This window comes from Pelobates fuscus, chromosome 6 (genome assembly GCF_036172605.1).
Source record: "Pelobates fuscus isolate aPelFus1 chromosome 6, aPelFus1.pri, whole genome shotgun sequence".
Lineage (NCBI taxonomy): Eukaryota > Metazoa > Chordata > Amphibia > Anura > Pelobatidae > Pelobates > Pelobates fuscus.
In genome coordinates this window covers 112,250,032-112,394,210 of record NC_086322.1, presented here as the reverse complement: position 1 = coordinate 112,394,210, position 144,179 = coordinate 112,250,032, and the positions used below count along the sequence as shown (strand labels likewise).

At 39.4% G+C, this 144,179-nt stretch overlaps 2 protein-coding genes across 3 annotated transcripts in view; one reads left to right on the top strand and one right to left on the bottom strand.

Moving 5' to 3' along the window:
* Window positions 1–41,137: 41,137 nt before the first annotated feature.
* FBXO8 (F-box protein 8) lies at window positions 41,138–109,130 on the bottom strand. 2 transcript variants are annotated; one of them, XM_063458164.1, is made up of 8 exons: window positions 108,907–109,130; window positions 105,358–105,409; window positions 90,313–90,415; window positions 85,652–85,980; window positions 63,943–64,069; window positions 60,928–61,046; window positions 57,814–58,010; window positions 41,138–41,700 (listed from the first exon to the last, which is right to left on the bottom strand). In XM_063458164.1, exons 4-8 carry the CDS (start codon window positions 85,969–85,971, stop codon window positions 41,513–41,515), a joined length of 951 nt encoding a protein of 316 aa, XP_063314234.1. In that variant the 5' UTR covers window positions 85,972–85,980; window positions 90,313–90,415; window positions 105,358–105,409; window positions 108,907–109,130; the 3' UTR covers window positions 41,138–41,512. The 2 variants fall into 2 exon arrangements, with proteins under 2 accessions (XP_063314234.1, XP_063314235.1); XM_063458165.1 differs by lacking the exon at window positions 108,907–109,130 and adding an exon at window positions 105,733–105,826.
* An 18,602-nt stretch (window positions 109,131–127,732) lies between these two features.
* CEP44 (centrosomal protein 44) overlaps window positions 127,733–144,179 on the top strand; it is a 63,696-nt gene continuing 47,249 nt past the window's right edge. The window contains exons 1-2 of the mRNA XM_063458163.1: window positions 127,733–127,906; window positions 140,514–140,646. Coding sequence (XP_063314233.1) covers window positions 140,558–140,646 — 89 coding nt within the window. The 5' untranslated portion in view covers window positions 127,733–127,906; window positions 140,514–140,557. The remainder of the gene's footprint in view (window positions 127,907–140,513; window positions 140,647–144,179) is intronic.

Genomic DNA, 144,179 nt, shown 5'->3' with positions numbered 1-144,179 from the left:
TCCATATCTGCCAAGTGGCCCTATGTAGGGGGAACATTTCCTATTCTGCTCTTTGTCAGTGTGTATCAGGGATCCTTAGGATAGGTGTCAATCCATATCTGCCAAGTGACGCTATGTAAGAGGAACAGTCCCTATTCTGCTCTGTGTCAGTGTGTATCAGGGATCCTTAGGATAGGTGTCAATCCATATCTGCCAAGTGACCATATGTAGGAGGAACAGTCCCTATTCTGCTCTGTGTCAGTGTGTATCAGTGTCCCTGAGGACAGGTGTCAATCCATATCTGCCAAGTGACCCTATGTATGGGGAACAGTCCCTATTCTGCTCTGTGTCAGTGTGTATCAGGGATCCTTAGGATAGGTGTCAATCCATATCTGCCAAGTGACCCTATGTAGGGGGAGCAGTCCCTATTCTGCTCTGTGTCAGTGTGTATCAGGGTCCCTGAGGACAGGTGTCAATCCATATCTGCCAAGTGACCCTATGTAGGGGGAACAGTCCCTATTCTGCTCTGTGTCAGTGTGTATCAGGGTCCCTGAGGACAGGTGTCAATCCATATCTGCCAAGTGACCCTATGTAGGGGGATCAGTCCCTATTCTGCTCTGTGTCAGTGTGTATCAGGGTCCCTGAGGACAGGTGTCAATCCATATCTGCCAAGTGACCCTATGTAGGGGGAACAGTCCCTATTCTGCTCTGTGTCAGTGTGTATCAGGGATCCTTAGGATAGGTGTCAATCCATATCTGCCAAGTGACCATATGTAGGAGGAACAGTCCCTATTCTGCTCTGTGTCAGTGTGTATCAGTGTCCCTGAGGACAGGTGTCAATCCATATCTGCCAAGTGACCCTATGTAGGGGGAACAGTCCATATTCTGCTCTGTGTCAGTGTGTATCAGGGTCTCTGAGGACAGGTGTCAATCCATATGTCAAGGTGTCAATATGTAGTATGTCAGGTGTCAATCCATATCCATTGTGATTTAGGAATGTTAGGTGATTTATGCCCTTTATGGATTAAAACCAGACTCTGCATCAACTGTGTAATTTTCCATGGGAGTATTGCCATGGATCCCCCTCCGGCATGCCACAGTTCAGGTGTTAGTCCCCTTGAAACAACTTTTCCATCAGTATTGTGGCCAGAAAGAGTCCCTGTGGGTTTTAAAATTCGCCTGCCCATTGAAACCAATGGCGGTTCGCCCGGTTTGCCGGTTCGTGAACGTTTGAGGAAGTTCGCGTTCGCCGTTCACGAACTGAAAATTTTATGTTCGCGACATCACTAACTCTAAGCAGAATAGCTAGTTTTGCCATGGATGCCATCAGGTAACCAATCGTTATATACAAATATGATGTTTTATGTCACATGTGCTTTGCAACTAGTGAGGTTTTTTGTTTGTTGCTGTTGTTTATTGTGTTTATTAAAATATTTTGTCTTCTGTATATATATATATATAAAGGAAATTAAGATAGCACTCTCGACGTTTCTGTCTGCTAACCACAGACTTTCATCAGTCCTCATGAAAGTCTGTGGTTAGCAGACTGAAACGTCGATTTTTTGACAAGCTGATTAAAAGTTAAGTTTTATTTTTTGATTGAATAAGTCCTGAGAGTGCTATCTTTATTTCCTTTTTGTACTTTGCTTGACAAGCACCGGGCAATTATATACTTGGTATTGGAGTGCAGGATTATTTTTCTTGTTGTATGTATATATATATATAGAAGGCGTATGCCTGAAGTTGTGGGAGGGATTTTGAGCCTATTTAAACCCAGCAAACCCCTTACTTACCGGTCTTCGACGATTTCGGAAATTCCCCTTTCGATTCCGGTACACGCAGACTCTGACGTCAATTTGCCGCGACGCGCCTAAAACGACGGTCAGCAAACGTCCACGCGAAGTTTCGTGAGTATTACACACGAGCGGGTCCCAGTCGGCAGTTTCCAACCAAAACTGTAAGTCCACAATTCAAAGCTTCATTCGGCTAGAACACTTATTATTACTGACCGGGAGTACACGAGGAACCTCCTTACAATTCTTTTCACTGGCATTATTTTAGTGTTATCCACAGGTGCACTTTTCAACATCCCATGGAAAAACTATACCAGCTCCATTCGCATGGGTCATTAGGTTTCTAAAGACAAGGATTATAAAATCTTTTCTTTCTCCCTTCTCCTCTTCTAAACGATTAAACATTCGTATAGGCAATTAATCATGCATGTATACCGCTAGCAGTTCGGCTATGTTCCGCTTTTCACATATCGTTGTTGCTGGTCATAAGTGTGACTCACGTATTTGTTTCCGTTATTGCATTCATATTTTACATTACATTTAGAGCATTACTAGTAAAACTAACTTTTACATTTTTTTTTTTTTTTTTTTTTTTTTTTTTCTCCCCTTTTTCTTTTCCTCTTTCATGTTGGCAGGGGAAATTAGTCAATTACACTGTTCGTTATATCTCTTAAAGCTACATAACTAGTTTAATGTTAGTCAGTCATTTCATTTGAATGCTTGTTTAAGTTTTCAGACCTAAAGAAATAAATGGCTAGTGTTTTTATTTGTTTGTTCAAATACTAATCCTTTACCAACTGGCTACATGGCCAGGGGTTTCACTCGATACGTGCATCCGTTTCTCTCTCTCTCTCTCTCTCTCTCTCGTTATAACCTATTTAAACAATGTTTCACTTCATCCGAAGTACGGCATTTTGTATGTTTGTTGTGCGTTTTCCTCTCCCTAAGCTGTGTCACAGAAACATTAGGTCTTTACGGTTCGCACCAAAAAAAAAAAAAAAAAAAAAAGATTTCTCTCCTTTCATTTAGGAACCACATTTGTATATCTCGTTATACTGAATGTCATGCTTATACTCAATATAGTTAGATAACCTATTATGTCTATTTTTTAAACACACTTACTTTCAAGATGTTTTACTAAAATGTGTTTTATTTGTGGTTATGTTGTTTTGATGTCCTTTTGTTGGTTTCATGAGTATATATACATTTTAGATAGGGAATTGGTCACCATGCTCTCGAGGTCCGAATACGTTTGGGAAAGTAAATTTAAGTAAGTATGAAAGTTAGATGTCTTAAAAATAAATGGGTAAGGGCACACTAGGTCATCATTATTATTGGTCATCCTCAGTATAAACGCAGACGCTCTGACTGTTATGCACATCTTACATTCATCAGCACACGCTTGAGGAAACGCAGCTATGCATACTTGACAATTATGCCGCGCTTTACATTACTAAACCTATTTAAACTTCCTGACATATTCAGCGTTGCATTAAGTCCTATCATTGCCTGATTACCTTGCCTTGTACACCTACGCAGACAAGTACATATGTTACTAGACAAGTGCATTTAAGTTCACACTGCAGTTCTGGTGAACAAGCCTCGGCAAAGGCTAGTACGCGTTTTTAACAGTACTATGACCAAGATCCGCATAAAAAAAAAAAAAAAAAAATATGTATATATAAATAAACTCGTATTACATTACAAAACAAGGCCACGAGTCCCGAGGGCCATACATGCAATCATACACGCATTCTAGTTTATACGTCCCGACCATCTGGACCCCGACATGCTCACAGGGCACTCCAGTTTCAGTCAAGCCGTACGATCATAACTCATTACCACCCACGTTTTGTTCCGTGGTATGTCCTCTCTCACTAACTGACCTTCCCTCTTAGTTAGCAACGGCTGGCTGTCAGGCGCCTAGGTGTCCACTAGTTATTATTCCCCCTGGCTTCTTTGCCATAGGTTAGTGGTCCCGCGAGGCCAACACCCATCCTCATACTTGGAGGTACTACGCCCCTCGGGCCAAATCATAGCTAGTCGCCTCGCATTGTGACATAGAGAGGGCCTCATCTGTCACTCCCATTCTATCTTATGTTTAACTTTCACCGAGAGGCCGACACCCCGCCACAACGTTCAGTGGCCACGCTACCCCCTCGCGCCAACGCATAGATAGAGCCTCTCAAGCCGCTTGGCAAATAGCAGGGCCTCACCTGTCACCAACCTAGAGTAATCGTTTCGCCGCATTGCGGCACTAGCTAGTCAGCCAGCTCTCACACACACACTCGCACTCCTAGTAAGCTGGGGGGCACGGCACACTACAGACCCGTCTTGCATAATCACTATGTTTTAGTCCCAATAACCAAATCAGGTATCCTAGCGATTTATTTCCTGCTTTAGTTTCGATTGTGAGTTAAATACTCTTACAGTAATGCAAACAGTATGTCAGAGCTATCGTACTAGGCTGATCCTATGCTTTCAATACGTTATCACTTACGGGCTACGGGTCTGCTAGATACTTAGATATAGCAGTATATGGATACCCAAATATATATTACCCCAACTTGTCACTCGCTGGTGATCCTATCATACTACATACACTACGTGCCCAGGTCAAGCTAGTAGAAACCAAGACCTGCGGTTCCTCCAACAATTTGTTTCAGACATTTTTTCTTACATATATTCAGTTATTTACGCATGTTGGGTCTCACGTTGCCTTTTACGTTACACGTTGTACAGGTTAGGCCTTGTAGTGGACCATCGTCAGGTCCTCAAGACTCTTACGCACATACAGTGACTGCTTCCAGATTCATGCATTACAGATATACTATTTATGACATTGCAGCCCATTGGGGGCATTTAGTACATTGAGTTCTAAATTACCATATGTTGTCTCATACTATCACTCAATTAGCGCATCGACGTCAGTTATACAAGCTATGCAGGATAAGCATTAGCAATCTAATAAGACCGGGTAAACATAATTCCCACTTGTTTCCTACCAAACATCGAGGCATCACTCTGCCTCCATTACGACCAAACGAATACCATTCAAATCCTTAAACAACTAATAGGGACTTGTCTGCACGCTTGACATTCACAGGGTCCTCCATGCGCTTTCAATTCATTCATCACGCATTTAACGTTGCACACGTTTCACTTATTTGAGTTCAAGAAGTCCATCAGGAGTTACTTTCGGTCATGCTATATGTTTCGGTTTCAGAAGTAACACCATAAGCATCGTATAATACAAACATTTACGATCCCAAGCCTACCAAGTAACTATTATAGGGTACTTACTATACGAACACATATCATCTTTAAATTTAACCTACATTCAAAGCTCCTTTTCAGGTTCCTCTCTTGTGCACGCATTTCCCTACGGTAAATCACGGCTTTGCATTCTATTTTTCGGTTCGCATCACAACAGTTAGTTTCATCAGGCGCCTGTTACAGTCCTTTTCGCTGTGCTTCAATGCAGTTAATCACACGTGTAAGGTCAGGTTAACGCTCATCCGCAAGAAGCTAACACCCTGCTGCGCGTAGTTAGTACAAGTCCACATGGCCCTATTCATAGGTAGGGCCTCTCTCAAGCACAGGGCTAATGGCACGGCCTCAACTCTTATGGGATTGTCCTTATCTTCGCCCGTTAGTACCCATTGGCTAGCAGCTCTACTACACGAGAGATTCAATGGGCATCTGAGTTTTGCATAATTAAAACATATTACGTTTCCTCCCTCCTCACAGAATGCTACAAGAAATAGCTCCAGGTAACGTACTATCTTTTATAAACACTAACCCTGTCGTCTCAAGTCCCCTGCAGTATCCCCCACCTTAACCACTTCCGAAGTCCTGAAGTCGGACCTTGCTTATACGTAACGGTTAAGCTAAAAGAACACGCAGTCCAGAATTCCTCTGCAGGTCAAAAAGGTCTAATTCATGCCTGAAGTTAGAGTCTACGCAGGTAAGATTTGTCTACTAATACTAAGCAAACGTACTCTACAGCTTACGATGTGTAAGTATTGTATATGGTTCAATATAATAAGTGCGTTCCAATTATAAATGGTTGCTTGTACAATTTTTGCCCATCTCTCAAACAGTTCATGCTATACATTCGCTCCTTGTTAATTAGTCTTGGCCTCAATCCAAATTCCTTCTCGGGACATTCATTCCGTATTGGGGCCGCCACTGCAGCCTCAAGTTGTCAAGTTCCAACTTATGTTGTGGAGAGGATGGGACGCTGGAGATCCTCAGCATGCTACCGGTACATTCCAAATCCAGAGAAAGAAATCAGGCTCGCTTTCTATAATATGTCTAAATGATGTTATGATTAATAAATAAATGTTACATACTTTTTGGCCCTCTTTTTACAGGCCTAACCTCGCGTCGGTTTCGGCACACCTCAACCGACTCTTATTTATTAAAACTACACCCACTTTAATGTGCGCCCCTTCCATAATCCCGTACACAAATAGAAGGCGTATGCCTGAAGTTGTGGGAGGGATTTTGAGCCTATTTAAACCCAGCAAACCCCTTACTTACCGGTCTTCGACGATTTCGGAAATTCCCTCCCACCACACCCTCTTAAAATATCATTATATCTGGGTGGGCCCTCTTTTTACAGGCCTAACCTCGCGTCGGTTTCGGCACACCTCAACCGACTCTTATTTATTAAAACTACACCCACTTTAATGTGCGCCCCTTCCATAATCCCGTACACAAATATATATATATATATATATATATATATGTCTGTGTGTGTGTAATTGGCCATATTTAGACCATCAGTTTATATATATATTTAGAAAAGGATACAGCAAATGAAGGGCCTTTAGTGTATAAAAAGAAGGGGTCTTTTCTGAAACTGCAAAGGTGGTCAGTGTGTAGTGGCTTCATTGTTGTTTAAGTGTGACTCCCGTAGCTCATACACTGCAATGCATCAAGGAGGTTGTAGTTCAATAATAGAGGGCAGTGGATTTACTGTAAATTAAAAACAAAGTGCAGAAGAATTAAGTAATTGTTACACCATCTATTCATTCACACACCAATGTATATAATCAGTTGTATATTTACAGGAACACTATGGGTCAGGAACACAAACATGTATTCCTGACCCTATAGAGTTAAACCCACAATCTAGCCCCCCCTGACCCTCCCTTGCCTCCCTAAATATTGTAAAATCCTACTTTTGTTCAAGTCTGCAGATGCTGGCTCTGCCCCTGATCTGCCTACTTGGTTGACCTCATCAGAAGTGATTCCGTGAGAAAATCACAATGCTTTCCCATAGGATTGGCTGTGGCTGTCAAGGAAGTAGATCGGGGCAGAGCCAGCACAAGTCAAACACAGCCCTGGCCAGTCAGCATCTCCTTATAGCAATGCATTGAATTAATGCATCTCTATGAGGAAAGTTCAGTGTATCCATGCAGAGGGTGGAGACACTGAATGACAGTGCTGCTCACTGTGCAGCACTGCCCCAGGAAGCACCTCTAGTAGCCATCTGAGGAGTAGCCAGTGGAGTCATCCCTAGGCTGTAATGTACACACTGCATTTTCTCTGAAAAGACCGTGTTTACTGCAAAAAGCCTCCACGGACCGACTATACTCACCAGAACAAATACAATAAGTTGTAGTTGATCTGGTGATTATAGTGTCCCTTTTAATTGTTTTCCTGACTAGTGAGATTTGTTGTATGCTTGATTATGCATTTATTACATTTTGTTTGCAAGACAAATCAAAGTTTATAAAATCCAGACATGAAGACTCTGTTATAAATTGGTCCTGGAGAAAGAGAATAAAATTGCGGGTTAGAGAAAGAATATTGTTTCGGTTAATTGTGGCTAGACACTAGTTTATAGCATTTGTTACTTTATTGTGGTAGTGGATATAATGAGATTAATATTCTGAGAACCAACTAGAAATCTATCTGGGTAAGTGCTTTCTGGAGTAATTTATCAAAAACTATGCACGGACCTTCTGCTCATTTAAATTCCTGTCTGTAATAGATGAATTGAGTCCTTTATAAAACAATGCATGGTTATTATCAGCTAGAACTTGAAGGATCTATGACTGCTTCAGATCTGAAGCATATGGGCAGATTAATTGCTTTAGTGACGTAGTTTTCTCTATTATAATTATACATTCACTTGAATAGAGAAATATTATATAATTCCTTTGCCCATTCACCAAAGTAATAACCTCAGATCTATCAATACTATTATTTGGAGATATATATGGCTGATTAAGAGTTAATATAAGGTAGTGGTGTGCTAATTTTTTTTACTAACTAAATAAATCATAAAATGGCTTAAATATCTGATGTGAATCAATGTGAATCTTTATAGCCAAAAGATGGCTTAGCAGAAATCCAATATATGCAATATAATCTATTGTAAATTAGAATTATTGTGCTGCTCGTTGAAACTGTTTTTTACAAGATAAATCCTAAATCATGTTACACTGACATTAGATGCATTAATCTACATTTAAAACCCTAGCTAAAGACTATTATTAATGTTTACGGGGTGTCCAAGCATTTTGCAGTAATGTAAACATTATGTAACATTTTATAAAAACAATGCATATTTGATGTAGAAAAATAGAAATGCTGTACTCTAACATTTAGCAATAGAATACAAGCACTAAACAACCACAGAAATGCAATATAATTCGGATAAAACAACTGATTTAGAGACCTTCTCCAACTGAGCTATAGGCATGGCTTGACTTTTGAGCCTTAATTTGGATTTTAACTGCACAATCTGAAATTTAGAAAACAAACCTGGAATACGATATATATGTTCTTTTTTATATATATATATATATATATATATATATATATATATATATGAACATATATATCATATTCCAGGTTTGTTTTCTAAATTTCAGATTGTGCAGTTAAAATCCAAATTAAGGCTCATATATATATATATATATATATATATATACCAAACAAATGAAGATACAGGCTGCACTCACGGACTTTCAAATATCAAAAATGCTGTTTATTCCATATAACAAGAAAAAAATTGACGTTTCAGTCCTCACAGGGACCTTCCTCATGATTGATTGACTGCCCAGTCATTCAATCCTGAGGAAGGTCCCTGCGAGGACCGAAAGGTTGATTTTTTTCTTGTTATATGAAATAAACATCATTTTTGATATTTGAAAGTCCATGAGTGCAGCCTGTATCTTCATTTGTTTGGTATATAACAGGATCCCCTGCAGAGACTGGCACCCGGCAATTTCACCACTGCAGTATTGCAGTAGGCAACTCAAGCGTGAGTGCAACGATATGTGAACTTGATATATATATATATATATATATATATTTGTGGTTGGAATGGGTGGGATCAAACAGTGGAAGCTGCATAGGTGAGTAGGAGACTTGCGTTTAAATAGGGAAAACTCCAACCATAAATTCAGGCCTATGGCCTTCTACTTGTGGTCGGAACCTAATGGTATATGTAATGTTGTAGGTGGTGTAAGTTGGTGGTGTCGTACCGAAACCAACGTATGAGTAGGCCTGTAATTAAAGAGGGCAAAAATAATGATGAAAAACACACTTTATTGCATACTTATAAAGCTAAACACTTTAATTAGTTCTTTCTCTGGTTGCGGAATGTAAGTATTGTAAACGGATTACTTCCATCTACCCAATCTCTTAATAATGTGGACTGGTGTGTCCATACTGTATGCCGAAGAGGCTGCTCCTCCTATTCTGAAGGAGTGTCCAGAAAAGGAAGAGGGGTTGTAACCCAATCTTAACAGCAATGTTCTAACGTAGAATATAAACTTGGATGTGGTAAGAGGTTGTCCGTGGAGTAGTAGTAGTGGAGAGTTAGGTGGGTAGCTGTTGCATGTGGTTAGAAAAGAGTCTAGTATTTTAACAGGGCACCAGTCGTTTTCCATAGGGAAAGGAGGGATTGTGGAAGGATGGGTAGTCTGGTTAGATTTTTAAGTTTTTAATGAGAGAATGTAGTAGTCATTGTATTTAACCAGGTGGGATATTTTCAGGCTTGCGTTGGTTTCGGATTGACGTACTACAGTGAATTCTTTAGGTCTAAGGAAGCCGTAGAAAGCAATATAAATTGCGACCTTTATGACTGAATTAGTCTGGATATTAAAAGGGTTAGAATCCAAAATGTTGCATAGGTTCCTGAATATAGGACCGTCTATATGTAGTCTAGTAGTTGTAGGAGGGTGGACTGTTTTATTATTTCCTTTTAGGATAATTTTGAAGGGGTATGAGAAAAGAAAATGAAGGTGATTGGGAAAAGTGGTGAGAACGTGATGTTTTATGCCTGTAAGGTATAATTAAAGTGTGTATGTGTGCTAATTTAAGATGTAGGTGACAGAAATAGGCAAAAGCCACCATGGTCTCGATGGAATAATTTTCTTGTATGTGGAATTCTGACACAAATTTTTGGAATGTGGTTAATGCCCTGTTGTAAGTGGTCTTGGTGTTTGCTGAAAGAGTGTTGCATGATAGTGATTGGGAGTGACTCAACAATTCTGTCAGTCCATAATTAGTTCTTGGAATGCCGGTATTCTGGATGGTTGGTTGTTGGCGGAGGTATGTAACTTCCTGTAAATTAGATCAGAGTGCGTCAGCTGTGGTGTTATTTCCTCCTGCGACGTGTTCACCAACTAAGTGAAACTACAATTTAATAGCGAGCCAAGTCAATTTCCAGACCAGCCTCATGATGGTTAATGAGGAGGAGTGTCTTCTATTGACTATCTCGCAAACCGCCGAATTGTCTGCAAAACACTTAACCGCCTTGCCGTAACAGAGTTGACCCCGATAAGATAGATTGCAAATAAGGCCGAGGTTTCTCTAAAGGCCGGCAAGACAACTGTGTCTTTGTGCAACTATCCCTAAACGAATGGTAGGATAGTGGGGGAATGAACATAGAGACACTGTTCCATTCTAAAATAAAATTCTTCCACATGAGCAAATCGACCCGAGCTGACAGGTCAAGCACAATAGTGCTGTTGTTGGGTACGCCAGGTAAGAGACACAGTAACCTGGAGATGAAAGATCTATCCTGTGGAATGATCCGCATAGAAAAATTGAGGGATCCCAGTAAAGACTGGAGATTCTTCCGCATACAGGAACCATTTTGAAGGAATAGATCTAATTTTTCCCTGATGCAAACCAATTTCTCGCTGGGGAGGCTTGCTTGAAAGGACACCATGTCTAGTGCTATACCAATAAAAAACTATTTTGTTTTGTCAGGGGACAGAGGGGCACCTAGTGTTGTGAAGAGAGCTGTGGTGCTAAGAATGCTACGTGGTGTTTAAGAGCCTACTTCAACCAACAAAAAAATCATCTAAGTAATGCATTACTGTTGGACACCTAACAACGTTCAGGAGCAGCCAGCAGAGAGTTTCTGCAAAGATGTCAAACAGTTTTGGGCTGCTCCTGGAACCGAACGTTAGACGGGTTGCAAAGTAATATTTGTCCCTCCACTTGATGCCATGTATATGCCATAGTGACGGATGGATTGGTAGAAGTTTGAATGCATTTGTTATGTCAGTCTTACTTAGCCATGCTCGACTGCCTGCTTGTAGGATGGCTTGTTTGGCATTATCTACTGTGGCATAGTGGACGGAGAACTCTTTGGCCGGTATAAGTGAATTGATGCTGGGATTGTGAGAGGAATGAGGTGATGAGAGATCTATAATCAATAATTTTTTTATTGGAAGATTTATTGGTAACCACCCAATAGGATTTGTACGCCTTGTGGAAAGCGGGGAGTCTGTGAACGGTCCTATCATAAAACCTGCCTGGGTTTCTTTGAGTAACAATTCATCCACTGTAGGTAGTTGGATCAGTGGAAGTTGATAGGAGGTTCGGGCATTCCAAAGTGCCTGAGGGGAGTGCAAGCAGACCTGTGTGAAAACCTTTAGGAAACCCTGACACCAAATTTCCACCAAGTGAGGGGAAAGGTAGGTGGTAGGCCAGTGCGTCGATATTGACGTCCGTTAGTCATTTATTTGGGAAAAGCTTGGAGGGGCACATGGACTATGTGTGTGCTCTAAAGCAGAGTGAGCATATGTGCAACAGCCTGCATGCGCTGTAATTGCATGTGCCAGCATTAAAATTGTTGCACACTTGTGCCTTGCCAAGGAATACTATAGGCCTGCCAAGCTTATTCCTTTGTCCTTTGTCTTGACTGACGGTTGGGTTAGTGGTGGGGTGCTTTACAGGGGCACAAGTCGGTGGAGTGCGAGGTGGAGTAACATACCGCACAGGATGGGGACTTCAGGATGGCAAAATGTCAGCAGAACAGTTCTGTGTCCAGTTGACTCCAGTCGATTCAGATGTTGAACTGGGCCAGATGTGCTGCTGCCTTGGTCGACACTGACTTGTGGTAGTCATAAAAGCGAAGCCCCCACATAGTGATTAATGTATGAATGAAACAAGTAAAAATATCTAAACAAATTCATGTGAATGACTTGAATATATGTACGAATGAAACAAGTAATATTATTTAAACAAATTCAAGCGAATGTCATGAATGAATGTACAAATGACATAAGTAATAAAAATTTGCAAGAAATCAACCGAATGATAAGATTAATTATGAGTAAAATATTTACACAATATCAACCGAATTACATGTTTCAACATAAGAATGCAATTAAACGAAATGTGAGAGAAGGGAGCCAATCCCGTGTTTTTTAGGCCCAAACGTGGGAATAACTGAACTGTTGTTCCCGACGTGTACATACATATGCGTGCCAGGTCTCTTGTTCCGGAAGATGGCAAGTTGCTGAACTGGACCCGGAGGTCGGGAATGATGAGGCTGTCAGACTGACGCTCACTTCTTGAAAATGGTGGGAAGGAAGTGCTGGTTGCTACGGTGACCAGATCAAACAACAGAAACGGCATAGATGAGTAAGAGACCTTAGTTTAAATAGGGAAAACCCCTCCCACAAATGCAGGCCTATGGCCTTCTACATATAAAATTAAGAACAATTACGGTATTTTATGTTCATAACAAGGCAAAGCACATTTTTCTTTTTCCATATAATTCTATATATCTTATACATGTATTTTAATGATTTTAAAATAGATTATTTGTAGTAACGGCAAGCTCGGATTCTCCAATGTGTATGTTAACATTCTATTCCTAGCTGTAAGAAGAATAACCTTGAACTCTCCTGGAAAAAATTTTATTCTGCAGCAGCAGGCAGACGCATGCCTGAGAATGAATCCTGTCATTTGTTGCTGCTGGGAAGGAGGTACTAAAGACAATTGCTGTTTAGAATTGTTATGAATCACATTGAGTAGCTTCACTTTTTAACTGTCACAGATACAGAACGCTTAATGGAAACAGACAGAAAAACATAACCCAGAGCTTTAAAAATGTAGAAGGCAAAAATAAATACTCCTACTTGCATTGACATTATCTCACACTAGTTTACTAAAATGCCTCCTGATTTTTCTTAAAATGTTGAATATAATAATTTATGGGCACAGTTTAGGATGACTACTGAGCTATGTGTTGTTATCATGCATACAGTTACACAATAACTGGCTGTACTGCATGCAATCCATAACTAAGAACATCAGACTTGAAAGGTTCTTTACTCTATAAACATATATCAACCACACAGGACTGATTGTGCTTAAATTTCTTTATTGAAATTATTATTAGGATGATTATATTTATTATTTTTACTATTATTGCCTCATCCCGTAATATTTGTTATGCAATTATATCTTGAAAACCTAAATTCAAAATGTATTACAAATTAAATAAATGTTGCATATTATATTAACATTTTCCTCTTCTATACTCTTGTTAGCATTTTTCTTTAAAAGTTATAGATATAAGTGGTTTCATTATCTCAAAGAATTCAAATAATCAAAAGACAAACACATTCTGAACAATGTACTTGTTTTATATTCTCACTACTAAAGCCTGCCATACTAATAATGTTTCATCATTGAAAAGTTACACTAAAATGGCATTCAATAGTTTGCATATTTGAGTCAGTTTGCCTGTGAAAAAAGCATTCTCCAGGCAATTACCAAAATTCCCATAGAGGTTCTTTGAACTTGCTATGTTGGTTCGCATTTATTAGGTATGCTTGTTAAAACTAACAAGGCTTTTCACTCTAGTTAGCCTGTCTGTGTTCATTTACATGTCAACTGAAAATTCTGGGCAATATGTCAAAAAATTATATCTCAGAATTACTGTGCCCAAGGTGGACTTTTTCAAATGTCCTACCTGCGGTATGTAGAGATTGACCATGCAATTATGGGGGGAAAAGATAGGAATGAACCAAAGGGTGTGAAAATGGTCCAACCAGTGAACTGCAAAATATATACAGAGCAACAAAAATAGAGAATATGAGAATTCTGAGAATGGGCAAAAGCTTAGAGAAACCACAGTAGCTTACCCTTTGGTTAGCCCCCATGTTTTGCTCATTTGTGCCCTTACAAACAGAAACTATACCATTTGTATATTAGACATATAATATAAGGACCCGCACGTTCTCTCTGCACAAGATATATAAATATTATATATATATTCTTCAGTACACTGATATGAGCATTTCCCCACCATTTGGCTCACAGATCAAGTAAGAAAGTGACCAATAGAGGGTAAAAAGGAGGTGCAGTAAAACAAATATATATTTAGAATTATTTTTTTACTGCTCCTCCTTTTTTTCTTCTATTGGTCACTTCTCACCAGATCTGTGAATAAAATGAATCTTATTTTTCTCATCGATCATCTGTTTTTTTTGGTTCCACAGACACAACTCCAAATCACTATTCAATTGAAACAGTTAATCCATTAGTTGTTTCTTTTGTTTCATGATTTGGCTACATAGCAGTTCAGAGTTACAGAACGCATTGATCACCCAAAATGTGGACAAACAGCAAATTTGCGAATTCACAAGTCTAGTAGATATGCACAACAGCCAATTTTGTATGTGTATTTATAACACATAAAATAGATATATAACAAAATAAGCATAACAGGTCATTTTAGTAGCTGAGTAGAGTTCTAGACATTCACCTGCTGCTTCTGGGGACAGGCCTCTTTTGATATTTTACATATTTTTTGCATATTTTTTGCAGAAAAAGTAACATAAAATAATGTTAGACACATTGTGGCTTTCCAGTGGAAGTGTACAAATTCTGTGAATATGCCTTTAGACAGGAGGCTTGTCTGAGTAGATGGAATCACGGTGAGAACTGAGGGCTTTCTTTCTTGCATTCTGCATAGGTTATTTTGTGTGTGCCAAATATCATTGCCAAATGTTGACCAGTTCTTGACGAGAAATGTTAATACGCTCCAGAGTCATATAAACAACCCTCAGCACAAAGATCACAGAGGATAGTTATTACAGTCAGAAAACATTCCAAATACAAGTACTTTATAAAGTTCTCCAAACACACATGTTCCGCAGAATCAAGTATCCTGCTATGTACTGTATGACATACCGTGCAACATTCTCTATGTGCTTGGCATTTGTAGTATGATAAACGATTGTGTGCCAGGTAATCAGATCGCCATTTCTGTTATTAACATGATGGTCCTACATTTATGTGCAGGATTGCTGAACTAATCGCAAGTCATTAAATCTGTTTAGTAGATTGCAAAATACATAGAGAGAATTAAAAGCCTGTAAATAAATCACTATATTTTATTATCTCATTACTCATCAGGATTTTTTTTTGTTTGTTTATAAATATAATTTTATTAAGTTTCAATAAGTAAACAATGTGGCCGAATGAATATGTAAATGGATATTTTACATATTTATTATAGTGAAAACACATAATTGTAAACCATCAAATGAGCTCACGTTTGTCATGTTTGTTTTGTTTGATTTACTCTTTTTTCAATTTTATTCTATTTATGTTTTTGAAAATTCAGTCTCATTGTTGCTTATTTTTTAAGATGAACCATCATTGAATGCCAGTTAAACTACAAAAGATAAATTTCCTTTGTTTTTCCCCAAGATTTGTTGGCTTTGCTGAATTGGTTACATTTGGAAGTTTATTACATTTTACGAAAACCATCTTTTGAAGATAACTTCTTGTTCTGCGAAGAAAACTCTGCATGAAATGAAATGTTGGCTCGGATGACGGGTTTATGTAAAGTTTCAAAAGCATATATCGCTTCATCTGTTTAATTTTCTGAGAAGATGCAAAATGGATCTACAGGAAGACACAACAAACAAACCATTCCATTAAAGAAAACAGCAGAGGTCACAGAAGTCCCAGTTCTGTTTAACATTAATCTAGTGTTTACAAAACACTTGACAGTTAAATTTTGTTTTAGCAAGGATATAGAAAAGAAACAATTTTCTTAGAAGAAGAAGAGAAAAAAAAAGAGGTCTTTGACACTGATTTCATGCATAAAGTGTGTGTACTTTGGTGTAGAACTAAAATGCTGACCTATGAAGCAGTCTGTCCTACTCAAGAATTTAAGAAGTGAGAGAGATGTGTATTATTTTATTTAGTGGCGGAACTAGTGTAGAGAGTACCCTGGTGCAAGAAGTTTTTAGACCCCCTCTAGCGGAAGAATGGTGAAAAGATAGGTAATACAGCTCCCGCAATGCTATGCCAGCTGGATATTTACCATTTGCCCATCCTTGCAGTGTTGTGTTTGTAAGCAGTGTTTGTGAGTTTGAATGTAAGCTTGCTTTTGTATAGAGTATGCATGTACGAGTGCATTTGTATGTACTTGTAGCAGAATGGACATTTGCAAGCTACTTTTTATTCCCTATATTGGCTGTCTGTATCTTCCCCCTGTCATCTTGTCTCCCGAACGAATGCAGTTGAGTGCCTGGAACTATTTTCGGCTTGGCACTCGTGCGCACACCCGTAAACTGTCGACCACTGCCCATTCCTGTTCCCGACCACTGACACGAACAGCGTTCGGGAGATATAAACTACCGGACAGGGGGAGCATTCGGACCCTGAAAGTGAGAGATTCCCTTGCATGGTTTTCGCATGGGAGCCCCACGAACAGAGACCGGGCAAGACACATTTTTCCCTGGAACTATTTTGGGCTAGCGTCTCGTGTCTGTCCGGTTAAAACTTCCACACAATGGCTTCCCGTTCTACCTAACCGATCTGAGTGATTCTTGGATATGTTGGTCACTCAGATCGGGCCTATCAGGGAATGTGTTTTTTGTGGAGTTTCCATGTATGGTTGGGGGATTATGTTGGCGATTATGGATTATTTGTGCCTGAGAGATAATCAAATTAGAGGAGTTTACTCAGGCAATTGTCTTTCAGGCACAAGGGATCTTGGGATTGAAACCCCTGCATTTTCCGTATGTGAAACCCCTTGCATGGGACTGGGCATAAAAGCCATATATGTGTCAATAAAATTCAGTTACACCCCCAGAGCTGAGTGTCGTCCTATAGCTGGGGATGTGGTGGGAGATCCTTGGATTACTTTGCTGTGCCTGACTGTTCCATTGGATTGTTTTACATGTTCCTGACTGTAATTTGGTGTAACCAGCGGAGGAGAGAAACTGCTAGGACAAGGGCTCCGCTACAGTACTGTTGCTATTGAAAGGCAGTGGTATACTTGTGTGTTCTGTTTGCGTTGGAATGCAGGGGTGTGTTTGTACATAGTGTTGACTTTTGAAAGCAGGGGTGTTTTTGTGTGTAGTGCTGATGTTTGGTGTTTAGAATATTAGCATTTTAATACAGGGGTGTGGTTGTTTGTAATGTTTGCATTTTAGTGCATTGGTTTGTTTGGATGTAGTGTTGGCTTTTAAAAAAAATATATATATTTTATGTTTTTGCAGTGCATAAGTATACAAGCAGGCTTGAGGTGCCACAATAGCAGTCCACAAGCATATCAACATTTATAACAGGGGACACAGGAGAGAATGTGCACATTGTTTTGTAAATAAGAGAAAGCAAGCTATGCATTCGTGTCTAAGCTCTGGACTAGACTTGGAGGCTCGAATTGCAATGCAATGCTAAGACACCATGAGAAATAACACTCGGTATAACTCAGGCAAGAGAATAGGCTTTACAATACAATTATGCAATAGTGTAGCGTGGTGTCTAATACTGAGATTAAGGAAACTAATGAAAAGCGCAAATAAATTAAATCCCTAGGTGGGTGGCATAAGCAATAATTCACAGCACTACTGCTATCATCAAGTGGCAAAAGGCTTGTGCAGCAGTCCCCGTCAGAACTAGCCTACTACCGTCTGCAGCTATGTGACTATGCCATCCTCTGAGACGTCTCTACTAGATCGGGAACCCCTCAAACCCCATGCCTGTGTGAGGGCCGGCATCCATATACCACAGACTTGGGTACTACAGCAGTCCAAGTCTATCCCCTGTAGAGGGTGGTTGGAGGATTGAGGTGGTAATTGCCACTTGTCGCGGGTAATCTTCCTTTCTCGTGGTCGATGCGAGGCTAGTAAGCCCCTTGTGGCTCTCGGTTTGGGAGGGCGTGCGGTAGGTTGAGTGGGTTCCGCATCGTGGGTATTGCCCTGAGTAAGGCCCTTCACCTCCTGCCTCTTGAGTCTCCCATCTCTCTTGCGCATAAGGAACTCAGTGGCTAGAACATGATGTTTTACTGTAATCCAGAATCGCTGAAAGATTGCATCCAGCCTCCACAATGAATCACACAAGTATACCACTGTCTTTCAATAGCAATATGGTCATGGGAGGCTCTCTGCTTCAAACTCTCGGCGTATGTTTCGAGGAAAAGGCATCCACCATTTTGAGGAGTCGAAGGTCTCTGCACAACATCCCTGGCAGTGTGGTAAGTGCGGGTACAGTTGATCAGTTCTGCTCTGAGAGGACCAGGATGACCCCCACCGGTCATGGGGGGGTTCGAGTGCTGCGTACACTAGCCCTTGGTTGAAGCATGAGGAGATCAGCCGCTTCCTCCTCAGCCCCATCCTCAGTAAGCCGCAGCAGAGCTCCCGGGCTCTCAGTGTAGGGTAACACTTAGGTCTCCTGACTGTGGTTATACAGAATAGTTGGCGTGGAAGTCACAAAATCGGGTATTATGCCCCCAAATCAGCTATAAATTCAGGAGCTCAGGCTTTCCACATCTGATTAGATCGGAGGTCAGGCATCCGCCCCCGTAGTGTTGGCTTTTAAATGAGGATGTACAATTGTGTGTGGTATAATTTTGGAGTTTAAGGGGTGTGTTTGTATATAATCTTTGTGTTTGATTGCAGCGGTGTGTTGCTGTGTTGTTGTTTGCTGGGATGTATGCACATAAACTACCACGTACATAAATACAGATATACATACACATTAACACACAGAAACACACATACACAGACACATGCAGATACGCACTGACACATATACACACATAGATAGACATACAGATGCATACACTGACACACTTATACATATACTGGCACAAGCACACACTGGCACACAGATGCACACAGTGATACATATACACACTGGCACACATGCACACACATTTAGATACACACACTGACACATACACATACCTTGACCCACAGATACACATACTCACTCAAAGATACACATTCAGATACACACACTGACAGACAGATAAACACTCAGATATACACAGCGACACACAGATTCACACACTGGCACAAATACACACACACTCAGAAACACTGACATATACACCTACCTTGACACACAGATACACACACTGACTCAAACATACACACTCAGATACACACATTGACAGACAGATAAACACTCAGATACACACACTGACAGACACATGCACACTCAGATACACATACTGGCACACACAGATCCACACACGACAAAGATACTCAGATACAAACGTATACACATACTGGCACACATACATACAAACGGTGACACACAGATTCACACACTGGCACAAATACACACACACACACTCAGAAACACTGACATATACACCTACCTTAAAACACATATATACATACTGACACATACACACATTGATACACAGATACACACACTGTTATCAACACACACACATACACACACTGAAACACACACATATGTCATAATGTTTTATAATTACAACTTCCCACCTGTTAGCTGTTCTTTTTCTGTAGGAGGGTGGCTTGCTTCAGATGCTGCTGGCTGAGACTGATGTGTGGGCAGCAGCTCACTTATTTTTCTCCCTGCTCCCTGTGCTGCACCTCCCCTTCCTCGTGGCTGCACTTTTTATAGCAGGGAGGAAGTGCTGTCACTTCCTCTCAGCCAGCTGAGATCATCTTGGCCCGGTCAGGTTCTTAAAGAGCCTCAGCAGCAGACCTGGCTCCTGTTAAGCGATACACATCGCACTGGGCTGGGCCCCAAGTACTTTGGACCCTGGACTATGGAGGAAGCCCATCACCAGGCAGCAAGTTAGACTCAAAAGACTCAGTGGAAGAACTCTTGGCGCTGGCCCTGTAGAGCTCTGGGCCCTTGTACAGATAAGTGAGTTAAAGCATATGTAAATAAATACCACATACTCCACATGATTGTTCACATTAATTTTATCATATTACTCATATGCCACAGTTGACTACATTGATCACCTGTTCTCTTTCTGGAAAATCTGGATCAATTCTAGGCTCATCTTACATGTCAGAGGCCTGAAGGCACACCATTCTTAGGAGCACTATAAAGTCAGGAAAACAAACTAGTTTTCATGGCACTATAGGGTTATTAGTGTCCTTTAAACAATTTTAATATTTAAAAAATAAAAATAAATAAGCACTGTAAAGGCTACCCCTGTCGTGGCTGGCCTGTGTTTGTTAGCTAGCTGCCATATTAAATGTAAAACAAGCCTATGGAGGTCAATGTGTCCCCTATGTTACTATAAGGAAAGTTTTAAACCTTCCTCAAGCGCCCACCTACCATGCCGCAGGTGGGGACCTATCTAATAAACAGTGAACACTAAGTACTAGAGACCGGGGAGCCATTGCTGCCCTGTCACTAGAAAGGCCCCATCCAATGGCAAGTTTCATGGGAGATGAGATTTGCCTGTCAGAGTGCTCTATTGGGATTTTAAAGCATTGGAATGCTTTTATATTGGCCTTTTCCAGTTGAAACTTCATTCTGTGTAGTCCTTGAGTGGTTCATGTGGATTATTTTTGTTACAGTGCAGTTGTATATTCTCTCTCTCTCTTTTTTTTTTTACGATTTGTTCCGTTTTTTATATTTCATTAGTAGCAAAAAGAAGATTTAAGAAGAAAGATGTCTGATGATGTGTCATTTTTTTACAGGTATTAGTTTTATTGTTGAATACAGACTGCTAAGTACACACACAGACTGCTGAGAACACAGACTGCTGAGTACACACACAGACTGCTAAATGCATACACAGACTGCTTAATACACACACACTGACTGTTGAACACATACAAACACATACTGCTGAATACACACACACACAGACCATTGAACACACACAAGCAGACTGCTGAATAAACACACATATACACACAGACTGCTGAACACACACAGACTGCAGAACGCAAACACATAGACTGCTGAATACACACAGACAGCAGTGAGGGGTGCAGTGTGTGTATGTGTGAGGGGAGCAGTGTGTGTATGTGTGAGGTGTGCAGTGTGTATGTGAGGGGGTCAGTGTGTATGGTGTGTGAGGTGCTGTGTGTGTGAGGGGTGCTCTGTGTGTATGTAAGGGATTGAGTGTTTGTATGTGAGGGGTTGAGTGTGTGTGGGTGTGTGTGTGTGAGGTGCTGCGTGTGAGAGGTGCTCTGTGTGTGTGAGAGGTGCTGTGGGCGTGTGAGGGGTGCTCTTTGTGAGGGGTGCTGTGTGAGAGGTGCTGTGCGTGCATGTGTGTGTGTGTGTGAGAGAGAGAGAGAGAGGTGCTGTGTGTGAGGGGTGCTGTGTGCGAGGGGTGCTCTGCATGTGTGAGGGGTGCTGTGTGTGTATGTGAGGGGTGCAGTGTGTGTATGAGAGGTGCTGTGCGTGTGTGTGAGAGATGCTGTGTGTGAGAGGGGTGCTGTGTGTGTATGTGAAGGGTGCTGTGTGCGTGTGAGGGGTGATGTGGGTGTGTGAGGGGTACTCTGTGTGAGGGTTGCTGTGTGAGAGGTGCTGTGTGTGTGAGGGGTGCTGTGCGTGTGTGTGTATGTGTGTTAGAGAGAGGTGCTGTGTGTGAGAAGTGCTGTGTGTGAGGGGTGCTCTGCGTGTGTGAGGGGTGCTGTGTGTATGTGAGGGGTGCTATGTGTGTGTGAGAGGTGCTGTGTATGTGTGTGTTTGAGACGAAGGGTGCATAGGGATAAGGGTTTTCTTTTATTTAAAAATAATTAAAAAAAAAAAACATAATGTCCCCCTCCCACCCTTTATCTTACCTTGAAGGAGGAGAAGGAAGGGGGACACTGCCAGCCCTAGTGGTCCGGTGGTGAGAAGCAGATCTTCAGCCTGCAGCTCATCTGTCCGCCCGCCCGCAAATAGAACGCTGAGTTAAGGCATTGCTACGGCAACGTGCGCCAAAGCTCCATACTGCTTGCTCACTGGAGGATCTGCCTCCCAGGTCCTCTGTCCTTCCTGCCCTCCCTTCCTCTCACTAGCGAAGGGCCTTTGGGCCGGTGAGGGAGATCTTTGATCTCCCAACTGGCCCGAGATGGCCACAGCATGAGAGCAGAGCCAGCTCTCTGTGGGTCTGCAGGGGATATCAAAGAAGAAAAGTCGAAAAAGTACTACTTCTTCTATTCCAGTCTAGAAGAAGTAGTAAAGTAATAAAGTCCACCATTAAACTCTTTCTGTTTTATGTTTTACATATTCACTAAACTGGAGCACAACGACAACCCCACTGCTACCCTATATTGCTACTTCAGCCAAGAAGAGAGAACCTTTCCAGGCTTGTTGCTGCTATACAGGATTGTTCCAGCACTTCATTTTATTTTATTTGTTTTATTTGTTATTCTAAACTTCATAAAACATACCATTCACAGTCAGGGAAGGGAAGAAATGAGTTTGCAAATATGTTTCTTATACCTCTTAGTATTTAATTCTATATTTCTATTATTCTTATATTCAATTGCCATTTTTAGTTAGCGGTACTGCTATTATCGAAATCAGTGTTTTGATACCTATAAGCTGCAATTGGCCCAAATGTGGGTCAATTGGGTAATCACTTGAATTCCCGAACTCTGCCAGAAATGTACCTAAAATCACGTACCATTCGAAAAATGCATGTCCATTCTGGTTCATAATTCTGAACTTTGTACATAGTGCCAAATAAAGAGATGATTAAAGGGAAATCATAAGATTGATGGATAGGGGACAAACACTAACTGTTGGGTTTTTTTCATAGCTCAAGTGAGAATAGGAGGAAAAAAGGTGAAGCAGTTAAAAATAATTATATTTATATATTTCAGAAATATAAATTATAAATATAGATTTTTTTTGTTTGCTTTTGTTGCTGTGTTTCCCTCTATTGGTTACTTTTTCTCACTTTACCTGTGAACCAAATGGCGGGGTGATGGTGGTGTTGTGGGTGAAATCCCAGTAGTGCTCGCCGCCTGATGTGAGAAAGTCATCTCAGCCTGCTGCCTGATGCATGTGATATTTTAAACCAGATAACTCTCTGGGTTTGGTAAGTTGTACTTGACAGATTCATGGGGGTATATTAGCAAATCCAACCTCTCTTTCTGCACTTTCCTCCAGAATGTGGCACAAAAAAGATTGAAGGCTGGCAATAGGCCGCAAGAATTTCGATCTGCCTGCCAAAACTTCCAGCAGTTGCTACATCGTGCACAGCCACCATCTTAGGTAAAGCTAGTAAGTGCAATTTTAGGCAATGATGTTAAGATACAGAGAATTTCCTGTATGGAGCCAGACCACAATCAAAGCTGTAACGGACTGGGTTTATCCTCACCTGTCCAAGGGGGTAGGAGGGGACCAGCTGGCACTGCTTGGACTCCTACAACGAAAGATCGGCCACTTCGCCGATAGGTCATGCATGGTAAGTCCAAAAGAAAAACCACCATGTTCAGGCTTAACAGGCAGCACCAGTTATTAAGAAGGATAAGCCTCGCTACATCCACTGGACAAATACATCCACTGGAATCCTGTTTTATAAGCCTATGATTCCATAAAACCTCAGGAGCTCATCTGGCTTGCTTGGCTGCTTGGCCGATCCCCCATCTACTTAGTGTTATCACAACCACTGTATATGGTATTTTTTCTCTCATTAATTTAATTAATTAATTTATTTAGTTAAAATAAATGATACTGTATACATTTTAAACCTTTTTGTTCACTCATATTGACATAAAGGATAAACTAATAAATGAAAAATACTTATCATGTCAATTTTCCTAGTTTTATTTTTTACTTTTGCCTGAACAACAATCTATACACAAAATTGCTGTTTCATCATATGTTTACATGCTAGATATGCGCCCCATGTTTTTTTATGCTAATAGTTTTTCAGATACAATTGTTTGGTAGTGAAGGGTTATTTAGAAATTGGGAAATTTGTTGCTATAACGTAATGATTGCACTTATGGCTAGCTTTAATCTATATTAATATATAGTAACAGTATATTATAGTAGGTTGACTGGTAATATAGTAACACCACCAGCCAACCACCCTGGTTTATCGTTATTATCACATGTAACCTTATATACTTACAATATCATCAAGAACTATTATGCTTGCTATAGTATTATACCGAATGTCTTCTAATGACGTGCAAATATTTTGTTTAAAATAATGTTTAGAAGCAGATTTGTTCAGTTTTTGTACATTGCGTAAATTATTTTGGTTTCTTACTTTCCTGCTAACGAAAAGATATCTTTAGTAATTGCAAAAACTATAAATTCTTCAAACATATGCAAAGATTTTAGTGTAACCAAGTTGTTTATATATCGCTTTACTCTAGAGTAACTTTGAGCACCATTTTTGTGATTGTTATAAGTTGATCTATGCCTCAGGGGAAAATATTTATTTAAGTAACAGCTATTTTTCGGTTGGAGGAGCATTACTTGTATGTCTGTCAGCTTCATTAGCGCAGGATTTGGCATTGTTAGTACTCTGAAGCCTATAAACGTGATATATGGTGATTATATATCATAGAGTTGGATTAGGACTTGTGTATACACAGTCAAAGTTATACAAATGATTCAAAATAACAACAAAATTACACAAACATTGTAAATCAAACACTTTTTTTCAGCAGATGTAGGTTTCCAGCCTCTGACTTATCTAAAATGTTGTAAACGAAATACAAAACGTTATTTTTTGTTAAATAGCTACAAATCTTACTGATACATTTGAAATATCTGCAGAGAAAACAAGAGACTAAGCAATAGGTGTGTATCTTCCAGCTCTTATTTTAGCCTAAATGTGTATTTCATTTCGCAATTCACTCATTAATAAATAAACCTTGGAGTGTTCTAATCAAATACGGCAGCTAAATACTTATCTATATATAACCTACATAACATATTAAGATGACAAATATATTACTGCAGAGGCAAGTAAATGGAGAAATGTTATAGTGCCTTATTTCACTGGGTTAAGATTAGTTTGCAATGGTGAGTTTCCCCTCATCATGTATAAACTAGGTAGGTAGAGAGAATGATAGACAGACAAATAGACACAGAAAAACACACACAGATAAATAGCACATATTTAAAAGGACCAAATACAAAATAAATAAAAAAATCACTGTTTAGTCGATTTACCCTCAAAACAAACTTGCATGCGTTGACTTTTGCATTTCTTTCATTGGGGTTATATCTAAAGACAGCATGAGAAAACTGCAGATCTCTTGCCTGCTACCTTTGCAAGCCCTCCTCTTTTAACCACGCCCAGACTTTCTGTGGCTGTCCAATCATAGACTTCCCTATGCAGCTCAATGAGAAGTCTTTGCTCTGGGCAATTGCTGCCTCTTAAATTCAGTGCACCAAACCAGGAAGAAACAGGATATGTTGTCTGCTTAACAAGCAAGGAGGTGTAACCAGTATAATTTATAAAAGTGTCAATTTCCATTGAAATCTGCACTTTTTTTCAAATTAAAAAAAAGACGACACACTCTTTATACAGTTTTTCATCAAGCTAAAGTGCTTTAGATGTCTGGAGTGTCCCTTTCATTTAAAATGGAAATATTATTTGAGAAGCCATTTGCTACTGTGTCCTGCAATCACTCCCTATATCTTTCTGCAAATAACTGTACAAATACTTCACTTTATATTTATTTATGCACATCTAACCAATATACAATTGCTTCCTATAATATTGCTATGTCTAAATGTCTGAAAGAAATTCAAGTAGATTTAGTCTGCTGCACCAAGTGTTATCAGAACAGAACATGCTTTGGGAATGTGGTTTAAAATTTGCAGCCAATCTCTTGGGCAGGCATTCAGCTCGGTGATTTATAAACTGCTGACTTACGCAACATCACTATCAAACATCATACTAAACACAGCACAACTCTGACATTACTTTCTCTTATAATAATAGGAATCTTCGCCAATCAGACTAAAGATCCCTTTAATTTATATTTTACATGTCACATATACATATCTCCTAAATATAAGTGATAAGCGTGTGCATGGTGGAAAAATTCTGTTAGACTGAATCGCTGAAAATAAAATTTAGTTTTGGTAGTCTGAAAGTAATTCATCATGTGCCAGTTTGACTTGTCCAAATACTGTTGTCCATCCAAAATATTCAGTAAAACAATTCAAAATGAACTAATATGGCATGAAAATAGGCCAGTCAGTGTACTGTGGTGTCAATTCATAATATAAATATTTTCACACCATTTGGATCACTGATCAAGTGTGAAAACATAAGCAAAAGATTAATCATTTTTGGTTTTCATTCATTGCATCTGAAAGTGACTCGCCTAAAGCCCTATAATGAACGATCGAATCGACAAGTCAACGCCATTCACTCTTTTATTTATGTTGACATAGAACTAGAGAGGTTTTATACCTTCTTCTTACCCCCATTTACCAAGCCTCAAGTGGGGGCAGGTCTGTTAAAGAGCAAGCAGTCAGTTCCCAATCGCCCAGTTGCCAGTAATACAACCTCAGCGGTATTCCCACCCATGGGCATTGTGTGGGGGTTTCAGTTTAAAGAACAAAGGGTAGCCATATCACATCCTGCCCTGTGCCCCAACACCCATGGGCGGAGGGATGGAGCTTTAATACTAATATAGAAGAGGGCCTCATTTCCCACCCCAGCATAAAATCATGGGCTGCAGATGAAGGAACTAATATTGAGGGGGCCTAGTATCCCCTTAGCTCCCACTCATGGCCAGAGATTGAGGGCTTTAAATAAATATAGAAGGGGTGGTGGACAATTCATTGTCCAACCTTACCAAAAAATGATGTTGTCCAGTTCCCCCAAGGTAGCCAGGGTTCCACAAGCCTCTAGCCTCCCCCTTACACTATTGAAGAGGGTAGCTATCACCCCAATAAAAGTAAGGAGGGGTTAATAAAACCAAAACCTGACCTGTAAAAAAATCACAATTACTATAAGAGGTCTTCTTTCATCTTAGATCTTCAACCCCCCAAAATGCCAAATACAAACCTCCCTTGTACTAATGCAGGGTCATATTGAGCCCTACAGGGTTATATTTAATTTATTTATTTTTAAACTGTTTAATGTGGTGGCTGGCATCTGACAATTTAAATATCTTAGATTCCAAAGATTGTGGATTTTAAAGCCTGGTTATGTATATTGACACAATAATAAACAGTCATTTATTATATTGTATTTTCCTTTTCCTTTATGTTTTATTATATGTTTATGCACTGTTTAGAATCCCTCACAATAAGTCTAATGTAGAGTTGTTAAAAGGTAGGCCTAGTTCAAAAATAAAGAATTAAGCTAGTTCCTTTTGGAGCATTGGCCCCGTGACAGAGACTAAGGACTGTATTCTGGTTGTGCTGCTCTATGGCATTTGGTATCAGCTACAGGGTCATAAGACATGTGGGCAAAAGAGCTAGGCCTCAGAGCCAAACACTGTTTTTATTGTCAGGATCAGGCAAAGGGATCAATTTTTGCCTGAGCAGACAGAATGGGCAGAGGGAATAATTCCTGTATTATCTGGTGTGGAGGGCAATGGGATCAATTCCTGCCTGAGTGGACGGAGCAGGCAGAAGGATTGATTCCTGCCTGGAAGATTGTTTGGATCCATGGTGCTGTGGAAAACATAGCAGAACAGGTCTGGATACCAAGTCGGGAGCCAGTCCCCCCAGTTCCTGTTACAAATATTATAGTCCACTGTTAGATATTTCCAGTTTATGATAAGTTGTTTATATTTTCTTTGTTATAACACAGCAAAATAATTCTGCATATAGTTGAGTCTCCTAACTCATACTTAACTGGACAAACACTTTTGAGGCTTAAGGTCTTTGCTTAAATTTAGAAAGGTGCGATTTAGACTGTCTTAGTCTTTTAACAACAGAGGAAGGATCAGAGTGGGGCTCTTACTAGATGTCCTGCTTGAAACACTGTGTTTACTTTACTAACTTTATGTTTAGTTCAATGGAGATTGCTTTCTTTTTGTTTTTGTTATAAAGTGCAATTGTATCTTCCTCAAAGCACGTTGTTTATATTTGAGGATATATTTTAATCACTGCTCCATTCGAAAGGAAAAGGTTCAAGAATTCTTTATAATCCACAGGCATTTTCAGAAAGAATCCAAAGTTAATTTTCTATGAATAACCTAGCCGTCAAAATTTGAGTCAGTTTATTATTTAGTTTTCATTGTTTTAGCTCAACTTAAAACTGATATTCTCAGAACTTAGAAACATTCATAATAAAATTAATAATATAAGTAAAAAGTTAGTTTGTTCTTCATAGGAAACCAAATAGGGTTAAAAAACAACAACATAAATTAGATACAGTAGATACAAAATAACAAGATGTAATAAATAAAACACAAAACAATCTTTTGTATTTCCATTGAAGGAAATGAGGACCCATTGGCACTGACTGACAAAACTAGATTATGATACTAAATTTAAATATATACAAATGTTTTTTGGTCATTTGTCTTTTACGGGAAAACGTATCCTCCTCTATATGTGGAACTAAATTATTTTTAGGCATGGATGAATTTGAATATAGGCAGAGTCAGATAAAGCTGCATCTCTGATGTAAAACATACCCTTGCTTTACAAATGTGCATTTTTTTGTTTTTTGTTTTGCCACCTACTTGATATTCAGAAAAATAGACCAATAGCTATTTCACTAGCAGTTACTGGGATTAATGAAGAGTTTGGAACTACTTATTGATACTTTGTGGACTGCAATGGTTATGGTGGATGGAGAATATAGGTAAGATTGAGAATAACCCTGTGTGAATTGTTGGAATTACACGTTTTAAGCCAAACAGCTGAAATAGACAAATAATATGAGTCAGTTCAGCTGTTTCAGTTTTAAATTAAAATTTTGTGATCAATTCCTGGCAGTTCACAGTTTAGTGAATAACCTTTTGCAAAATATTCATTGTAATGATCTTAATTAAAATGATCACTGGCTGTTCAAAGCATTAAAAAAAAATCTTAAAAGACTGTGTGTCATATGCAAGGTAAAATGACTGCACTCTTCACTAAAATGTATGGCAAGGAGTACAGGCAGAACAGAATGCAAGGAACATGTTCACATCAAAGCTCTGAAGGATGATTTAAGCAGTATTCAGTACATGCTGTTATCAAGAAGGTTATGACCCAGAGAACAAAGCCCCAGTACCAGTTCACCAAGGGCAGACATGACTGATAATAGGTCAGGGGTTTAACTGAGACACAATGTAAATCAAGTCACACATACCTACTGCCCTCTGCAAATCTAAACCTGGTAAGGTATTATGCAATTCTAGAACTGTCCACTCACAACTGTCTCTGTTATGACATTGAACTCTGTCTGCAAAATTTACTTTAAAAAATATATTCCACATTGACACATTATTCCGCAATGTCTTGATCATGGTTTGGAACAGAGCTCTTTTATATTTTATTAATTATTATTTTTAAAAACCTGAACATACTTTGCACACTCTACTAAAATATTTAAAGACATAAAACAATGTACTACCCTGGGACAGACTGAAAACTGTCTGATAAATAAGATTCTATTGTGAACATATCTGTAGAATATATTATGAAACCTCTCCCATGTCCCGCAAAACAATAAAAATAATAATTACAAACTTAGTTGACAACGTCATACGCAAATCAGGCAATATAATACTGAAATTGTGAAAATAATGATCTGACCTTGATAGCATGATAACTCACTCAGGGTAATTCTCTAGAGTCAAAATGCAGTCTGGATTAGCAAAAGTTGGTTAAAACTATTGATTTTGCGACTCTTATATTTGCTAAAGGCAAATACAGTTGAAATTCAATTATTTCAACCATATGAACACATCTTATCTAGTTCCTCTAAGTGTCTGCTTTTACATCTGTAATTCTCAAATGCCAATCATATATAAACTATAGGATTAGCATATTTGTCAAACACCAACAAATCCAATTCACAAAATCAATTCATCAGTCAAACCTGCAATATTTGCCCGAAGAATGATAATGTTTTCAGCTGCAGGGTTAAAACAGGGAGGGCATAGAACATGGACCACTTCTTCGAGTTGAAGTGGACTAGGTGCCTATCGAGTCCCATTAATCTGAAGATATGGAAATTTCTCTTATTTAACATTGCCCTAAACTAAACTGGACATTTTTATGTTTTAATTAAAGCAGTGGTTTTGTATAATATTTTTTGATTAATCTTTCTGTTTTATGCAAATATTTTTTTTTTCAACTCAGATATTTTCTTTGCCCTCAGTTTATTAATGTGGATTTTGGCCCTTTAGTTAATGTATTGGCCCTAAATACAGACAATGGCACAGTATCCATGTTTATAACAATCAACCTACTTCATGACATCTATGAACAAAATCACAGTTATCTACTTATTAGACTCTGCATGCTTTACTTAGGTTTCTTTTCAAAACATAATCCAAATATACTTAAAATAGTCTACTCTATTTAATTTCATATTGCTAAGTACACGATATTCACTGCTACACTCAGGAGCACATTTTGTCCTTAGAACCACAGAATGAATAATGCCAAAACAATTTAAGTACCATGAGCTCTTTTTCAGTCTATTAATTTGCAAAAGACTTGAGCATTTAAAATAGTCTAAATATTTCACTTATGGGTGTTTTATTTACCTAGTCATAGATTCTAAAATAAATCTATATAAATGGAAATGTCTAGAGCTGACAGTACCTCAATGTAAATTATAAATTATCCCAAAAAATTGCTAGCCCCTCATAGGGAGGGGTGGCGACTGAAGAGATTCACATACACCCTTATCTTCCAACTATTGCAAAAATGCACAGGGTTTTGATCTGGTGGTCCTCCATCCAAACCTTGATTGACCTGGCTTTGTGGCATGGATCTTTTTTGGCTTGAATAACCAAGCCTCGGAGCTGGTGAATATTGTCATAGCAGAAGAAAGCTTGTTTTCTTCCAATTGAACCTTGGACATGGCTTAATTCAAGCTGAAAATAGAACTCATCAGAGAAAATGACTTCACTCCAGTACTCAACTGTTTAATTCTTATTATCTTTTGCAAACCTCAGCCTGACTTTGCTTTGCTTTCCATTGATGAAGGTTTTTTTTCTAGTTTTGCATGATTTTAGCCTGGCCCCTAGGAGCCTGTTTCAAAGTGTACACTTCACCCCGACTGCCATTTACAGGTCACTTGATGTCATCCTATGTTTCTTGAGTGACATTCAAATGAGTTTGAGGTCACCCTAGTCAGTGGAGAGATGTTTCCACCCTCTGCCGGTCTGTAGCTTGGTTGTCCTGAATGTCTGCTGCTTTACCTGGTTCTTGAAATACTGTCTGTGAAATTTTAAGGATGGAAGCAACCTTACGCTCTGGAAGCAAAGCCTGAGTTGAATTCTTCTTTCCACTAAAAAGTTTTCTATTCAACTCTATTGGCATGAGCAATTGTATTTTTGTTTAATTCCTATTACTTTTGAGGTACAAGAGCTGCTTTTGCCATCCAGTTGGTTCAATTGCAAGAGGATTTTTTTTTTTACTCAAAAATATTTGGTGTAGTTGATCACCTAATCAGTACCTCATTAACTAGAATGAAGATGTAAGTGTACATGTGTTGGAATTCAGCTAACACTGGAATGGAATGGCTGACATGCAAGTAGAGATGCTGTTTTATATATGCATATACCAAAATAGCCAGAGTATTGCAGTAGGCAACTATACCTTTTCATTGGATTAACGTAATATTTCTGTTTAGTCAAATTAAGAAAGTGGCCATGATAAGAACGATGTTTGCCAATGCAGTACTCCTATTTAAGGTGACAAGATGAAGTGCTTTAATGGGGGAAGGAAGCAGATGAAGAATTCTAGAGAATTCTTGTGGGGGTGATAATTATGTGTACCCATTGGTTCTTGTTAGACGCTAAGCTACTGAGAGAAACTTTGCAAGGATCCTTTGACATATAGTACCTGATTATTATTATTATTATTATTGCCATTTATATAGCGCCAACAGATTCCGTAGCGCTTTACAATATTTTGAGAGGGGGGATGTAACAATAAATAAGACAATTACAAGAAAACTTACAGGAATAATAGGTTGAAGAGGACCCTGCTCAAATGAGCTTACAGTCTATAGGAAGTGGGGTATTAGAAACATTAGGATAGGAAATATCAAGTAGGAGTGAAGCAGAGCTGGAGGAGAGAGCAAAGCACTATCCCATAGGGACAGGTATGTAAGGGAGAGATTACTCTGGGAGGCCATACGCTTTCCTGAAGAGATGGGATTTAAGGCCCTTCTTAAATGATTGAAGACTAGGGGAGAGTCTGATGGCAGTAGGCAAGTTATTCCATAGGAGAGGAGCCGCCCGTGAGAAGTCCTGCAAGCGTGAGTTGGCCGTACGGGTGCGAGCAGCGGTCAGGAGGTGGTCGCGGGCAGAGCGGAGGGTACGAGGAGGGGCATACCTCTGGATCAGTGAAGAGATATAAGAGGGGCTGGAATTGTTCAGTGCTTTAAATGTATGGGTTAGCACTTTGAATTGACTCCTATAGGATACAGGGAGCCAATGTAAGGACTGGCAGAGGGGCGAGGTGTGAGAGGACCGACTGGATAGGAAAATCAGTCTAGCTGCAGCATTCATTACAGACTGTAGCGGGGCAGTACGGCTTTTGGGGAGACCAATCAGGAGAGGGTTACAGTAATCCATGCGGGAAATTACTAGAGCATGGACAAGCTCCTTGGTAGCATCTTGCGTAAGAAAGGGGCGGATGCGGGCTATGTTTTTGAGTTGGAACCTACAGGACTTGGCAACAAACTGATATAGTGCCTTGGTAACACCAGAACGATCCAAATGCAATAAAGTTTATAGTCATTGCTGGGATGGTAAAATCTAATTACATTTGTCACTTCCATTCCCGATTACTTGATACAGTGTTACGTGTCTAAATGAAAACACAAAGTAACTTTCACATAATGTTACCCTGATCCTGCAAATAAGTGGTTTGAGTGCCAAGCACATGAGTCAAGGTCTAAGGGGAATAACACAGTAGATTCAGAGAACAATTATGATCCCACAAGACCCTAGGTAGGCTATCAGTGTGGAGCCTACCCTTCAGTCTTGGCAGACATTTATTGAATGAGAACATGTTTTGCCAAGTATTTCCACGTCACGCCAGTACCCCTGCCTTACACATGAGCTCAAGGTGGCTGTCTTAGGTTATTCTATATTTTTTGGTGGATTGATGGCTCTTTCATAGAGTGCAGTGGTTATGTGTAAGGGATTTACAAGGTTATTCAGAAACGTGAGAATTGTTGGGAATTCAAAGTGAATTTTAGGTTAATTTAAGGTCAAAACAACTGAATTGAAAGCACAGCTGACTTACAGTTGTGCTCAAAAGTTTGCCTACCCTGGCAAAAATTGTGACATTTTGGCATTGATTTTGAAAATATGACTGATCATGCAAAAAAACAACAACTGTCTTTTATTGAAGGATAGTGATCATATGAAGCCATGTATTATCACATAGTTGTCTGGCTCCTTTTTAAATCATAATGATAACAGAAAACATCCAAATAGCCCTGTTCAAAAGTTTACATATCCTTGAATGTTTGGCCTTGTCACAGACACACAAGGTGACACACGCAGGCTAAAATGGCAATTAAAGGCTAAGTTCCCACATCTGTGGCTTTTTAAATTGCAATTAGTGTCTGTGTATAAATAGTCAATGAGTTTGTTAGCTCTCACATGGATGCACTGAGCAGGCTAGATACTGACCAATGGGGAGCAGAAAAGAACTGTCAAAAGACATGCATAACAAGGTAATGGAACTTTATAAAGATTTAAAAGGATATAAAAAGATATCCGGGGATTCAGGGATCTCTTGATACCAAGCTAAGGTCAGGTAGACTAAGAAAGATTTCAGCTACATTTGCCCGAAGAATTGTTCGGGATACAAAGAAAAACTCATCACAGGTAACCTCAGGAGAAATACAGGCTGCTCTGGAAAAAGACGGTGTGGTTGTTTCAAGGAACTCAAAATGAGCTGCATGGCCGAGTTGCCAAAAAGAAGCCTTTACTGGGCCCATGCCACATAAAAGCCTGGTTACAATATGCCTGACAACACATTAACATGCCTCATGGCTTCTGGCACACTGTTATTCCAAGTGACAAGACCAAAATAGAGCTTTATGGTCACAACGATAAGCGCAATGTTTGGAGAGGGGTCAACAAGGCGAATAGTGAAAAGAATACCATCCTCACTGTGAAGCATGATGGTGGCTCACTGATGTTTGGGGGGGGGGGTGATCTCTAAAGGCATGGGGAATCTTGATGGCAAGATGAATGCAGCATGTTATCAGAAGATAGTGGCAGATAATTTGCATTCTTCTGCATGAAGGCTGCGAGTGGGACGCTTTTAGACTTTCCAGCATGGCAATGACCCTAAGCACAATGCCAAGTTGACCCTCCAGTGGTTACAGCAGAAAAGGGTGAAGGATCTGGAGTGGCTATAACTGTCTCCTGACCTTAATATTATCAAGCCACTCTGTGGAGATCTCAAACATGCGGTTCATGCAAGAGGACCAAAGACTTTGCATGACCTGGAGGCAAGACGAATGGGCAGCTATACCACCTGCAAGAATTAGGGGCCTCATAGACAGCTATTACAAAAGACTGCACACTGTCATTCATGCTAAAAGGGGGCAACACACAGTATTATGAACTAAGGGTATGCAGACTTTTTGTTTTCCGTTGCCATGTTTTTTTTATGATTGTGCCATTCTGTAATAAGCTACAGTTAAATATGAATCCCCTAAGAAATAAAATAAATGTTTTGCCTGCTCACTCATGTTTTCTAAAACTTTTTCTAAAAAAATGGTACATATAATACCAATTCTCCATGGGTATGCAAACGTTTTAGCACAACTGTAGATAGTTTTTCCAGTTTGACTATTTTGGCCTTAAAGTTGATGTTTACGTTGAATAGTTAGACTAAATAAGGAAGATTTGTTTTCCTGTTGCATTATTTTATCATAGTCGACCAGAGTGCAGCAGACAAGTATGTAAAGTAGTAAATCTTAGCATAACAGCAGAGTTTTAATATTCAGTCAGGTGCTTTTTTTAATGGCTGAGAAAGAATGGCTTATGGTAATAACTTGTCACAATGTTGTCAGTAGCTGCTTTTTCTATGGCAGCAGAGGCATTACATTTCCATGAATACAGTAAAATGTAGAAAACAGTAGTAAAAAATATGTGAAGCCTCATTAATTCTCTTCTAAACAGAGACAAACATGTATAGAAGTACAGTTTTTATTTTTTTATAATAAATCACTCTAGAATTTATTTCTCAAAACTGTGGTATAAAAACGAATAATTTCAAAAGGTTCCAGAAACAACTAGCTAGTAAGCGCATTAGGCCCTCCCTATAGGAAAGCATTGCTGCAATGCCTAGCTATGTGGATTTTACTGATACAGGATGTCCTCTTACAGAGCGTGAGGACGTCCAGTGTCAGGTGGCAAAAAGTCGCCTAGCAAGCAGGAAGTGTCACTAGTTACTGTCTGACTGACAACCACTAGAGGTAGTCTTAGTACTGCAATGTAATTATTGAAGTGTCTCAGAAATGGCAATAATTAACATTGCAGGGTTCAGGGGATAGGGACATTGCACCCAGACAATTTCAATGAGATAAAGTGGTCTGGGTGCCTATAGTATCTCTTTAATGCTATCCCAATAGGTGCTTTAAATGATGTTCTTAAGGGCAAGACATTATATAATTTTTCTCAATAAATTGTACCTAATCTTGTATGGAATCTATAATTTTGGCCAATGTGAAATCCTACTTCAAAGACACCTTTGACTATCAAAAAAATAATAGAATACAATGGTAGCCATCGTAGGTATATTATTTATACCTCCATCACATGGACAACGGGTTAACGTTAACAATGTAAACACTGTTTTTTATAATACCCAAGTTAGAGGTGGCAAAAGATTTAAGATTGTATAACTTGTAAATTAACAACGAAATTTAGTTAAATAATTGTTAAAGTGACCATGTGGAATTATTAGGTAGATGTTACCCTCCAATTATTTACACATGGATTGGTGAGCATAAATATATCACAATATCAAAAAAAATATTTTATCCCACTTAGCCAAGCATTCATGGAAATTAGACATATGCAGTGTTATTTGCCAAAATGTCAATTGTCTAAAATGCTAGGCAAATTTAACATTTTAGGCCACAATAGCGAAACTAAAATCACACCTTCGGAGATTAGATTTTTCCAAGATACTGTTGCATTGTTTGGATACTCTGAGCACAAAACAGCTTTAATGTAAAGGAGCAATTTTGGTGTGTAGATCACAGCCCCATGCAGTGTCACTGCTCTGTTCTCTGCCTTTCAGGAGTTAAATCAGTTTTGTTTCTGTGTATACTACCTGAGCCACATCTCCCCTTACTGTAACTCACACAGCCTCCATGAATGGTTTTTCATTTTTAGTCAGATCTTAAAGCACAGTGTGTTTAAGTCAGAAGTTCCTATGTCCTGTTATGTTAATTGGACTTTATTCACACACGAGGCTGTTGCAGGCTTTTGCCGACTATTAATAGAGTAGGTAATAAGACATTCTAAACTTAATGCACTGTGCAATAAATTAAGTTTTAAAAATGAGATCTATCTTTACAGGAAGTGTTTAGGAAAGCTGTGTGAGTTTCATAAACATAGTGATTTAACTCCTAGACTTCAGGGGCATGATATATACACCAAAACTGCTACATTAAGTTAAAGTTGTTTGGGTGACTATAGTGTCCCTTTAATTTTGAACTTCCGTTTGCATTCTCTTTAGAGTTCTAAGTAATATAAAGTACACCTTTAAATAAAACCTACCGAATATGCTCCATGGACATATTGCACGAAGGAAAGTTACTGTCCCATTTTACTGCAGATCACGTCATCAATTGAAAGTATTATACGTTTCTCTTACAATTATTTTTTTTCCATCTTACAACATGGTTTACCTAACCATGTGTCCATGGTTTTGATGATATTTTCAATTTCCTTAATATTTTATCTTCCCTATACAACTGATCCATATTGTTTTTATAAAATCTTATTGTATTTTCAGAAGACTATTTCAAATAGACATGTAGGAGGTGTACCACTGTCCCTTGTGTTAGGGTGTCTAAGTGTGATGCTTTTGGGTGAGAAAGAAAAAAAAAAAGATTTCCAACACTTAAAGAGTTATGCTGTAATGACCGATTTTTGAAATAGTGTAACATGAAAAATGATGTACATAAGGTAAAGAATCCCCTTTTTATGTCCAAAGGAGATGATAAAAAAAAATTGTATTATTTATTATTAATAAATAAACCGTATAGATACAACCACTATCCCCATCTATTACAATTATTTGAGCTCCATTACAAAATGATGGACAAATGGACAGATTTGATTTGCTTTTATGTCCTCGATAAATGCTGATAACCTATGACGGTATAATGTACACCCACTAATTTTAACGCCGACATTTTGTTGCCATAAATGTACTTGACAATTAGGCATTAACATTATTTACAAAATTGCATGCAATACCAGAACGTGAACATTGCCAAAATATCTACTCTTTAAACCAACTTCAGTGTATAGACTTGGGAGCTAAGCCTACTGATTTTGTCAACAGCATTGAGACAATGCCACTGATATGTACCTGGCATCAGTTAGGCAGTTTATTTTTCTACTAGAATACTGTTTTGGGCGACAGAGTGGCGTCCGGCTGTTTCAAGTTGTTGTGCTGACATACTGCAGTGATTCTGAAAGCTGGGAGTCTGAGAAAATCTCATTAATCATTTTAAATTAAATCCAACCTTCCTGTCTCGCAATGGCAAGAAGAAAGCCAACATTTTCAATTACAACTTCCCTCCAAGAAGATTGTGTGCCCTTTCTTATTTTTGCTCTTCACCTTAATTGGAAAGGAAGAAAAAAAAAACAGCATTCCTTGCGTTTCGAAAAACAAACGTTTGTCTGGGAAGGGATTACATAGAAAAATGAATTAAACGATCAGGTTTTATTCTAGAATGAAAACTGTTACTCACAATCTCCCCCCAATCTATCTCAAAAGCTGAATCAGATTTAAACATTTTCAGACTATATGAAGTGTGACTATTTTAGGAATATACAACAGCAATAGTTGGGGTTTTAAGCCAGGAAAACGTTCTTCACTTTCACTTCTGTTGTTGTTTGGGGCCGTTTGAAATGAACAGAATAAACAGTCATTGTTGGTTTTCAGATTTTTGGTGATACCTTGATTACTAAATATTTCTCAAGAATTCTGAAATATTGTCTTCACTCAAAATATACCCATGGGAGACACAGGAAATCCTCTGTGCCTGTCCTTTGTCTCAGTAATTGTACTTGTTAGATTGTAAGGGAGAGGGAGCAAAGTGGGCTTCATTAGGAACTGACAAAAATAATCTCTTGGCCCCTGAATGTTTAGGTTCGCATGTTTATCTATAAAAAACGGCGTATTCATTAAAGCGTAAAATATAAGGAATTCATAGAGAACGCCACATTTTAGCCACTATGAATAAATTAGAAACCTAGCTAAATTTGTGGATGTGTCCAATTTGACAAAAACTTTTAAATTCACTTTAAATTCCTAACAAATCCCTTTTTAGCAACAAAAAAAAGAGAAAAACACCTTAAAATGTTATAGCCTTATCCATGATGAAGTAGTTTACACTTTTTTATGCATGTGTATTTTGTACTTGATTGAATTTTCAAATTACAATAATTATTTAAAAAAATATTATAAAAAGTTATTAAAAAAAAAAAATCACATTTATTTTATAAAGCATGTGAAATATGTTTTGATTATATTTCTCATCCAAGAGGGGTGCTGCAATTATGCTACAAAATAATACAAATGTGCAACCGCCCCCCCCAATAAACGCTAGGGTAACGCAAATGGAGGTTTTCTCAGCATCTGTCCGACTTCTTAAATGTTGCCCTAAAACCATAAAATCCTATCAATTTGTGTCAATTTTTATAGTTTAAAAGCAGTTAAGTAAATGGTTAAAAAACAAAACATGAGGCCTAACGTGAATTAAAGAGAGTGCAACATTTCTACCACTCTATTATTGGTATTTATATAGCGTCAACTAATTCTGCAGCTCTTTACAATATATTATATTTTTTATTGTCTGCTTTTTTCTCTTTTCCACTCATCTTGCCATTTAATACTGAGCGCTTTATACAGAGCCTAATACAACTCTGGGTTATGTGAGTGGGCTTCATTCCTCCTTTTTTTTTTTTTTTTTGTGCATTAGATATTGCGCTATAATTTTCTTTTTTCTGTATTGTCTTTTTATTTGGAATCAGAACATTTTTTAAAACCTGAAGGTATTGACTATTATGTAAGTTTTCTTCATGTAATTCATTATTTATTTGTCAATTTGCGCAGCTTACTTATTTTTTGTTTATTATCCATGGCAAAGGCTCAATCCATTAGAATGTTTTGGCACATAAGTCGTTTAGCATGTATCAAAATGATCAAATTTGTGGGCTGTTTATTTTTTAGTTGAATTTTAGTTGTACTTAATGCCAGACAACATTTAAGCAACTAGGCTGATGATTTAATCACCCTACTATTAAGAAAAAAAAATACAATAAATTAAAATAAGGTCTATGAAGGTCAATATGAGCCCATATTACTATAAGGGAGGTTTAGTACATCCCTTATGCCCTTAGTGGGGACATGTCTACTAAACAGTGAGCAGCCATTGGGACACTAGTGACTGGGAAGCTATTGAAGCCCATTTGTCCATAAAATACATTGCGGAACCTAGAAGAGCTCCTTCCCAGTGCCCCTACCTGTGGACATTATTTGGGAGCTTAACATTAAATCAGATGTTGACAGGTCACCGTTCACCCCTGTGTCCCACCTGTGGATATCGGGTGGGGCTCTATTAACTGCATCAATAGGCAGCAGCTGTGCACTATGAAATGGGGGATATAGTGTCCCTTCTCCACCCCCACTCTATGGGTGGCCAGTGGGGGCTATTTGTAGAATATAGAAATTGATTTTACTTTGTCCACTGCCCTTATGTAGAGAGCAAAATTAGCTTATGAAGTAGGAAAAGCAAAGGCTCGTTCAGCGTGCTCTGACATACAAATCGTCCCACGTAAGTCTCACTTGTCAGAGTGCTAAGTGTATAATTATAGTGAGGAGCTACTGGCTGGTCACTGTTTAGTAGATATCCCCCTGTCCGCCGCAATGAGATTGGTGGCAATAAGTGAGGTAAAGCTCCGTTATAGTAATGTGGAGATCATATTGTCCATTTAGGTGCTTTATTTTCTCCTCAACTATTTGCCAACTGGCAGCAAAGAGTTCTAAAAAAATAAATAGAGGAAAAAAATAAAACATTTATCAACTTTCAATTTATTGGGCATTATGTGCCTGTTAAATGAAATTAAATCACCTCATCCATTATCTTTAATATAAAAGATAAATACTGTTTATTCATTTATTACTGGTATTTATAAAGCACCAACAGATTCCGCAACGCTGATTTTGATATTCAAACTCATATTATCGGCTTCCACAAAGCATTTAACAGCTGTAATGTAATCCATCCAAACCGATATATGGCTTAATGGGAGCCGGTAAACTGCCAAAAAGCATGAACAGCTCAAATTAAATTGAGGCTAGTTGTGAGAGGGGAATTATTTCAAGAATGGGAGTCATACAGTCACTCATTTGTAAGAAGTTGGAATTTTTGAAAGGTAAAGTTACAATAAAAAACACACGCATTAGTTAAAATACCTTACATATTTAATATTTTATATTACGATTATAAATCTCTTTAGTTTAGTATGTACAAATTACAAAGTATTAAAAAATAATGCATTGGTAAACGCGTTGGAAAAAAAACAAAAAAATCTAGTGTTTAGATCCTTTACCCTGAAAAATGCCTACATTGTTATGTCAGTTTAACAGTCGTAGATGGCTAGGTCAGTCTAATGGCACTGTTATGTGCAAGATACGATACTATTAATAAAAAAATAATATTCTTCACGGTTCGTGGTCAATTTCTATGAAAGCATAGAACACATAATTAGATTGTAGACTGAGGTTAGAATGGCCAGCACTAACATAACCCCAATGTCTGGCACTCGGTCAAAGCTTTGGAGAGCAGTAGCTGTAGTAGTTCACTATTGTTCTAGAACCTAGAATGTGTGCTTTTAAACAGCAACATGGCCAACAAGGTAAATATTGTCGTAAAGATGCCCTACAAATTCTTCACTAATATTCTGAGCAGCACGGCGTGTATTTCTGATAAACTCTCTCTTTGACATTTTGTTCTTCACATGAGGACTGGCGAGGTCGATGGAAAGTAGAATCAAAGAATAGCATAGAACATACACTGCATCTAAACCAACAAAAAAAAGAAAAACAATGTGTCACATTAATAGCATACTGTTGAAAACAAAATGTATGAAAACAGTGGAAATTACAAATGCAATAATTACAAAAATTGTTATGATAATATAAAATGGAAACTTTATTATTGTCTGTGGCATATTTTACCAACAAGGATATAAAAAGGATTTTGTTTTTTAATATTAGTTTCTCATCCTTTCTTGGTATTCCCCCATCCCCCTCTGTAAATCACCATCTTTGAAAAGCCTTCATATTTTGTTTTTTAATTAATCAGATTGAAGGTATAACACCAGTGAGAGAGACGTTCAGTAGTATAACATGCAGGAATGCAATGTTTGAGTTTATGAATCCTGTATATGGTTGAAAAGTGATCTGAGGCACATAACAACTGGGATCTCTTTGGTATTTTTAAGTTTTAAGAGCTACTATTTTTTTTATTTTACAATATAATTCATTGGTGAACAAGAAGGGATATGGATAAAGGAGAAAATGTTATTACTGTAAAGAAACACTCCTTGAGAACAGGGATACAGAAATATCCTTTGTTTTTGTTGCAATGCATTAACTCTCCCCAAGTTAAAAGGGTAATCCAGATGTGGACCCCGTGCTCACTCTGCCTAGAGGGGTATCAGCTACACCTCACTGACGAGGCCCAAAGAAGGCTGAAACGATCATCTGGGGCTGCTGTATCTCTCATGCAGAGAGAACTTGCTGGGATTTCGAGTCTGGACTGCCCTTACGGGTGGGATCATTCTGAAATGCTTCAGAATATGTTGTCTCTGTAATGGCACAAGTGAGCAAAACCTTTTGATTTACCGAAGGGCAAGATACTAAGTTTCTCTATGCTTTTGTCACATTAGGTTGTTAGAGTAGGACCTGCCAAAAATGGGGTACATTATTGACACTGTGGCAGGCTTATGCAATGTATGATCATATACTGTAACTAAACCCCCATTATTTTTGCCTAGATTAGGTGTTTTTTTTTTTAAATAACGAATAATATCTGTAAGCTTTGAAGTTGCTGTTTAATGGATGAGTGAGTGCGTTGGATCTTGGGTATTGTATGAATTGGCCCCAGCAGCACCCCATTTGTGCATGTTCAGGTGAGTGCAGCTCGATAGACAGATATAGATATATATATAAAAAAAGAAAGTCTGACCTGGGTACAAGCAGCTTAATTCAAACCCCAAACCTGTACAGCAGTGACTTGATGCACTTCCAGGATAAGTAATCAAACCATTTACAACCTACCTGAGTCCTGCCAGGAGCATGCTGCTGCCTCAAGCTCCTACCACGGAGCAAAGCTTAGCTATGCAGAGTTGGCTGAGAGGTCTCAGTTGATACTCCGAAAATAAGAGCAACTCTACACAATGGTGCTAAGCCCAATTGAGCTGAAGGAGCTTCTAACAGGACCCAGATAAGTTGTTAATATTTGAAACTGAGCTGGGAAAGAAGGACCTTGGTAAGTGAGGTGACTAAGAACTCGATGGTCACTCTGCTTATGCGTCAGAGTCCATGTGTGGAGATGGGAGAAACGTGCAGATAGGCAACCATCACCACAACACTCCACTGACATGACCTTTATAGCAGACTGATCAGACAGAAGCTTCTCCTCATGGCAAGATCCACTTGGAAATTACAAAAACACACATAAAGGGCTAACTGTAAAAAACAAGATTCTCTGATCTGATGAAATGAAGATTGAACTGTTTGGCCTCAATTCAGGTCAGGTCAGGTCAGGAACTCACCAAACACTTTGGGGTGTTTTCCAGTAGCAGGACCTGGGAGACTGGTCAGGGTTGAAGGAAAACTGAACACAAGTAAATACAGAGATATCCTTCATGAAAACCTGGCCCAAAGCACTATGAACCTCAGGCTTGGCCAAAGGTTTACCTTCCAACAAGAGAATGACTCTAAGCATAAGCCAGGGACAATGAAAGTGGTTTATGGATGATTCTGTGAATGCCCTTGACTAACCCAGCCAGAGCATAGACTTGAACACAATTCAAGTCTCGGGGAAGACATGAAAACGCTCTCCAATGTCGGCTCCCATCCAACCTAACAAAGCTTGAGAGAATCTGCAGAGACGAATGGCACAAATCCAACAAAATTTAAACATTAAAAAGACACTATTAGTCACCAGAACCATTACAGCTTAATGTTGTAACATTATTCATAATAACCAAATTTGTTTCATGAATGTGACTATTGTGGCAGTATATCTGTGTAACAAATAAAGAAATATATATATATATATATATATATATATACCAATACATAGATACAAATGAGCTCAGCACTTTCTTTATTATGGACATTTACGATGTCACTTATATTTGTACTACTGAAACTAAATATGAAATGCTGCAGACTAGAAGTGAGGGAAAGAAATGCATTATTGTATTATTTTTGTTTAATCAAAAAAAATTTCAGTCTCTTTTTTATTTAGGTCATAAAGTGACATAAGCAGAAATGCATATGACATATCGGTAATAAAACAATAAGAGAATGCTACGAGAGAGTAGAAACAACTGAGTAGCTGTAAAGTGTCACTTCCATCCCTATGCAAACAGTGCTTTATCGTGACATATCAAGGAGCCACACAGGAGGCCCAAAGGAGGGTCACCACTCTCCACATAAGGAGTGCCCAGGAAGAGATTGCAATTATACCATGGGAACTCAAACTAGCACTACAGTAAATGTGTATTACACAGGATCAGTGCCCATGATGGGTAAAATGACAGACTCAGAGGAATGCATGCCAAATATCTGCACAAGTTAAAACAAATCCAAGAATCAGCCCCTAACCAAAGGGGACCACAGGAGGAGGGGGAGGAAGGATGCCTTCTTGCAAGGTAAAAAGAGAAATCCATGGTAGGACATTATATTCTCGACAGGGGAACAGTGTACCTAACATGGGAGCAAAACGAGTAAAGATAGCAGAAATAATAACATAAAACATTAGAGCATATCTGGTGTCACAATGTTGTAGAGTGGTTCAGGTAGCTGCATCCAGCCTTCCTCCCCTAAGAGGTGTAAATGGGACAGTCTTGGCAAGATCCCTCGCATGTGATGTAGACGTTTCTGTCACAGGCGGGGATTGCAGGGAGTCCCAATGCTTGCAGATACGGTTCGACTTAGGACATGGAGGCAAGTGTCAGCGAGATGCAATTCCTGACCACCATCAAGGCCCTTTGGAGGCCCTACCTATATTCCACACCAGCAAAGCTGGCTTATAACAGGAATGAATGCCCTCCTCCACTGTAGTGTTTCTTGTTAAGTCATGGAAGAAAGTGAGTTGAGGGGACTCAAAAGGTAAACAGGGTCTTGCCCCCTTCACTGCTGCCAGGATGCGTTTTTTGTCTGTGGGCAAGTGGCATCGAAGTATTACATCACAGGGAGCTGTCGTAAGTTTCTTCCTGGGTGCACTGATTCTGAAGCAGCCATCAAAAGTGAGCATTTTCATCTAAGTGTGTGGGGGCAAGCAAGAGTCGAGATTGTAGGGTATGTAAGACGGACTGATTGTGTCCGGTACACCACTGATCTTAATATTATCACACCTATTATGTCTTCAATGAGGTCTATCTAGGTTAGTAAAGCTGAGTGGGAAGACTGGAGCTGAAGTAAATCTTCCTTGAGGCCCTGTATGTCCTGCTGCACATCAAGGATATCCTCTTCGGAGGTTTGCACCTGGGCCGTCACTGCTTGGACCTCCGCACCAAGTCCACATTTGCCCTAAACATTTGCCTTGTTTCAAGTAAAAGATTGTGGATATCAAGTTTGGTAGCTGGAATTAAGACATCTCGGTCTGTTGCTACCACAGGGGTTGTCGGAGGCTGTTTAAGTTCTGTGGGATCATCCGGGGACAAGTCAGAACTTGTAGAACAGGCATCTGGCTCTAGCATGGTAGGTATCTTCTGAGCTATTGGACATTCCAGTAATGCCCTGATATCACGGTTATCTCTATTCACCCCTGCTTGCGATCTCTGGAATCTGCGTCCCATAGTGGCTGTGCAATGTTTAATCAAATTTTGATATACATAACCCTTTAACCCCTTAAGGACCAAACTTCTGGAATAAAAGGGAATCATGACATGTCACACATGTCATGTGTCCTTAAGGGGTTAAAACTTGGAAAACCATACTAACAAAACTGCAAACATACACCTTGAAACAGATTAATTAAGGGTTTCTAAATTTAACACACCAATGAACGAAGATCCATGGTAGCTTCTTGTCACTATCCATGACTATTTTACAACTAATAATTTTTAGTTTGACCTTTTGACTAACTCCATGTGTTTTCACTTTCAGTTTTACAGTTGAATTTATGTTATCTCAGCTCCCATAGGACATTACTACAGTACAATTGCACCCAAAAGGAAAGTAGGGAAATGTTTTATATTTTAAATAAGTTTCCATATCAGTCCTGACAGAAGCCAGATGATGTAATCTGAGAATAATCACCTAATAATTTACAACACATTTAGTAACAAATATGCATATTAGAAATAATATACTTCAGTCATAGAAAGGCATTTATACAGATTTGTACAACAACATACCATAAAGTGTTTTTACAATCATAAAATATATTGCGTGCCTATATTTGGGGTTTTAATCTCACTATTCCATCTACGGTTGGCTGGAGTGAAAAGGGGTGCACTGATTAGAGCAGAGCTGCCCAATAGCTAGATTCCCACTGATGTTGTAGAACTACAACTCCCATGATAATTCTAGAGGCATGCAAAGCATCATGGGAGTTGTAGTTCTACATCTGGGGATTTACCTATTGGGCAGCCATGGATTAGAGGAATATAGTTGGGAGACATGGAAGTGGCAAAGTCTTGTCTACGCTTGATCAGATGTGTAAGGTGCTAAACGTCTAGTATGGAATAGATTAACTCCACTCTGCAGGGAGGCTGAACATATGTATAAATAAACGAAAGCACTTGTGATAAGTAGTATAGCTTGCTGAGAAACTGACTGCAGAGAGGGACTGCGCATGTGTTCATGATTAAATTAAGGCCTGTTACATCCTTCATTTTTATTTTTTAACCAGGCAGCTGTAATTTCTGCCGTATAGTGGTACAAGACAAATATTATTAATATGTTCATTATTAGTACAATATGTATCATTATGCATGTGTTTTATTTGATATAATGTTTAAAAATTGAATAAAAACATTAAAAAAAAAAAAAGAATGGGCCTTGAAGTCCAGCGCCATTATAAGCCATCTATATAAAGTGGGTGTTCCAGCTAACCAATATGGCCTTTAACCCCTTAAGGGTACATGATGGAAATATTCGGTCATGATTCCCTTTTATTCCAGAAGTTGTGTCCTTAAGGGCTTAAAGCCAATTTAAATTAGTGCTTTCCAATGTACATAAGAAGTGCTTGATAAATGCCTGAACTGCACTCTGAATGCGGTAATAATTAAGAAGTCTCTACAATAAGACAGTGGAGACTTATTTTCTGTTGTAGAATATGGATTCTTGCATAATTAAGATATAACACTTCTTTGTAGTGTGCAGAATAGTTTCAACCGCAGTACTATTTTGTATTTATAAAAAAAAAAAAAAAAAATGTATGGAGGAGAAAGGGACAATTCCTCAATATTTAAAACCAGTGTTATTGCTACTAAAATATATATATGTATATATATATATTTTATAGAAGAGTAAAAAACCCAGAATTTCACAAACATTTTTAAAAGAGAGATGGTTCTCAACTGGGATTATATTTTCCGGATTTGGCGTAAATACATGATACGACAACGTTCACCTATACTCTAGCTGCGGCATTAAAAAAAATTGGAGTAAGGAAGGGGTGGTTTCATTGTGAGAAATACATTTTGAAGGGCCATAGTCTATTTTTCACATTATGGCTGAATCCCCAATATAGTAAATTCCTAAACTTAAATTACAGAATCTTGAAAGATGCATTAAAAACTGGAGCAAAGGTGAGAGATATGTTGGGTATTGGGTATATTCTTACCTCATCCACTCCACTAAGAGCGATTAGCTTAAATATACAAGATATGGATCTTACCGGATGGACTGAGAAAGACATATCTACGCTTGCAGATATACAGCTAAATAGGGGCATCCAAACATTTGGAAGGCTGAGAGAAGAATATAGCCTTTAACTCTGGATATTTTCCCATATTTGAGGATTAAAAATTGTTTCAAAAATAATCCCATTGCCGAGTCAAATGTTCTGGATGATTTTATAAAGCAACAGTACGGGAATAAACAAATTTCCAGATTCAAGAACTTAATTAGTAAATAATCAGAACTGTGCTCCTATTGTTAATATTGAGAAATGGGAGCGAGATCTTGAGACTGAATTCCGGGTGCAGATCTGGTGTAAAACTTGGACAGAGGTTATAAAATTGGTGCACTCGGTCAATATACAGGAAACATTTTATAAATTGATACGTAGATGGTATCTGGTCCCTTATCGCATTAGTAAGATTAATAAAGAAACCACTGATATATGCTGGAGGTGTAACCAGTTTACAGGGACTTTATTCCACATATGGTGGGAGTACCCTAGACTGTATCAAATCAAACAAGAAGCAGAGAAATGAATTTCAAATATCTTACAACAAGGGTATATATTAAGATCGTATTTTTGGCTTTTTCATTTGGATAGATGTGTATCAACAGATAAGGACACTAAATACCTGTTAATATCCTAGTGGCAATAAAAACAAATGTTCAAATAGATTTTATAAAAGATATTTTTACAATAACAATAACCAACAATGAAAAAGAAAATACCATAAATGTTATACATAAAAAGAGTAAATATCAATGTATCCAGTCCAGATGTAAATCAATGACGAAAGTATTAAAGTGGCACTTTATAGTCAATTTTAATTGTGATAACATATTGGTATGATTGAACTATGCAATCAAATTACAATGTTAATTATTAAAACAAAAACAAATAAAAATGTGGGAGGGGGTTGGGGGTTAAAGAAAGAAGTAGAATAAGAAAAAAAAAAAAGGAAAAAAGGGGAAGGAGAGTGCATCCATCCACCATAACTTGTTTCACCTTCAATTCTATTGACTATAACAAATTATAGTATAGAAAGCATGACACAACAATACCTAGTTCAGATTTTTCAAATACATTTCTTCATACGAGCAATCAGAACCTATATTCTCTTTTAATCTTTGTTTCCTATTCTTCCCAGTAGTGTCTAAGGTTATCTAACTGCAAAGAAGGTTGTCTGACAGCCAATTCATACCCCTTTTTTCTAGTATATAATTAAAAAATTATTTAATAGTAGGGATGTTGGTGACCTCCAGTATCTGGGGATGACCATAGTAGCAGCAAAAAGGATATGTCCAATTATAATTTTATCAATTTTTTCAATAGTATTAGAGAAGCATTTGAAAAAGCCAATCCTGAAGTGAGCACAGGAATATTAGAATTTATTTTTTGGATTAATTTATGTATTTCCTGCCAAAATTGTGTGAGTTTAGGACAATACCAAAAAACATTTTCTCCAACATTTATCTGGATATCTGGAGCTCATTTGATTCAACCTATAGGGGGATAAATACCATCTATAAATTATTTTTAAATAGTTTTCCCAATGATTGGAGCACTGTGTAAGTCATTTAAGAACTGGTACAAATTTAAGCCATTCCTCCAGGTCGTAACAAGTTCCCATATCTTTTACCCATGCTTATAATCATCTTTTAATCTAGGTATGGGCATTAGATAAAAGTAACATTGAGATATCTTACTGCATTTATTAGGGTTATGTAGGTATGTATTTTCCACATCAGATAATGCATTTTCTGCATAATTGTGGTCTAGATTTTGAATAAAAAAATTTATCTTTCATTTTGTTAATTAATTTGTGTTCTAATTGCATATTATCTTCTAGGTAAAATTTATCCTGAAGTTTCGTAAAAGACATTAAAGAATTACCTAAGAAAAAGTCATTTAAATTTTGAATTGATTTAGTGTGCCAATTATCCAAATTTAAATCAGGAAAATCTAGTTTTAATACAGACAGCGGCATTACTCACGACCACCCAGAGGAAGGGCCGACTAGCTTAAACACAGTATCCCAAGCTTTGATGGTAATCTTAGTAGTGGGAAACATCTCAGCTATCCTGGGTCGACCAGACATCGGAAGCCACTTTACTTCTTTAATAGAATATGGTGACATCCTATAATTTTCCATCTCAAGCCAGCGTGGAATCTGACCTTGTAGGCCAAACTTAAGTGCTGCAGGGGGCAGTTGCCTGGTAATATTTTTTAAAAAAATCAGGTATCCCTAAACCTCCACGAGACTTGAGATTTTGCAATACTGAAAACTTTATTATGCTCATCTTATTTCCCCTTACAAACTTAATTAGAGCAGATTGAACTGTTTTAAAGAATGTCTTTGGAATTGACAAGGGAGTAGTTCTCAAGTAGTATAGTATTTTAAGTAAGATGTTCATTTTAATAGATGTAATTTTACCTAACCAGGAAAGTTCCAAATTATTACAGTTTTCCATTTCCTTTTGGAATATTGGCCAAGCTCTTTTAAGATTAAATGTGTACATACTGTTTAAATTTTTGCATAGTTTTATTCTAAGGCAATCCATGAATAAATCTCTCTAGTCAAAGTCAAATTTAGTTTTCAAATCATCCAGATCACACCAAGGAATGTGTATAGATAGAGCCTACCTTGTTCCTGTATTGAGCCTGTAAAATGAGACTTCTCCAAAATCCTGTAGTATAGAATTTAGGGAGTCAACTGAAGTTTTGGGTTCTGCCAAAGATGAGATAATATCTCTTTATATATCTCCTTGTACCATCTGGAGCTTGTCTCCCTGCAATTAAACTCACTTGGTCTTTATCAACTGCCATAGGGACAATTTGTGCCAATCTCTCAGGCAAAATTTTTTAGTGTAGATTTTAATATCCTTATTTATTAAAGAAATCGGCCGAAAGTTGGCACAGCAGTCCTGACTCTCACCCCGGCTTCGGCAGAGTGATGATTTGCACGCACAAGGACTCCCCTGGCATCTTTCCTCCTGTCCAGAATGTATTAAATAAATTAGTTCGATATGGCAAAAGTATTTTGGAAAAATGTTTGTAATATATCATGGTACAGCCATCTGGTCCTGGTGATTTACCACCTGGAATTTTGTTTATAGCTGCTAATACATCTTGTTGGGATATGGCCGAATGTAAAAAAATTAATTTATCTGGGGCAACTTGGGGTGAGTCATTTTGTCTAAAAAGGATTTTATTTTTTCTGTATTGGGTTTTATGGTTTTTGGATCAGAGGCCAAATTGTATAATGATTTAAAATAGTTTGCAAATTGCTTACTAATTTCAATTGGATGAGCAATCTTTTTACCATCCTCTCACAGCAAATATGCAATTCGTGATTGCGCTATTTTCTCTCTAAGTTTAGACGCCAGCAGGGAGGAGGCCTTATTGCCTTTTGAATAATATAGCTGTTTAAGTCGTCTGATCATGAAAGCTGTTTTTTCTATTTGGATCACTTCGATTTTCTTTTTTAGTTCTTTTATCATTGCTAATAGGGAATGAGATGTTAGCCAACTTTTTGTTAGCCAAATTTAAATTATATAACTCTGTTTCCATCTCCCTTACATTTTTAAATTTAGACTTCTTCAGATAAGACGCTCTTTGTAAAAAGGGACCTCTTAATACGGCCTTTTGCGCGTTCCACACCACTCCACAAGAAACTTCATGGTTGTCATTTTCCTTAAAATACTACTTTAACACATTCTCAACTAATGTTTTATTTTTCAGGCCCAAAACAAGATGATCACTTAATTTCCAGGTACGATTTGGGATAGACTGGAGAGACTCAGACACATATAAAACAACAAGAGCATGATCAGACCATGTTATTTCTAATATTTCTGCCTTGGTAATAGATAACGTACTCTCGTCAACTAAAAATCGGTCAATACGGGAGTACCTGTTGCATGAAACGCAGTGATAAGTATAGTTCTTTTCCCCTTCATGCAACACTCTTCAAGCATCATAAAGACCGTTATCATGCAAAAATGTAGTACACGCTGCAGCCAGCCTTTCAGTACCACTGCCATCAACTGAGCTGGAACGAATTATATCTATTTTATAATCTAGTACAAAATTGGTATCGACACATATTATCAATTTTCCTATAACCAATTTCATTATCTTATTTCAACGACGCCTCAAATATTTTAACTGATTAGAATTTGGAAAGTAAACATTTACTATGGTATAAGTCACATTATTTACTCTCCCAACCCAGATGAAAAACCTCTTACTTTCATCAACTATGACCTTATCAGTGGAATGGGCTGTATTTTTATTAAAAAAGATGGATACATCTCTCGATTTGGTCTTGTATGTAGAGTGGTATTGCAATGGAAAATTCTTTATCATAATATTGTGATAATTATTTTTAAAGTGGGTCTCTTCAATGCAAAGTACCGTATATACTCGAGTATAAGTCGAGTTTTTCAGCACATTTTTTGTGCTGAAAAACCCCAACTCGACTTATACTCGAGTCAATGTCTGTATTATGGCAATTTACATTGCCATAATACAGACAAGGGGCTGTGTGCGTTTACTTACCTCTCCTGCAGCTCCTGTTAGCTCCCTTCTCCTCTGCGCCGGTCCGGTCCGGTTCCGGGGTCATAGCGCGGTCGCGAGACTTACACTGTGAGCTGACAGAGGTGCTGACCAGACCGGCGCGGAGGAGAAGGGAGCTGACAGGAGCTGCAGCAGAGGTAAGTGCTTCCTGCCAGCCCCCCTCCACTGAACTGCTAATGCCACTGGACCACCAGGGAGTGAGAGCCCCCCTCCCTGCCATGTATCAAGCAGGGAGGGGGACGAAAAAAAAAAAATACAAAATAATAAAATAAAAAATAATAATAAAAATGCCCACCCCCTACCAAGGCTCTGCAACACACACACACACACACACACACACACACACACACACACACACACTGCATTCATATACACACACTGTAAATAAATATTCAATTAATATATTTTTTTAGGATCTAATTTTATTTAGAAATTTACCAGTAGCTGCTGCATTTCCCACCCTAGTCTTATACTCGAGTCAATAAGTTTTTCCAGTTTTTTGGGGTAAAATTAGGGGCCTCGGCTTATATTCGGCTCAGCTTATACTCGAGTATATATGGTATATCTGCTTTTTGAGTTCTAGCTTCTTTGGCCATTAATCTTCTCTTATGCGGAGTGTTAAGGCCCCTCACATTGTATGACAGTATTTTTAATACCATAACATATACCGTAAATAATTTTATAGACTGTATTATTTGTTTTGCCATATCTAGTTTTAACTGAAAGGCCTACAACAACATCTGCACAAGAGTAAGCAAAGCATAAAAGAAATACAAAAGTTACAAGGAAAATATCATCAATTTCCAGAAACTCATATACATTAAGTTGAATGGTAAATATAATCCTGGCTATGGTATGTGTAATGTATCCATAAAATAATTTGTCAGCATCAAAATCAAAATTAATCAAAATTAATTATTAAAAAAATATTGAATTACAACTGTCACCTATGATGGTTGCAGTCTGAGAGAGCTGTAACAGTTACAGGGCTGTAAACTGATCAAATTGCCAGAATTCTTTTTTTATTTGCCATAAAAAATAAAGGATTTACTTATGATCAAGCAAAAGAAATCAGAAAAACTGAGTTGCAGTGCTAAAATGAGTGAAAAAAACAGCATCTTCCCCTGGATCCAAGATGGCGGATCAGGATTCACCTCAGCAAAGGACACCAACTATTGTCCCTGCAGCTTCTGGTGACTGTTTTCCCTCTGTTTCACAAATGCAGATTATGTTGGACAAGCTGCATGAAAGAATTAGCAGGGATTTGAATGCCCAGATTGCAGCTGTGAAAAAAGAGGTTACTGAGCTGGAGAACAGAATAGACTGCATCGAGACAGCACTCAAACACGTAAGTTTGCATTCGGAGCTTAAATCCAAAGTCCGTTTGATATAGAATCTGCTTACTTTCATTACAACAAAAATGGCTGATCTTGAAGATCGGAGCCGACAGAAGAAAATTTGAGTACGAAATATTGCCGAATCAATAGCCGCAAATGAGCTTTCAGATTATATGAAAAGGAGTGATTCGCTCAGTTTTACCAAACGTCTCTGATTCAGAACTATTAATAGATAAGTGCCATAGACTGTCTAACACAAATTCGGCACCGAATGAGGCTCCAAGAGACATCACTACTAGAATTCATTTCTATCACATACAAATTATTTTCTGGGTGCCTTGAGAAGAGGAAAAAAAATTCCTGAGGAATTCAAGCATGTTCGAATTTTTCAGGATTTCTCAGCTGCTACTATAGCTAAGAGAAGTGAGTTCCAGGACTTTACTGGACACATACAAAGTAAAGGTATTAAATACAGATGGGACTTTCCAGTGAAGGTACTGTTCCAACATGATGGGCAGAAAATTCTAATTAATTCACCAAAAGGAAGGAGAGGATTTTATTACCACCTTGACACCAGGATACCCTCAAAATCCTCAAACTCCCAAAACGCCCAGGAAATCAAAGAAGAGAGAATCATGCCCACTAAAAATGATTTTTGAAGTGGTTACGGTTCCGTTATGATATCAATATTTTCCTTTGGATTATATAATATGGTGTTTAAAAAAAAGAAATGGTTTAAGTTCTTCATTTTTCTTAATTTTGGTTGGATTACTTACAGATTTATTGAGACACCACAACTGCTGTATTTACTTGAGCAAAACTTGAGAGGACTTATTTTCTCGATTAGAACCTTTCTATATTGTGGTGAATCTGTGAAACCTTTTCCTAGTTCCTTGGTTGAAAAATATTTTCCCTATAGAACAAAAAGTTATGTATTTGATTATTTTTATTTTGCTTAATTATCATTTATTGATTACAGTTTCCTTTAGAAGGAATACACCTTTTATTATAAGGTGCGGTGTCCAAGAAACAATTGGTTGAAAAATGAATGCCCCTCTTTTTTATTTAAATATTTGTTGTGTGTGAATAATACTAATATTCGTGTTATACTAACCTTGTTGTTTAATAATTCTGTGATAGTTTTGGCTACATAATATAAATATATAGAAAAGAAGAAGGCTGACAGAAAGGGATTACAAAGCAGGTCCTCCCAATCGTCAGTCTCAATACCCCTGAATAGAATAGTCCATAGTAGTTGCTAGGAATTGCCGGTATGGAACATACATGCAAAATATGAAAAATAATAAATTTTTATTAGTCCCTTCAAGGGAAGAAAAGCACGATAAGGTATAAAGTAAAGTAAAATAAATCAAATAGTGTATGTACAGTGTTAAAAGTGTATATACAGTGAGCAAAAAGTGACAGAGTAGGGATCCTCTATCAAAAGGTGACCTCACAGCAAACCTTGTTATCAAGAGATATATATATAGATTGCAACAATATTTCAGACGCTATAAGTAGCTATTAATCTGTATCTAGGGAAAGACAGTAGTGTCACCCTAGTAACGTTACAAAATAGCGGAGTCGCTAGAGAGGAATGACAACATAAAACTCCCCTCACAAGGTGTACTAAGACAATAGGGTGTAGTAATTGGAAAAAATATATGATTTGGACCGGCACCCTAAAGGCTGGCCCCAGATAATAGAGCTAATTAGCATAAGTACCTCCTTTGTACAATAGCAGACAGTGGACCCCTAATATAGATAACCCACTGGCTGTAAATAGAGGGTAGAGCTTAGCATCCCATGCAGTGGGACTGCAGTGACGAGAGCCTGCAAAAGAATTGGTGGCTCCTAATGTTCCGTCACTAAAGCGTATAGCTCAGAACGCAAAAAACATAGACAAAAGTCCTAATATAGAGTAAAAGTCTAAAGGATAGAACGATGAGTAACACCCCATCAGAGAACCAAACAAATACTCAACAGGACTGGTCTATTAACGAGCTAAGCTAGAGAGAGCTCCCTGCTTGCAATATATATGATAGGAGCTAAGGTAGGCAGTCTGGGTGCTATGTTAGCAGAGTGAGGCAGGTGCTGGCTGAGCCCAGAATCCTATATTTGAATAGCACCCCATCAGAGGACCAAACAAGTACTCAACAGGACTGGTCTATTGACGAGCTAAGCTAAAGAGAGCTCCCTGCTTAAAACATATATGATAGGAGCTAAGGTAGGCAGTCTGGGTGCTATAATAGCAGAGTGAGGCAAGTGCTGGCTGAGCCCAGAATCCTATATTAGAGAGGCATACATTCTCTTATAACTACTGCTAACGTCTGTTTAAACAAAGCTCGGACCCCAAAGGTCCCGGTACTGGCTAGTGCTGACTAGACATCGATTCCTATCGTTAAGAGGTAAAGAGCTTCCATAGTGCTAGTGGTAGATAGAGAGATCCCTAATTGAATCTCGGACCAAATGGTCCCGGTATTCGAGCGAATTACTCCCTATTGTCTTAGTACACCTTGTGAGGGGAGTTTTATGTTGTCATTCCTCTCTAGCGACTCCGCTATTTTGTAACGTTACTAGGGTGACACTACTGTCTTTCCCTAGATACAGATTAATAGCTACTTATAGCGTCTGAAATATTGTTGCAATCTATATATATATCTCTTGATAACAAGGTTTGCTGTGAGGTCACCTTTTGATAGAGGATCCCTACTCTGTCACTTTTTGCTCACTGTATATACACTTTTAACACTGTACATACACTATTTGATTTATTTTACTTTACTTTATACCTTATCGTGCTTTTCTTCCCTTGAAGGGACTAATACAAATTTATTATTTTTCATATTTTGCATGTATGTTCCATACCGGCAATTCCTAGCCACTACTATGGACTATTCTATTCAGGGGTATTGAGACTGACGATTGGGAGGACCTGCTTTGTAATCCCTTTCTGTCAGCCTTCTTCTTTTCTATATTATATCCCACGGGTTATGCCCTTATACCCTGCAACCCTTACCAACCCCAATGTAGGATTGTATCTATTTATTTATTTACTTTCTTCCATTGGCTGTTGTGTCCTTTCTCTAATATAAATATATAACAATGCCCTGCTGTCACTATCTCTACCCCCCACTGTGTAGTCCTTGGTTTTTTAATTGGGGTTCGGAGACACTTTCTTTTCTCCTATACCCATGGCCTACTACTTTTGCATACAAATACACACATATATATATATATATATATAAAATAAAATTGTAAAGCCAGGGAATGGCAGAAATTAAGCCTTCCAGAGTGGTCTCAGATCATCATTTACACCTCGTTTCAAGGGAAAATTGAATATTATTTTAATGCTCTAAATGGTAATTTAGACTCATATTATAAAATCTGGACTTCATGGTTTGAAATGGTTTAAGATTAGTCCCCCGTGGGACTGATGCTTGCTGCGACAGGCAAGGCACCGCTTGGACAGCCTACTATACCCTATATATCATTGTATTTATGATAATGTTTTATTTTGTGAAGAGAGGGAAAAGAATGAGGAAATGTATGGTATGCTCTAGATGTTTACTCCCTCTCTAAACGGGGTTAATAGGGAATCGAATATAGGATTTCAGTAGATTGTTAAATATATATGAACCAAGAGTGAATGAATGAAGGAAATTCTTATTAAGAAAACAGAATAGAAGAAGGTCATCAACTTTAATAGGCACCTGAGAGGATTAACAAGTATGTACTTCACTGTATAGTGTAATTTTTGGAGTAAATATTCTCAGGAAGGTTATAAAATGTTGTGTTATGCAGCGAAATTAATAATTATGTAAATGTCAACATCCTCATTTTTAATGTATGTTACCTCCATTTGTTTTTACAAAAAAATATTTTGTTGTTTATTATTTTTATTTTTTTTTTTAAATAAAAAAAATATTGTTTTGAGACTGGCGAATACTTTCAGTAAAGGGCTAAAAAATTTCCCCACAAAGCATTGAGTACTACATTAACATTCCATCAAGGAACTAAAAAACCCCTTGGAGGATGCATGATCATCAGATGTTCGAACTGTCAATCTAGTGATTCACTGTTTGGCTCTGATTGGCATTACATAAACATTTCTATTCTTTTTTCTTACCTGGGCTTAAGCCAAGGTCTCTTGCAAGCCCTGGGTTACAAGCACAAAATCGATGTGAGAATTTTGTGATGAGTGTTTCAAGGTATTCCCCACGTTCTTCTGGAGCGTGTATGTGCCGGAAAAAGTCTCTCAGTGCATTTGGTAGAAACTGATTGCTGAAATTGTGCAGAGTCACAAGATCATCCAAGACATCTCGCCTTTCAGTAAAAAAAAAAAAAAGTTATTACATACAGCAGCAGCAGAAATTTCCATGCATAACTACATTATAGATTTATATCCAAACACTATAGTCACACTTATTTCATTGTGTATGAGGAAGTGCAGACATGAAAATAGTTCAGTCACCAAAGAAATAGAGCTTAAATATGACCTGTATGTTTTAATTCTTAGAGAACTCAGCAGCTTTCTAGACATTCCAAATATTTCCAATGACCTTTTTTATATTAATACTCTTGCTCTTTCACAATATTTACCAACATGTCGTGAATTATTCTTAATATGCTAAAGGTATATGCTTGAACCTAAAGCTTATTAATACCTGATGCAGAATACACGATAAGCAGGATAAGGAGTTAAAGGGACACTGTAGGCACCCAGACCACTAATTGAAGTAGTCTGGGTGCTGTGACCATTTTGCAATGTTTACATTGCAGCTCTAAGTTTGCCCTCTGTGGCTGTCTAGCAGACAGCTACAAGAGGGCTTCCGGAATCCAACCAGACTTTTGGTCCATTATCTGACGCTGGACATCCTCACGGACCTCCAGCGTCAGATTTTCCCCATAGGAAAGCATTAAATAATGCTTTCCTATGGGGAGGTCTAATGCGTGCACAGCCATTGTCACACATGCGCATTAGGTCTCCCCAGCTGGCTGCAGTAGCCGGGGAGGAGCGTAGGCAGAGCCTGACCTAGCACCAAGGGACACTGGTGCTGGATTCAGGTAAGTGGCTGAAGGCGTTTTAGCCCCATTAGACCAAGAGGTGGTGCAAGGAAAATGACTTTGTTTTCCTGGCACTATAGGATTCCTTTAAATGATGGTAGCAATGTTTAAGGTTTTATTTTACATATTAAAGTATATTTATATATTAAATATACAAATATAGATTTTTTTTTATTTTTACTGCTCCTCCTTTTTTTTCCCCCTTCATAGGTCACTTTCAACTTGATCTCTGAATAAAATCAATATTTAATGTCTATCCCCTAACCATCAATAATCTTTATTCATATCATCTATCTATCTTTCTTCTTTTTTTTTTTGGAAGCCATGGACAGATCTCCAAATCGTGAATAAAATGAAATATTTTTTTCTTTTATCTCTTTAGTATGTTTTGTGATTTTTGCATATCATCCATATTTAGTTGTTCAGAAATTGAGTAAAGACACTGCAACGGCCCAATATTAGGACAAATTGCTATTCAGGAGAAACCAAATGCAGAAGTCTATTGCTTACAATGTGTTACACATTGCATGATAATCACAAACAAATGTGCTCTACTCATTCTAATAAAAAAAAGCAAAAAACCCAAATGGGTCAGAAAACTGGCCAACACAAGGTTGCAATAAAATTAGATGTATGCAGCAGAGTCTTTTTTAGGGTAAATAGACACTATAGCAAACAGAACCATTACAGCTTAGTGCAGTTGTTCTGGTGTCTATAGCCTGTCCCTGCAGGCATTTTCATGTAAACACTGCCTTTTCAGAAAAAAGGCAGTGGGTTACATTGCTGCCTGGGGACACGCCCAGTGACAATCAGATGGCGCCTAGAGGTGCTTCCTGGGTCAGTGCTGCACAACTCTCTGCATGAAGACCCTATACTTTCCCCATTGAGATGCACTGATTCAATGCATCTCTATGAGGAGATGCTTAATGGCAAGGGTGCCATTTGCATCCACGCCCGCCTCCTTGGCTGAGATCACCAGAAAGGACGATCTCAGCCAATCCACTGGAAAGCATTGACATGGCTGACATAATTCTGATAAAATCAGCCAAGGAGGTGGATTGTGGGCAGGGCTAGTGCAGCGCTAGAATAAAGTTAAGATTTTAACTTCTTTAAGGTGGGGGACCTAAATAGTGTTTTTTTTTTTTTAAAAAACAATAACACAAACTTGTATTCCGGACCTTATGGTGTTCCTTTAATAATATTCAAAGGTCAAACATTTTTACATTACAGTTAAAAGCCTTTCAGCTTTTGAATGTATGTTAGCAGGAGAAGGAATTACATGTTTTGTAAAAGGTTTTTTTTTTTGTTTTTTTTAATTTAATTGGTTGCTGTCTATTACAGGTGAAAATTACACTTCAAGTGCCAGGAAGATTTTGAGACTTCTATGGCACATGTAATAGTATAAGAATCAAATATTAGCAAATATTTATGGTCTTGAAAAATGTATTTGACAAATAGTGAAAGATCCTACATTTCATTAAGACATCTTAACTCCTCTCTAACCAATTCAAGATGCAGAAAGTTTTTATTTAAGTCATTTTAAAATCGCATTACATTTTAAAATGATAATTATATGATTTTAAAATTCAAAATGTAAATATTTAAATTAAAAAAACATTTAAAAAAAATCATAGCATGAGGAATAACCCTGAAGTGTTCATTGTGTCAATCTCATGTTTCACAGAGTGATGTCCCAAAATCTGGACATATGTTCTAAATCAGAAACAATGTGATGCTGTATAGACCATCAGCAAGGAACAGAAACAGATAGAACAGGTGACTGCATTTTATTGAAGAGTCATTTATTTCTATTTTAGGAAAAGGGATTAAACAGTGAGTGTAAATCCTATAGAAAACAAAGTATTAGCTTGATCAATATATAATTTTTTCTTCAGTTTCATTTATTAACTATATATTTAGAGTAATAAAATGGTGTATTTTAATATATTGGGGTTATGTTAATTTAAAATAGAAATGACATAAATGAAACAAGTTATTAATCAGCTACTATATCACACGTTGTTTTGAATACTTTGTTATGCAAGCAACACAGTGAAATATAAAGATATAATCAGTTGCCATTCAGCCTGTCTGGATTTCATTTTCATTTTTAAAAAATGTAAAAAATAAAAATAAAAAAATGCATATACAATATTTTTCCAACAATTGAGCTTACCTTTCATCAAGATATACCCTCAGATTTTTCCAGTTTAGTGTTCTGGTATAAAATATAAACTTTGCTATTTCTTTTGGTGTATCATCAAGTATTCCCCTGGATAGAAAGTATTCAATTCCCTTGAACAAAAACAATTGTATATATTCAAATTGTGCTGACTGTGAGTGACATAGAAATGAATTAAACAGTTCTTATATATGCTCATTTCTGGTGTAGGATAAAAAATAAATGATTTGTCTCAGTTAAAACCAGTTTTCCTGGCACTATAGTGTTATTAGGTCCCCTCCACCCTCATGGCCCCCCTCCTGCCGGGCTCTAAGGAGAGGAAGGGGTTAAAGGCTTACCTTTCTCCAGCAGCGGGCTCCCTCGGCGCTGGGGACTCTCCTCCCTCTTCCGCCGAATGCGCATGCGCGGCAAGAGCCGTGCGCGCATTCAGTCAGTCCATAGAACGGCATTCTCAATGCTTTCCTACGGACGCTGGCGTCTTCTCACTGTGATTTTCACAGTGAGAAGCGCGGAAGCGCCTCTAGCGGCTGTCAATGAGACAGTCACTAGATGCTGGATTAACCCAAATGTAAACATAGCAGTTTCTTTGAAACTGCTATGTTTACAGCTGCAGGGTAAACCCTAGATGGACCTGGCACCCAGACCACTTCATTGAGCTGAAGTGGTCTGGGTGCCTATAGTGGTCCTTTAATAACAAAAAATAATAATATTAAAAAAATAATAATAAAAAATACAATAATAAAATAAACAAGTCCACTGGGTAATATGTATTTTTTTTTTTTTTTTTTTAATAATGCTGTTTTTTAATTAGACTATATGTAGATAATTTAGCAGGAAACACAAGTTTCAGGTCCGAATTCTTTCTATAAATGAATTTTGAGCTTTGATATGTTTTGGAGCTGTTTAGTATTTTCTTTGTTTAATGTTACCTGCTTTAAAGCAGGCTTAACATTCCGAATATCTACACTTTGTACAAAAGACACAGAGGAGATTTCACAGACCACAATTTCAATTTAGTCAATCAAGTAGGAGCCTTGACGTAGAGATATATGACAAAGGCAGTCCATGAATCCTAACAGAAACCTGGGAGAAATGTACACAAGTGCTGCTAACAGAGCAGTTGTATCAAAGTTCTAAAAGCAATGCAGTCACCAAAAAATATTTGGAATGTCCCTGCATTTTCCATGAGTTTCCCTGATCATTTCACCAATCTTACAAATGTGCCCTCTTTTAGCAACAACATAAGAATTTAATCTCACTATTCTAAATATATAGCCAACAACCACAAATGGGTGTGTTGCCCCAACATAAAGATAATAAATAGAGACAACAGAAAAGAAGACTGTGAGTAGAAAATTACTAAATATAAATCTTTATTACAAAATATTTAAAATGTTACACTATTTAAAAAAAAAAAAAAAAAAATCTATAGATAACAGAGGAATTCCCTCATAAGATAAATACCAACCCACTCTAAAATTACTACCTACAAAGTATTGTATAACAAAGATTCACATTAAGCTGCTCTTTTCCCCAATATATGCATTACATATCAATTATTTAATATTAATTTGATATCTTTGGAGAAATATTTTTAAGTAAAAACCTGAGTTTTACTTTAAGGGATACTGTAGGCACCATAACTGATTCATTTAATTGAAGTAGTTATAGTGTCTGAAATTCCTTGGCAATTTCTGCCTTCGCCACAAATGCAGTGGTGGCTGGACTATGGGAAGCCAGGGACCATCATTCAGTGTTAAACTGCTTGGAAGTGGTTAAACACTGAATGGGGGGACAGTGGAAGGAGACTCTAGACACCATAACCAATTCAATGAGATGAAATGGTTAAAGTGTACAGTGTCCCTTTATCTTCATCGCTGCGCTGGTCTTGCCTAAATCTGCATTTCCCTAACAACTACTAGGTAAGTTATGAAACCGATCTCAAAATGGATTGACTACTTTCTCTGGAGGTGTGTGCCAAGGCACGCGTGGCGTTTGGAGTGTTAAATCTGTCCTATTAACAAAACAATGTTACTACATTTAAAACACTTTTGTAAACCCCTTTCTTCTGTGAGTAGTTCCATCAAGACTATAGTTATGCCAGTGAAAAACTTTGTGGAAATGTCCATAATTGAGCTAAGAATGAGAATGTGCTATTCAGGTACAGCAAGTACGCACGTAGCATATATATAATTCCCCAGGTACTTCAGGTATAGCATTACAAATATATATTAATGGAACAAAAAAAAAATAATAATTTGGTCACATCTGTAATGCAATCAACGTTTCGACCCCTATGGGTCTTTTTCAAGATCTTGAAAAAGACCCATAGGGGTCGATACGTCGATTGCATAACAGATGTAACCAAAGCTTTTTTGTTCCACTAAACCACAATTTTTTTCACAAGACCTTTGAGTGCACCCCTAATATTATTTGGATATTTGCTTAACGCGGGTAGCACATAGGCAATTATTAACTTTATTTATTCAGTGACTAGGAGAGTGCCAAGCTGTATTTGTTATATATATATATATATATATATATATATATAAATAATATATATATATACACACACACATACATACATACATACATACATACATACATACACACTCACAAAGTTAGTATATGATCCTACATTGTATAAGCCAGTCACAATGGCAAGGTGTCTTATTTTTAGCAGGTCCTATTTTAGCACCCTAATTCCTGCTCTTATAATATTAACACAATTACTTGAGAAATACATCCTCCTGGGTCAAGGTTGACTAGGACCCTGTAATGGAGGTAAATGAAAGGTGCAAAACCAAGGAAGTTAGCCTGGACTCCCTAATAGATATACATTTGAAACCTCACTCACCGGTGCATGCACACATTGTAAGAGTGTTGCTGGGGCCACAGAAATACTATTATAATGTATACATGTTTAGGTGTGTGCAGCCTTGCATACATACACACACTTGTTTTTATTTTAATTGCAAAAAAATATATAATTTTAACCACTAATCTTACCTCATGAGGATTAGCGTTAAACGTTAGGCTTCCTTCATCCAGCCTCATATATAGATTCCGATAGGAAAATCCAGGTGGATATCTTTTGTGGTATATGGAACAGTGACCCCAGGTTGATTTGCATAATCTTAAAGAAGGAAAGGAAATAGTGATGACATTTCTTCAAGCTTAAATTGACACTATTGGCATCAAAACTTTATCTTAATGAAACAGTTTTAATTTGTATAAAACATGGACCTGCAGTCTCATTGCTCAATTCTCTGCCAATTAGGTGTTAAACCGCTTTTGTGACTCATAAAGCCAACATGAAAAAATTAGCTTTATTTTAAATCAGATGTTAAATTGCTCTATAAATTGAACTTTAATCGCACACAGAAGGCTCCTACATGATGTATCAGAATGATAGGAAATTCTAAATTAAACCGAATTTCCAATAAAGGAACTTTAAACATTTGATGTCTCTTTACAGATCATAGCACCAGGGAAACATTCCATGGCACCCCATGTGTGCACGTTGCGGCACTCCAGGGCGCTGCGGCACACAGTTCGGGAACCGCTGGGTTAAACCACAGAGAACGGTTTAACCCACTGAAGTAAAAGTTACTCCAGGCACCATAACAACTTAATTTTGTTGCATGCAAATATTCCTTAGATGGCTGTTAGAGATCCTTCCTGGGTCATGGCTGCTGCTTAAAATGCATCCAAACATTCAGTATCTCCTCCCTCTGCATGCAGACACTGAACCTTCCTCATAGAGATTCATTGATTCAAATCATCTCTATGAGGAGATGCTGATTGGCCAGGGCTGTGTTTGAATCATGCTAGCTCTGCCCCTGATCTGCCTCCTTGTCAGCCAATCCTATGGGGAAGCATTGTGATTGGATCAGGCCACCACTTCTGATGATGTCAGCAGACAGCTTGCTTTTCTGAGGCAAACAGCATGCAGATCTACAGCTTCAGGCTTGAATACAGTATGATTTTGCTATATTTATGGAGGCATGAGGGGCCCAGGGGGGCTAGATGGTGATTTTAACACTATAGGTTAGGAATACATGTTTGTGTTCCTGACCCTATAGTGATCCTTTAAGCTAAAGTTGTTTTGGGGCCTATAGTGTCTTTTTTAGTTTTTTTGAAAACCTGTCAATGTATGTGTAACGGATCACCTGGCACCCCGACTTGGTACCTCCGTTAATGGATGCTCCTAGTGCTTCCTGAGGACTCCAAGCACTCTGGCAGACACCATAATCACCGAATCCAAGAAACCTTTAAATTCCCCCAAGCGTATGAATGCTGTAGACCATTGAATAGGAACCATACGAATAGGCTTGTACCCCTAGCAGTCAACTGGAACAGCATACAATAAATCCTTCCCACAATAATGAGACGACACATCACTTTGAGGTTAAAACAGGAACTCTGGACTGGCTCATCCAGCCTGGCTTTTATTACACTAATCCACATACAGGCCACACCCAGGGGGAGGCATAAAATAACCAATCACATACATGGTTCAGCCCACACATCCCCTCCCCTCAGATAACATTAAACTCAATTATCCGGTACACTTTTTCAGCCAAGTTCTGGATGTACCCCAAAACCCGGGGGTACACCTTTAAATCCAGCATCGCTGGATAGTCCTTATTCAGGGGGACAACATATCCAAAATTCAAGTAATTCGGATGAATGGTTCGTGAGATATGGGGTTACAAAGATTTGACCGACCGCATGGGTAAAGTATCCGAAAACAGTTCCATGCATTTTGGCCCTGCGGTCGGTCACAAACAAGGGAATGAAAACAGGCGAATTGCCTGTGTTATAGAGCCTGGAGAGGGTTTGAATGAATTCCCTTGTTTATGGGGCTCTTTCTACCGAACGGCGGGTCATTCGGTAGTTTCCATACGAATTTCTGGAAGTATGGAGGTCTCAGCGGTGTTTGCCTAGTCAAGTGTCCGATTTTAGTTCCAGACACTCGACGGCAAAACACCGCTGTTTGGTAGTTTAAGATGGCCGCCGCCACGTGTTTGTTTCCCGAATGGCGGCCACCCAGAGGACAAAGACCACACTGCACTGATTGCCAATTACCTGTTTGCAACATTGTTGCAAACGGTAATTGGAGGCACACTCATTCCTGGGTGGTCTGGTTGTTCGGTAGTTTCACTCAATATACTGAATGGAGTGATTCTACCGAACAATCAGATGAATGCTGCATACAAATCACCCAGGATAAACTTAACACATATATAAATACATATATAATATTACAGGCAGTACACTCGAATATGCTTCTCAGTCTTAAAGGGACAGTAGTCCCAAAAGTCCCAATATGTCCATAGATGCTGTTAAAAGGGCCAGTAGCAGCAATATACAGTACAATATGCCCCAAATAACCCAGGGGCCATAGTCAGTAGGTAGGAGGCTAGCAAACAGGCTTCTCCAGGGCCCAGTGGCGAGGTTGGTTTCGCCACAGTATGGATTTGTATTGGATTACTGTGGGATAATGTCGGAGAAGGTAAACTGGAGTTCTGAGTGAAACCACAACAGGAACTATGCTGGTAATTATTTTCTATTCTTTAGACATCTATTCCAAAGTTAAGCAGAGGTATACTTTAGTGTACACTTACAAACTTTTTTCCGAACTGCCCAATGTTGGGTATGTGAAAAGAACATCCGTTGTCATCATGCAATTCATGCTGGCAATGGATATAATCACCTCATTTACTTGCAGGCAGTGCTGTGCCTGCAAGGAGAAAAATCCCATCCCTCCATTCCACTCTCTACCTTGTGTTCAGCCCTCAGTACACTCATCTCATCTTGTCACATGCACGGTGTAGTGCTTAGTAGCCAACAATGCTTCTATATGAGAAGCATTTAAATGGACCACAGACACAAAGAGGATAACATGGAGTGAGGGGGAAGGCTTCATGGAAGACTTGACGCAGAGTTGGATTAACGGTACCAACAAAAATGTGGGAAATTAATGCCAAGTTCTCAAAAGAGCATTTCGACTTAAACCCCCCCCCCCCCCCCCCCCAAAAAAAACCCTTCAGTCTTAAAGGGTTACTCCAATTCTTTTCTGTAAACATTTTTAAAAACAGTTATAAATATATTTTATGTGTGATATTATCATTCCACCTGGCAAAACCTATTTTCCTCATATGTAGTTTATATTATTTGTATTTCTTAAAGGGTTTTAGCTTAGGTGTGGCTTTACAAAAATTCTGTAACAAATTATTCAGGGTTAGAGATTAAGAAGCATATGGATGGGTAAGACATCCATGTTTTAGGTGCTGATTTTGTTTAGTCCTAGTATCCTCTAGAGACTTGTTCTCTTTCAGAGCAAAAATAGATATATCAGAAACTATTATACAAAACAAAATTCTCTCATAAACCAATTTAAATGTTACAACCTAACATACCCACAATCATTTCTGCTATCTAATATTTCTTTAAAATGCTATACAAAAATCTCCTTAACTTCCAAGACCCCATCACGCTCACTTTAGCATTTTCTTACTATATTATAACTATAACAAACATAATAAACTTAAAAAAAAATGAAAACAAACATCTCCAATTTTACTGTCTTGCATTACACAGATAATTATCCTATCATAAATATAAGATTAAGTTAACAATATCAATATTAAACTCTGTTTTCCCCTAAAATCCGGTGTGTCTGTTGACCTTTAATACTTGAGCGGAACCTATTCTATAATATATATCATATGGCCTTAAGCCTTCTCTGGCATTTTATCAGAACCACCTTTAGTTTATGATGGCCAACTATGTCTTTGTTAAATTAAAGCTTTTGCTCGACTAGTTAGAATATTCACTCATGATCATTTTTCATTGCTTCAACTTGTTACAAATAAAGGATTTTAAGGGCAATAGCTCAAACATATGATGAGAGAATAGCAAAATCTTATTATGGCTTGAACACTTTCTAAATCAAGAGCAAATCACAACAGAAAGTGAATATATTACAAGCACATCAAGATTAGATTGAAGTTGACAGGTTGATTATGCTTAATTACACTACAGTAACTTCAAACATTGACCACAGTTGCCTGTGCATTTTACATAGATATTTAAAGGGACACTATAGGGTCAGGATCCCAAACATGTATTCCTGATGCTATAGTGTTAAAACCATCATCTAGCTCGGCACACCCAACTGGTTTCAGCAGGGACACAGCAATTAACCCGCGACCCGGTGTCATCTGGTCAACTGCAGGAGTACCCCGCAACAGGACCGACATTTCATGGCAAGAAACCGGCGGCAAGATAGCATAAACCGAGTACTTCCGACGGCAACAAACACCATATAGCTACATGGCAACCCTGTGTTCCTGCCCCAGCTGCACTAAGGTGCGACACCCGAGACAGTTACACTGGAACTGTTTTTACTTTACCGTTTTATTCTTATTATTTTTTGTATTTTCATTTTTTCTGCTTGGCATCCAGAGACCCACCTAAGAAGTCTAGCGGGTTTATATGCCTGGACCGTTGTAATGAGCAGCAGGACGTAGAACTTACGTATTACGTGGCAACCCTGTGTTCCTGCCCCAGCTGCACCAAGGTGCGAAACCCGAGACTGTTACACTGGAACTGTTTTAACTTTATCGTTCTATTCTTATTATTTTCTATATTTTCATTTTTTCTGCTTGGCATCCGGAGACCCACCTAATATGTCTAGCTGGTTCTGGACCGTTGATATGAGCAGCAGGACGTAGAACGTTGCTTACTATTTTTTTTTTCAGTTCACGTTATTATTTTCTTTTCCTTACATATGATGCTCCCAGCAGCCCTGATAGCTGATGTACCAATATTCGGCCCTCGATTACTAATGCCTTTCCTTACCACTCCAAAGGGGCCTCCTAGGAGGTTAATGTTGACAGGCCAATAATAAGTTCGGTGTTTAATTGTTACCTCATACAATGTTTTAATGCTCCGGTACCGCTGGCCTCCCTGCTCGGCCTTTAATTAAAAGTTTAGCCCATAACCATGCCTAGAATGCGTAGGACGACTATTTTGACTGACAGGCTGGACATAGTGATGTTTTAACAGGACAGGCACCTAGGGTGAATAGCGATGTTAAGGCATATTATATATTATAGGCAAGTTCTAGTTCGTATTCATTTTTGATTCTACAGAGCACTTCTGCCAGGCTCTACGCTACCCTGCTTTCAGCTTTCCACGTTAAGGCCTACATGTGTATATTGTAACCGTACTCAATTTAAGCCTGTTCATCTTAAACAGAAAGTTAACATATTTGCTCTCTCAACGTGTGCTGTTATACAAGGTTCATGACTTATGATGTTTAGTCTATATTGTTACGTAGCCAAATCTAGCTATGCAGGTATACGTTGCAAGGTAAAGGATGCCAGTACTCAGCACAGAATAGAACCTAAAGATTTAACTGCAGGGATGTTGCCCGTCCTGTTCCCAGCTTCTTATTTGGCAGATTCATGTAATTGTAGCTACTGGTGGATTACATAACCTGACAGATATAAACCATTAACTCAATACACTGTACAGCCTTTGAGTAATAGTATTGCTTTAATGATGCTCTGACGACATATCTGACCAAACCTGTTTCACACGATAGTTTTACTATTGAAGTTAGAGCTGCTTATAAGACAAAACCATCATCTATGCATTGTGAATGGCTCAGATCATCACTTCTGATAATGTCAGCCAAGGAGGCAGATCATGGGCAGAGCCAGCACCAGATTGTAATAAAAAAGTGTGTGTATGGGGAGGGGGGTATATAATAAAGTGTATAAATAAAGTAAATATATGGCTGCACTCACGGTCTTGCCACTAATGATATTTCTTTATTCCAAATACATGTGATCCCCCAAAAAACGATAGATTTTTTGGGATTACATGTATTTGGAATAAAAAAAAAAATATAATAAATGGAAAGACCATGAGTGCAGCAATGTCTTTTACTTCATTTGGATAATACAAGTCTTATGGGCTGGTACCAGGCAAACCAAGGATATACATATATATATATATATATATATATATTTAATTTATTATGGAATATACAGATTCTGCCTTGATGCAGCTCACCTCTGTGCAACAAGGATACGGCTTAATCATTTCAGTCAATCAATGCATTCACAGGAAAAAAAGACATCAAGCACATACTCCGTTAATAGGCAAAGGAGAAGCTAAATTCTATAATTAATTCAGATTAGAAGGTCCAACATTATGAATATTACAATATATGACATTTGTCCAGGTGCCTGGAAGGTCACATTATTAAGAATCATTTTCACATAAGTAAATAAAATGATCCATATAGGTGTTCTTGTGTCTGGGAATTATTTCTATTGGACAGATTTGTATGAAATGTTTTTTTTGTGCCTTTGCAGATGATATTCAACATAAATATTTTCTTATTCTTCATATTACACCACATCTATTTTAATATTTAATTGCCCACTAAGCTTATATAAGAGCAGCTTTTTAATTGAACAGTCAATTATGATCGTTGTTTTTTTGTTGTTGTTGCTTTAATCACGTTCACTATTAAACGACAATTGTAACATTTCAAAGGTAGCAATAAAAATAAGCAAACTAAACAAAAAGGTATTATCTAATCGCATATAAATCATTTGGAATCTGGATTAATTTAACAAGGAACTAGAAACAGCCCAAAATCATAAACTGGACTTTTTATAAATCAAGAAAAGGGTAACCCATTGATATTTACAGTAAATGAAATGGAGTGAATAATTTCCAAGCAAAAAGGATCAAAACTGCATTGGCCATTTACGCTGTGTATTGGGACCAGATGGTAAATATTCTTGAGACTTTAAAGGAGCCAATACAGATTTATAGCCAGCTGTATGTTGTTGAATAGCTTACACCAAGATAGTTTGAAATAGCTCTAGGATTGTGTGTTATTATTGTTATAACAGGAGGTGTTTCCAGATTATTTTCAGAATATACAAGACGGCTGCTTAATAGAAGCCTTAAGGGGTCTTTTCTTCAATAAGCTCTATAACCATTCACAGTTGTTAACACCAATTCAGTAAACAGTGTTCACGTTGGTTATGATTTAGGCGTTCTGGCCAAGCTTCTCATCTTCTATTGTTGTTGACAGTAGTAACTCCGACTGCTTAAGAATAATTCCATGAAACGACTCTCTGTAAACCTGCAGATTAAACTGCTAAATATATAGGCATGTGAACCTGATTCCGAAATGAGACAACATTATCTAGAACCAACTAGGCTTATACATAGTACATCCCATTGATCAAAGTCGCTAAGATGATAAAAAGCTTAGATGTTTCCATTGGGAAATGAAGATGTAACACAGCTCATGTTACCCTGAAACTAACAATAGCTGCAACAATAAATACCCAAATAAACCAATCACATACTGAGAGTGGGTTTTTGTAAAATATTTTTTTTTTCCATATTTTTTTATTTTTGTCTTATGCACATGGGGTGGGAAGCGCAGAAGTTAGCAGAACACCATCGCATTATGAATACATGTTTGTAGCGGTATAGTGGACAATTAATGTTTAATGAACTTATTATTTTCATCAAACAACCTGAGGAAGAACCACATTTGTTTTACTCTTTAGTTTAAGTTATTTATAAACAATGAAACTTAAAGGACCACTATAGGCACCCAGCTGGGGCCATGTTTGATTCTGGACTGGCATGTACTCAAGGTAGACCCACAGTCTGAACAGATCTTGACAGGGTCTCTCAGCATGGCCAGGCCAACTGTAATTGGCATGCCTGATTTTCATCAATACAAGGATATTCCTGCGATACTGAAAACAGCCAGTAGACAATGGCAAAATGCAATACTGGTTTACTGATATCAGCAGAGGGTATCCTTCGCGTTACAGTTAATGGTAGAGTTTGTGTACACTTAGTGTTCGGGCAAGGTATGGGTTTATACAGATTTAGGATTAGGAGTAATGTAGGTTTAATGTTAGGGGTAAGGTTATGACAGGTATATGATTAGGGTTAGTATAAGCACAGTGTTGGCGTTAATCATAAAAAAATATAGATCCTAAACATACGAGGCATTTCATAATCAGGACTGATATGTGAATCTATTTTGAGCTCTTTATTTAGTTGCACTGGTTGCGTTAAAATTACCATAAAAAACAAAAATGTGAAGGAACAAAAAAAAAAAAATTTTTTTTTACCCCCTCCCATTTTTTTTTTTATGATGTCTTAGGTAAACAAATAGAATACTAAAGGAAAGTACTTTATAAAAAAAAATATATATATATATATATATTTTTTTTTTTTTTTTTATTTGGTATGGGGGCACCTTAAGAGAATCCCTTATATCACAGTTGAACAAATACAAAGCACAAATTCTAGATTTTGTATTGATTCAGAACTTGGACAATTCCCTCCAACCTTAAAGGGAACCTACAATGCCAGGAAAATAAGGTTGTTTTCCTGGCACTACAGGGTTAATAGCCCCCTCCCTCCTGCAGGGCTGAAGGGGTTAAAACCCATTAAGGCACTTACCTGAATCCAGTCTCCACCCGTGTTCCTCCACCACCGACGTCACAGGGGAGACCTAATGCTCATGCGTGGCAATGGCCATGCGCGCATTAGACCTCCCCATGGGAAATTATTCAATGCTTTCCTGTGGGGAAAATCTGACGCTGTGTCCCTTTAAGTGGTTAATGGCTGCAAGTACTCAGAAAATGCAAGCTCAGCCACTGCATTTCAAACTGTAATAAATATGTATATGGGTGATTGGTATACGCGTTTTAAAGTATATATCTTCTCGTATTATTTGTTTGCCATTGTACAGTGCTACAGAATCTGATGGTGCTATATAAATAATAAAATAATATCACCCAAAAATATTAATACAATATCTGATGTTCTTTACAATATTAAAAAAAAATATATATATATTCCACTCACAATGCAAACAGCAGTACATATATAAAAGAAAGAACAGATGGTACAGCTTAGCAATGTTACAGAGAGAGTAAGCATCTTTTTCCAGAAAAACAGTACACCAGAACTTTAGAACATGGTCTACGGTTCTTTTATAGACAGATATAATGACATCAGAACTTTTTGCTAAAACTCTGACCATATAACGACACCACATAAAGACCCTCAATCTCCTTATTATACACCCACATTCCAGACTTCTCATGGTACAGCATAGCAAATTACTATCTTTTTTTCTTTTTAACCCATTAGACATCCATGCTCAATATGAATACAAATAGTAACATAGAATATATAATATTCTACACGAACCATAAAGGAGGTTTCAATTGGGCATATAATTTCACAGTCAAGGACACAGGAGGAATAAACAGACTACCATTGAACTGTTGGCATTACTTCTTCATTACAGAAGTCCAGAGAGTGATAAAAGATTGCTAAAGAAGTTTTAAATACATTTCATTTACAAATATATGATTTACCTGTACTTACTGTATAAGGGCATTGTTCTTAAATGCATATTTATTTATTTTTTTACATTCTCTTGCCATTTTTAGTTAGCTTAAAGGACCACTCTAGTGCCAGGAAAGTATACTCGTTTTCCTGGCACTAGAGTGCCCTGAGGGTGCCCCCACCCTCAGGGACCCACTCCCGCCCGGCTCTGGAAAGGGGAAAGGGGTAAAAACTTACCTTTTTCCAGCGCTGGGCGGGGAGCTCTCCTCCTCCTCTCCGCCTCCGTTCCTCCCCGTCGGCTGAATGCGCACGCGCGGCAAGAGCTGCGCGCGCATTCAGCCGGTCACATAGGAAAGCATTCATAATGCTTTCCTATGGACGCTTGCGTGCTCTCACTGTGATTTTCACAGTGAGAATCACGCAAGCGCCTCTAGCGGCTGTCAGTGAGACAGCCACTAGAGCAGGGGTAGGCAACCTTCGGCTCTACAGATGTTGTGGACTACATCTCCCTTGATGCTTTGCCAGCAATATGGCTGTAAAAGCATTATGGGAGATGTAGTCCAAAACATCTGTAGAGCCGAAGGTTGCCTACCCCTGCACTAGAGGATTAGGGGGAAGGCTTATCTAATTGATAAACATAGCAGTTTCTCTGAAACTGCTATGTTTATAAAACAATTAGTTAACCCTAGCTGGACCTGGCACCCAGACCACTTCATTAAGCTGAAGTGGTCTGGGTGCCTAGAGTGGTCCTTTAACTGTTACTAAGGCAGTCAGGGTCCTTACAAATACCTATAAGAAAGGTATTGGACCATTTTTTACATTTATATATTTCACACCAAATCTTTGTGAGAAATATTTAATTTTTTATTTTATACCAACATTTCATATCATGTGTGGATCAGTTGAACCTAAAGGACACTGCACACCATCGAAAGCTTTTTATTTCCAAAATATTTATAATGAAGGCTGAATGAATAAGTGAAAAATAAGAATAGAATAAATTTACATAAAAAAAAAACCCCACAAATTTTTGCTATGTTTATATGCTAGCTATGCATCCCTTGCTTCAAATACGCGTTAGGCTAATATATTTTGCAATTAAAAAGTGCTCCATAGTGAAGGGGTTAAATATGTCTTCACAGCAAAGGTCCTTAAAATAACAATTTGCATTTCTGTACATAATCAGAATTAGAACAATTATGGTTGTACCAAGAGAGGGGGTGGGGGTATTTATTCAAAGATTATGTACCCACATTAAAAGAAGAACTTTATACTGTCAGGAATACAAAAGTATATTTCTAACGCTATTGTGTTCCTCTTGTCTAGGGATCGACTGATGTTAATTTATTAGAGCCGATACCAATAATCTGAACTTTCAGGCCGATAGCTTACCGATATTCTGTACATTTACCATTTTGAGAAAAAAAAACATGTTTTTTATTTTTTTATTAAGCGGTAAATGCACAAAATATACGGTACATTCAGATTTTTTATGTTTTCAAGAATATTTATGTGTGTGTGTAGTGAGAGTATTTGATTAGTAAATGCAGTGTGTGTGTGTGTGTGTGTGTTTGTGTAGTGGATGCAGGGTGTTTGTGTGTAAATATGTGCGGCAGCTACTCCCCCGCCCCCCCGCCCCATTCCCCTTAATGTTCCTCTCCCTTATTTTTTAGTGTCCCACCCCAGTGTTCCTTTTCCCTTCCCTGTACCTTAGTGCCCTCCTTTATTATTATTATTGCCATTTATATAGCGCCAACAGATTCCATAGCGTTTTACAATATTATGAGAGGGGATTTAACGATAAATAGGACAATTACAAATAAACTTACAGGAACAATAGGTTGAAGAGGACCCTGCTCAATCGAGCTTACATTCTTTAATGTTCCATTCTTTCCTCCCAACCCCTGTCCCATAGTGTTCTTTCCTCCCCCCCCGTCCCATAGTGTTCTTTCCTCCCCCCCGTCCCATAGTGTTCTTTCCTGCCCCCCCACCCCATAGTGTTCTTTCCTCCCCCCCGTCCCATAGTGTTCTTTCCTCCCCCCCCGTCCCATAGTGTTCTTTCCTCCCCCCCCGTCCCATAGTGTTCTTTCCTCCCCCCCGTCCCATAGTGTTCTTTCCTCCCCCCCGTCCCATAGTGTTCTTTCCTCCCCCCCGTCCCATAGTGTTCTTTCCTCCCCCCCGTCCCATAGTGTTCTTTCCTCCCCCCCGTCCCATAGTGTTCTTTCCTCCCCCCCGTCCCATAGTGTTCTTTCCTCCCCCCGTCCCATAGTGTTCTTTCCTCCCCCCCGTCCCATAGTGTTCTTTCCTCCCCCCCGTCCCATAGTGTTCTTTCCTGCCCCCCCGTCCCATAGTGTTCTTTCCTGCCCCCCCGTCCCATAGTGTTCTTTCCTGCCCCCCCGTCCCATAGTGTTCTTTCCTGCCCCCCCGTCCCATAGTGTTCTTTCCTCCCCCCCGTCCCATAGTGTTCTTTCCTCCCCCCCGTTCCATAGTGTTCTTTCCTCCCCCCCGTTCCATAGTGTTCTTTCCTCCCCTCCCATAGTGTTCTTCCCCCCCATCCCATAGTGTTCTTCCCCCCCCCCATCCCATAGTGTTCCTCTCCTCTCCCCTCCCCTCCCCCCCCCCCCTCCCATAGTGTTCTTTCCTCCCCCCGGGGCTAACAAAGCATTTGCCTTGGCATTTGGGGGCGGCGTTTTTTGCTGCCTCCTGGAAAATGCTGCCCAAGGCAAATTCCTTTTTTGCCTCGCGGCAAATACAACACTGGTACCCAAGCATTTTTTCTGACCCTGAGCCTCACTTTACTAATTTTTAAAAATAAATAGGACTTTCTCAAACTAATGTATTGACTGAGAGGTCTGTAGGAAATAGTTTCTACTATGAAACCATCGTTCTTAAGGGAAACTATAGTCACCAGAACAACTACAGCTTAACGCATTTGTTCTGGTGTGTAGAATCATTCCCTTTAGGCTTTTTGCTATAAACACTGTCTTTTCAGAGAAAATGCAGTGTTTGTATTCCTGACCCTATAGTGCTCCTTTAAGAAATGTCAGTACCTTAGCGAATGCAAACAGTAAATAATTCAGGCTGAAGGGAAAAAAAAACAACTCAAACCCAGTGTTAGATGGGTGTAACTTATAAAGCGTTCAATGGCCATAATATATATTACAAACACAAAACATATAGACTTTAAATCACACAAACTTACAAGGTTCTGGAATCCAAATTAAACAAATCCATGTCTGTGGAGACATAACCCAAAACAATTAATTGATTAAGTAATGTCTTCACACTAAGTTACTTTTCCACAATGAAGGGAAACTCTACAATTCCTAATTTAAATAAACGTTTCCAGCTTCCTGGGAAGTATAGCAGAATTTTAGAATTTTTTCCCCTGGATGCATTTCTTGAATTCTTATGAATAAATATACCATATATTGTGGTATTTAAGGCACATCTGAACCTAATCATTCATGTTTTGCATCAATCACTTTAAGTAACCTGAGCAGCAAATTCAGGGCAATGCAAGGAGGGCTTAAATGTTGGTTCTTTTCAGCTCTACATAATTGACCTTTGATGTGCACCTCAGAGACATTACAAGGGCCTCACAATTTCTAGAGTACAGTTTCCCACTGTTCTTAGACATGCTCATATCCAAGTATCTAAACAACAGAAAGCCACAAAAATCTTGTGAGAACCTCTTGATCTCTGTTTTCATAATAGTAGTACCAGAATGATTACAAGAAATAATGTAAAAAATAAAATAACAAAATAAACAATAAAACAAAACCCTAGGCAGCACAAGCTATGCTGAAACAAAATATGCAAGGCACATTTGTTGCTACTAAAATAATGAGAGTAGGCAGTCAAATTTTAATATGAAAACATAATAATTTCAAACTGGATTCTTCATGGCTTATATTTCAGCTAAAGTGAACTTGTATAACCTTACAGCAGACACTACACAAAGTCATACAATTTGGCTTTCTGGAAGGTAGCAATAAAAGACAGAAGAACAGAATCAAAGTAAATAAATCGTATATGAGTGACAAAAAAAATCTCCCACACCATTATAATTTTTTTTTTTTTTTTACAAATCAAGTTAATATCTGCACCTTTATGCATATGACTGGAGTACAGCATTTGTCTACTATGTATGTGCTTAATTCTTCTAGGACAAAATGACACCGAACACTCCTCAATAATTGAATTTTTAGGGCAAACAACAGGTAATTGCTGCACCAATCAACATCTTCAAAAGGTCCACTTCAGCCTGGAGATAACCACACATTTGAAATCATTATTTAAAAATACATAAAACTTAATTTCCCTCGTTTGCTGCAGACCAACTTCTCCACAGACAAAGAAAGGCTGAATATCCCACAAACTCCTACTCCGAGGCAAATTACAAGAGTTCTAGTTCAGTATTCACAAATAGTTTTATTCATGAAAATATAACAATATAAATATTCTGCTTGCTAATGCATGCATCAGCTTTTGCCTGGTGAATAGTTTCATTCAGCAAATGCAAATTATGGTAGTTAGGTCCCTCACATACAGATAGATGTTGCAACACAGAGAACCTGCCAAACTTGAGGTCCAAGGTAAGAAAATGGTAACCAAAAAGAGGCTGGTGCCCAGTTTAGTCCAAAAGAGAATATTCCCTTTAAAGAGTTCATGCAAATGTCTTGTCTTATGTAGAAAGACAGCAGACCAGAACTTAGGCTAGAGAGTATGAAGACTGAACTTTTAGAGGAGAGCACCATGTGTGGTATCAAGCATGATAGCCAAATGTTGCTTTCAGGAACAGAACAAGTTTAATAACATTCACTGTATTGGGCATATAATAAGCCAGACTAGGCACAGCATAGCTTCTAAAAGATCAGCATGGCCAAAGTTATGATTCATCAACTACATAAGCAGAGAGATGAGGAGCATGGACATGGATAGCTTACATTCAAATTGAAAATAAAATGGAGTTCAAAGTTAGAGTCACACTATAGGCACCCAGGCCACTTCATCTCATTGAAGTGGTCTGGGTGCATTGTCCCTATTCCCTTTACCCTGCAATGTAAAACACTTCAATTTCAGAGAAAATTCAGGGCTAAGAATGCCTTTAATGGCCGTCTACCAGACATCCACTAGAGGCACTTCCTGCTGTTTAGCAGAATTTGACTCTGGGAGACAATGCTGGGCCTCATGCTTTATATGTGAATGTCCAGCATCTTCCAATCCCCCATAGGAAGGCCTAATACGCATGCATCAATGTCGAGGAGATCTATCAGGAACCGAGGGAGCTTGGTGCTGGAATAAGGTAAGAGTTAAAAGGTTTTTTTTTTTTACCCTTTATTTGCTGGGAGTGCACAAGGGAGTGGCAGTGGCCAAAGAACACTTTAATATTAGGAATACAGCTTTGCATTTCTAACACTGAAGTGCTCCTTTAAGATCACACGGTTGAAAGAAGAGATTATTAAGATTTCTTTTAAATACAATTTTTAAAAAAGAGGTGCTAAACTGTAAACAAGTTTATTTAAATGGGCACACTAAGCAACATAACCACAAAACTTCAGTGTAGAGATTATGCTGCAAAAAGTATATTGGTCAAAATTTTGTGAGCTATTTGACAAAGCTATTTCCCAGCACTCGGACAGCAATCCCTTCCTTGGCCACATTGATAATGCAGAATGTATACTTCCATATTATTAAAGGAACACTATAGTCACCTAAATTACTTTAGCTAAATAAAGCAGTTTTAGTTTATAGATCATTCCCCTGCAATTTCATTGCTCAATTCACTGTCATTTAGGAGTTAACCCCTTAACACCGCAGCCAAATGTACAAGTTGTGAACGAAACAAAACGTAAACAAAACCTGGCATTTGCGCTATAGGTCTGTCCAACCGTAATTCACCTCTTTCATATTAAATGCACCCCCCTTATTATATATCATTTTATTCAGGGGAAACAGGGCTTTCATTTAATATCAAATATTTAGCTATGAAACATAATTTAATATGAAAAAAAATGGGAGAAAATAAGATTTTTTTGATTTTTTTTTGTTCTACATGACATTTTAACTGCCAATGTCATAATACTGTTTGCTTTTACTGCAATAAAATACACATATTTGTATTCAGCAAAGTCTTACGTGTAAAACAGTACCCCCTATGTACAGGTTTTATGGTGTTTTGGGAAGTTACAGGGTCAAATATAGCGTGTTACATTTGAAATTGAAATTCGCCAGATTGGTTACGTTGCCTTTGAGACTGTATAGTAGCCCAGGAAATAAATTTACACCCATAATGGCATACCATTTGCAATAGTAGACGACCCAAGGTATTGCAAATAAGGGATGTCCAGTCTTTTTTAGTAGCCATTTGGTCACAAACACTGGCCAAAGTTAGCGTTAGTATTTGTTTGTGTGTGAAAAATGCAAAAAACGCCAATTTTGGCCAGTGTTTGTGACTAAGTGGCTACTAAAAAAGACTGGACATACCCCATTTGCAATACCTTTGGTTGTCTACTATTGCAAATGGTATGCCATCATAGGGGTAATTTTCATTCTTGGGCTACCATAGGGTCATAAAGGCAACGTAAGCAATCTGGCGAATTTTAATGTGAAAAAAATGAAACACAAGCCTTATATTTGACGCTGTAATTTTTGAAAACACCATAAAACCTGTACATGAGGGGTACTGTTGTACTCGGGAGACTTCGCTGAATACAAATATTTGCGTTTCAAAACAGTAAAAAGTATTGCAGCAATAATATCGTCCGTGTAAGTGCTGTTTGTGCGTGAAAAATGCAAAAAACGTCACTTTTACTGGCGATATCATGGTTGTAATACATTTTACTGTTTTGAAACACTAATATTTGTGTTCAGCGAAGTCTCCCGAGTAAAACAGTACCCCCCATGTACAGGTTTTATGGTGTCTTGGAAAGTTATAGGGTTAAATATAGTGCTAGCAAATTAAATTCCCTATACTTTCGGCATGGGTGGTCAGGCAGGTCCCGCTAATTGTAATTAATTGGGATACCTAATTATGTAAAATTATTATATAAATATATGTGTAGAATTAATATATGTATATATATACATATGTGTATATATATATATATATATATATATATATATATATATATATTTATTTATTTAATATTTTTATTTATATATATATATAGGTATATATATATATATATATAGTGATATATACGTATATATTTATGTATATAGATATATATATTATTTCGTTCTACGTGTATTTTGATATAAATATATGTATTAATATCACAATACAGTTAGAACGAAATAAAACACATCTATATATTTTTTAATATTTTATTTTTAATTATTTTAAATTTTATTTTTTTTACTTATTTACATATTTTTTTTATATTATTTATAAATATATATATATAACAATAATTATATATATATTTAATCAGTATCAGTCTACGTGTAATTTGATATTAATATATATATAATTATATACATATTAATATTAAAATACACCTAGACGGTGTATGTGTGTATATGTGTATATATGCTTAGATCATATATATATATAATCTAAGTACCGTTATATACTTTTTTTTTTACACTTGTTTAACTTATTTAAATTTTATTTCCAGCCAGCAGGGGGACCAACTGTCATTACAGTTAGTCCCCCTGCTGGCATTGCTGCAGCCAGCTATCCCGGCCATGTGATTGTGAGGTCCTCGCAAGGACCTCACTCTCACATGACCGGGAGGGACCGGAGGAGGAAGATCTGCCGCGGGGGGGCTCCCTGGGAGTCCCCCCAACCGCGATCGCCGGCGTGGGATCGCCGGCGACCGGGTAAGTTACTAAAAACCGGAGGGCGCACTATTACGCCCTGCGGCGTTTAGAGCCGCTTTTAAAAGGACGTAATAGTACGCCCTCCGGTCATAAGGGGTTAAATCACTTTGTTTCTGTTTATGCAGCACTAGCCACACCTCCCCTGGCTATGATTGACAGAGCCTGCATGAAAATAAAAACTGGTTTCACTTTCAAACAGATGTAATTTACCTTAAATAATTGTATCTCAATCTCTAAATTGAACTTTAATCACATACAGGAGGCTCTTGTAAGGTCTAGCAAGCTATTAACATAGCAGGGGATAAGAAAATCTCAATTAAACAGAACTTGCAATAAAGAAAGCCTAAATAGGGCTCTCTTTACAGGAAGTGTTTATGGAAGGCTGTGCAAGTCACATGCAGGGAGGTGTGACTAGGGTTCATAAACAAAGGGATTTAACTCCTAAATGGCAGAGGATTGAGCAGTGAGGCTGCAGGGGCATGTTCTATACACCAAAACTGCTTCATTAAGCTAAAGTTGTTCAGGTGACTATAGTGTCCCTTTAATGTCAATGTAACCCTCCTCGGAAGGTAGTGATTGCCTGAGAATGATGGAGAGCATAACCACTACACTGAACTTAGTGTTTCCAAGGTTTTATAGTTTTCATATTTCTAAAAACTCTCGAAAGCTTTTCTTTGAAATATTATGTTAGTCCAATAAAAAAAAGGTATCATTGCATAACGCAATACTCTGGTATTTTGGCATCTTGTCTACTGGACTAATACGGCTAATCCAATCTACACTAAAAAGGTCCATGACATATGTTAATAAACTTAGTTTAAGCACTTCTCCATATGCTCACAGCTGTAACCTAAAATTCTGCAGTGAATGTCCTTCTATAACAAAGAAATACATGTAATGAATTCAAAACAACTTAATGGGAAACAAACAAAAATTCATATAGATGGAACCGGAAGACGTTTTTGATAAGAGAAATGCCAGATTCAGATTGCTTATTTGCAGCTATCTGCACATGTTTATTTTAAAGACATTATAAATAATGTATCCAGACACAAAAAAACAACCCTTCTGTTAGTTAAAAAAAAAAACGACTTTTCATTCATATGCATCTGAAACACAGAACAAAGATAGAGAACGCCCTATGTGAACAAATTCTAGGCGATTGGACTGCTGACATTTAGTAGTGCCAGTTTACAGTATGACTGAGCAGCTGGCTGTGTACCAGCTATTAATAGACTAAAAATCCAATTAGCCATAAATGGGTGAGCAGTTAGGATGATGGCCCTTTTAGTTCATGACAGTTGGCTGACTTTCCTTAAGCCATCCTTACTCTCATAAAAAGCATGATTTAAAAAAAAAAATTAAAAAAAATTGCAGCATAATGTAATAAGTATACAACCAAAGATTGTATTTTCACTTATCACCCTATTTAAAATTATGAACAATATTTCACTTTGAAACATTAAATGTGCGTATGTATGGTAAATGCAGCGCTTGACAAATTTGCTTGCAATCTAAGAGCAAGCTAAAAAAAGTTAGGAGCCTAATTTTAAACTAACAAAAGTTAATTTTCAAAGACAAAAATACAATTCTTAATTAAAGGGACACTATAGTCACCAGAACCACTACAGCTTAATGTAGTGGTTCTGGGGTCTATATCCTGGTGGCTCTTCAATGTAATCACTGCCTTTTTTAGAGAAAAGTGCCCCCACACTCTGCATGAAGGCGCTGAATGTTCCCCATAGAAATGCAATGATTCCATACATCTTTATGAGTAGATGCTGATCAGCGCAGCGTTTTGTTGAGCATGCGCAATGGCCTCCCAATGTTTTCCTATGGCAAACCGGCATGGTGTGGGGGAAAATACTGAATAAAAACACCTTTCCAATGGGATCGGACGGGGGCCGGTAACCTAAACAGACACACACACTGGCAGACTCACAAACACTCACTAAGATACACGTGGATACAGACAGACAAATACCGACAGACCCACAGTCACATTGTTTTAATTAAGGGACACTATAGTCACCAAAACAACTTTAGCTTAATGAAGCAGTTTGGTGTGTAGATCATGCAGCTGCAGTATCACTGCTCAATTCTCTGCCAAATAAAAACTTTTAAAGCAAGTTACATCTGATTGAAAGTGCAACCATTTATTTTCATGCAGGCTATGTAAGTCACAGTCAGTGGAAGTGTGGCTACAACTGCATAAACAGAAACAAAAGTAACTCCTAAATGGTGGAGAATTGAGCAGTCAGACTTCAGGGGCATGATCGATACACCAAAACCGCTTCATTAAGCTTAAAGAACCCACTATAGTGCCTGGAAAGCAAACTTGTTTTCCTGGCACTATAGGGTCATTAGGTCCCCCCCACCCTCAGGGCCCCCTCCCACTGGGCTGAATGGGTTAAAACCCCTTCAGCCACTTACCTTTCTCCAGCACCGGGCTCCCTCAGCGCTGGGGAACTCTCCTCCCTCTGCCGACGTCCGTTCCGAATGCACATGCGCAGCAAGAGCCGCGCGCGCATTCAAACCACCCATAGGAAAGTATTACTCAATGTTTTGCTATGGACGTCCAGCGTCTTCTCACTGTGATTTTCACAGTGAGAATCACGGAAGCGCCTCTAGCGGTTGTCAGTGAGACAGCCACTAGAGGCTGGATTAACCCTCAATGAAACATAGCAGTTTCTTTGAAACTGCTATGTTTTCAGCTGCAGGGTTAAAGCTAGATTGACCTGGCACCTAGACCACTTTACTGAGCTGAAGTGGTCTCGGTGCCTATAGTGGTCTAAGTTTTTTTGATGACTATAGTGTCCCTTTAGTGTTCACCCAGCTTCCCTACCCTTCGGATAGCTGGAATGGATAAATTCCCTGGGGTACAGTGGGGCTTGAGAATAAGAATAAAAATACACCAGTGTGTGTCTGGAACTGGTTCCCGTAATACACATCCCCTTTAGCAGCAGTTGGTGTCCATTGCAAAGAATGTCTGGGTACCCACTCTTATTTATTCACTTTATAATGATAACAATGTACTGTACTTATATTGTTATGTTTCCCTGTATGAGAGCCCTATATGAGAGCCTCATTATTTGCTTTTTGTAGGCTAATACAGTGTGCTTGTATATATGTATTACTAATCACTTTATCTTAGGTGTCTTGTATGCTATGCATGCTATCTTCTATATCCATGTGCTATACATTTCCAAACACACATATTGACTTTGTCTTGTAAGGGCATTTGCAATGATGAAGGGTTGAAACCCAAAACATTTGCTGTACATCTGTATGTCCTTCAAATAAATCACTATTGTAGCACTTTGTGCACTGCACACAGCATATCCTACTACCGCTGCTCTATTTCTCTTCTGTATTGCAACCCTGATCAAGCAACAGGGGATAGAATTGAAAGCACTTTTTCCAGTCTTGTTTAAAACCTGACCTCACTTACACTGCGGCCACAAGTATGTGTGGGTATTGGTGAATAGCAGGAGCTAATTTTGGACACTTGGATTCAAGTTTTAAAGTTCATCTCTCATTTTGGGTAATATAGTATCCCACCATTTGTAAAATACACCATAAAATAAATAAATAATGAACCTTTAAATAACCAGGGCGCTTAAACAGTTACCACACATCATGTAATGATAAACAGCATATATCTGCTTGCCATTATATACTTTCAGGAACAGAACACTATGGGCACCAATACTACCTTAATGTAATCCACTATAATCTAAAAACAACAAAACAACCTGTATTAGAAGGAGAGGACACCCAGGGAGACATATAGTAAGGATATCACTAGATCACTACCCGTTTGTAGTTTCTCTGACTGTCTGAAGCCAGGTTGTGAATTAAAAGCAGCTCACTCTGAGCTGTTGGGGCTGCGACTTCGTGCATACTTTTGATAACCAAGTCTTTTTGGCATGAGGGGCAAGGCTAAGAAGGCAGGCTTATGCTACAGAATTGTGTTGTTGTATTTTAGCAAAAACTATAAAGATTTGAGCAAGAAAAAAATTACAGAATATTATTGGGGACAAAAATCCATCAAATACTTTTACATTGTATTGGTGCCCAGAGTCTACCACCTACCAACATGAAATAAAAGGTTACCAACTTTTTTTTTTTTTTTTTTTTTTAGAAGCAGGAAGTGAGGGGGCATTTTTACCACAAGCATAAAGCACTTAGTCTTTGATTAAATACTGCTGTAAGCTTTCCAAATGATTTGATTTTGTATAATATTATGAAAAAAGTACCTTTTGTAATATTGATATTTTTTTTAATATAAATTAAAAAAAAAAAGTTTATCCAGCAATATTAAATCAAGACCTTTTGTTTCCCCATTAGTACACGATGAACTGGTAGATCATGGATACTGGTGCTTCTCACAATGTACCTGCTCGTCAAGACTAGTGGCAGGGGTTACAATTCCTTAAAAGATCACACAGCTTTTACTTACCCTTGCCAAAGCAGATCATCATTAGCAAGGTCTTGCCAAACACATGACGCCAGGCACAGGTCAGTTGCATTTAGGTATGATAAAATGGTAAGACTGAGCTCCGGGGGTAACATTTCAAGATTAATAAACCCTTGTTCATCCTTTGCTTTTCTTGCTTTCAGCAAATGGTATATGTCCATTCCACCTTGCATGTTCCTTCGATGATTGAGGTTATCATTGACAATTATTCTTCTACCATTATCTGTAGTAAGGTAGCTGGGTTCAAGAAATCCTTGCTGGAACTGCTGATTTCTTGCTACTCTCCAAAGTCCTTGACCCATCTGTGGACCCTGACAGCAAGTACAAAGAAGAAAATAAAAAATAATAGAGTATTAAGAAATTATTTTTGTATAACCTATTAAATTACGTGAACTTCACATGGGTCATCTATGCACATCCATCATCAGTGTTTGCTTTAGAGAGACTAAAAGGTGATAAAATGGTTACAGATTGGAAAATAGAAGTAAAACATTTTGAAAAGCTGACAAATACCGTAGGTATATTTATTTATTTAAATAAATATAGTAAGCAAAACATTATCTTCATCTTAAAATTTCCTATGGCTCATGAGCCACATCCTTGGTTTTGTCAATTCATTGCTAATAATGAAATTCCAAAAGAAATACTGCAAGCAACAAATACCCCAATACTAAATTTAATAAAGACCATACCTCCATTACAAACTATAGACCAATTTCCCAATTTAGACACCAAACTCTATTTCAAAATGTTAGCTACATAGTTACATAGCTGAAAAGAGACTTGCGTCCATCAAGTTCAGCCTTCCTCACATATGTTTTTGCTGTTGATCCAAAAGAAGGCAAAAAACCTAGTCTGTAGCGCTTCCAATTTTGCAACAAACTAGGAAAAAATTCCTTCTTGACCCCAAAATAGCAGTCAGATGTCTCCTTGGATCAAGCAGCTATTACCCCACTAATTAAAAATTATATAGCGGAGAGATTAAAACAAATCATTCCAGATTTAATTAATTTACATCAATGTGGTTTTGTCAAAGATAGAGGCACAAAGGACAATACCAGAAAATTGTTTAATATTATTCATCATATAAATCAAACACATGATAGTTCGGTACTAATGGCCCTCGATGCCGAAAAGGCGTTCGACCGAGTTAATTGGAGTTACTTTGACGCCGTACTTGAGACCTTTGACATTGATGGCACATTCAGGAAAAGGATCATGTTATTATATGCTACACCAACAGCTATAACAGCGGGGTACATGTTGTTATCGGACTGGTTCCAAATAAAAAACGATACAAGGCAGGGCTGCCCGTTAGCCCCAATGTTATATATAATGACTTTGGAACATTTGGCTAATTTGATTAGGCAAGCTAAATATATCAGCGGTATAATAGAAAGTAAGTTGACATTATATGCAGATGATGTCCTTTTAACACTTATAAATACGATGAATTCAATACCTAGCATGGTCCAGATTATAAAAGACTTTTGTAGATACTCCAATTATAAATAACATTTTGATAAAACTCAAATAATACTAAACTGAGTGTCTCCTGATGATACAAAATATAAAAAGTCTAAGTTTAAGTTTGACTGCACCCTAGACTTATAAATTATCTGTGTATTAAATTAAATATGGATCTGGCAGGAATAGTAAAAGAAAACTATTGTTTAAAACTGTTAGTTTTTTAAAAACACAATATCTATATGGAAAAGTATGGAGTTATCTTGGTTGGGACGGGCCGAAGTAATAAAAAAATATTTAATCCCTAAAGTATCTTACCTATTTAGAATTCCTGAGAGTTGACATTTCCACATTAAAAGAGTTTTAACGACTAATAAATGTATTTATTTGGCAAGATAAAAAAAATCCAGAATAGCTTCAAATATTCTACAAAAAGATTCAACGTATGGAGGACTTTCCTTTCCTAATGTTCTTGAATTATATAATAGTAAGTTAGCACATGCAGTTAACTCTTTAGTTCATAGACCAATTTGGCTGGAGACAGATAAACATGAATTAAAATTGGAACTATTTTATTTATTTTGGTCATGTAAATATAAAAAAAAGAATGATTACACTCTTTCCTCAAATCTTTTGGATTGTATTAAAGGAATAACATTAGTAAAAAGGAACATACATACCATATATACTCGAGTATAAGTCTAGTTTTTCCGCACATTTTTTGTGCTGAAAAACCCCCACTCGACTTATACTTGAGTCAATGTCTGTATTATGGCAACTTACATTGCCATAATACAGACTAGGACCGCCGGACTCATTACAAGCCCGGCGGTCCTGTTGGGGGCTGGCAGGAAGCATTTACTTACCTTTCCTGCAGCTCCATTCTCCTGCATTCTGGTCAGCTCCCCTGTAAATCTCGCAAGAGCCGCGGAGTCAGAGCGTTCCCACAGGTTACCGTGGCAATGCTCCGCGCGGCACGCAGACCGCGAGACTTACAGGGGAGCTGACCGGAACGCAGGAGAAGGGAGCTGACAGGGCTGGCAGGAAGTGTCCAGGGAGCTGACAGGACACTTCCTGCCAGCCCCCCTCCTGCACAGTACACACCACTGGACCACCAGGGACAAAAAAAATAAATAATAAAAAAATAATAATAAAATAAAATGGAAAAATGTAATAAAAAAATATTAAAATAAAAAATAATTATATTAAAATAAAAAATAGAATATTTAAAATAAAAAAATGCCCTCCCCCCACACACTACACACACACACACACACACACACAGTCTGCATTATATACACACACACGCATACAAACACACACTCTGCATTCACACAAACACACAGAGTGTGTTTATATAATGCAGAGTGTGAGTTTGTATGAGTGTGTGTATATATATAATGCAGAGTGTGTGTGTGTGTTTGTATGAGTGTGTGTGTATATAATGCAGAGTGTGTGTTTGTATGAGTGTGTATGTATATAATTATAAAAATCACAGAATTTCATAGCCCCAAGTTTTACCCTCGACTTATCCACGAGGCATAGCATATTTCACAATTGTTGGTCACAAAACTGCACTCGACTTATACATGAGATCGACTTATACACGAGTATATACGGTAGTATGAACTTGTTAGAAACTCACTATAAGTTAATACCACATTGGTATCTTATGCCTATGAGATTACATAAAATTAACCCAAGAATTCCGCAAGTCTGCTGGAGATGTGAATTAACCAATGGTTCTTGCACTCATATTTGGTGGGATTGTCAAGTAATGAAATCTAGAATCTCTCATTTACAAAATATATTAAAGTTGTTTATTTGACTTTGACGTGATATTATCTCCAAAGTCATTTTGGTTTAATATTTATCTACCAGGAAAATATATTAAAAAATGTTTAATGGTGCACATGATAATGGCAGTAAAAATATGTGTCACACAAAATTGGAAAAATAAAGGCCATCTTATATGGGCAGAAATACTGCAACAAGTTGAATTTCAACATAGAATGGAAGCAGGTTTTCATCAAGAAATCTACCAATATGATAAATACATAAACATTTGGTCTACATGGAGAAATTATATATATATATATATATATATATATATATATATATATAAAAAAATAATAAAGTTGGGTACAGTTCTCCAATGGGACTTGCGCTATAAAATCCTCCCCCACCCCGTTCCTCTCCCCCTCAATCAGTAAAGCTAAATTAAATAGACATTACATGTGAGTGTATTTAATAAACAGTGAATCAGAAAACTAGTTCCTGTAAAAAAATAACATCTACTGAACTAACAAGGGAGTACATCCATGCACTTTCCAGTGTGGGGTTTCATGCCTTTGTCAGGGGTAGGCAATGATTAAAAAATTACTATGACCTAACAAAACTGTTTCTTATGATAAATTACTTTGAACAGAAGTATGCTAATGAATATACTATTAAAAAAAGAAGTGTCGCTAACTGTGATTATCAGATAATTGTGTTACATCGATATTATATCCCTATGCATTTTCTGTATACATATACATGATATTTTACAACCTTGTCCATGCGTTATTATAGATCAGTCTGATACAAAGTGGTATGCAAGTTCAACTGAATGCAAACATGCATGTTCATGTCCATGGAGCATAATCTATTGCTGAAACACAATTAAAGGGGCACCAGAACAACTGCATCTTAATGCAGATGTTCTGGTGTGTATAGTCTGTCCCTGAAGGCATTTTAATGTAAACATTGCCTTTTCAGAGAAAAGTCAGTGTTTAAATTACTGCTTAGGAACACCTCTAGGGCAGTCACTCAGATGGCCACTAGAGTTGCTTCATGGATCAGCATGGAGACGCTAAATGTTCCTCATAGAGATGCACAAATTCAATGCATCTCTATGAGATGCTGATTGGCGCAGCATGGCGTTTTTCCTATGGGAAAGCATTGAGTTGGCGGAGATGGTCAATTTTGATGATCTTAGCCAAGGAGGTTGAACGGGGACAAGCAAACTCACCTTATATATTGGTTACATGGTGGCCGGACACCTACATAGCTTTATTACAGCTACAGTGACAGGAATACATGTTTGTATTGATGTCACTATAGTGTTCCTATTAAGAATGTGATATGTGTAGCGAATGCATGAAATGGTTACCTAATGGTGATGAAGGACTTACTTCAAATGAGAAGTGGTAAGGAAGCTCTGGAGCTTCTCACAATCTTTGCATGTTCCTTTTGTGGCCTAGTACTGACCATTCACAGGATTTTTCATTTCAATCTCTAAAATGAAGAAAACAAAATTAAATTAAACTTATAGTCAGCTACATAGCAAAATAAAAATGCATGCAAAGCAGTGAGATTATGAGACGTGTACAGGTTATTATTATTATTTGTGATGAAAGATGGGCATTGTACGAAAAGAATACCAAATGGAAGCATACCAAACCAAAAAGAACACCAAATGGATTTTATTGACAATAATGCTCCATAAAATAGGAGATTCAGCTGTTTACATGGTTACAATTTGTAAACCTGTCCTAGTGATTTTTTTTTTATATATATATATTTTAAAGAAAGGGAGGTATCCCACTAAAAGGTATCCCAATGAAGTGGTCAGGCTGCAGTAACCCTTTAGCATTAACCCTGAAACATCCCCAATTAGTAGATACAGCAATGTGATGGTAGCATGGTTAATACACCGCCAGTGGCTGTCTGCCTGACAGCCACTAGAAGCGCTTCCGCTTTGACAACCAAGTCAGACTCTGTTCTCATTCAAATGCTGCTCCTAGAGATCATTTGATGGGTGCTGAGATTTTCTATGCAAATGCACTAACCTCCCAATGCTTCTTAAAGGGAAAGAATTTGATTGGCTGAGATCATCAAAACTGATGCTCTCTGCCAAGGTAGTGGGGCTGGCAGCATGGGGATCAGCATGGCAAAGGCTACTAGGTGTATAAATCTTACTAGAAGACTATAGCATTAGAAATAGCTAAAATGTTGCTTTACGAATATGCATAAAAGATGGTAAAAAATAATTTTGGTGTGAGAGTTAGCAGAGATTGGTTGGAAAGTGTAAACATTTACAGATTAACATTTTTTTATTATAATTAAAACTAGATTTCTCTCTTTTAATTCACATTCAGTCTTTTAAAACATCAAAATCTGCTTCAAGTATTAGTAAAGCTTTTGAAATTTGGATATTTTATCAAATAACACAGTATAATGTGTTCTTTTATCCTTTCAAAACACTTGTGAAAAGAGAAAACCCAACTAGTTTTGTTTTGGCTGCGTAAACAGCTCCATAATCTTTAGGTTGTATGTATCCAGTCAGGTACTTAAGATTTATGAGAGTTGTCTTTCAACAACAGCTGGAAAGCTACGAGTTGTAGGAGCTAACGAATGGAGAATAAAAAAAGCACTAGATCTAACTAGGTAAAACTGGACCGGTGCCTTAGAAACCACTACCAATATTATTCACTGTTACATTTAAAAGGTGAAAGGGAGGAAGAGAAAAACCTGGCAACACCCAGGTCAAGTTCCATTTTGGAATGAGCTGGAAACAAATGGGTGTGGAGTGTGTTTTTCTCTTTTCATTTGACATTTAGAACATATTGGATGACATGCACAGGAAGGGAGAGGGGAAATCAAAAATTTATATAAAAGTAGAATTTAATTTTTTTTTGTAACATATCCTGTTCCTATTTTGATATATTTTTAACAAAAGAATTTTCACAAACCTTAGCAATAAAATACTAGTTAACTAGTATCCAGAAGGTCTGGTGAGATTCAGGTATATGTCAAATAGTGCTAAAACAGGCTGCAGTCGTTATGGTACTTGGAGTGTTTGTTTAATATTTAAAAATCTGTGTGTTTTCGGTATGGGATCAGTTTAAGTCTTACCTGTCTCAATATAACAGTGATCAGAATCTGCTAATTTGTTATCTGGGTAACTAATGTGCACATGAATAAAGCTGGGAGACCCATTGTGGCGGAACCCACCTCGCCACTGGACATTGGAGGGGCCTGGCTGCCTGCCTCTTACCCGCTGACTATGGCCCCTGAAAAACTGGTACATTTAAAGATTTATATTTGGGCTTGTATATTGCTGCTACTGGCCCTTTTAACAGCATCTATGGACACATTGGGACTTTTGGGACTACTGTCCCTTTAAGACTATGAAGCATATTCGAATGTACTGCCTGTAATATTATATATGTATTTATATATGTGTTACGTTTATCCTGGGTGATTTGTATGCAGCATTCATCTGATTGTTCGGTAGAATCACTCCATTCAGTATATTGAGTGAAACTACCGAACAACCAGACCACCCAGGAATGAGTGTGCCTCCAATTACCGTTTGCAACAATGTTGCAAACGGGTAATTGGCAATCAGTGCAGTGTGGTCTGTGTCCTCTGGGTGGCCGCCATTCGGGAGCCGAACACGTGGCGGCGGCCATCTTAAACTACCGAACAGCGGTGTTTTGCCGTCGAGCGTCTGGAACTAAAATCGGACACTCGACTAGGCAAACACAGCTGAGACCTCCAGACTTCCAGGATTTCGTATAGAAACTACCGAATGGCCCGCCGTTCGGTAGAAAGAACCCCTCAAACAAGGGAATTCATTCAAACCCTCTCCAGGCTCTATAACACAGGCAATTCGCCTGTTTTCATTCCCTTGTTTGTGACCGACCGCAGGGCCAAAATGCATGGAACTGTTTTCGGATACTTTACCCATGCGGTCGGTCAAAACTTTGCCTGCTCATAACTCCCGAACCCCTGGTCCGATCTGGGTGATTTTTGAGTATGTTGCTCACCCAGATCAGGGCTATCAGGGGATACCTGTTTTAGGGGTGTATCATATGTATTTGGGGTACATCCAGGAATTGGGGAAAAGTGTGTACTGTATAATTGGGTTAAGTGTTAATCTAAGGGGAGGAAAGGTGTGGGAGGTACATCCATGTGATTGGTCAATTTCATCCTCCCCCTGGGAGTGTCCTGTATGTACCTGTTTGTGAATAAAAGCCGGGCTGGATGAGCCAGTCCAGAGTTCCTGTTTTACCCTCAAAGTGATGTGTCGTCTCATTATTGGGGGGGAAGGATTTATTGCATGCTGTTCCAGTTGACTGCTAGGAGTACAAGCCTATTCGTATGGTTCCTATTTAATGGTATACAGCATTCATATGCTTGGGAGAATTTAAAAGGTTTCTCGGATGGAACTAAAGTCCTCAGGAAGCACTAGGAGCATCCAGTAACGGAGGTACCCGGTCGGGGTGCCAGGCGATCCGTTACACCCATCATGACTAAATATGGACTTAAAGGGACACTATAGTTACCAAAGCAACTTTAGTTTAAAGTGAAACTCAAGGCAGCAAAACAACTTCATATAAATTAAGTTATTATGATGCCAGGAAGCACTCTTATCTCCAGGGGTTAAAATCGCTAAGCCGGGCAGAAGTGCCGCTGACTGGCTGAGTGTGTCAGCAGACTCTCTCAGCCAATCAGTGACTCATAATTCACTAAACTGGCTTGAGAAAGGTATGTTTCTTTCCAAGCCAGTTTAGTGAATGTGGAATCACTGATTGGCTTAGAGTGTCAGCTGACCACTCACAGCCAGTCAGCGGCACCCCTGCTAGGCGGCACTCCGTGATTCCTGAATCAGAATATTCAGAAGCCAGATGCTGCAAGGGGAGAAGTGTAGATCGCCGCTGAAGGCAAATGTTAAACTGTTTGAGAACAGTTTTAACCCCTTAAGGTAAGAGTGCTTCCCGTGGTCACCTGGAACCATAACAACTTTATTCAGATAAAGTTGTTTTGGTGGCTGGAGTGTCCATTTAATGAAGTAGTTTTGGTGTACAAGTCATGCCCCTGCAGTGTCACCGCTCAATTATCTGCCATTTAAGAGTTAAATCACTTTGTTTATGCAGCCTTAGGCACACCTCCCTTTCCCCGCATGTGACTTATACAGACTTCCTAAACACTTCCGTTAGCCCCTTAAAACCGCAGCCAAATGTACAAGTTGTGATCCAAAAAAAAAACGTAAACAAAACCTGGCATTTGCGCTATATATCTGTCCAACCGTAATTCACCTCTTTCATATTAAATGCACCCACACTTATATATCATTGTATTCAGGGGAAACAGGGCTTTCGTTTAACATCAAATATTTAGGTATGGAACATAATTTAATATGAAAAAAATGGGAGAAAATAAGAATGTTTTAAATTGTTTTAGTTCTACGTGACATTTTAACTGTGAATGTCAAAATACTGTTTGCTTTTACTGCAATACAATACACATATTTGTATTCAGCGATGTCTCACGTGTAAAACAGTACCCCCTATGTACAGGTTTTATGGTGTTTTGGGAAGTTACAGGGTCAAGTATAGCGTGTTACATATTTCAGTTTTTTCACATTGAAATTCGCCAGATTGGTTACGTTGCCTTTCAGACCATATGGTAGCCCAGGAATAAGAATTACCCCCATGATGGCATACCATTTGCAAAAGTAGACAACCCAAAGTATTGCAAATGGAGTATGTCCAGTCTTTTTTAGTAGCCACTTGGTCACAAACACTGGCCAAAGTTAGTGTTAATATTTGAAAATGCAAAAAACAAATTTGAACGCAAATTTTGGCCAGTGTTTGTGACTAAGTGGCTACTAAAAAAAACTGAACATACCCTATTTGCAATACCCTGGGTTGTCTACTATTGCAAATGGTATGCCATCATGGGGATAATTTTTATTCCTGGGCTACCATACGGTCTCAAAGGCAACCTGGCGAATTTTAATGTGAAAAAACTGAAACGCAAACCTTATATTTGAGTCTGTAACTTTTGAAAACACCATAAAACCTGTACATGAGGGGTACGGTTATACTCCGGAGACTTCGCTGAACACAAATATTAGTGTTTAAAAACAGTAAAACGTATCACAACAATTAAATCGTCAGTGTAAGTGCCATTTGTGTGTGAAAAATGCAAAAAATGTCACTGTCACTGACGATATCGTCGTTGTAATATATTTTATTGTTTTGAAACACTAATATTTGTGTCCAGCGAAGTCTTCCAAGTAAAACAGTACCCCCCATGTACAGGTTTTATGGTGTCTTGGAAAGTTACAGGGTTAAATATAGTGCTAGAAAATTTAATTCCCTGAACTTTCGGCCTGGGTTGTCAGGCAGATCCTGCAAATTGTAATTAATAAAATGACCTAATTATGTAAAATTATTACATAAATATATACATACATATATATCACTATATACCTATTTATAAAAAAAAATATATATCTATATACATAAGTATATACGTATATTATTTCGTTCTGTGTATTTTGATATCTATATATATATATATATATATTAATTTTAAAATACAGTTAGAACGAAATTACGCATGTTAATATATTTTTTATCTATTTATTTTTTATTATTTTTTTTATTTTATTTTTTAACATATTTATATATTTATTTTTTAATCAATATCATTGTACGTGTATTTTGATAATATATATATATATATAATTATGTATATATTAATATTAAAATACACGTAGACAGTATATATATATATATACACACACACACACTTAGATTATATATATATATTTATTATATATATGATCTTATTTTTACACTGTTTTAAAAAAAAATTTATTTTTTTTCAGACAGCAGGGGGAGTACCTTTCATTACAGGCACTCCCCCTGCTGGCATTGACATGGACGGCTATGCAAGGACCTCGCAAGGACCTCGCGATCGCATGGCCCTGGGGGGCCGAAGAGGACAGAGGGGGACTCCCTGGGCTCCCAGGTAAGTCCCCCATACCGAGATCGCCGGCGACCGGGTAAGTACAAAAGATCGCAGGACGTTCTATGCCGTCCTGCTGCATTTAGAGCCACCAAAATAAGGACGGCATAGAACGTCCTGCGGTCTTAAGGGGTTAAAGAGTCATCTAATGTTTACACTTTCAATTATTCTGTTTAATTTGGAATTTCTTATCTTCTGCTCTGTTAATAGCTTGCAGGAGCCTCCTGTATGTAATTAAAGTGCAATTTACAGCGCAGGAAAGTTACATCTGATTAAAAATGAAGCCATTATGTTTTCATGCAGGCTGTGTCAGTCACAGCAAGGGGAGGTGTGGCCATCGTTGGATAAAGAGAAACAAAACATGATCTTTAAATTTCATTGACAATGATTTAACCCCTTAAGGACACATGACATGTGTGACATGTCATGATTCCTTTTATTCCAGAAGTTTGGTCCTTAAGCGGTTAAATAGAGATCTGGGGTAAGCTTATTTTCTGAAATTGTCTACATGTGAGAACTCACATGGACAAAAATCTCTTCTGAGCTGGATTGTTTTGCTAAAAATGGCAGGGGGCATGGACCCCATGTCCCAAATCTATAATTTATTAATGCTTATAACATTTTTTAAATGAAGTGGCTTTAGTGTTTTAAGAAAAACAAACAGGGGGGCAGGGCCTGACAGCCAAGCTAACCAGAGGTGCATGCTGAGAGCTCTGGCCCGACTGAGTCTAAAAGCGACTATTACAAACCATAATCGGGGTTTCTGTAGCCCAACTCGATGGTGGCTTACTGTTCAAACGAGTGGGGGCTCGAGGAGACCAGTCCTGTGCTTTTCTTCCGAGACACAACGCACCCCACAATGCGGCCTAGCATGGCAGGTGGCCTAATGGCCGATCTCCCGTCATGGGGCCCGCGCCAAGCAGCAACCTTCCTGATGCCCCGCATCACCCCCTTTGGACCGATGAGGGTCATCCCAGTCCCCACTGGAGAAACCCTCATACCTGCAATGAGGAAGTATCCTGCCAGAACTTAGGCCGCATGCTGAGTCCAAGATGGCTGCCAAGCCACAACCTCCGAAGCCTCAGGAGAGCCCTGAGAGAGCGCTTTGAAGCCAATTTCGATCGAATATGCCAGGAATTCTGGAGGCGCTTAGAAAGCAGGCCTACCCACAGCTACTCGCCTACAGCACTGGAGAAAAAGGCTGTTGCAGCAGCTCACCAACCCGGTGCAAGGTTGGGGCCCAACATGGAGGTGCGCTCACCCCGCCGCCCACGACATGCCAGTGGTCATTATGGGCATCGGGACGCAGGGTAACACCGCACTGCCACAATTCTACCTTCTGGACCCAAAACACTGACAGACCTCAAAGACCCCTTGCCTGCATGCTCCACTCTGCCCCACCGGCAATCATCCAGAGGCCTTGTAGATGACCATGTACCCAGAGAAAGGGGACAAATCCTGGACGGGTGAGGGGAAACCCCAGATTGCAGCTGCAGTACCCGGCACTACACCCCAATGAGCATCCTGATCGTCCCTTACACCTCTCCATGTCTGAGCCGCGGGCTCTTTGGACACAGGCTTTGTCACACCCAGGACTGGCAAGGATTAAGCAGGAGTCAGCAACAACACAGCAACCATAGTACTTCACTAAGAGCAACCCTTTAGTTAAGGTTTCTCACTCCTCTCTTCTGTATTTCTGAGTCTGGTCTCTACTCATATTGAGGATGCAGTCCTAGCTAGCATGGGTTAGGTTAGACCTATGTTGTTAATATGCCTTTTAACCACTACCATTCCTCTATATGATTAAAAAGTGTGCAGCGCCTCATGTCTTAGACACACCCTCGCTTTTCAACTCCCCTGTGCTATTCTTTACATATGCTATAGCTGCAATACCAGCGGTTTTTATGCACCCTGACATTTTCTTTGTGTCACATCATAGTACTGTGTTCCTAGTGCTTCTTAATTACTAAAAATGTGCAGTTTCCTCAACATCTCACATTATACCTATATCGACTATTGTTCATGTCTTCTGAGAAATATTTTTCTTTGTAAACGTGTCATGCAATGCACAACTAAAATAAAGAATATTAAAAAAAATTTACATTTTTTTTTTTAAAAAGTAATCTTTCCACCCTGAAGATCTTATGGGATCAAAGGGAAAAAAAAAACCCCACACATAATTAATCTTAGGTTTATTATTCCTATTCACTTGTTTTGTAGCTTTTGAATTAATTATATAGAAATACTAAACGATGCAGCAGCACAGAAGGAAGTTGAAATGAAGATGAGAAATAAAACAATGTTTTGTCATTTGCAGTCCCGTTTGAGGCAGGACAGTTTCAATTTCAGTGTCCTGCTTTAGTTCCCTGGTGTCCCCAGGCAGCACAGCATGAGCACATCATTAATGCAACTGCGCAGCGGGCATTAGGACTATGCAGCACTTCAGAGTAGATCCCTTGGCCATATTTATACACCTTCGGTCGGTCTGAGGTAGAAATCAACTGTTAGGCTCCTGTTTCATTCCCTGCACAGGTCGATTAAATCAGAATCCTTCGCTCTGTTTGGTCTGCCAGGTTTTAATTCCGACTGAATTGGCAATTCTTATAGTTACTACAGCCAAATGAGGTAAGAATCAGTCAGAGTGCTCTGACAGGTAAGTCTCGAGATAAGTGATACTTGGCTGTCAGAGCACTCTGATTGATTACTAACCAGAGCGCTCTTGGTCATATTCCAAAGCATTGGAAAATTTTCCCACATTTTGCAATAGCGGTCATGGCACTGAAAGCCTATAAAAGGGATTTCCCCACTTGAAGTGCTCATTCTGTGGCGAGCCCAAAGGTGAATTAATACGGCAGAGGGATCTAGTGTTCTGTGAAAGTAGGGTTCAGATTTTCAGGTACTTTTACATATACTTCATTAAGAGAAAAAAAAAGCTATATCTTTTCATTACCTGCTGCAAGGAGTCATAATAATACAAAAATAAATACATTCTGGTGAAAGTTGTCCTTTAAATCAATCACTTTTTGTGTAGGATTATGCAACCCTAGCCACACATCCCCTGGCTACGCCTGTCAAAGATTTCATTTAAAAAATGGTTTCGGGGGGGGGCGGGGCCTGACCGCCATGCTGACCGATCGCAGGATTCAGAGGCTCCGGCAAAACTTGTTTTCCTTGGGCGCAATATCTTACCTGCATTGGAGTCCAGGAGATACCCCATCTGTCTGAGTAGCTGCTGGCGGGACTGCGGTCTCCGAGATCTGACGTTTCCGAGCCTCTGGGGCGACACAAGGCTCTGGAGCCCCCCTGCCTATGTGGGTGAAGAACGGGGCGGACGACCGCCATCCTGTCTGTGAGCCTGACCTTGAGACATGCCTCGCAGGTCCCGCTTCCCCCCCTCTTGGGTCAGGGGGGTTATCTCGGTCCCCACTGAGGGGGAGTCACCGCCTACCATCAATGCAGACCTACCCCTCCTGGTATGGCCATCAGCGGCATAGTATAAAAGACAAGCGGAAATCTTAATTACTTAAACACTTAATTTTGCACTTAGCTTCCAGTGCTGCAATGCCACCTTCTACCAAAGATAGTCTGAAAATGCATCCCCCCAGTGGTTCTACAGTGTGTTGAAAAAAGCTATAAGTAATCATTTCCAATTACTATAGAGTCTAGATAGATTTGAATACCCTAAGAACCTACGTTACAATCTTACTCTAGAATAGTAATACTAAGCATGTTCCTACTCTTGTCGGTGTACCTTTAAAAAATTGTGCAGGTTTTCTCACTGAGTTAATGCTTACAAGCTATGTATCTTGTCTCCCTTGTCACATGCTGTTGGGGCATGATGAGTTGGTATGTAATTAATTGCACTTCAAAAATAAAGAATTAAAAAAAAAAAAAAAGGTTTCAGATCTTACTTACTTTCAAAGGTTTTATCTTCTGCGGTTAATTTAATTTTAAGCTCAAACAGGAGGAAGTTTTAAAGGAAGTTTTAACACTAGATCTCTCTTTACAGGAAATGTGTAGGTTGATTGTGTTGGTCACATGCAGAGGAGGTTTGACTGGGGCTGCATAAACAAAATGATTTAACTCCTAAATAACATGGAATTTAGCAGTGAGACTGCAGGGGCATGATCTATATATAAAAATGCTTCATTAAGCTAAAGTTATTGTGATGCTTATAGTATTCTTTAATTATGCTTTTTTTCCCCATTGGTGATATACCTGGAAGTTGCAGATATCTTGTCTGATGAAGGCCTCCCATTCTTCCCCAGCCAAGACTTTCAGTGGCTGTCCAATCAAAGACTTATTAATGCAGCTCAATAAGAAATCTTAGCAGTGCAAGTGAACTGGGCAATTGTCTGTCTCTTGAGTTTAGCTCCACTGAGCTAAGCAACCAGAAAGTAACCACGGAATCTGTTGGCGCTATATAATAATAATAACAACATAACTGGTTGTTCAAGTGACAGTCAGGGGGTTGTAACAAGGTTCATTTATAAAAGTGCCAATTTCTATTCAACTCTGTAATATATATATATATATATATATATATATATATATATATATATATATATATATATATATATATATATATATATATATATATATATATATATATATACACACACACACACACACACTTCATAAATAGCAAGTTGACCGTACTTTACAGGAACAAAATGACCCTTTAACAGAAAAATTATTATTTCAGCTTTGCATTTACAGTTTGGCCATTACAAGAATGCAACAGATATATACTCTATAAAGATCCAATATGTCTTATTTGCATAATATGTGCACTTTAAATAAATTATCGACACAATCAGTTTGAGAATTCGGGTACAAAGAGTCCTACAACTTCCTCATCAGCATTTCCTCTGAACAATACATAAACAAACACCACCTTACCAAAGGAAAAGTACAATTATGCTGCGAGAAATCTCATGCAAAACAATCCTGAATGGATGTGAACATGAAAAACTTTAAAGGGACATTCCAGGCACCAGACCACTTCTGCCCATTAGTGTGGTCTGGGTGCCAACTCCCAGTTTATAAACTGCAATAATTACCTTGCAGGATTAAGTCCTCCTCTACTAGCGGTCTATGAGACAGCCACTAGAGGGACTTCCGTGTTCTTAGAACACGAAAAGTGTTTTAAACAATGCTGGACTATGCATGAGGACATCCAGCGTCGCCAGAATACCCATAGGAAAGCATTCCTATGGGGAGGTCTAATGCACGCGGCCATTGTGTGGGTGCAGATGGACATCGGCGCTGGATTCAGTTAAGTCACTGAAGGGGTTTTAACCCCTTCAGCAACATGGGATGGGGGGTGGGAGGGAGAGGGGCACTGCAGGGTCCTGCAGTGCCAGGAAAACGGATATGTTTTCCTGGCACTGGAGAGTCCTTTTAAATGTGTTTAAAGTATTTTTCTGTCACAGCTCAGCACGAATGATTTATATGATGCTGTTAAAGGAACACTATAGTCACCAGAACAACTACAGCTTATTGAATTTGTTCTGGTGAATAGAATCATTACCTACAGGCTTTTTGCTGTAAACACTGTCTTTTCAGAGAAAATGCAGTGTTTACATTACAGCCTAGTGATGGCTGCTAGAGGTGCTTCCTTTGGGCAGTTCAGCAGAGTAAGCAGCAATGCTATTCAGTGACTCCACCCTCAGCATGCAGACACTGAACATTCCTCAGAGATTTTCACAGGAGTCGTACCCCAACACGCAGAAAATAGAAAACCCACAAAAGGTGGATTCAAAAGACGTATTACCGATCCTTAGAATAGCTGGACTTAATGTACTAAATTAGCGAGAATCAAGGTCAAGGATACAGAAATGCAAAAAGTAAAGACAAAGCAGAGTTCAGGATACCAGAAAACACAAGTCAAATATGAAGCCGAAGTAAGGATACCAGAAATTACAAGTCAAATACGAAGCCGAGGTCAAACACAGGAAATCACAAGGGGATCTCTAGGAGCATTAAACGAGGATCTAACAAGAATCAAGATAGGGCAATGAAAGAAGGCTAAAACAAATCTTAAATATGCTCACAAGCGTTCCCATTGGGTCACCTAGATGACGTCATGGCAAATTATTTATTTTTATAGGGGCTGCAGTCTGTCCAGTTAACCAGCAGAGGGAGCCGTTCGCAGGACCAGAGGTAAGTACTATCTATTCAGGCCACGCGGAGCATTCAGGCCCGAGGACTAAAGCAATGCGGCCATGCGGTGCGTTCTGCCCGCGTGGCCAGAGGAAAGGAGCAGTGCGGGCACCGGGTAAAGGTAGGTTTGTGACAGAGATGCATTGATTCAATTCATCTCTATGAGGAGATGCTGACTGGCCGGGGCTGTGTTTGACTTGTGCTGGCTCTTCCCCTGATCTGCCTCCTTGACAGTCACAGCCAATCCTATTAGGAAGCATTGTGATTGGCTCAGGCAGACAGACACAGAGCCAGCAGCTGCAGACTTGAATACAAATAAGATTTTACTATATGTAGGGATGCAATAGGCTTTAACACTATAGGGTCAGGAATACATGTTTGTGTTCCTGACCCTGTAGTGTTCTTTAAGTGAGGTTAGTATGTGTAAAGTAGCAAATAGTATACTAGAAAACAGTAGCAAATGTAATTTCTAGCCCAATTCCTATATTGCAGGTTGGAGCGCAGTGGCAATATATGTATGCAGAGGTTTGGGCACATACTTGGCACCCTTTTTTTTGATGCACTTTCGCAAAGCACAAGCAAAAATGTACAGCGAAAAAAAAAACTAATTTGTACATTGTATAACTGCACAAAGTGTAATTCGTCACTATCAACTGAAAATGTTGTAAATCAATAAAAAAATAAAATAAAAAAATTAAAACTATTTCTAATATATTTAGCAGCCAATCAGATACTATGGTTTGCAAAGTAGCTTCAAGCTTTCTTCTTTGTAAAAACAAACAAATGCATCTTTGAGCAATTTCATTAAAACTACTGGACAAATTTATAGATGTTCAATACAAACTATATGATGCTGCATAGACTGTATCTGATAAGAAAACCACATCAATATGAAGTGTTCCTAAGGTTGTTCTCTGTTACATTTTATAATGACTGGAAAATGTTAATGACGTTTTCCAAATATAGCACTAGGAGGAGTGTCCAGAAATAGCTCCTAGAGGCTGTCTATGGTATCATATTACATGCCCGGGGGTAGAACGTCACTGGTAATTCATTCGCAAATGGGTAAACACAGTAAAGTTAAATGGAACCCAGTTACCCCATGTCCATTTTCATAGCAAATGAAAAAATGGCAGTCAGCACTATTTTCTTTAAATCCGCATTATAGGAATGTTTTCTGTAACTTTATTGTTCAAAGTTATATATAGCCAAGTAGGCGGCAGTAATTAACACACATTCCTTAGGTATGGTTAGAACAGTAAAACCTAAGACCCATACAAAACAGGCTCGACAACTACCACATCAAGTGTTAAAATGACACCCCTGGCAACTTTTTAACATATCACAAGAACCAATCTGACAAGGTTCAGATATTGCCATTAGATAATGGATCAGTGTGTTAACTTCTTCAAACACCCAGACCTTCTACCAAGGAGACAGTCTGATTCCTCTCTGTTCCCTTGTTACCGGTGTCACAGATAAGGATTATTATCTTGCAATTACTGGGTAAATCTACCAATGTGGACTAAATTTGTATTTAAACTACACCAAATAATACACCTGGTCAGAGGATTGGGAGACTAATGGGGGTATCTTTTTAGCTGGTAATTACAAGGAAGTAAACATTTTTGAGCAGTCACATTAGAAAATTTTTTTAGAAGTAGAATATTTTATTTCCTCTACTTTGGCCTAAAATGTGCAGCTCCATTTTTCAGCTCTCTAAACCTTGAATATATTATATGCATTAATATCTTAATTCAGATTATATCGCAACAACAAATTATGCAATGGCATATGCAGAGATAAATGGACAGTTCATGCTTTTGCTGCAATTTACCATTAATTAAATTACTAACTATTGTTAGTGTATTCCTTACACTTGAGATTATGCCCACCCCCCTAAAAAAAATAAAAAAAAATTAAAATAACGTTAAACTCACCAGTAACCCCACACCAGTCACCTCATATTAGATATAAAATCAGAAGAACCAAATAAACAAGAAAACAAATGGCAGATGCTCCAGTGGAGCCAAGCCAAACGTGTTTTAAAATGCATTCAAAGTTAGAGTTAAACATAAAATTCACTCTATACATAATTACTAAAAAGAAGAACACACACACACTCAATAATTAAACACCTTCACTAAGGAAGTTCCTCTAGTGGCTGTCAATCTAACAGCCACTAGAAGAAGTGTGTTTATGGACAAATGTAAACATTGCTGTTTCCCTAAAATTACAATATTTTACAATGTCATACTGCGGGGACAAGATCTATGCACCACTGCACTAAGGTGTAGTGTTTTTGGTTCTTACATTTTCCCTTTAAGGTGCAAATCTTTGCAGAGTTTAGAAATGTTACAGTTAAAAACCCGTTTTTTGCATTTAGCACTTTACTTACACTGTGGTTTTGGTACTATATACTGGTTTAGCAGTATACTATGCACTCTCTCTCTGTTTAAAATATATTATGTTGTATTTTCTATGCATAATAAATACTTTTTTTTTTTTTATGTGCAAAACCTTTGGATTAGTTCTTATTTTTATTACATGTATATATCTGTTATGGGAACAGATTTATTTCCTTTAAGTGCACCCTGTACTTTATAAACCACACACCAACTACCCATTTTTCAGTAGAGCTCTTCCTGTAACTTTATGTTTGTATGTTTATCTTATCATTTGCAGAACAACATTCGAAGAATCTATGGTGTACACAATTTAAGCACGCTGTTTATTGGTATATTTATTTTATGTGTCACTTGTTTGTCACTTTTGGTGAGTGCTGCTATAATTGTGTGGGTTGGTCACAATTAATTTGTGCACTATTTATAATGTTGTTATTCTAAAGCACTACACACTTTTTTTGTTTCCAATAATTTATAATGTCTGGGTAAAAGATCAAGGCAAATAAAAGGAAGGGGTTGAGGAGATAATGTCCCATATATGCAAAATAGCAAAATTTTAAGAAATAAAAATCCAAATATTTATAATAATAATAATAATAATGTTGTTATGAAACAATATACCGTAGTTTTGCATACTAAAAATCATATCTAGCATGATACAACTACATTTTCAACCAACAGATATCAAAAACACTGTTCTTTAGCCTAATTGTAGTCTATAAAAACATTCCAAGACAATGCAATCATTTTCAGACACACCTTTAGACCTAGTTAGATGTTCTGAATATAGATTGGAAATAACAGACACAAGAATGTATACAAGATAAAGTGAAATGCACTTACATAATCCTGACTGTGAAAAACTTATTTATACGTGTTTTGTAGTTTCTTCTGCCTGGGAACAAAAAAATAAATAATTTAAAAAACAAAAAAAGCAAAATGATTGAGTTGAACCAGAAGAGAAAATGAGTGAGTAAATGAACTTTAATATATTAAAATTTAAGTGTATTAATTTAATATGTATGTTCCCAATTTCAAACGGTTGGTTGGAAACTATTGTAAAATCATTATTCAATTCATTTTTAAAGGGTTAATCCAATCCTTTTTCACTCTATAATGTCCTATTGGGCACTTGTCACTTGGTCCACACTCCCCCCCATTTTTAGTAAAAATGTATATTACTAACTAAAAAAAAAACCAAAAAAAAAAAACCTTTACCTTGAGTCTAGTGCCAGGTGAGGTTCTCTTTGAGCGTCTCCACGCCCTGCCCGTTATCACACCATATCCCTCCTTTCCTTTACGAGGTCCAAGCAAATATATATAATTGGACCGTTCTCACAGGCTCAGAGTGCATATAAGTGATCTGAGCAGATTAGAGGAGGGAGAGAGGGATGGATGGAGTGTGAACAGGGGGATGGACAAAGGGAAGGAACAGAATTAAAAAAAAAAACCAACAAACGTGACAACGCAAATGCTTCCAATACTTCTCACAGAAAAACATTAGATTCCCTGCTTTTCTTTGAGAAATATCACAATGGCTGAGAGTGGCAATTCCTGAACATGATCCGTAAGTCCCCAATGATTCTCTACGATGCACTAGATTGGACTGAAAGACAGTTGATGATGATGATGATGATGATGATATCACCTACGGTTGAGTGACTGTTGAGAGGAGACTGTTCCAGCGCTGAATTACAGGAAAGTAGGGCATAAATTTAAAGCAAAATTGGAACACCCAGCAGTTAAAAATACAACAACATTAGAATGTGCATTTAAACAATGATAAAATACAAACCAAAATGTTATAACAAATTATCTACTATGTTTCAATAATACTTGCACTCATTTAGAACTGCAGTTCATATAAATCCTATAGTTTATTTTTCATAGTCTGAAACCGATTCATCTGCATCAGCATACCTAAAGATGTATATTTCACCAACATAGCCTTGTTTAACCCCTTAAGACCGCAGGACGTTCTATGCCGTCACCATTTTAGTGGGTCTAAAATCCGCAGGACGGCATAGAACGTCCTGCGATCTTATGTACTTACCCGGTTGCCGGCGATCCCACGCCGGCGATCGCGGTATGGGGGACTTACCTGGGAGCCCAGGGAGTCCCCCTCCATCCTCTTCAGCCGCCCAGAGCCATGTGATCGCGAGGTCCTTGCGAGGACCCCGCGATCACATGGACGGCATAGCCGTCCAAGGCAGTGCCAGCAGGGGGATTGCCTGTAATGACAGGTACTCCCCCTGCTGTCTGAAAATAAAATAAAATCAGTTAAAACAGTGTAAAAATAAGATTATATATACACTTAGATCATATATATACACACATAAATATACATACACTGTCTACGTGTATTTTAATATTAATATATACATAATTATATATATATATATATATATATATATATTAATATCAAAATACACGTACAATGATATTGATTAAATATATATATAATTTTCATTATATATATATATATATATATATAATAAAAAATAAATAAATATATAAATATGTTAAAAAATAAAATAAAAAAATAATAAAAAATAGATAAAAAATATATAAACATGCGTAATTTCGTTCTAACTGTATTTTAAAATTAATATATAGATATCAAAATACATGTAGAACGAAATAATATATATATCTATATACATAAGTATATACGTATATATCACTATATATATATACCTATATATAAAAAATAATTTAAAAAAATTATATACATATATATATATATATATATATATATATACACATATAATAATTCTACGCATATATTTATGTAATAATTTGACATAATTAGGTCATTTTATTAATTACAATTTGCAGGACCTGCCTGACAACCCAGGCCGAAAGTTCAGGGAATTACATTTTCTAGCACTATATTTAACCCTGTAACTTTCCAAGACACCATGAAACCTGTACATGGGGGGTACTGTTTTACTCGGAGGACTTCGCTGAACACAAATATTAGTGTTTCAAAACAGTAAAATATATTACAACGACGATATCGTCAGTGACAGTGACATTTTTTGCATTTTTCACACACAAATGGCACTTACACTGACGATATAATTGTTGTGATACGTTTTACTATTTTGAAACACTAATATTTGTGTTCAGCGAAGTCTCCTGAGTATAACAGTACCCCTCATGTACAGGTTTTATGGTGTTTTCAAAAGTTACAGACTCAAATATAAGGTTTGCGTTTCAGTTTTTTCACATTAAAATTCGCCAGGTTGCCTTTGAGACCGTATGGTAGCCCAGGAATGAAAATTATCCCCATGATGGCATACCATTTGCAATAGTAGACAACCCAGTGTATTGCAAATAGGGTATGTTCAGTTTTTTTTAGTAGCCACTTAGTCACAAACACTGGCCAAAATTTGCGTTCAAATTAGTTTTTTGCATTTTCAAATATTAACACTAACTTTGGCCAGTGTTTGTGACCAAGTGGCTACTAAAAAAGACTGGACATACTCCATTTGCAATACTTTGGGTTGTCTACTTTTGCAAATGGTATGCCATCATGGGGGTAATTCTTATTCCTGGGCTACCATATGGTCTGAAAGGCAACGTAACCAATCTGGCGAATTTCAATGTGAAAAAACTGAAATATGTAACATGCTATATTTGACCCTGTAACTTCCCAAAACACCATAAAACCTGTACATAGGGGGTACTGTTTTACACGTGAGACATCGCTGAATACAAATATGTGTATTATATTGCAGTAAAAGCAAACAGTATTTTGACATTCACAGTTAGAATGTCACGTAGAACTAAAAAAATAATTAAAAAAAATCTTATTTTCTCCCATTTTTTTCATATTAAATTATGTTCCATACCTAAATATTTGATGTTAAATGAAAGCCCTGTTTCCCCTGAATAAAATGATATATAATAAGTGTGGGTGCATTCAATATTAAAGAGGTGAATTATGGTTGGACAGACATATAGCGCAAATGCCAGGTTTTGTTTACGTTTTTTTTGGATCACAACTTGTACATTTGGCTGCGGTCTTAAGGGGTTAACTTGTACATGTAACAACCTACATAATTAACAAATAGGTTACTGTAACAACAATATAATAACTGCCAATGGCAAGTTTGATAAACCTGGAGTGTCAAAAGTGTAAAAATAGAATAAAATAAAAATTGCAAATGTAAAAAAATAATAAAATAATAATAATATTAATAAATAGTAAAACAGTAGCAGTTCTTAACATATAGCTATAATAAGAATCACCCATTGTTTACATCAGCTCCCCCTCCTATCCAGTAACACAGTGAGCAATCTGTGTGAATAACATACAAGACATGGGATATACAGTATATATAGATGGAGGAGATAATAATAACTATAATATGAATAGTTACTTACAATGTCTATGAAGGCTGTGTGTTGTCTGACAGCCAGCTCCCCCTGCCCTCCACTGATCACTTCTCTGCCTTCTCTGCTGTCAGCTTCCCGAGATCCCACTAGGTCTTGTTTCTCTCAGTCACGTGACAGAGCGTGTCATCCGGTCTACGGCAGGGCAGCAGGGTCAAACTTGCTCGCGTTACCTGGCACCCAAGCCACTGGCTTGTTGAGTGAGCGATAGACGCTCGGAGTGTTGTTACAGCAACCAGGGCAGGTCCATACTTCTAAATACGTCACGGGCTTCATGGGGGGAAGAGGGAGGGGCCCCTCCCTGGTTCACGCTGGCTCCTCCACCTATGCTCTGAGTGACATGGATACAAACAGCGCCGGCACGGACAGCGTGTTACAGGCTTTCACTTTCCCAGGAAGTGACACACGAAGTAGCATGACATGAACACAGTGTACAGTACGCCCACAATCATTTATTGGAACACAGGAGTGGCAATAGTGTAAAAAATAAAAATACCGGCTAATTTGCATAATTAATTATATAGGCATGACATCACAGGACACGGAGTACATAACAAAATGAGAATATTTGGAAGAAGAAAATGCCCTAAATTAGTAATACATTACTTACAATGTGTGTGCTTTGACTGCACGTATAGCATTGTGTGTATATACTGTGTGTGTATATATAACAGTGTGTATAGTGCATACTGTTTGAGTGTGTGTCAGTGTATGTATACTGGGAGTGTGTGTTGACTATGTCTGTATGTTATTGTGTGTTTATAGTATACATAGTATATAACAATGCATGTACTGTACATGCCATTTAAAGATGGATATTCTTGTTCTATTTCACTCCGCATTCTCCCATCAGACTGCTTAATACATCCACATACTGCTAAATATACACACATACTGATACCGGAGAAACTGACGGAAGCAAAGCACAGAGAGATGGACACAGGTTTCTTCAGGAAGGAAGAGATTCTTTATTGGATCACCGATCGGGACTCAGAGGGACTAATGTCACCAAAATACAGCAAGTTCTGAGCCCCGGACAATAGTGCAGGCTCCTTATATAGGCACATAACTCCTCCCATATTAAGCTCCACCCGCACATTCTCTTAGCCAATCAACACAAATAAGAATTAACTTCCTGTTTGACCGCATGGCTTGTCCAGCACAATGGAGGAGGGGGAATACTACATCCTGTATTCTTGCACATGCTCCGTACACTACTGATCGTATCTTGCCTCGTGCAACCAACTGATCGATATGTCAGCATATGCACGTACACATGCCACGTGGTAATCTCGGCCTACTAAATTTATTTTTACTGAGATTCCACCACATTCCCCCCTTTGATGCCTCTTGATATTTCACAATTACTTGAGGCATCACTTAACCTTAGTTTGCATACACCGCAAGTTACCTTGAACCAGACCAGACTTAACTTATGATGTGAATCTTCAACACTCATCTTCCTGCATTGGTTCTCCCTGATCTAGAGCCTTATACTTATAAATTGCCATTATCTGTGCAGCAGCCTTCCTCTCTGCTATATTTTCTATCAGGCTTTGCACAGACCTAACTACTAAGGGTATAAGACACGGCAGGAGTAGACACAACATTAAAATCAGTAGGACTCCACCTACCACTGCCTTAAGCCCTCCAAACCACTCATACCAGCTACCAAACCAACTGCTTGGATTATACCCTTTCCATACCTGAGTAGGCACATGCGCTAGTTTAACCATATGGCTAGTAAGCTCAGCTATTGCTTGCCCTTCGTCATCTATTTGAAGACAGCAATTGCTCAGGTTAAACTTCCCACATACACCTCCCTCTACTGCCAAAAGGTAATCCAAGGCTAATCTATTTTGGTAGACTGCTGTCCTCATCCTGGTATTATGCTTCGCTAGAAGATTGAGCGCTTGTGATGTTTCGTTAGTAATAATCTCAACCACCGCCTGTAATCTTATAATACGGTTGAGCATATAAATAGGGGTTCTATAACCAAAGGTACCATCTTCTGCCCACGTGGCTGGCCCATAATAATCTATGATACGCTGGGGAGGCCATTCATCATCTTCCCAGGCGCCTATCTCTATGGGTCCCCTTTTCTTCCTATGATTCACATCATACACTTTAACACCTAAAGTCTCACCTGTTTCAATAGGTAACAAGAAGAAGGATGGTTTGAGCATACCCAACACACATGCCCCTTCCCAGTCCTGTGGCAACTCCGAATAGGCTTTCTTACCACAGATCCAGTACAAATTTGCTGGGGCTCTCCAGGTAGATGTGATGGATAAATCAAACCACACATCCTTTAAATTGGCGTATCTAGAAAACGGGTTAGATGGTTCTGAGACATTTGAAGCCGACCACTAGGTTGTATTCTTTGTATCATCATCATAAGCTTTTTGCCCTAGACAAGTTAATTCTCCTACAGAAGTATTATACATTATTCCTTTCCTTGCTATGCAAACATAACCTATGATGGAGGTCTTTAATCTCCACTCAGATTTACCTCTAACACTCATATGATAATCGGCTTGTGTAGATATTAATTGGTCAACTGCCTCAGAACCGGACATTACCTCCTTTGCTTCCCAAGGCCATTGGTCTCCCATGTTAGTACTCCACACACATAGCAGTTGGTAACATTAAGACTACCGGCAATACTTTCGGCTAAATCAATAAACAGGTTTTTAGCATTATGGGGGATCTTATTATCTATACTCATCTCTTCGTAAAAGGAATGGTATACTTGATGAGTTTGGGAGGATACCGTATCAGTCTCTATCCCTATAAACAATACTGTCCCAGGATCTAAACCCGTCCCGTATATCTGAAACCCAAATAAATTACCATATTTGTCTAAGAACTTATCGGGGTTATTTATAAGTATATGAATGGGATTGCATTCCATAGACCTACAATATGGGCTGGTAGGCAACTTGGTCACTATCATGTCTTTGTCTACTGTCTGTCCCCAAGTTGCCCACCCCACACAAGACCAATATGGGCAAAAGTTATAGTCTTTATTTGGGCATCTAGGACTCACATATTTATTTTTACTACTGGGACAAATATATTTATCATTAGACCCATACGTCCTCTCCCATCTAAGATCCCCACATACATTCCACGGCTTTCTACCACTTGATATTGCTTTACACGCATCAAATAGCAGAACACCCGAAGAATGTACGGATTCTAACACTGTCTTATTAATTAGGGTCCCCTGAGGATCTCCATTCCTGAGAGTCAACCAAACTGTACGGGGTTGATACTCTGGACTGAAGCACTTAGGTTCTCCTACTCCTAAATGGCACACACTATAGTCTATATTTAGGTATCTACATCTCGATACATCTCCTTTACACTCGTATTGTGAATGCCAAATTAGGGTTTGGGAAATATGGTTACCTGTTCTTGTAGTCTTAATGCACACCTCACAGCTAGGAGTGTCGGTACCTCTACCTTCCTGAATATAAAAATACACATAAATAAACACTATCATCAACACATCTTTCGCCGTCATCCTCAGTCTTCGTCCGTGCGAAGGCACCTCAGCTTCCAGGGTGTAAGGGCTGCAGGGAATGGAGTTCTGCTCGTCTTCACAGGAGTCCCTTCGAGACTTTCCCTGGCTTATAAACTATACGTCGTTGGGCGGACAGGCTTTATTATGGCCTTCTCACTCACGCACTAAATCCCTGTAACAATAAAATTTGTAATCCACAAAAGTTCCTCGTTACTCCGACTGAGTAGTGCGTTTTAACCGGATCTTGCAGGGATTCTCTGGATCTGCTGTAACTTGCCAAGAATCGACTGCTGCTGGTTTAACCCTGGAGTGATGTATCCACGGAGTCACTTCGGCTACTTTTATCGCTGTAGGGGTAGACAAAAGAACAACATAAGGACCTCTCCACTTGGGCCCTAACGGTACATTATTCCACTCTTTAATCCACACTTGATCTCCTGGATGATAACTATGAACTGGGGGATAAATATTCACAGGTAATCTATCTTGTACCCATTTCTGTACCTCCTCCATAGTCTTACCCAACTCTACAACCTGCTGCCGGGTAATTCCTTCTCCCAACTGACTCAAGTCCCCCCTTAAGTTACCAAGTACGGGAGGTGGTCGCCCATACATGATTTCAAAAGGAGAGAGGCCCATCCTTCTGGTAGGGGTACTGCGGATTCGCAATAAAGCTATGGGTAAGAGAACGTTCCACTTAAGTTGGGTTTCCTGACACATTTTAGCCAACTGATTCTTAATAGTTCTATTCATTCTCTCTACCTTACCAGAACTCTGGGGTCTATATGCCGTATGAAGCCTCCACTTTATACCAAGCATATGAGTCAGTTGTTGTAGGCACTGATGAACAAAAGCTGGACCATTGTCCGATCCTATAGAACAGGGTAGTCCATATCGGGGTATTATTTCTCGTAGCAGGAATCTCACAACTTCTCCTGCTTTCTCTGTACGAGTAGGACATGCTTCTACCCAGCCTGAATAGGTGCACACAATTACCAACAGGTAACGATGTCCACCCGATTTAGGCATCACTGTAAAGTCAATTTGTAAATCGGACATGGGGAGTCCCCCCATAAACTGGACTCCTGGTGGCTTTACTGGTCCTTGTCTTGCATTATTTTTAGCACACGTTACACATCTTCGTACAATGGCCTGAGTCAAGTTGGACAATCTTGGTATGTAGAAATGTTTTCTGAGAGATTCTTCTGTGCTGTCTCTCCCAGAATGTGTCCCGTTGTGATAATTTTGGACAATTTCTACCGCTAGTGATGCTGGTATGACTATCCTTCCATCTTCTAGCTGATACCACTTGTTCTCCAAATACTTTCCTTGTTCAGTCTTTAACCACTCCTCTTCTTGAGCTGTATAAACTGGAGTCCATTGGGACAGTGGAGTTTGTATAAGAGCAGCTATATGCCCCACATATTCCTGTCTTCCTGATTCAGCAGCACGCTTAGCTGCACTATCTGCCATCCGATTTCCTTTGGTTCCTTTGTCCATCTCCTCTCAGATGCGCTCGACAATGTATGATACCGACTTCTTTCGGCTCCCACACTGCTTCCAATAGTTGTAGGATTTCAGCTGCGTACTTGATTTCTTTGCCTTCTGAATTCAGTAGTCCTCTTTCTTTATACAAAGCTCCGTGGGCATGAGTGGTTAAAAACGCATACTTGGAGTCCGTGTAGATGTTCACTCTTAAACCTTCAGCCAATTGTAACGCTCGTGTCAGTGCTATCAATTCTGCCTTTTGTGCTGATGTTCCTTTTGCCAGTGGCCGAGCTTCTATCACCTTGTCTATCGTTGTTACTGCATATCCTGCATAGCGGATCCCTTCTTTCACATAACTACTGCCGTCGGTGTAATATTGAACATCGGGGTTCTGGATGGGAAAATCACGAAGATCGGGTCTACTTGAAAATACTTCATCCATTACTTCCAAACAATCATGTTGACTTTCAGTAGGTTGTGGCAAAAGGGTAGCTGGATTTAAGGTGTTTACAGTCTCTAAATGCACTCTTGGGTTTTCACACAACATTGCTTGATACTTGGTCATACGGCTGTTACTAAACCAATGATTTCCTTTGTAATCCAACAATGTCTGTACTGCATGTGGGACTCGTACATAAAGTTCTTGACCCAGAGTGAGTTTATCGGCTTCAGCTACTAGCAGGGCGGCTGCAGCTATGGCTCTTAGACAAGGTGGAAGTCCGCTGGCCACTGCATCCAGTTGCTTAGACATGTAGGCAACAGGTCTTTGCCATGATCCCAAGTACTGTGTCAATACTCCCACAGCCATTCTTCTTTGTTCGTGTACATACAGGTAGAATGGTCGTGTGTGATCAGGTAGACCTAATGCTGGGGCACTCATCAAAGCCTTCTTCACATCTTCGAATGCCGTTTGCTGTTCTTGAGTCCATAAGAAGGGGTCGTGCTCTGTACCTTTGATAGCTGCATACAGAGGTTTTGCCAGTATCGCGTAGCTGGGAATCCATATCCTACAGAAGCCTGCTGCCCCCAAGAATTCTCGCACTTGTCTTCTATTCTTAGGTATCGGTATTTGGCACACAGCTTCTTTTCTCTCTGGCCCCATAATTCTTTGACCTTCAGAGATATGGAATCCCAGATATTTGACAGTTGGCAAACACAACTGAGCCTTCTTTCTAGACACCTGTATCATGCCTTCCAGAGAATGTGTAGTAGATCGTGCGTTGCTTGCTGACATATTTCCTTTGTAACTGCTGCTATCAACAAGTCATCTACATATTGTAACAATACAAACTCTCCTGGGATGGACTCGAAATCCAATAAATCTTGACTTAGAGCTGAACCAAATAGGGTAGGTGAATTTTTAAACCCTTGGGGCAGTCTTGTCCAGGTCATTTGGCGTTTTGAGCCCGTTACAGCGTTTTCCCATTGGAAAGCGAAGATACATTGACTTTCTGCAGCAATTCGGAGGCAAAAGAAGGCATCTTTGAGGTCTAAGACTGTAAAATAGGTAGCCCCGCCCGGAATTAAAGCAAGCAGGTTATATGGATTGGGCACAACTGGATGTATACTAACAACCGCATCATTGACTGCTCTCAAGTCCTGCACAGGTCGATACTCATCTGTACCGGGCTTTTGAACAGGCAGCAATGGGGTGTTCCAGGGGGAAGTACAGAATTTTAGGATACCATACCGTATGAACTTATCCAGATAAGATTGGATGTTCTTCTTAGCCTTCTGCGGGATGTGATATTGTCTTAGGCTCACTGGATAAACCCCAAGTTTTAGTTCGATTTTAATAGGTGGAATATTGCGGGCCAGTCCTGGTGGGTTGTTCTCTGCCCAAACTCCTGGCATGTTGAATAAGGACTCATCACTCCTAGGGTTTTGGCTAGTCAACGCTGTATAAAGTCGCCACTCTTCTTCCTTTGGTACGGATAATGTCATAATACCTGAAGGTCCATTAAACTTTAAGGATGTTGTTCCATTTGGTAGGAACGTAATCTGCGCTTGTAACTTAGATAGCATATCACGTCCCAGCAATTGGACTGGACATTCAGGCATATAAAGGAATTGATGTTTTACTACGTGGCCTCCCAATGTACAGAATCGACTTTTAAGAACCGGTTTTGCAGCACTTCTTCCAGTTGCTCCTATTACAGTAATAGTTCTTCCAGATGGAGGAGCAACTAGGTCAGTCACCACCGAATGTTCAGCACCAGTGTCGATCATGAACGCACTCCTTTTTCCCCCTATTGATACATCGACCATAGGCTCCGCTCGACCAAGGGGGATGGAGCCCGGTCGGTATCAATAGTCCTCCATGACCGTGTCAGCCAATCCTACAAAGTCCCTACCTTCTCTATCGCGGGACCTTTGCGCTGCTGGATAGTACCTATCTTCCCTTACACTTCCTCTGTTCCCATTACTCCCTCTATTACCATTGCTCCCTCTGGGGCCTCCTCTACCTCTCGCTCTGCCTCTAAAGTTTCCATAACCTGTCCTAGGTCTCTCTCTCTCATACTGTTCTCTTCGCGGACACTCATTTCTCCAATGCCCTTCTTCCCTACAGTATGCGCACTGATTTCTACTCAGAGGTTCCTCATTCCACTTACTATCGCCTCTATCTGGGCCCCGTCTATCTACGCCTGCGATCGCTACCGCTAACATATCTGCCTTTCTACGCATCTTGCGCTCTTCCTCTTTCTTTGTCTCTGTTTCCCTATTCATGTATACTTTATTTGCTACCTCCATTAGTTGGGTGATAGACATTCCTGCAAACCCTTCTAACTTCTGTAGCTTGCGCTTAATATCTCCGTAAGCTTGGCTGACAAAGGCGGAGTTTACCATTCGGGAATTATCTGCGTCTTCCGGATTAAAGGGGGTATACAAGCGGTATGCCTCCAATAATCGGTCATAAAAGACACTGGGCGCTTCATCACTTTTCTGAATCACCTCAACTGTCTTCGACATGTTAATAGCTTTCTTCCCTCCGGCTTTCATGCCAGCAATTATAGCGTCTCTATAGGCTCTGAGTTGAACCATATCTGCGCCATTTACATTCCAGTCGGGATCGGTATTAGGGTAATGTGTTGCGGCCCATGCTGCTGGATTGGCTTGATTCAAAGCACGGGCTCTATCCTCTAGCGCTTTAATGGCCGCTTGATTAATCCTTGTCCTTTCCTCATTATTAAACAAAGTCATTAATAACTGCTGGCAATCAGCCCATGTCGGGTTATGTGTCTGAACTATCGAGGTGAACAGATCGGTCATAGCTTGTGGTTTCTCAGTGTACGAGGAATTGTGGGTCTTCCAATTCAAGAGATCGGTAGTCGTGAACGGGACATATACGAAGACTGGGTCAGCATGTGCCATTTGACCTGCGGCATCGATATAAGCTGACCCGGGATTCAGACGAAGAGGCATCTGATAATGTTTTAATTGTTGGGTACCGGTCAGTTTTCGGGTTAGTATGGGGCTACGTGGAGGGGCGTCAGTTATGGGTTCCAGTCGGGGAGAAATAGGGCATGAGGATGTGGGAGCTTGATTTTGGGAAAAGTTAGTAAATAGAATACTCCCAGCCGAGCTAGAAGAAGCTTGACCGGAAGTTTGAAGTGGCGCCAAATCAGGATATTTAGATCTAACGGGGGTTGGTTCTGGTTCCGGAGGGGGAGGTTTAATACGAGGGGGGGTGGATTCTGTACTGGAGGAGGAAGCAGAAGTGGATGAGGGTAATGAGGGGAGGGGTATAGAACTTCCTGCATTCGCGTCATTTCCTCTTAAAGGGAAGTAAGGGGGCGGCAAAGGGATCTCGGACTCAGGGGGCGTGTCCAAAATGGGCCTAACCACAGTCCTAGTGGACAAACAAGTCCTGGCCACCATGAGGCGACATTGCTCCTCGTGGCATATCTGAATCCATTTTGGCGAGTCGTTTACGGCCTGTCTCCAACAATCAATATATGGAAACTGTCCGTAAAGTTCAGGCCTACCCGACACAGCCACGTGTACACGCTGTATCAGGGTTGGATCCAAACTACCACGTGGCGGCCATGCCGCAACCAAAGTAGGCCACTCCCTAGTGCACAAAGTGACCAAACGTACAGGAGACATTTTAACCCCAAAATCACATGTTTTGAATCCCTTTTTAAAATTCTTTACCATACAACCTAAGGGATCCGGAATCGTTGACTCCGACGCGCCCATACTTATCAATGGAACGTCGTTGACAACGAATACTATGCATGCGTACTATTCAACAGTCACACCCGTTTCCTCTGGCAACAGCACCACGTGGTACGGTTACCAAGTGAAACGTACACAATAACACAATAAACACTCAGGGAATTCCCGTACACACACAGCTGTTACACCAGTCACTAGATAATCAATATTATGCCCTTTGGCGAAACTATACAGTCACCCACGCTATAATTCTCTATATATGAATTACCCGTCTATAACACACCCCAGTAACATCGTCTTTTACAAATAGCGGTTACAGTACGGTTAGCATAGGTCAAAGCACAATTTAAGGTCACAATATAATTATTAGTGGTTATGGTGTTAAACATGCAATGGACGACAGTGATTAGTACTTATATACAGTGTCAGTAAATATACAGGGTTATGGTACCGTGCACTATGATACAGCAACACACTATTAACACTCTCGCTAGACGGCTGAGCTCGCGCTATCTAACAAGATATACACTTTACTAACAATCTTTAACACATTTACAATTCCCAACTAAACTATTGGCCAGTACCTTGAATGGACTACCTAAAACTATCTACATCCGTTTTGGTTAGCCACACTACCCAAGCACCACATATAGCGAGCTAGAGGACCGAATTTACACAGACGCCTCTTAGTCGATTACTATCAAAAATCTAGTGGGTTCCAAATTTACACGCCTTCCCACTTAGCCAAGATAGGTTGAGAGCTAGCGAACCGAATTTACACAGACGCCGCTTAGTCTCCCGGTCCCTCCGACCTAGCGAACAAAATATACACCCTAGAACGCTAGTCTAGACAAGACACCGGTGTCCGGCTAGGGCTATTTACACCAGAACCCCGCCTGACTAACCAAATCAAACGGTCTTACTAAAGAGCGTTCGATTGAGCGGTGCGCCTTCGCTCCTTCCCTCCGACAGAGGGGGCAGATTCCATACACAATTCAAACCCCTTATGGGCCTACCGCACAATCGGTATACCCCTAGTGGGTCTGCCGTCTAAAACAGCAGTTGTCTTACCTCCTCGTTCCTGAACCTGAGTTCACACTCATCGACGGGGACACCCCAGCACTTCTTACGTAGAGGTCGATGATCTCCTGGACAACAGACCAGTGGCGCCGAGACGAAGGGAGGTCCACGCAGAAGTTCAGGGGTGCAGCCGTAGAGAACGTGGGCAAAGATAGACCGTCTCACGCCTCTGCCTCTCAGCTACCGTTGAACGATGAGCTTCCCGGCCAATGCACCAAATGATACCGGAGAAACTGATGGAAGCAAAGCACAGAGAGATGGACACAGGTTTCTTCAGGAAGGAAGAGATTCTTTATTGGATCACCGATCGGGACTCAGAGGGACTAATGTCACCAAAATACAGCAAGTTCTGAGCCCCGGACAATAGTGCAGGCTCCTTATATAGGCACATAACTCCTCCCATATTAAGCTCCACCCGCACATTCTCTTGACCAATCAATACAAATAAGAATTAACTTCCTGCTTGACCGCATGGCTTGTCCAGCACAATGGAGGAGGGGAATACTACATCCTGAATTCTTGCACATGCTCCGTACACTACTGATCGTATCTTGCCTCGTGCAACCAACTGATCGATACGTCAGCATATGCACGTACACATGCCACGTGGTAATCTCGGCCTACTAAATTTATTTTTACAGAGATTCCACCACACACTAAGGGAGAGGGGGGTATAAGGACCACTAAGGGAGAGCGGGGGGGGGGGGGTATAAGGACCACTAAGGGAGAGGGGGGGTATAAGGACCACTAAGGGAGGGGGGGTTTAAGGACCACTAAGGGAGGGGGGGGTATAAGGACCACTAAGGGAGGAGGGGGGTATAAGGACCACTAAGGGAGGGGGGGTATAAGGACCACTAAAGGGGGGGTGGTATAAGGACCACTAAGCGAGGGAGGGGGTATAAGGACCACTAAGGGAGGGAGGGGCTATAAGGACCACTAAGGAAGGGGGGGGTATAAGGACCACTAAGGGGGGGTATAAGGACCACTAAGGGAGGGGGGGTATAAGGACCACTAAGGGAGGGGGGTTTAAGGACCACTAAGGGAGGGGGGTATAAGGACCACTAAGGGGGGGGGTATAAGGACCACTAAGGGAGGGGGGGGGGTATAAGGACCACTAAGGGAGGGAGGGGGGTATAAGGACCACTAAGGGAGGGGGGGTATAAGGACCACTAAGGGAGGGAGGGGGATAAGGACCACTATGGGAGGGAGGGGGGGATAAGGACCACTATGGGAGGGAGGGGGGGATAAGGACCACTATGGGAGGGAGGGGGGGGTAAGGACCACTATGGGAGGTTGGGGGGGATAAGGACCACTAGGGGAGGGGGGATAAGGACCACTAGGGGAGGGGGGATAAGGACCACTAGGGGAGAGGGATAAGGATCACTAGGGGAGGGAGGGGGGATAAGGACCACTAGGGGAGGGGGGATAAGACCACCAAAGGGGGTTCGGAGGGAGGACTACTAAGGAGAGGGGAGGAGGGTGATTACCACTAAGGGGGTGGGGGGAGTAGGGGAAGGTCTACTAAGGGTTTGGGAGAGGGAGGACCACTAAGGGGTTTGGGAGAGGGAGGACCACTAAGGGGGGAGTGAGAAGACCACCAAGGGGGACTGCAGAGGGACAGGGGGCCAAGGGAGAGCACTAAGTGACAGAAGGGGAGAACACGGAGGGACAGAAGGGAAGGGGAAATCAATAATTGAGGGGAGAGCACTATGAATTTTTTTTAAAAAAAAGAAAGCTGTTCCCATCTCAGTCCCTATCCTACCCCACAAACCCTCTCTTTTACACTACACACATACACAATGCATTCCCCCCCACACACACACAGAAACATACAATGCATTCCTACTCACACACAGACACACCCGAAACACACAATTCATCCCTTACGTTCTCTTACATAATTAATGCACCCCTTACAGACACACACTGCATTCAATTACATACACAGAAACAAACCTTGCACCCCTTACACACACACACACACACACACAGAAACATACAATGCATTCCTTACACGCAACACACACTACATCCCCTATAAACACACTACATCCCTTACACAAAGTGCACACATAAAACATCCCCAACTCATGGATGGGCCATGTAGGTGGATTTATGGGTGGGCATTGTAGGCGTATGCCCCCTGGGGGCCAAGACCTTGAGCTGTGTAAGGGGCCCTAAAAAATGGAGCTGCTTCATGTTCGTTAATTGTTGTGAGCACTGTTAAAAACAGTCTCCAGAGAGCCTCTTCTACACCAGACCTGTGGAGCCAGACTGAGCCCATCATCAGCCTCTTGTCCTCATCTGGTGGTAAGTAGGCAATCCAATATATTATTAGTGGCACTAATCTCTAATTTACCTCACATTAAATGGATACTATAGTCACCAGAAGCACTACAGCATAATGTAGTGGTTCTGGTGTCTATAGCCTGTGCCTGTAGGCTTTTTAATGTAAACACACTGTCTTTTCAGATAAGACACTTTGTGAAGACTGGCGTTGGCCCATATGGCAGAGCATTTGGGCGGGGCATTGTGATGTCACATGGTGGGCTGGACATATGGGGGGACGGCAAAAAAATTTTTGCCTAGGGAGGCAAAAATCCTTGCACCGGCCCTGCGTACTGCTGAATACAGACAGACTGTTGAATGCACACACAGAGACTGCTGAATACACACAGAGACAGCTGAATACACATCTGTTGTGCCTAATCATTAAATTCATGAGGTGCCAATATCAAAAAGCAATTATAAATTACCCTAAGGTTTTTAAAAGATATTAATGTGCACCAAAACCCTATTCGGGATGAGTGAATTGAGTATTTGAGAAAGGGAAAGACACTGACACAGCGGCGTACATACCGCGGTCGCAGGGGTCACAGCTGAGACCGGGCCCGCCACTCTAGGGGGCCCGGCCGCCCTGCGGACCCCTGTGACCGGGTATCTGCCGCCATCATCTTCTGCGGCCCCGGCCTACGCGGCAAACCACCGGGGCCGCCGTCCAAGGGGTCCATCAGGTGTCCCATGCTGTCAGGGCCACCCAATGGATTTGGATTGTCAGGGGGCCCGGTCAGCGCTGGGCGCTTTAACAGTGCGACCGGGGCCCCTTTGATGACATCACAAGCTGGGAGGAAGTAACCGCATGTCACTCCTCCCAGCTAACACTGAGAGCCGCGCGGGAGGAAGCAGAGGGAGTCAGAGTGGGAATTCTGACTCCCATCCACCTGAGCCACCACTGTACCCCAGGGAAAGTCACCCCCCTGAACCGTATGTATGTATGTGTGTCTGTCCGTATGTGTGTATGTGTGCCTGTCTGTTTTTTTATGTATGTGTCTTGTGTGTGTGTGTGTGTCTGTAAGTGTGTGTGTGTGTCTGTATGTGTGCCTGTCTGTCTGTATGTGTGTGTGTGTGTGTGTCTGTATGTGTGCCTGTCTGTTTGCATGTATGTGTCTGTGTGCCTGTATGTGTGCCTGTCTGTTTGTATGTATGTGTCTGTGTGTGTGTGTGTGTCTCTATGTATGTGTGTGTGTGTGTCTGTCAGTGGGGAATAGGGAGGGGGGGCCCACGGATAATTTTCGTACCGAGGCCCCATGGTTTGTGTGTACGACACTGCACTGACACCAAGTACTTGTATAAACTTTATTGATTAACAGAGACTTAATTAGTAAGTAATCATCCAGCTTAAGGAAACAGCTTAATTACCTGTACTATATCTGAACTTTCATTGTACAATTTATGCTTATCCACTATATGAATAAAGTACTTTTTATATGAAAAAAAAAATTTCTGGTGTGCTTGGGTTTCCTTTTATCACATTTTGAAATCCCCTGGCAGATTTCAAAATGAAGGAGGGGAGTGGGCATTAGGACTATGTGCTTCAGCAATGGCCTGCTTAAGGTGACAGGCTGTCAGTCAGTCTGACCACCCTTTTTAGGGGCAGGCCTGCACCCCTGAACAGAGCCTGCTCTCTTCCCTGCCTATTTCTGTCCTGGAAGGTGAGCAGTGAAGATTGGCATGTATGAATGATGCACTCACACTGTAGTGCGAGTGTAAACTGTCTGGGGACAGTTCCCTGGTCAAATCGGGATGGATGTCAGGCCTGAAACATTTGACAAATTAATTTTGGGGAGCCATGGCTCCTGATTAGTGATGTCCCGAACGGTTCGCTGGCGAATAGTTCCTGGCGAACAAAGCTTGTTCGCGTTCGCCACGGATGACGAACATATTCGATGTTCTGTCCGCACCCTTTTCGTCATCATTGAGTAAACTTTGACCCTGTACCTCACAGTCAGCAGACACATTCCAGCTAATCAGCAGCAGACCCTCCCTCCCAGACCCTCCCACCTCCTAGACAGCATACAATTTAGATTCATTCTGAAGCTGCATTCTTTTTTCATTTTTTGTGTTTATTATACATTATCCTCCATAGCCAGTAACCTGTGTTTATTATACATTATACCCCATAGCCAGTAACCTGTGTTTATTATACATTATCCCCCCATAGCCAGTAACCTGTGTTTATTATACATTATCCCCCATCGCCAGTAACCTGTGTTTATTATACATTATCCCCCATAGCCAGTAACCTGTGTTTATTATACATTATCACCCCACAACAAGTAACCTGTGTTTATTATACATTATCCTCCCCATAGCCAGTAACCTGTGTTTATTATACATTATCCCCCATAGTCATTTATCGTTGGACCTAGGCAGCATGATGTCTTAGGCCGGCCCAGAGACTGAGTGAGTGAGTGAATAATATAATATATATGTTCAGAAACATATTAGTAATATATATATAAATCGGGTTCATGCAAAAAGGGTGAAAAGGTATTAAAGAAAAACACACTTATTGCATCAAATTTACAAAGCCAAACTTTTAAAAGCTTTCCTCATTTCTTTCTCGGGATGAGGAATATATTGGTTGTAGACTGAGGATTTCCATCTGCCCAATCTTTTAATAATATGCACTGGAGTGTCAATGTTGAAGGAGACCAAAGCTGCCCCTATTCTAAATAAAAGACCCAAGACATGGATACAACCCAATCTTAGGAGTAGTGTTCTGGTGTAACAGTAGTGTACATTTAAAAAAATAATACAGGGGGCTTGTTGTCACCTTTCGGGGACCCTTGGTGTTGTACGTGGCTGGGTGGAGGAAGAGACCTTCAATGACATCAGTGAGGACAAGGAACGGGACATGGCTAGCTTGGTATCCAACCTTGTGCAAATGGGGAGTTTGTGGTTGTGTGAATGGACTGTTTGCGGTTGTTTGCGGTGCGTTAAACGGGGATTTTGGTCTGTCACTGTGAAGCGGGCGTAACCCTTACACTACCTGATCGATACAACATCATACCTGAATGGATTAGGTGTGAATGGATTTAGGAATGTTAGGTGATTTATGCCCTTTATGCATTAAAACCAGACTCTGCATCAACTATGTAATTTGCCATGGGAGTTTTGCCATGGATCCCCCTCCGGCATGCCACAGTCCAGGTGTTAGTCCCCTTGAAACAACTTTTCCATCACTATTGTGGCCAGAAAGAGTCCTTGTGGGTTTTAAAATTCACCTGCCCATTGACGTCTATGGCGGTTCGCCCGTTCGCGAACATTTGCGGAAGTTCGCGTTCGCCATTCGCGAACGGAAAATGTTATGTTCATTACATCACTACTGCTGATGCTTGTAGTGTTCCTTTTCATTATTGTTACTTTCAATAGGTCAGCGGTGGGACTACCACGTCAGCGTGGCTGCACCTGGGACTGCCTGCAGATGGGTCCCATACACTTAGGGTAACCACAATAAGCATTTGTTCTCAGGGGCCCAGTCATGTGCTGCAGCACTTTAACAGCGCAACCAGGCCCCTCTAACCTCGGCAGCCAAATTATGGGAGGTAGTGAGTGCAGGTACTAATTCATGCCTGCATTTAAGCAGCAACACTACATACAAACGAACGCCTAAAGAAAAAACTACATACAAGTACACCACTGCTTTCAAAAGGCAAGAGTACATAAAAACACATAACTGCATTCAAATGCCAAAAGCATACACAAATGCACCCCTACATTCACACACTCATACTCCATACAAAAACAAGATTACATTCAAACACACAAACACTGCTAAATATAACTCTGCAAGGATGGGCAAGTGGTGGATACCGGGTGACAAAGCATTGTGGAACTTGTACAATGCTGTGGATCTACCTTTTGGCCACCCTTGCGGTAGGAGGGGCCCAAAAGATTCTTGCGCCAGGGACCTCACTATGTTAGTTTGGCTACTGGTACAATATTTGAGAACAGAATGAGTAAATCCTCTTACACAGCTTAATTAAAGTTTATTGAAACAGTTCCAGTAATACATATTCACAATCTAAAGATACGCTGTAATTGTTCATTAAAGCAGGGATTTTTTTTTTTTTTAACACCAGTCTACTGTAGCTACCATCCACTGCACTCCAGCCTCCGCACCCCAAGAGGGTGCAGTGGATGGTAGCTACAGTTGACTGGTGTTATGATAAAGGTACTATAAAATAAAGTAGTGTAGTACAGGTAGTTTGTAAAATAAAAAAGAGGACACACTCTTCAAACATAAAGCATTTAATAAGCTAAAGTGCTTTACGGGTCTGGAGTGTCCCTTTAACTATCACTGTCTGGGGACTTTGCATAATTAGCAAATACACCTGACAGAGACACTGCATGCCAGGAGGGGCTGGCAAAGGTGGGTTTTTCTTATTTGAACCTGTCACTCGCGTGCATTGCTATCCTATTCCGGATGGTCCTCTTCTGCTCCAGGAGCTGATGAAATACAGAAGAAAAGGTACACTATAGTCACCAGAACTACAGCCTAATGTAGTTGTTTTGGTGTCTACAGCCTGTCCCTGCAAGCTTTTGAATTTAAACACTGCCTTTACAGAGAAAAGGCAGTGTTTACAGTACTGCCTAGGAGCACTACTGGTGGCAGTCAGCCGGATGGCCTCTAGAAGTACTGTGGTGGAATCTCGGTAAAAATAAATTTAGTAGGCCGAGATTACCACGTGGCATGTGTACGTGCATATGCTGACGTATCGATCAGTTGGTTGCACGAGGCAAGATACGATCAGTAGTGTACGGAGCATGTGCAAGAATACAGGATATAGTATTCCCCTCCTCCATTGTGCTGGACAGGCCATGCGGTCAAGCAGGAAGTTAATTCTTATTTGTATTGAATGGTCAAGAGAATGTGCGGGTGGAGCTTAATATGGGAGGAGTTATGTGCCTATATAAGGAGCCTGCACTATTGTCCGGGGCTCAGAACTTGCTGTATTTTGGTGACATTAGTCCCTCTGAGTCCCAATCGGTGATCCAATAAAGAATCTCTTCCTTCCTGAAGAAACCTGTGTCCATCTCTCTGTGCTTGGCTTCCGTCAGTTTCTCCGGTATCAGTACTTCCTGGGTCAGTGCTGCACTGGCTTTCAGCATCTCCACGCTCTGCATTGGCAGCAATTGAGCCCAAGCATAACCTTCCCCAAAAAAGTATACAGTCATTTAGAAGACTCGTTTTCCTGGCACTATAGCGTCTTTAGGTCCTTCAGCTTAATGAAGTGGTCTGGGTGCCAGGTCCCTCTAGGAGTATGTTTTCCTGGCACTATAGTGGTCCTTTAACCCTGCAGCTGAACTGCTATGTTTACACTGCAGGGTTAATCCAGCCTCTAGTGGCTGTCTCACTGACAGCCACTAGAGTCCGCTTCCGCAATTCTCACTGTGAAAATCACACTTGATGATGCTGGGCGTCCATAGGAAAGCATTGAGTAATGCTTTCCTATGGGTGTTTTTAATGCGCGTGCGGCTCTTGCCGCGTATGCGCATTCGGCTCCGGGAGCCAACGTTGGAGGGGGAGGAGAGGTCACCAGCACCGAGGGAGCCTAGCGCTGGATAAAGATAAGTGGCTGACGGGGTTTTAACCCCCTTAGGCCCAGCGGGTGGGGGGACCTAATGACCCTATACTGCCAGGGAAACGAGTTTGTTTACCTGGCACTATAGTGTTCCTTTAATTTAAAAGGATAAAACAAAATAAAAATACACACACATATGACGACTGTCCGGCTGGGTTTGTTTGTGATATTTCTGGTCTCGAAGTGAGTAATAAGAACAAACATTATCTCAGGTGGCTCCTTTACAGGAGCCATGTTTGTGGAGCTAACCCAGTAGCCTTGAACGAGTTTGGAGTCGACGTGCACATAGCGGTCGCGGAAGAGCTGCCCTGCACCGTCGGAGACACTGGCAGAAAGAGTGACAGGTGACGTCACCAGCGCCCGGAGCTGGCCTGGCACAGTTCAAAGCAGCGGTAACGTCAGTCACGTTTCTCACCCTTACAAATACAAACGCCGGCTAGCGGCTTATATACAGTTTTGATACATGTTATGTGACTTGGCAAAAGCCCCATCTCTACAGCCGGTGTTTAGATGACAATGTCTAGGACGGGGTAGTCGAGCTGAATGACAGAACGTATGTTGTCGGAGGCGCGCACGTCCGTGGTGTCGTTGGGGGCGCGCGCTCGCGGGTTTGTGAGAGCGGTCTATCTTCGTGGGAATGGCGGGAGGTTTAATTTCTGTGTAGGCTGAGTAAGAGGGCAGAGGACAAATTGCCTGTTATGACTCGCAGAGTGTGAGTGCTGTGTGCCCAGGAGTCCATCTATGAGCTGACTGGAGGGATAGTGCAGGTCTTCACTCATTACAGCTGGTAAGGAAATACACTGTATATTGGGAGAGTCACTGTATAGAGATACATTGTACATGGAGCCAGTTAGTGCAGTGAGTACAGTAATAAACACACACAGAATAACGTTTGGCAGTCCTACTGTTATGGGCTACAACTCTCACAGTCCTTTATCTCTCTCATCATGTGTATGTTTGCAGTACGTGTGCATGCCTTTTAGTGGTTAGAAAGCTGGATGCATAAAGGTAAAATATAATCTAATATAGCAAGGTTGTACTGGTAATGTTATAAATATTTGCGATAATCGCATAGTACTGTTACAATCTTAGTAAAATGCAACAAAAGATTCACAGGTACAGGAAAATTAGTGTGGACAACTATGGACAACCTCATTCTGCCAGAAAAGGTAAGAGGTAGCTTGGGCTGCCATAGAAACCACTGTTTAAAGGGATCCCCCACTGCCATATATAAAAAAATATGAATAAATATCACTGCTTAGTGAATATACTCCCATATTAAACCATGCAAGCATTTAATTATTAAATATTTTTATTTAGCGTGTATACGAAGACTGCTTGCAAAAGCTGCAGTTCTCTTGTCTGCAGCCTTTTCAATCCCACACCTGTTTCTCGCCCAGAGTGTTTGTGTCTGTCCAATTGCAGTCTTCCCAAAGCCGTTGGAGGAGAAGTCTTTGCAAGGCAGATGCTCTGGGCAATTGCATGCCTCTTGAGTTTAGCATCACTGAGCTAAACAAACCAGGAAGTAACAGGGGTAGTTGACAGCCAATGAGGTGTAACAAGGTTAATTTATGAAAGTGACAATTTCTATTTAAATGTACACTTTTTGTAAAATAAAAAAAAGGACACACTCTTCAGACGTAAAGCATTTAATAATAAGTGCTTTATGGGTTTGGAGTGTCCCTTTAACTTTTACTGTCTGGGGACTTTGCATAATTTGCAAATCCACCTGACCGAGACATTGCATGCCAGGAGGGGCAGGCAAAGGTGGGATTTCTTATTTGAATCAGTCCCTTGTGTGTGTGTTGCTATCCTCTTCCAGGTTGTCCTTTTCTGCTCAAGAAACCGATGTCACTGTTGTGCTCTCGAGAATGTGTGAGAGATAACATTAAGATCTAAGGAAGAGACAGCGGCAGGGCCGGATTGGTGATACAAAGCAGACCTGGAAAAAAATTCTATGCCAGCCCCATAAGTCATTGCGCCACGTATTGTCACATGTAATACGTACGGCTATGTCTTGCCACCCCTGATGATTGAGTCATATATAAATACATATTATATATGTGTGCGTGTGTGTGTGTGTGTGAGCTTGTCTGTAGTAAGCTTGTGCGTGTCAAAGCTTGTCTGTAGTAAGCTTGTGCGTGTCAAAGCTTGTCTGTAGTAAGCTTGTGCGTGTCAGAGCTTGTCTGTGCGCCGTCCTGCTGGGGGGTGCCCACTGGGAATTTCCTGGTGGGCTCACCCCGTCTTGGGCCGCAGCGCTGGGCTTGCGGCTCTAGAGCCACCCCCCTGCTCAGCACCGGACCGCTCCTCCAGGCACCCGAAGGTGGGGGCGCCCAGAAGAGCCCTGTAACAGTATGGCAGAGCAGGCACCTTCTTACCTTGATGACCGGTGCCTGCTCTGCCATAAAATCCTGGTGACCGGAGGAGAGGGGGGAAGGAGAAGGCGGCGAGGGAGGCTGTTCTTGCAGCCTCTCACTCCTCCCTCACGCGCCCTCTGTAATGCCGTGAGCCGGAATATGACGTCATTCCGGCCCCGGCATACTAAACGGCAGGCGGGAGGAGTGAGGAGCTGCCCCCCATTGGATCCTAGGGAGGTGAGTGTTTAAGTGTTTGTCAGTGAGTGTGTGAGTATGTCTGTCAGTGAGTGTGTGTATGTCAGTGTTAATAGGTCCCCCCCACCCTCTGGGTCCCACTCCCGCCGGTGTAGGAAGGGGTTAAACACTTGCCTTTCTCCAGCGCCGGGCTCTGTTGGCGCTGGGGGACTCTCCTCCTTCTTCTGACGTCATCGGTTGAACGCGCATTCAGTCAGTCCGTAGGAAAGCATTTCATTTCTCAATGCTTTCCTATGGACGCTGGCGTCTTCTCACTGTGAAAATCACAGTGTGAAGCGCGGAAGTGCCTCTAGCGACTGTCAATGAGACAGTCACTAGACGCTGGATTAACCCAAATGTAAACATGTTTATAGCAGGCAGGGTTAATCCTAGATGGACCTGGCGCATATAGTGGTCCTTTAAGACTCAATGTATCTCCTGGAAATACATGTAGTGCTGTGGAAAACCACTATACAAAATAGCTATGGACAGATAGATATATCGCAGGATCTAGTGATCAAATAATAAATTGTTGCCTAATAAGCTCTTACATATCAAAGGTATAAAACAGGTCAGAGTGTCATGTGTTGGTGTAGTCAGTTGGCCCCTGACGAAGGTGCATCTTATATAGCACCGAAACAGGCATTGGGCATTTTTTTTTTCATCCTGGGTTATGGGCACTTTTTTGTTCTAGTATGATACTATAAAACATTTCTATTCTTTTTGCTCCTATGTCTGTCTATTTAGTTTACCAGGGAGAGAGGCTTTCTAATTTTAAATTGCCAGCTTTTTTTTTTTTTTATATAACAGACTATTGATTTCTTACTGCCTACTCTCTACTCTAACTTATATTTGGACAGCATTTATTCTCTGAAGATTTACTAGACTCATTTATGATATTGGATCTAGATCCATATACTTTTTGCTATATCCCATTAGTCACTACTTATGAATCTTTTTTTCTGGTACCCCATGACAGCCGCGTGAGCCCACACAGTACCGCGACAGACGCTCGCGTGCCGAGACAGGCGCGCGCACAGCGAGAGACGCAGACACGCGTGCACCGCGACAGGCGCGCGTGCACCGCGACAGGCGCGCGTGCACCGCGACAGGCGCGCGTGCACCGCGACAGGCGCGCGTGCACCGCGACAGGCGCGCGTGCACCGCGACAGGCGCGCGTGCACCGCGACAGGCGCGCGTGCCAACCCTGACCGGCGCGCGTGCCAACCCTGACCGGCGCGCGTGCCAACCCTGACCGGCGCGCGTGCCAACCCTGACCGGCGCGCGTGCCAACCCTGACCGGCGCACGGATCGCAACAGGCGCGCGTACCGCAGTAATATTTGTGGTGAGCGAAGTCTCCCGAGTATAACAGCACCCCCCCCTCCCCCACCATGTACAGGTTTTATAGTGTTTTTGAAAGTTACAGGGTCAAATATAAGGCTTGCTTTTCCATTTTTCACATTGAAATTTGCCAGATTGGTTATGTTGCCTTTGAGAGCATATGGTAGCCCAGGAATGAGAATTACCCCCATGATGGCATACCATTTGCAAAAGAAGACAACCCAAGGTATTGCAAATAGGGTATGTTCAGTTATTTTTAATAGCCACTTAGTCACAAACAGTGGCCAAAGTTAGCGTTCAGAATAGTTTTTTTGCATTTTTAACACACAAATATAAATGCTAACTTTGGCCGGTGTTTGTGACTAAGTGGCTACTAAAAAAAGACTGGACATACCCCATATTGAATACCCTGGGTTGTCTACTTTAAAAAAAAATGTACATGTGAGGTGTGATTCAGAAATTTGCCTTTTTAAAAATAATAAAGGCATTGTGGACTGCCGTCTGCATTATATATATGCCCACTTTTTTATACTGTGCCCTGGTTTTGCGCATGATTAAATACGGCTGCATTAGTTGATCGGACAGATCAACTTCCCCCCATATACCAATTATATTGCTGCATGCAGACTGGCACCCGTTTATATTCCTCTCTGCCACGAACTGCGACCCTGCGAGTGTTTTCCCCATGGATGGTAGTTAGGATGAAAACCTCCTTTTTATCGCGGTACTTGAGTGCCAGCAGTTCATTCTGGCAGAGAGCTGCTGTTTCCCCCTTTTTTTATTTTTTTTTCCGCTAGAGCCTTTGGGAAACCTGTGCGACTCTTCCTTATAGTGCCACAGGCCACGGTCTCAAAACAGTACAGCATTTGTAAGAGTGGGATGCTGTTATAAAAGTTATCAATGTATAAGTGATAACTGTAGTTAAGTAAGGGCATTATTAAGTCCCAGACAATTTTCCCACTTGTCCCTATTGTATCTGGGCAACCTGGGGGATCAAGGTGGCTATCCCTTCCTTCGTATACACTGAAGGTGTATACATAGCCACTGCCACTTTCACATAATTTATAAAATTTGATCCCATACCGGGATCTTTTGGATGGGATGTATTGTCTAAATCCCAGTCTTCCCTTATATTTCATGAGGGACTCATCAATTGAAATTTTTTTTTTGGGGGTGTAAATAGTGGCAAATTTTTCATTCAAGTGGGAAATTAGAGGGCGTATTTTATAAAGAAGGTCATACTGCGGATTATCTTTTGGGGGGCACTTCATATTGTCATTAAAATGCATAAAACGCAGTATGTCCTCATATCTCTCCCTATGCATTGTCTGGAAAAAAAATGGGGGTATTAAAAATAGGATTTTTAGTACAATACATTGTAATTGTGGGCTTTTTAACTATCCCCATTAACATTGTCAGTGCCCAGAATTGTTTAATTTCTGGCACACTGGTTGGGTACCATCTCTCTGTCCTGGCGATTCGGGAGTCTTGGTTGCATGCAAGATATTGCTCCGCATACAGATTCGTCTGGGTAACTACCTCCCCAAAAATATCATCCCCCAAAAACAGCTCCATACAATCCAGCGCATTATAGCCAGACAGGTCAGCCTGTATGCCAGGATTGGCAGTGAACACTGGGATGTCTGGCGAAAAATGATTAGGGGGTACCCAGTCATCTGCGCCATGTTGAACATTAAGGGAATCAGCGATTTCCCCTGATGTTCCTGCAGTATCTGGCACATAGTCCCTGTCCCCTGCGTCACTCCCTGCGTCACTCTCTGAGGCAGTGTCGGTCGCCTCTGAGTCGGCTGCTAACAGGGCATAAGCCTCCTCTGCGCTATACTTTCGCAACATTGTTAATCCAGTTAACACAGCTAAGAAAACTTTAACTAAAACTTAATTTTTTATTTTATTTTTACCCCTAACTAAATTCCCCAATTACCACTAAATGCCACCCACCCAACTAACTAAATCACAAATTAATAAAATTGAACCCCTTAGGGTTACAAAAAAAAATAAAAATGTAACCCTTAAGTGTAAAAAAAAAATTAGATCACAGTAAAGTACTGTGACCTGTATATTGATCAAGCAGCATGAAAAGGGTTAATTTTTTTTAAATAAAGGGGAAAGGGATTAGGAACCTTTAATAGATATTCACTATTCTTCTGGGACACAATGTTGCAACGATCCGCGTCTCTCCACTTCACAAACCCACAAGAGGTGGAGGGAGGCGGATCAGATATCCCAGCAGTATTGTGACCACTGTGACGGGCTGTCACAGCGATCACATGTGCTGGGACATCGCAATTTGCTGTTGCTGGTCTGCCCCTGACTCGGAGGCACCCAGCAACAGCGCTAACCCCGCGATCGCCGGCACTGCGGCGATTGTGGGGTTAATTTTACCGCGTGACGGACGAGGTCCGTCACGCGTCGTTAATGGGATCCCCAGGATGACTGACCTCGTCCGTCACCCGTCCTGAATGGGTTAAAACGGTGTCCAATTGCTAAGGCTAGCAATGAAGTCTGAAACACAATGCCCGGCTGTGCTCATTTGCAATTCAAACTGAGAAATCTTGGATAGTTGTGGAAATATGATTTCTTGGATATTATATATTTTATGAACGAGACGTGGTAGGCAGTCTAGAAGTATTGATATTTGTGTGTTTGTAATAATTAAAAATAAAAATGTAAACATATGGATTCTGTTCTCTTGGACTGAGTAAGTGATGTAAAGTACTAAGCCAACAGTGAGATTAATGGAAATTCTTTTGTGAGATTTTGGATTCTTTCCTGTACTTTGCTTCTGAGATGATATATTATATAATAAAATGGAACATATTAATTAACCAAAGTGCAGAGGGAACAGAATCATTTAGCAAAAGGCTTAAACATACCAATGTAAAGTCAAGTGAACTAACCAACAGGTAATTTTAAGTAAAAATCAAATATATCCTGTGTAACTATACTATCAACTCGCTATGTTCTCTTCAAAGAACTGACATTCTTGCATTTTTATTATTACATTAAAGGGACTCTATAGTCACCAAAACAACTTTAGCTTAATGAAGCCATTTTTTTTATATCGATCATGCCCCTGAAGTTTCATTGTTCAATCATCTGCCATTTAGGAGTTAAATAACTTTTTGTTTCTGTTCATGCAGCACTAGCCACACCTCACCTGGCTGTGTGTGAAGCAGAATGCATGAAAACACACTGGTTTTATTTTCAATTAGATGTAACTTTTAAAAGGTTTGATCTCACAGGATGCCTTTGTTACCCCCATGACACAGGGTATAGACTTCATTAGAAAACATCCACATTCAGACCAAGACCCCCCCACCCGCAGTTAAAGCATAGACCTTATGATACAAATAGGTCTGTTTAGGCTCTTTATCCGAGTCTATGGCATGGAGCCCTGACTAATAGACCAAAATGTGTCCCCTACAATGGGGTAGCTTCAAATGACAAGACCTTACTTAAAGGGACACTACAGTCTCCAGAACATCTACAGCTCAATGTATCAGCATCCCTGTCCGGTTATCCAGACATGACATCACTTCTAGGTGGCACTGTGATGCAGCCACCTGTGGGGAACTAGAGGAGAGCATGGTCTCTGCTGACCGTAGGAGCAGGCCATTAGTTTACATGATATTATTGCAGGTTAAGACTAATGGTACCCCCTTGCACAGAAATTGGGAGATAGTTTTATGATGCATTTAAAATAGTGCAGTAAAGTGGAGATTAAGAGAAATAAAGCTGATGGCGAGCAGGAAAGAAGGTAATGGAGAGTACCACGAGGATAAGAAAGTGATCACAATTAGTTTAAAAAGGAGAGAGAAATGTGCATGGAGGAAAACAAATTCTTATCCTATTATGGTCTAGATGCCTCCAGACACCCAGTTCTGATATTTGCATTATTCCATACAACATGGCTATGATGTTTTCTTTCAAATAGTTTTTATTGAAAAGTTTTTTACATTTTTTATAATAAATGTTCAATAAAAAATTGAAACACAAACCCCTCCCAAAACTGGGGCATAATGATATCGTAGGATTAAACGGGAAACGGAAATATAGTAATAATATGAGAATGATTTATCATGGTGCAACATAACTTTGAATGTCATAAACTGAATATGACATCTTAAATATCGATACCTGGTCAGGTGGGGTCACATATGTAAGTTATATTTTTGACGTGGCAGGTGGGCATACCCTCTCATGGCCATTGGAGGTAACTAAAAACCTCCATTTGTTTAAAAATACATAGGGTGTGGAAAGAGCTCATGTAACTTTTTTTTTTTCTTTGTTTTTTTACTATATGTATTTTGGCTGATGTGTATGTACTATGGTCATTGCTGCCGCCCAGGAGTAATGGGAGTTTGAGCGCAGGACTAGTTTCTTTGTATTTGTATTCACTTTGGATCACACAGCTTGGATACAATGCTGCTGCCCGTCCCATGTGCTCCCTATTAAGGGTTAATAAGCATGTAGGGATGTATATAAAAAATACCCCTTTCTATCTCATTAGAGATATCTTTGCCAGAAGCTCAAGGAAGCAAGGTAAATGGTTAGCGTTAGGACCCACCTAAGAGGTCTGCAGGTGGGCATACCCTCTCATGGCTATTGGAGTTAACTAAAAAAAACTCCATGTGTTTAAAAATACATAGGGATGTAGAAAGAGCGCAGGTAACTTTTTTTTTTAAGTTATATTTTTTTGTCTGACATTTTTCCCAAACAAATATCCCATTCATATTATAGAAATTTGCGTGTATCAGATAGTGGTCTAAGTTTGATTTCACATCTCATATTATCAAACAATAGATTAAGAAATTTCTCGGACAAAAGGTGATTTCCAATGTCTTGGAAGATCCATAGTAGCAGAGATAAAAAGATGTCCTAATATGATCCGTTTATGGTTTGGTAAATTACAAGAAATGTTCCTAAACAGGCAGAGTTCAGGAGTTAAAGTTATTACGGAGTCATCGATAGTTTTAATTAAAAGATGGAATGTCCCAATAAGATTGCAATTTTGGGCATGTCCAAAACTTATGGTGTAAGGAACCCACATGGCTGCACTCCCTCCAACACGTATTGGTAAGTGACAGTTGTAGCTTAAAAAGCCTAGAGGAAGGAATGTACAATCTATGGAGAATCTTATAGTAAGATTCCAAATGCGATAAACATTAAGTGATACCCTTCAAGACCAATGCAAACTCTGACCATTCAGTGGGTTCAAATTCCCTTTCCCACTTGATCATCAATTCAAACTTTTTATTCACCATTCCAGCTAACAAATTATAGCAAACAGAAATCCTGTTTCCGAGCAGAATCTGAAAAATATATTTTTTCAAAGAGAGATATGGCCAATTTACAGTTAGTCAGATCCTGTCCGGAATGGCCACATCTATCCATTATGGAATCATTCAATCATACATTATTTCATCCGATTTGTCTAGGTCATATGTATTTTTCAGTTGAGAAAAAGAAAGGATATTAGAAACAAATAAATGTTCTATGTGTGTGATAGAGTGAGATGACCCGTAATTTACGTTAATATCGGAAACCTCTATCTTTAACATTGATGTATGCTCTAGACCAGGGGTTCCCCATTAATTTTTGCTGTGGAACCCTTTGGCATAATTCGCTAACAACGTGGAACCACACATGTTTTTTTGGCAATTTGAAATTTGAATCCAGGTGTTTTTGTATGTAATGTTTGTGTTTGCATGTTGTGTTGGTGTTTTGATTGCTGTGATGTATGCACATATACGTGTTTGCTGGGATGGTGTTTAATTGCACATATGATTGCTGTATGTATGCCACGTACATACATACACAAACAAATTAAAACACACACATATAAAAAGATTGACACATACACACACATTCATATACACAGACGTAAAGATCCACACATTGAAACACACACACTGGCACATACATAAACCTTGACACACGCACACACTCACTGACAAGCTGTCACGGTGCCTGATCGGCACCTCAGTGTGACCACACCAGATCAGAGCGGTCAAACTATCACGATGTGACAGCATGTGATCGGTGTGGTTACACTAAAGGAAGGAGAGGTTACTCATCTTACCTCCAGAGCCTCTCCCTCTGTGCAGTCCTTAATACAGCAGCCGGGTCCAGCGTTAGGAAGGACGCCGGACGCTGCAAGGCGGCACTATTTAATAATAGCGCCCACTAGTGACATGAACGTTCAGCGTCACGTTTTCGCCATGCACACACGTTCTGGGTCATGGGGCCCAAATCAGCCAATAGCAGGGTTTACTGGTTTATTTAAACCCAAACCTGCAGTTGTTCAGTGCCCTGTCGTGGTTTCCATCTTGTCGGTTATCCGAGAGCGCGTTCCTGATTCTGTTTATTGGTTTTTGATCTTGGCGTGGCTTGACTTCCTGTATTTCTGGTATCCCTGATCCTTTGGCTTTGTTCTTACCGTATTTGTTCTTTTCTGTATTCCTGACCTCTGCTCATGACTGTTTATTCTATTACGTTAATTCCGGCCATTCTAAGGCCCGGTAATACGTTGTTACTGCTTGTCTTTGTTACGTGTTTTACTTAATTCTGCGTGTTGGCCCACTGGTTCATCCTGACACAAGCACACATATACACTCACTGAGAAGCACGCATACACACTCAGTGACTCTTAGCTGCTTGGCTGAGCAACTGACGTTCGGTCCCTGGTGTCCAGTGAGGCTGCTGGGCTGAGCGGCTAGCATGCAGTCCCTGGGGTCCAGTGGGGCTGCTGGGCTGAACATCACTTGTGCACCTCTTAGTGATGCCGGGGCCGGAGTGACGTCATATTCCGGCTCCGGCATCACTGCGGAGCGCGCAGGGAGCTGAGCAGGGTGCTCCCTCGCCGCCCACCTCAATTATCAGCGGCAGCCGACCGGACCAAATCGCGGCAGCAATTTTGTTTGCCGAAATTACGGCGGAACACCAATTGGGAAACGCTGTTCTAGACCATAATGAGGAGGTCTAATTTTCCTAAAAATAGTATCCCAAGCTTTAATTGTGGGGTCTTCGAGGTGAAGGCAGCCGTTGAAAGCATTCCGAGTCAAGATTAAATTTATAGGCAGCAACCGCGTTGGCGTGGAAGTATTGAATAACATTTGGTAAACCCATACCTCCACTAATCCAGGACTTTTGTAGTATAGCAAATTTAATTTGCCTTGGTTTTTTTTATTCCAGATGAACGTCAGAAGGGCAGAATGAACCTTTCCTAAAAATGACAGTGGAATCTTGGGCGAGATTGCTCTAATAAAATATTAAATTACATTCATTTTAATCTAATTTAGTCTACCTATCCAGGAGATTTCAAAATCACACCAACCTCTCCAATTCTTTCCTAAATGCGGTCCAAAACTTACCCAAGTTACAATCGTGCATCTTAGACAGGCTCTTGCATAGATTAATACCTAAATAAGAAATGTAAGTCAAAGTTGAAGTTGTTCTTTTAAGTGTTCAATTTGTACCATGGGACAAAGAAAGCAAGGGCTTGAGTTTTAGTAGTGTTTAGCTTATAATAGGATATTTCGCTGAATTCCTGCAGGATTGACATTAGAGACATCGGATTTCTCAAAGACAGCATGTCATCTGCATAGAGACCAGTCGTATGTTCTTTACACAGAACTGTAATAGCTTCTATCTCTGTACAGTTGCGTATCATTTCAGCCAAGGGTTCCATTGCCAGGACGAAAAGGAGTGGTGAAAACGGGCAGCCTTGTCTGGTCCCATTCGACAATGCTAAACTATCAGAAAGAAATCCTGTAGTAGGGACCTTTTGACGTTGGAGAACAATAAAGCCCAAACACTGCTCTGATGAAGGGTACTGGGAAACTAAATCGTGACACAACCTCCCTTAAAAAGTCCGAAAGGATTCTATCAAATGCCTTCTCTGCATCTAAAGAGGAGCAGTAAAGGCGTTAACTTAATTTTGTGAATCAAATCGATCTATCTCCTTGTAGTGTCCAGGGTCTGACGGTTTAAGACAAATTTCACCTGGTCTGAGAGACAATATTGTTGAGTAAATGTTTAATGGCAATTATTTTTGAATAAATGGTAATGCAATTTACACATTGTAATAGCTTGTATTATTTTCCAGTTTGAATATCCATATAGAGCTACGTTAATGTATGTTTACAATGTTAGCGCAGTGTTTCTTTGCAATATCCAGTATATATAATACATGGAGTGAAGGTCCAGTTGATTTTAGGTTTATATAGCTTGTTTCATTCCTGCAGAGTTCTTTTTATATTGTTAATTACATTTTTTTTTTTTGCAAATTTGGAATTGTTATATTTCATCTTGAGGGTTTCAGATGCAGGTCTCCACCATCTGCAAACCTTCTTTACAAAAAATTAAATAAATGTGAAGGCCTTCTTGGGCCTAGGCCTGAAAAATTTAAAAGCATTATTGCTCCTAAGAACATTTTTTGTGACCATCCTCACATATCACTCTGTGTGAAGGTCTTAATATGGGAGAATCATTCTGTGGTTGGGAATTCCATGAGCTGACATATTTATTATAGTTTACACAGTGAGGAAAAAATACTTTGGCACACTGATGGTCGAATCACTATTATTTAACTGTGAAAAGTGATCTTATGCTGCTTTCCAATATGTGTAGCTTATGTGGATATGTGAAAATGTTTGGGTGGCTGAAATGTCAAATCGTTGCACACACTTAAAACACGAATGCAGTGCTTTACCAGTATCTGTACACAATTACTAAATTTGATGCACTGATGAGGAAGTAAAACTATTTGCAGTTTTTATTGTAATAGTAATGTTCTTAAATGTTCGAGTCCTTTCCAAAATATCTGAAAATAAATCTTAAATTGTATTTTGCACTGATTATAATTTTTTTTTTGTAATTCTTTATTTATAAGTTCAAAATGTAATTTCATATTTCGTGTACATAGAAAAATATACATCAACATTTCATCAACATTTGGATGTATTTGTAGCGGTTAACATTTGCCAGGGTATATTGAATTAGAACATGTCGTTTACATGTAAACTTTAGTTTGCTGGGCTCTTGCTGCGGTGGACAAAAGTGAGTAAGGAGCAGATTCCTTTGTATGCCATCTGATGGTAAGTTCCATCTTGAACTGTTTTTTTTTTTTTTTTTATGGTTATAGTTTAGAGGACAAAAGAGTGGGGTAGTAGGGGTGTAGGGAGAGGGTAAAGGAAGAGGGTTAAGGGGGAGGAGGAGTAAGGGTATCAGAGGCCTATGGTGCAAAGTAATGACGTTAGCGCTATGTAGTGGCTTGGGAAACCCGGGCGCATCCCCCTGCTAGTTACCTATGTGTTGTCGCACCTTTCCATGAATTCCTCTTATGGCTGCCACACCCTGTTATAGGAGGTGTAAGTATTACGCACCTGTTCTGTCCGTTTATGAACTTATTATTTAAATGTTTTTCTTTTTCCTTGTAGATCGCAGTTGAACTTTTTTACCTGTACACTGAAATAAGAAAGTTATGGCAACAGGAGATGTGAAAGGTGGCATCCGAAAGTTAGAACACAGATTAAGACTAATTAATTATCCACGGGATGTTGACTATGCAGGGTAAGTTGAATGTGTATATGTTGCATTTGTTTAAGTAGAACTTTTATCTTGAAGAATCTTTATGAAAAAAATGCCTAATTGTTGTCTTGGAATTTCACTGAACCACACTCAAGTTATGCTTAAAAAGACACGATACACACCAACACATAAGCTTAATGAAGTGGTTTTGCTGTATATGTCATGCCCCTGCATTGTCACTGTTATATTTTCTGCCATGTAGAAGTTACACTTTGTTCATGTAGTCCTAGCCTCATCTCCCATTGCTGAGACTCACACAGCCTTCTTACATACATACCTTTTTAGCTTCTCTTATTGCACAGTGTGTTCAATTTACAATTTCTTGCCTCCTGCTCTACTAATTGCCTGCTAGAGCCTGCAACTGCCTCCTGTGTGAATACATTTCAATTAACCCCTTAACGCCGTTACGACGTACCATGCCGTCCCGCATTAAATGGGCTTTAAAGCCGTTGCGACGGCATGGTATGTCGTAACGGCTTAAGCCCCCCGGAGGAGAGGTGTACTCACCTCCACCGCGATCCTCTTCTGGGGGGCTGCCTGAGAGCCCAGGCAGCCCCCCTCCGGCAAATGAGGCCCCCGGGGGCCATGTGATCGCTCTCAAAGAGCGATCACATTGCCCCCTATAGCTGGCTATGGATCTGCCAGCAGGGGGACTGTCTAAAATATCAGACAGTCCCCCTTCTGGTAGAAAAGTAAAAATAAATAAATAAAACATGTGTAAAAATAAATTAAAAAAAAATAAATATATATATATATATGTATATGTGTGTGTGTAACGTCATACAAAGTGTATTTTAATATTAATATAAGTATATATATATATTAATATTAAAATACACTTAGAATGACGTTACATATATATAATATGTATATATATTATATATAAATACGTATAATTAAAATAATAAATAAATAAAATTAAAATATTGAAACAAAATTTAATATAAATTATATATGCATTTTTAATTTCATTCTAACTGTATTTTGTTATTAATATATATATATATATATATATATATATATATATATATATGTGTGTAACAAAATACACTTAGAATGACAATCTATATATATCTATCTATATATAAAATACAAATAACCGCATATATATATATATATATATATATATATATATATATATATTTATTTACATAAAAGATTACATTAGTATACACGTAGAATTTAAATACCTATAAATGCATATATAATAAAATTCTACGCGTATATTGAAATAATCTTTTAACGTAATTATGTGATTTGATTAATTAAAATTTGATTGACATGCCTGACAACACAGGGAGAAAGTGCAGAGAATTTAATTTGCAAGCACTATATTTGACCCTGTAACTCTCCAAGACACCATAAAACCTGTACATAGGGGGTACTGTTTTACTCGGGAGACTTCGCTGAACTCAAATATTAGTGTTTCAAACTGGTAAATTGTATTACAACGATGATATTTTAAGTAAAAGTGACGTTTTTCGCATTTTTTTACAAGTGAACGGCACTTTTATGGTCTATATTATTGTTGTAATATGTTTTACTGTTTTAAAACACTAATATTTGTGTTTAGTGAAGTCTCCCGAGAATAACAGTACCCCCCATGTACAGGTTTTATGGTGTTTTGGAAAGATAGTCACATATAAGGCTTGCATTTCATTTTTTTCACATTGAAATTCCCCAGGTTGGTTATGTTGCCTTTGAGAGCGTATGGTAGCCCAGGAATGAGAATTACCCCCATGATGGCATACCATTTGCAAAAGTAGACAACCCGAGGTATTGCAAGTGGGGTATGCCCAGTCTTTCTTAGTAGCCACTTAGTCACAAACAATGGGCAAATATTCGTTTTTTTTGCTTTTTTCACACAAAAACAAATATGAACGCTAACTTTGGCCAGTGTTTGTGACTAAGTGGCTACTAAAAAAGACTAAACATACCCCACTTTTAATACCTTAGCTTGTCTACTTTTTCAAATGCTATGTCATTATGGGGGTAATTCTCATTCCTGGCTACCACACCGTCTCAAAGGTAACATTACTAATCTGGAAAATTTCAATTTGAAAATGGAATATTCTATATTTGACCCTGTAACTTTCCAAAACAACATAAAACCTGTTAATGGGGGGTACTTTTGTACTCGTGACACATCGCTGATTACAAATATGTGCATTTTTTTGCTGCATAATGTCTGCCATTTAGGAGTTAAATAAAATTTTATTTCTGTTCTCTCAGCCATACCTTTCCTGGCTGTGACTGACAGCCTGCATGAAAAAAAAAATTCTACCTCCTGCTCTGCAAATTAAAATGTAATCACACACAGGAGGCTCATGCAAGGTCTAGAAGGCTGTTAAATTAAACAGAATGTGTAATAAAGGAAGTATAAACATTAGATCTCTCTTTACAGGAAGTGTTTAGGAAAGCTGTGTAAATCACATGCAGGAAGGTGTGACTAGGGCTGTAAAAACAAAAAAGAAAAAAAGAAATTGAACTGCTAAATGGCAGAGATTTGATCAGTGAGGCTGCATGATCTATACAGCAAAACAAGCTAAAGTTATTTTGGTGCCTATAGTGTCCCTTTTCAAGTGGTCAACTATTTAACCCCAAAGTGTTCTCAATGGCACCTATCCTTCTGGTCCCTTGTCCTTTTTCCTTAGGTCTTGGCTTCAATGCAGATGTCCTTAACAGGATGCCTGTTATAGACTGAAACCACCATCTGAGGCTCTCAGTGTGTCAATGGCCTTTAAAAAGCATAATGACTCATTGAGACAAAGTATTTACGGAGCCTGGAGTATCCTATAATGGCTACATTAAACTGTAACTGCCTCAAGTTTTAAATCCGTGACAACATGGCAAAATCTTTTTGTGTTGATCTATATATAGATATATAATATGTTATACTTATTTCCCTTTCTTTCTTTGTCATGTTGATTTTTCTCAGTAGCATTTCTTTAAAGCGGTAAGATCTATTACCTCTTCTGGTGACCCTTTTAGGCACTGCGCATTTGCTGTGTGGAGAAATATTTGAAGTTGTTTATGGCAGATGCATCTCATTTGGCTGGAAGAGCGAAAGTACAGCTGTTTTTTTTTGTCTAAATATAGCATACGACTAATGCAGGTTTTTCATTTGTATCATTGTTTATGAATACTGTACTGACACAAGGTGGATGTAGAACATTTTTAAAAGCTAGCGGTTGTCTTTGTAAAGAATGTAGAGTGCATTACTTGGTTTTAATCCCAGTCGGGGAACTATTCTATAATGGAAGCTTGGGCTTTTTGCAGTTAAATTGACTTGTCTATCTTGTAACACTTACATTTTATGTCAGTTGACAAGTCACTCATTTGAATATTGGGCACATAGCATTCTGGTGATGTTTTACCTGAGGTAAAAAGATGTCTGTGGCTTTGAATGTATTTATCCTGATGTAAATGTATTTACCATGATCTACACGAGTTGATTATTCAATTAAAGTAAATCCTGAAACACCCATCTTATACAATGGTAATTATGTATAATA

Coding starts and splice junctions, on each gene's coding strand:
- FBXO8 (XM_063458164.1), bottom strand. CDS start 85,971: ATGGGTCAAGGACTTTGGAGAGTAGCAAGAAATCAGCAGTTCCAGCAA. Junction 64,070..85,651: donor GATGATCTGCTTTGGCAAGG/GTAAGTAAAAGC, acceptor TCCTTCTTTAAG/ATTATGCAAATCAACCTGGG. Junction 61,047..63,942: donor TTAACGCTAATCCTCATGAG/GTAAGATTAGTG, acceptor TTTTTGTTCAAG/GGAATTGAATACTTTCTATC.